At 32.2% G+C, this 144,179-nt stretch overlaps 3 protein-coding genes across 10 annotated transcripts; 2 read left to right on the top strand and 1 right to left on the bottom strand.

Moving 5' to 3' along the window:
* Window positions 1-15,594: 15,594 nt before the first annotated feature.
* On the top strand, window positions 15,595-28,640 carry LOC134714496 (uncharacterized). Its single transcript, XM_063575792.1, has 5 exons — window positions 15,595-15,856; window positions 19,885-20,619; window positions 21,233-21,323; window positions 23,930-23,953; window positions 25,501-28,640. The coding sequence occupies exons 2-5, from the start codon at window positions 19,933-19,935 to the stop codon at window positions 28,392-28,394; spliced, it is 3,696 nt and encodes a 1,231-aa protein (XP_063431862.1). The 5' UTR covers window positions 15,595-15,856; window positions 19,885-19,932; the 3' UTR covers window positions 28,395-28,640.
* Window positions 28,641-33,937: 5,297 nt separating this feature from the next.
* On the bottom strand, window positions 33,938-102,651 carry LOC134714495 (ADAMTS-like protein 1). Of its 8 annotated transcripts, none has more exons than XM_063575785.1 (19): window positions 92,272-92,403; window positions 83,207-83,484; window positions 67,845-68,024; window positions 62,510-62,743; window positions 58,841-58,988; window positions 55,911-56,040; window positions 54,669-54,879; window positions 53,488-53,526; window positions 52,242-52,353; window positions 51,476-51,505; window positions 46,212-46,323; window positions 44,798-44,928; window positions 44,344-44,448; window positions 43,353-43,482; window positions 38,552-38,762; window positions 37,259-38,062; window positions 36,311-36,499; window positions 35,606-35,753; window positions 33,938-34,290 (listed from the first exon to the last, which is right to left on the bottom strand). In XM_063575785.1, exons 2-19 carry the CDS (start codon window positions 83,246-83,248, stop codon window positions 34,181-34,183), a joined length of 3,066 nt encoding a protein of 1,021 aa, XP_063431855.1. In that variant the 5' UTR covers window positions 83,249-83,484; window positions 92,272-92,403; the 3' UTR covers window positions 33,938-34,180. The 8 variants fall into 8 exon arrangements, with proteins under 8 accessions (XP_063431855.1, XP_063431856.1, XP_063431857.1 ...); XM_063575786.1 differs by lacking the exon at window positions 53,488-53,526 and adding an exon at window positions 52,807-52,845; XM_063575787.1 differs by lacking the exon at window positions 53,488-53,526 and adding an exon at window positions 52,508-52,546.
* Window positions 102,652-126,625: 23,974 nt separating this feature from the next.
* LOC134713685 (uncharacterized) lies at window positions 126,626-130,948 on the top strand. The gene is made up of 3 exons (XM_063574973.1): window positions 126,626-126,747; window positions 130,127-130,283; window positions 130,740-130,948. Exons 1-3 carry the CDS (start codon window positions 126,700-126,702, stop codon window positions 130,862-130,864), a joined length of 330 nt encoding a protein of 109 aa, XP_063431043.1. The 5' UTR covers window positions 126,626-126,699; the 3' UTR covers window positions 130,865-130,948.
* The last annotated feature ends 13,231 nt before the right edge of the window (window positions 130,949-144,179 follow it).

Below are 144,179 nucleotides of genomic sequence, written 5' to 3'. Positions count from 1 at the left end.
ATTGTAATACTATGCATTGTCAGGTTACTCAGGGGACCACTATTCAACTATGAATTGTCAGGTTACTCAGGGAACCACTGTTCAACTATGCCTGGTTAGGTAACCTCAGGAATACATTGTACTACTGTTCATTGCCAGGTTACCTCAGGGAACCCTTGTACTACTGTGCATGGTAAGTTTATCTCAGGGAACCATTGTGCTACTGTGTATGGTCAGGTTACCTCAGGGAACCATTGTACTTCTGTGTATGGCCATGTTACCTTAGGAAATCATTGTACTACTGTGCATGGTCATGTTACTACAAGGAACCACTGTACTACTGTGCATGGTCATGTTACCCCAGGGAACCACTGTACAACTGGGCATGTTCAGATAACATCAGGAAAGCATTGTACTACTGTGCAGGGAACCTTTGTTCTATTGTGCATGGTCAAGTCTCCTCAGGTAATCATTGTTCTACTGTGCATGGTCATGGTCCCTCAGGGAATCATTGTACTGCTGTGTATTTTAAGGTTACCACAGGGAACCATTGAACTACTGTGCATGGTCAGGTTACCTCAGGGAACCATTGTACTACTGTGCATGATCAGGTTACTTCAGGGAACTATTGAACTACTGTACATGGTCATGTTACCTCAGGGAACCATTGTACTACTGTGCATGGTCAGTTTATCTCAGGGAACCATTGTACTACTGTGCATGGTCAGGTTACCGATAGAACCATTGTGCTTCCGTGCATGGTCAGGTAACCTCAGGGAACCATTGTGCTTCTGTGTATTGTCAGGTTTCCTCAGGGAACCATTGTACTACTGTACATGGTCATGTTACTCAGGAAACCACAGTACTACTAGTGCATGGTCAGGCTACCTCAGGGAACCATTTTACTACTGTGCAGGTGACCATTGTTCTACTGTGCATGGTCAGGTTTACCAAGGGAATCATTGTACTACTGTACATGTTCAGGTTACTGCAGGGAACCATTTTATTTCTGTGCATTCCCAGGTTACCTCAGGGAACCATTGTACTACTGTTCATGGTAAGTTTATCTCAGGGAACCATTGTACTACTGTGCATGGTCAGGTTACCTCAGGGAACCATGGTACTACTGTGCCTTGTCAGGTTTCCTCAGGGAACCATTGCACTACTGTACATGGTCATGTTACTGCAGGGAACCATTTTACTTCTGTGCATTGCCAGGTTACCTCAGGGAACCATTGTACTACTGTTCATGGTAAGTTTATCTCAGGGAACCATTGTACTACTGTGCATGGGCAGGTTACCTCAGGGAACCATGGTACTACTGTGCCTTGTCAGGTTTCCTCAGGGAACCATTGCACTACTGTACATGGTCATGTTACCTCAGGGAACCACTGTTCTACTGTGCATGGCCAGGTTACCTCAGGGAACCATTGTAATACTGTGCATTGTCATGTTACCTCAGGGAACCATTGTACTACTGTGCATCGTCAGGTTTCCCCAAAGAACCATTGTACTACTGTACATGGTCAGATTACTTCAGGGAACCATTGTACTTCTGTGCATGGTCAAGTTTCCCCAGGGAACCATTGTACATCTGTGCATGGTCAGGTTACCTCAGGGAACAATTGCACTACTGTGCCTGGTCAGATTACTTAGGAACCATTGTACTACTGTGTATGGTAGATTTCCTCAGGGAACCATTGTACTAATGTGCATGGTCAGGTTACCTCAGGGAACCATTGTATTCTTTTGCATGGTCAGGTTACCTCAGTGAACCACTGTAAAACTGTTATGGTCAGGTTATTCATTAAGATAGACAAGAATGAGATTTACAGATAATTTAGTAGACTGAATTTTTTTCTGAAGTCATTTTATTCTGTTTGTTTATAGGTTTATGGTGAATGGAAACATAAATATAGACTTTTTACAAAATCTTGCATCTTTTGGAGATATCATTCAAGGAAAAGGGAAGGATATCATGTTTACTTGAAGTGGTGAGGTCTAGTAAAAATAGCAAACAGAAAGTAGAAAAAAAATGAGTTGACTTCAGGATTGCGTAACGTTTTATTCTTCGTGGCAAGACCCCTTTTTTTCAATTAAATCACAATTTCACTTTTGTACATCCATGGTATGAACATGAATTTTTTTTCTAAGATCAGCTGTTTTGCATGTAAGCTTATGGAGCAGTCAATAACAAGACTGCAACCTTATGTTAATTTGATTTGAATCGATTATATTTGTTGTTATTTTTTGGGTTACCTGAGGTAATCCTGTTATGAAAGAATACTTCGTAGATACTTTGCTGGTATATGCATTTATGCTGTAATTACACAACTTCTTAATTAAAAATGTAAGACTTCATAGATTTGTATTGTTTATGCGATTATATGTAAATGTTACACTAGTTCACTTGAGTTAAATGGGTTGTATTTGGTGTTAAAATTGGGGTTACCTGAGGTAACCCTGTCATGAAGGAATACTTCGTAGATACTTTGCTAGTCTTTACATTAATTGTAATAAACCAACTTATTCGTTTTGAATGTAGGACTTCATTGAAGTTATGTTGTTTATGGGATATATATGTAAAGGTGATCTCAAAAAACTTCAGCTAAGTGGGTTATATTTGCAATTATATTTGGGGTTACCTCAGGTACCCCTGTTATGAAAGAATGCTTATTAGATAGTTTGCTAGTGTAAACATTTATGTTGTAATCAAACAATTTCTTTATTTTACATGTAGGACTTTACAGATGTAAATTGCTTACGCGATATTTAGAAAATGCAATCTGTCTCAACTCGATTTAAATGGATTATACTTGTAGCTATTTTATGGGTTACCCGAGGTAACACTGTCATGACAGAATACTTAGTAAATACTTTGTTAGTATATGTATTTATGGTATAATAAACCAACTTCTTCATTTTCAATGTAGATATTCATTGAAGTTATATTGTTTATGAGATGTAAATGTAAAGGTGATCTGAATTAACTTGAGTTAAATTGGTTGTAATTGCTGTTATTGCTTTGGTTACCTCAGGTAACCCTGTTATGAACAAAATATTAGTAGATACTATGCTAGTGTATACATTTTAATTTTAATCACACAATTTCTTAATTTGAAAATGTAGGACTTCATAGATTTGTATTTTTTATTTGATGTTATTGTTATGGTTACCCGAGGTTATCCTGTCATGTAAGAATACTTTGTAGATAGTTTTCCAGAATATACATTTAAGTTGTAATAAACGATTTACTTTTTTATAAATTTGAACTTCAATGATGTGTATTGTTTATATGATATTTAAGAAAGGCAACTTTAGTTAACTTTATTTGAATTGATTATATTTACTGTTATTTTTGGGGTTACCTGAGGTAACCCTGTTATGAAAGAATACTTCGTAGATACTTTGCTAGTATATGCATTGATGTTGTAATTACACAATTTCTTAATTCAAAATGTAGGACTTCATAGATTTGTTTTGTTTATGCGATGTATAGATATATGTTACCTGAGTAAACTTGAGTTAAAAGGGTTGTATTTGTTGTTATTATTAGGTTACCTGAGGTAATCCTGTCTCTCAGGTAACCCTGTAATGAATGAATTCTTCGAAAATACTTTGCTAGTGTTTACAGTAATTGTAATAGACAAACTTCTTTATTTCAAATGTAGGACTTCATGAAATTTGTATTGCTTATGTGATGTACATGTAAAGGTGAACTCAGTTAACTTCAGTTAAGTGGGTTATTTTTGTAATTATGTCTGTGGTCACCTCAGGTGCCCATGTTATGACGAATGCTTTTGAGATAGTTTGCTAGTGTTAACATTTATGTTGTAATCAAACAATTTCTTTATTTTAAAATGTAGGACTTCATAGATGTGTATTGTTTATGTGATATTTCTGAAAGGCGACTTAAGTTAACTTGATATGAATGAATAATACTTGTTTTTATTTCATGGGTTACCTGAGGTAACCTGTCATGACAGAATATTTAGTAGATACTTTGCTAGTATATTTATTTATGGTGTAATAAATCATCTTCTTTATTTTTAATTTAGGAATTCATTTAAATTATATTGTTTATGTGATGTATATGTAAAGGTGATCTAAAGTTAAATAGTTTGTTTTTGTTGTTTTTGTATTGGTTACCTCAGGTAACCCTGCTATGAAAGAATTCTAAGTATATACTTTGTAAGTGTATACATTTATATTCTTATTACACAATTTCTTAATTTAAAAATGTAGGACTTCATTGATTTGTATTGTTTATGTGATGCATATATATTTAAAGGTGATACCTGAGTTAACTTGAGTTATATGGGTTGTATTTGTTGTTATTATTGGGTTACCTGAGGTAACCCTGTAATGGATGAATTCTTTGTAGATACTTTGCTATTGTTTACATTAATTGTAATAAACAAACTTCTTTATTTCAAATGTAGGACTTCATGAAACTTGTATTGTTATGTAATGCACATGTTAAGGTCACCTCAGTTTACTTCAGTTAGGTGTGTTATATTTGTAATTATGTCTGGGGTTACCTCAGGTACCCATGTTATGAAGAATGCTTTTGAGATAGTTTGCTAGTGTAAACATTTATGTTGTAATCAAACAATTTCTTTATTTTAAAATGTAGGACTTCAATGATGTGTATTGTTTATGTGATATTTCTGAAAGGCGACTTAAGTTAACTTGATATGAATGGATACTACTTGTTTCTATTTCATGGGTTACCTGAGGTAACCTGTCATGACAGAATATTTAGTAGATACTTTGCTAGTATAACCATTTATGGTGTAATAAATCAACTTCTTCATTTTTAATGTAGGAATTCATTAAAGTTATATTGTTTATGTGATGTATATGTAAAGATGATCTGAAATAACTTGAGTTAAATAGGTTGTTTTTGTTGTTTTTGTATTGGTTACCTCAGGTAACCCTGCTATGAAAGAATTCTTAGTATATACTTTGTATGTGTATACATTTATATTTTAATTACACAATTTCTTAATTTAAAAATGTAGGACTTCATAGATTTGTATGGTTCATGTGATGCAAATATATTTAAAGGTGATACCTAAGTTTACTTGAGTTATTTGGGTTGTATTTGTTGTTATTGTTATGGTTACCTGAGGTAACCCTGTAAGGAATGAACTCTTTGTAGAATCTTTGCTATTGTTTACATCAATTGTAATAAACAAACTTCTTTATTTCAAATTAAGGACTTCATGAAAGTTGTATTGTTTATGTGATGTATATATATAAAGGTGACCTCAGTTAACTTGAGTTAGATGGGTTATCTTTGTTATTATTGTTATGGTTACCTGAGGTAACCCTGTAATGAATGAATCATTCGTAGACACTTTGCTAGTGTTTACATCAATTGTAATAAACACACTTCTTTATTTTAAATGTAGGACTTCATGAAAATTGTATTGCTTATGTGATGCACATGTAAAGGTGACCTCAGTTTACTTCAGTTAAGTGGGTTATATTTGTAATTATGTCTGGGGTTACCTCAGGTACCCATGTTATGACGAATGCTTTTGAGATAGTTTGCTACTAGTGTAAACATTTATGTTGTAATCGGACAATTTCTTTATTTTAAGTGTAGGACTTCATAGATGTGTATTGTTTATGTGATATTTCTGAAAGGCGACTTAAGTTAACTTGATATGAATGGATAATGCTTGTTTCTATTTCATGGGTTACCCGAGGTAACCTGTCATGACATAATATTTAGTAGATACTTTGCTAGTATAACCATTTATGGTGTAATAAATCAACTTCTTCATTTTTAATGTAGTAATTCATTAAAGTTATATTGTTTATGTGATGTATATGTGAGGGTGATCTGAATTAACTTGAGTTAAATAGGTTGTTTTTGTTGTTTTTGTATTGGTTACCTCAGGTAACCCTGCTATGAAAGAATTCTTAGTATATACTTTGTAAGTGTATATTTTATATCTTAATTACACTATTTCTTAATTTAAAAATGTAGGACTTCATAGATTTGTATGGTTCATGTGATGCATATATATTTAAAGGTGATACCTGAGTTTACTTGAGTTATATGGGTTGTATTTGTTGTTATTGTTATGGTTACCTGAGGTACCTGTAAGGAATGAATTCTTTGTAGAATCTTTGCTATTGTTTACATTAATTGTAATAAACAAACTTCTTTATTTCAAATGTAGGACTTCATGAAAGTTGTTTTGTTTATGTGATGTATATATATAAAGGTGACCTCAGTTAACTTGAGTTAGATGGGTTATCTTTGTTATTATTGTTATGGTTACCTGAGGTAACCCTGTAATGAATGAATCATTCGTAGACACTTTGCTAGTGTTTACATCAATTGTAATAAACAAACTTCTTTATTTTAAATGTAGGACTTCATGAAAGTTGTATTGTTTATGTGATGCACATGTAAAGATGACCTCAGTTAACTTCAGTTATATGGGTTATATTTGTAATTATGTCTGGGGTTACCTCAGGTACCCATGTTATGAAGAATGCTTTTTAGATAGTTTGCTAATGTAAGCATTTATGTTGTAATCAACAATTTCTTTATTTTAAATGTAGGACTTCATAGATGGGTATTGTTTATGTGATATATTGGAAAGGCGACTTAAGTTAACTTGATATGAATAGATAATACTTGTTTCTATTTTATGAATTACCTGAGGTAACCGTGCATGACAGAATATTTAGTAGATACTTTGCTAGTATATGCATTTATGGTGTAATAAAACAACCTTTTAATTTTTAATGAAGGAATTCTTTGAAGTTATATTTTTTATGTGATGTATATGTAAAGGTGATATGAATTAACTTGAGTTAAATAGGTTGTATTTGCTGTTATTGTTTTGGTTACCTCAGGTAACCCTGCTATGAAAGAATTTTTAGTACATACTTTGCTAGTGTATACATTTATATTTTAATTACAATTTTTTTTAATTTAGAATGTAGGACTTCATATATTTGTATTGTTTATGTGATGTATATATAAAGTTACCTCAGTTGACTTGAGTTTAATGGTTGTATTTGTTGTTATAATTGGGGTTACCTGAGGTAACCTTGTCATGAATGAATACTTCAGATCATTAATTGAACTTTTATAAAATAAAAAAAAAAGTTTATAATTTTACCAGCCATCCCCACCCTACACGTACATACGAAATGAATGATCGGTGAATACAAATAATAAAATCATTTGGGAAGTTTGTTAACATCTTTGGTACTTGGTCACATTAAAATTTGGTATTAAGATCTATCTTAATAAGAACTATATTTTCGTGCTTATTTAATCAATGACGCACTACCACGATTACCTCAGGGCACCGATTACCTCAGGGCACCGATTACCTCAGGGCATACAGCAGCGGACCTAACTGCCACCTGCATTTCATGCAGAGCTCCAGTTAAAAAATTGAGAATTAAGAGTTTTTACTCATAATTTTTAATTTAATTGAGTGAAATATTTCTTCCTTTTGCATTATCTGTTCAAGTTCACCCCGCTGGCATATTCCTGAATGTATTTTTTTTCTCATAGTTTTCAAATTGAGACATTAACTCTGTTAGGGTAAAGTTGAATCATTGTCATGTGTATGATGTGGCAGTATTATAGCTCTGTGAATGTGTTAAAACAATTTAACATCATTCATGGAAAGTTATTTTAATCACCCAATTTTAGTGACATAAACCAAATTATTGTCCATGTAAACATCATAACAGTCCCTATAAATATATGATCATAATAATGGATGGTTATTTGATGACCAGTGCCATTGCACACAGAGTTATTCCTTTCTCCATGAATGAACCAATAATATGGGTGAAATTTCTATATTCCTCAGAATAAGTAACAGTTTTGAGACAATTTATATAACTATCTCTTTGGCGAGAGGTGATTTTCTATTCTGCGTAAATAAAAAGAAAACTTTATGAACTGTTGCCGAATTCTATCTTCAAATTATAGGCTTTGGACATTACAAAATGTTTATCCCCAAAATGTACAAAACGAACAAGAATAGGCTTTGGGCCCTTCCCATGTGTTGACACTCTATGGGCATTAGCAAGCGGCATGGAATTAGCCTTTGGAGCATCTCTAAGCAACTTTTCGGAGAATAGCTTTCGTGTTGTTGCATAGACATTTTCCTCTGGATTGCTGTCATCCATACCATAAATAAGTATATTATATTTCCTATCATGCTTTTCGAGTAGAATGGCCTTTTCTTTAAGCTCATCAATTTGCTGTTGCAACTCAAATTTTTGTTTGAATAGCTTGTCATTTTCTAATTCTTGAAGCTGCAAGTCCATACCTTGGACACCTCTTTCTAGCTCTGTAAAATCATGTCTAAGAGTTTTTATTTTGTTTTGCGACGTTTCAAACTTAACATAATCATCTCTACATCTTTTGACGACTCTACATCCCCTTAAACTATCAAATATCTCAGTTTATGTTGCTACAAATTTTTATTCATGGGCGCAGCCATTACAGGGGAGATCATTCCATTACCGCCGATTTCTTATCTTACAAATTATTTAAAGATTCATATATATGAGGACTCAGTTCTGCCATTTGTAATTTCTTGACCCATATTGTTTTGGTTACATTTTAACGTTAATGTAAGTGACCAAGAATGTCTAAGTACATGTAGTTACTGTTGCTTTTGGATTGCTCACTTTTAATGACGAAAGTATCTTTCTTAAAATTAAAAATATAACAATAAATAAATAAATTTAAGCAAAAATAATTCATTATTTAGGGTAAATAACGCACTTGACAGCGGCTAATAGGGTTGGTGAGGCATGGTTTTTATAAATTATTGGGTTCTCTTTAGAATGAATTGGGTTTTCAAACACTGAGGAAAATTGAACCATAGAGCAGAAAACATTTAAAAGAAACAGCATTGATACTTACAAAGCCATAATTTGTACTGATTAAAGAGGGTATTTGAATTCAATTTTTCATTATGTCAGAAATTTCAAATTATTTTACAATGTACATGATGCATGTTGTTTCAAATATCTTCTGGCAATGTCATATCCAGAAATCAACGCCACTTTGCTCATTTGAATATTATACTAATGAAATCGGATACAGGTCACTGAAATTATATTAAAATGATCTGGATTTTTGAAAAAATGTCTATTTTAACTTTAATTTAAGTGATAGACAGGTTGCCGGGGCAGAAAATAAATATACACAACAATATACAACATAATGACTTTCGTTGCAAAAATCAAGGTTCCTGAGCTATTTTGAAAATTGAAGCGAGAGGCTTTTAACATCGCAGTATAAAATACAGGCTAAAATTTTACCCCATGTCAGATTTGCTCTAAATGCTTTCGTTTTTTAGATATAACCAAAAACTGCATTTGACCCCTATGTTCTATTTTAAGTAACGGCGGCCATGTTTTTTGACAGATCAAAAATCGAAGCACACACTTTGTGCAGGATATACTAAGGAACAATCATGCTAAGTTTCATTCAAATCCATTCAGTAGTTTCAGAGATGAAGATGTTTGAAAAATTGTTAACGACGACAGACGACGACGGACGCCAAGTGATGAGAAAAGCTCACATGGCCTTTTAGGCCAGGTGAGCTAAAAACCTGATGTTTCTATATCAGATTTTACTCAACTTGGCAAGTAATATCAATGTCCATTGCCCCTTAATTCAATATTAAGTTCTGAATATAATTATGTAAAGCAAAATTATATCCGGTTGAAATTTGATCTGGAGGGAAAAATGTCACAGTAGTTGTTATTTTTTTTATCCGGAGGAAAATATTTCCCTGGGATATTTTTTCCTTTGCCATGAAATTCTTTCTCGGTAGTTAACTTATTGAATACTATAATATAAGTAGTTATTAGAAAAAACTTATCCCTTAAAAATACTATGAAATAATAGTCGTGTATTTGAAATAAAGCGAAATTGTTAAAAAAAAAAATGCATTATAATGGGAAATAATTACACAAATTATCATTGAAATTTCCTGAAATATTCAAGTCAATATCATCCTTTTAAAAAAAAAAATCATCATGAAACAAAGGGAAGAAAACCAGTAGTAATTATAAAGATCCTAATTGTGAAAATAATATCATAAGGTTAGTGAAATACATGTAAAAGTGAGTTGTTTTCAGATCTCAGTTCAAATACAAATTTAAAAGAAAGGTATGAATCTATAAAAAATAAGATTCAAAGAAAAATTTCACTGTGAAATAGATTCAGAAATATATTATATTAATATCTTTAAAATATAAATTTCTCATAATTACCTCCCTTTGATAAATTATGCAAATTTGTTCTACCTTTGTGAAACATTTCATTATTATAGTCAGGTATATATTGATTGATAGTAACTGACATAGTACTTAATGGGACTCTATTTCACACGGTTCTGTGAAATATAATACGGCAAATATATACTGCTACTTACTATTCGCATAACACAGATAGATTTTCACTCCTCTGGAAAAAATCAACCTGTGAAATACCATGCCTGGATAAAAATTACCGGGACAAATGATCCTCAGGATAAAATATCACAGAGGAAGAAAAACATATACACAAAATATTTGCCACTGGGCTTCCAGTGGGTTAGACCTAGCAGTGGCTGATCCATGAATTTTTCGTTTGACTGTCCCTTTGGTATCTTTTGTCCCTCTTTCATAAAGGGGGGGAGGGACACTGACTACTTAAGAGGGTTGCTTTATTTTATATTCAACCAAATTTTCCCCAGCAAATGTTTGGCAGGGGCGGGATCCATGGCCTTTACCCATAATCCACCTCTGCATAGGGGGGTTGACTCTTGAAATATCAGCTGAGTTTTTCTCGCATACTAATAGTAAAGAGAAATAATTGTGTGGATCTGAATAATGATCAATAATGAATATTCTTGAATAATTCTTATATTTGTCAACAGGTCAAAATAAACATGTTTATCAAAACCTTATGGAAACTAAATGAGCCAAATCCATTTTAGTCAAGTTGGGTACCCTGCATAAAGAAAAAGACTCAAGCACACCCAAATCATCTTTCATGTCAGTTTATTTTTTTTGACTGATCTTCACATACATTGAAATTAGCTGTGAATCAAGGGCTTTATAGTAGTAAAATTTAAATGCCACCTTTGGTAACTTAAGCACGTTTAATTCGTATCAACAATTAAATATAAGATCCTTGTAATAGAGTCGGCCATTTTATATTTTCTGTCATCTGGATGTTTACGTTTATTGGATCATTTATCACTCAAATATGTATTAATGTCTAGAGGTGATTTCTTATAGCATATACAGAGATTGACATCGACAGCAGTATAAAAATCACAGGAAAAGTTGAAATACATAATTACTATTTAATCTCAGGGATTTGCATTGTACTCTAGATTATGATATTTTTACCCACTCATAACTTGTACTAAATTTAAATGATGGATCTTTTTATGAACTGTTTAACTATTTCATTGTCAATTCAATGTTTGTATTTGCCATAAATTCTATCTTTTTAACTTCAAACTTAAAACACGTCTCACTTACTCAGTATTTCTCGAATTAAGGGAAAGAGTTAAATTTGACATGCGTGACAAAATCATTTCGTTAACCAATCAAATTGCGGCTCTAAGCAACGTAAATATGCCCCGGGTATATTTCAATACGGTTGAGTATCCCCGAAACTTAAGGAGTTTTAAAAAACAAAGAACTAATAATTAAGTGATTTCTTTTATAAAATTCCAGATTTAAAAGATGCACAGTGAAAAATTGTACATTTAATGTGGTGAGGACACCACAGGAAACACGAGAACAAGCCGAAACAAGGAGCGGAAACAAGAATCAATTTATAAACACGAAACAAAAATAGCGAAAACACCAAAAACCTATACATGTACATTTGTTGTGAAATTGCCTGCACCCTCGATTTTGCTGCTACGTATATATATTCTCTCATCTGCATTGATTTCAGTAAACGTAATTTCGAATTCTGAAAAAAATATTTAATTATATCACGAAACCGTCACTGTTAGCGATGGCTTGGACGTAACATGACGTTACTTAAAATTACGTATTATCGAAATCTGCCATATATATAGATTTGGAGAAACTGACAAAAACAAAACTGCCATAGATTTATGATTTGTTTGACAATATCTCAGTAGCATGGGTTCGAATCCCGGCGAGGGAAGAACCAAAAATTTTCTTTTTACAGATCTAACATTGTTGGGTTGATGTTTAGACGAGTTGTATATTACATATTCCGAGCCACCTGTACTAGCTTTCCGTAGGTCAAAAATCCTTAAAGACTTGCTTGTGAGATCTGATTTATCCTCTCAAGTAGGCTCTTCATCTGTGGGCTCTTGCAAGGGTTGCGGAAACAATTAAACGATATCTGACTTGCAAACAAAAACTGTATACTCAGTCTTATAACAGTCACTCCACTGGTACAGAATACACCATATTTTGCAATGTTAATTGCAAGACTTCAAATGTTGTGTATCTCTTACAGTGTAAATGTGGTAAACAGTATGTTGGCGAGTCAGAACAGCCGTTTCACAAACGAATGAACGGTCATCTTAGCGACTACCAATGCAAGCCAGACCTCCCTCTCAGTCGACATTTGAGATCTCCTGGCCACACTAAGGCAGATTGCTATCGACTGAACAGTACAATCATTGACCACAACAGTGCTTGGTGTAGGGAGGAAAGACTCACTCGGAAAAGATTTTGAATAAGAACATTAAATATTTTGGTACCGAATGGGATAAATGAAAAGAGGTAGTTCGAATTCGTGCAGTGATTTACAATTGGGGTTTATTTTTTAAAGCGTTGGATACATTGTAAAAACCGCAATTTTTATACGTGTGCATATAAAACAAATTTCGTTGTAGAAGGGATAAATACAACAAATTTACAAAAGACCAAAACAGTAAAAAGTATATTTTTAACAAAACGCTTTTGACTAAGGGGACGACCATTTGATATTCTGGGTGGAGGAGGATTTTGAAAAATAACCCAGCCTTGATAATCACAAAAATAAATGGTTTGTTCTGTGTCAGTTGAAAATAAATTACCTAACTTGCAATGTATTGAAAATAAATAACTCAGCAGGTCTAATCGAAGTATGAGATGGCACCAGATTCTTCATAAATTCATCTTTTTTCACCAAAACTTAAATCGGGAAACACTTCCCAAATATTCTAATAATAAAAGTAAAAATAATATTCAAATATACTTGAAATGTCTGAAAATTGGTTTCATTTAACTTGAGGAATATTGTCTCAGGAACACTTACCTCACTTTTATTTCAATTGAACTTGATATCAAAGAATACAAAACTGGCTATGTTTTTGTAGATAAAACTACTGAGATAGCTGACATGGTTTGAATTAAAGTAAGACCACCAATTTCCCGGTATCTAATCATTTGAAAAAAACATCAATGTATCGCCCGATATGACCTTTTACATTGAAGGGTTAAATTGCATTAAGTCGTGTTCAGACACTTTTTAAAACAGAAACAGGTTTTTAACAATAAAAGAATCATTAATACCGTAAAACAAGGTCAACTCCTTAATGTCGCCTTAAGTAATACTAGTACTTAAAGTATAATACTGCACTGTCACTATTTTTAAATCTAGTCATAAATAAAATCACCAAAGTCTAAGCACAATACAAGACAAGAACAGACAGACAGATCCGGTTTTAATGATTATGAGAATTATGATTTTGCTTTATCCTACATATCGGTCTATTAATGTTGTCCCTAATATCTAAAAGTCTTAAATTACAACGAATCTATGTTTTTGCTTTGAGACCAGAATATTGTAAAAAAAAATAGCTAAATGAATTGCGTTTCAACATAAGAAAGAGTCCGGAAAACGCTCAGAATGCACGATTTTGCGTTATTTTTCTTAGAGCTTCTGGGGGCATTGAGCGGCCCCAGACCCCTCGCCAAAAATATTTCGCCTCACTATTAAAAGAGGCTAGTTACGGCCCTGTGTTGCCTTTATTTGTCATTTCTACCAGAGTATATGATTGTATGACCCTGTGAGATTATTTTTCCTGACACTATCCACCTTCATTCACTGATGCCTTATATTCTTAGTTGGTATCTTTCCATCTCTCGCGGTTTTTGAGACCTGAAACAGAGTTTTTACATTCTTTGCGCATATCTGAATGATCTCGGATCCATGAGATTCTGGTTCGTGTCTAATGTCTCTCGAGTTTGGCGTTCTCCATGTATAATCATATTACTGCCAGTGCAGCCCGTCATCCAAAGGGTACCTTCTGATTTTTTGTGTTGATATATTTATAAAATGAAGTTGTTGTTTTAGTACATCATCAAATGACAACTACTATAGACCAGATTGCTGACAAAGCATATGTATAATAATTGGAAACACTGTCAACCTTTTATGATTTTTTTTGCCCAAGTTCACATAGAAATTAAGGTTCATATGGACCCTTTGGCTTAAATGGCCGTATTTTAACCTCAAAAGTACAGAAAAACCTTCACAAGGGCTAAAAAAAGTCCATGGCAAAATCCAGTTAAGTTATGAATTTAAGTTAAGATTTGCCTTAAAACTTTTCCAGATGCACAGGTTTGTCTGTACTCATAGAAAATTTTGAGGTAACAATACGGTCATTTAAACCAAAGGGTCCACATAAACCTTAAATAAGCCACCTCATTGGGTTTTGGGTTTAACTTAGCCATATTACTAGTGATTATTTGACTGCCTCACCAAATATTGCATGATTATTTGATTATTTGATTATTTGATTATTTCATTATGAAGGTATGTGCTTTTGAATATCACATACTAATTTTTACAAGACATAATTTTACGTCATTCTTCGTGCCTTTGTAATTATGTAAAATAAAAGTTTATATCTGTCACCTTGTTTTTCTTTGTTGACATAGACTCCGGACGATTTATTTTTATAAATGGTGACATAAATGGTAAGTTGTCTAATTGGCACAATAAACAATGGGAATAAAAAAATATGGCTTTTAATACTTTCTTCTAAAGATTCGCGGCCATTTAGCGGACTGAAAAGAGAAAAAAAAAATAATCAATGTGTTTTATAATAAATGGAGAAGTTGCGACATAACAATGTAGACGTAATATATAAACTGAATAAGCTTTTATAATGAAAGCTGTAACGGTTCGTTATTTATTTGTTCACACGTCAAATATCGATCAGATCTACTTACAAAATATCAATGTTATCTAAAAATACTTCTAGTGTTACTTTAGGCAGCAACCATTTGATTTTCGGGGGGGGGGGGGGGGGGCTGGGGTTTTTTTTTGGAAAAAAAAGTTTGTTTCCAGGTTTTGGTGAAAAAAATAAACTGTTTTGGACCCTATGAAAAAAAAATTGTTTGTTTCATCCTCAGCTGCCACTATATGTAATGCTAAAATTGAAAGAAAAAAAATGTTTTCGGTTTATCGCTAAAAAAATAGATTGTTCTTCGCCGAAGGCGAAAAAAAAAGTTTGCACAGAAAAAAAACCACAGCCCCCCCCCCCCCCCCCCCCCCCCCCCCCCACAGAAAATCAAAAATCAAATGGTTGCTGCCTTAGATAATGATTTCCGGTACAATGGTGTCTATCCGGTATACTAGTCAACAGGTATGCTGATGCCTGTCCGTTAACTGATGCCTCTCAAATAATGTCTAAACTGCACATTCAAATTCAAATATGCGGCTTTGCATTCATATTATTATTTATAAGTGATACTGAAAAAGTATAAAATATTTTATCTACACATTACTGATAAGTTATGTACACAAAGGATAGTATGATTTGATCACGATTACATGGTGTGATATTTGTGCAATGTTTCCTGTTGATAAATACAGAAATAAAACGAGGTAAGGTGAACACAGAACGTAATTCAATACATATGAAACTTGTTAGAAGCACTTTTCTGGTCTTCAAGTTAAAACGGGGCTTGTAAACTGTTAAGATTACGGGAAACGGGTGTGATTTGTGAAGAGGTTTAAGTAAACATTCGGTATTAATTTCGAAATCTACAAAAGGTTCTTTTTTTTTTTTATGTACGATGGAGCATGGAATTCTCTAAGATGTGTACATACACGGGTCCGCAGGTAAACTCTCCGGATTAGAATATTACGTGGTAAATGAGGAACTCAAAATAAATGTTACTAAAACACAGAATAGCGTTACTTGCAGAATATCAAATTGCAAAATATCATCTATAATTTAGTATGTAACTGTTAAGGGCAATCATACATAGACTATAACAATAGAAGATGTGGTATGAGTGCCAATGATACAACTCTCCATTAACACACTAAACATCCAACATCAGAGAACGAACCATTGTAGTCCGTGTGGTCATTGTACTTCACTGTGACCATCGCAGTCCTTGTGGCGATCGTACGTCACTTTGACCATCGAACTTCAGCGACCCAATCGTAGATCCAAGACCTACATTGAGACAATGTTCTACAACATAATTATAGTCCTACAATTGTTATACATCAGTTTTTCTTCCCAAAATTTTGAATTCGGCGTTAACAAATATAATTTAGACTCAGCAAACTTTATCATGAGTGTGTATCTTGCTTAGAAACCCATAGATCATCTAGTTTCTGCAGTACTACGACAAAATATTTCCCAATAGAGCATGTTATACTTTAGTATGTGAGTATAAGTATGGTAAGAAATTAATACCACCTGGCACATTTTCTATCATATTTTTGATAAAAAAGCATAATGTTAATCAAAGCTGTGTTTGTAGTTGCACCATTTCCAGCTTAATAAAACAGAAGTTTCTCTTGATTTCCTTATGCTATCATACAACGCAGCATGATGTCTTAAAGTAAAAATGTGTTCCAAAACCAATCTAATTAAAATTAAATATCTCACTCGCTCATCTTTTAATGGTTGGTCACTACTCCCACGCAGCGACCAAGCATTGAAAAATGAGCGAGTGAGAGATTTAATTTTAAATAGATTGTTCCAAAACCAAATAATTATAAACGTCTTTTTAAAATATAGAAAACGCCGAGATCGTAGAAAATGTTATCCATTATATGTAACGCAGTCACTTTAATATATGAGACATAATCAAAGCTTAGAATAATAATATTGAAATCAATAATACCCCCCCCCCCCCCCGCCCAAAAAAACCGAAAACCAAATCAAAAAAACAAAAACAAAACCCCATTAAATGTCACTGTAATAAGTATATACAGGCTTAATGAACTAATATCTAGTTTACTTTTAAAGAATTTTTAAAAAGTCAGATTTCATCATTCTCAATTCATTTTGTTTTGGTTTTCTTGACTTATGCTGCTGTATAACTATTGTTATATATCTGTATTGTATGGTCGTATGTGTTTTGTAGTTTAGTCGTGAGAGTTGTGTCCCTTTGTATGATGATGATGCATATTTGTCATGTGATGTTATCTGTCTCTTTGAAATAAACGTGCTATGGAAATAGATGTGTTTTTATTGCTCTTAAGCAAATATAACTTTAGCGGCATGGGGAGGCAAGTATATGTCCCCCCATGTACGTAATATGGTGGAGGACTTAAAAACGACCCCTTTTTTATGTGTATTTTATGTGAGCTGTCCCCAAAGATGAAGAACCAACTTTCTAATAGTCTAGACCACGATGCTGGCGGCGCCATTATTAAATTATGACCACGTTGAAATCTTGAACTTTGCGTTTAGTGGAGTATAGCAGTACCATGCATTTGACTCGTAACCGATGTTTTGACTTTATGTAATATTTGGATGTTTTTAATTTGGATTTAGCCTATATTCAGATGTCACTATTGGAGTTTTTCGTCGACAAAAGAAAACGGAAACGGTAAAATTCAAGGAACTGTTGTAAACTACGTAACATTGGACATATGCATATTTATATCAAAAGTATTCGCAATTGTTTATTGTCATCTGAACTTTAATTTTCATTTTAACTGTTGGACGCGATTGGAATTTCTACACAATCACAAACTTTTGACCACGTTAGAGAGGGAGAATTAGTCGTATTTTCTTTTGACTGCATATGTAACTTATGAAGTGTTTCATTGATGTAATATTTACTATTTTTAAGAGTTAAAGGTCTCTGATGATTATCTATCAATTTGTTATATACAGCTACATTTATGACAGTATTCTAGTATTTTCCATTTAGATTGAGTAAATGTATTAAATGCATATTTTTTTTTATGATGAATGAACGTAATGCGTGCATAAGGTCCTAAGGGGGAGATCGAGATGCCAGACGTTCGGATTTTTCTGCATTGTTGATACTGGTGTGTATGGATGCTAGATTGAGAACTGTTCAGCCACGAATATTTCAGTTAATATAAATGTATTTACAAAGATTATTTGGAAAATTGTTACTGATTTGAGTCTTAATATACGGAAGTAATCATATAGTCTGAATTTGTTATTGTGCATTTTTTCTTCTTCTTGAAATTGTATATGGGTAAAACACATACACCATTTTGATAAAAATTTGGGAAATTTTCTTTTTGGGGGCGGGATGTTATATATCTGTATTGTATGGTCGTATGTGTTTTGTAGTTTAGTCGTGAGAGTTGTGTCCCTTTGTATGATGATGATGCATATTTGTCATGTGATGTTATCTGTCTCTTTGAAATAAACGTGCTATGGAAATAGATGTGTTTTTATTGCTCTTAAGCAAATATAACTTTAGCGGCATGGGGAGGCAAGTATATGTCCCCCCATGTACGTAATACTATAACCCCTTCAACATTTTCTAATCTTAGCAATTTTATGAAGTAAAACAAGATAAGTGAGTTATCGGCACCTATTATTCTTTAAAATAAGTGATATCCTTGACATGGCGTATGGGATATTGATTAGATAATTTTAGTCGAAGTGTACACCTTTGATGTATTTGATTATTTGATAACCGATAGTTAATAGTTATCCCTAGAGAACGCGGTATGTCAATGTCAGAGGCCAGAGGACAATCTGACTCTGACACACCAAGTTTGAATGGGATAACTATTTTACATCCTAGGTGTTTCAGATTAGACGAATTAAACATTTTCAAATCATAAAATCTAGTTTATAACGCCACTCAACCATCATTATATACTTTATATATAACTACATAATGTATACCCATTATACAATTGAGACAGGAAATGGGGAATTTGTCAAAGCGACAACAATGGTTGGATTGCCCGGTCACCGGACACATTTTTGTAAACTAGATACCCCAAAGATGATTGTGGCTAAGTTTGAATTAATTTGGCCCAGTAGTTTCAGACGAGAAGATTTTTGTAAAAATTAACAGACGATGACGGACGATGGACACAAAGTGATGGGAAAAGCTCACTTGGCCCTTTGGGGCAGGTGAGCTAAAACTGAAGCTTCACCCTTTTGAGATATATACGTTAAATCTGATTCCTTGTGTTTGGAAAATTTTTAGATCTTTGCACGTTCATTTAACGATTAAAGGAACATTAACAGTACTCACGGATTCAGCCATTTTAAGGGTGGGGGCACAACCCAGGACAAAGCGAGGGTTCCAACTATATGTCCCCATTCAAATGCATTGATCGTCCAAAAAAAGAGGGGTTCCAACCCCCGGAACCCTCCCCCTGGATCCGCCACAGGGTGGGTATGTAAACATTTCGAATACCTGTCCTTATTTACGACAATTGAAAAAATTCTATCTTCTATCTGGCTCTTTATCACTAGCCTCTTTTTGTCTAAATGTCAGTTTTGATTATCAATATTCAAGTGTAAAGGTGAAAATGTTGACCAGCCTAGTCAGTAACTAATAAAGTAACAATGGAATATGATATACCAGGGTGTAATTTAGGTTTTTTAGTTTATTTACGGCTTTGCTGATCATTACATTTATATCACATTCATTCTTTTCCAGGGATTTGGTTTATACAAATATGTAACATAGTTGAGTTTTACGTCAAACATGACGGACAAAGCGCGGGAAAATTTCTACAGAAGTGCTACAGTGATTGTTGATCACGGAAAAGAAGCCATGACTGCTGTCCTGGATGATGACTTGTCTAAAAGACATTTAACATTTGTAGATTTTATCAATCAAAATCAACATGAAATTTACCATTTATGTTATAACAGACGACCATGTTGTCAATGTATACATAATATAATACCACCAGGTACTCCAAGTTCTAGAATCCTTCGTGATAATCAACTGGATGTATTACTGGACAAAAGTGGACCAAGACTACCCAATCACAATCCTCGAACAAGATCAACGTTTTGTTGTTGTTTAGCCAAACCCAACCTGTCGTCTGCGTGTCTTGATATAACTCTTACCAGATGCTTACTAATCAACTTTGCTGTTAATTGCCGAACGACTCCCCATTTGAAACAGACAATAGAAAACCTCATAGAATATAGAAATAAAATTTATGGTCATGCCAAAGAAGCAAAAATAACTGACGCAGACTACCAAAAGTTTAAAACAGATCTTGAACACATACTTTTAACAATTGCACGATTCTGTAATTTTGAAGATAGAATGAAACAGAATCTTTTGAACGCTGAACAAAGACCTCTTGATTCCACAATACTGCTACAGTATCAAAATTTTCTTTTGCAAGAATTAAAACAACAAAGCGACACTGAAAATGTTAGTATATCAAACAAATCTGCATGACCAACAATGACTTTATATCATAATACTTAACATAAATATGTCGTGTTGTATGTTTGACGATACATTTTTACCAACATACACACTAGCAAAATGTAATTCTACCAATCACACCCGAAGTATATTAAAAAGATTATTCAAATATTTGTTCTTCAAATAAAAAAAAAAGTATAAAACATAATCAAATAAATTGTGACTTCAAACCAGTATTTCTGATTTTTAAAATTTATTTACAATCGCAAGAAGTATTGTTTCATGTTTACAGATGTAGTAAATATAAATTCGCCAGAATTTAAAAAAAAAAATTTACAGTATACTTGAATATATATATAAGAAGATGTGGTATAAGTGCCAATGAGACAACTCTCTGTTCAAGTCACAGTTTGTAAAAATTAACCAATATAGTTCAAAGTAGGTCTTCAGCACGTATTAATTTGAATCATTTTTTACAGAAGTCTATATTTGTGTTTTTCAATCAAATCTAAAAAAAAGCTTCTACAGTTAGCAATACGGGGTAAGATAACAATTGTATTAGTTGATATCCTTTATTTATAAAAACCTTAGCATTAGGTGTCTTTATCTATTCTAGAAATTGGAAGAGATACAACAACAAATATCAGCAAATAGCAGCATAGTACATAGTGAATTGACAAAAATTGATGACAGAATCACCAAAATAGGTAAATATCTTTTGTCGTACGTACTACGTTTTTGTTATTAGACCCCAACCGACAAATTACCAGTATACTATTTTTTAACCAGAATGCTTGTTTTTCTTGTGGTTAATTATTGTTTTCATGCTGTATTGTATCCATTGTTCATTGCGGCAAGTCTCGGTTAACAACGAATAATGCAATGGTCGCATATATAATAATACGCTAATTGATATCAATGAATAAATTATTAATTAATCAAAGAAACATATATAAATATCCATTTTTAGATGGTGACGTTCCCTTGTCACCATCTTACGGTGTTCATATTTCTTAACTTGTACGATTCGCTCGTGTATGTAACAATGTTTTAAATTTTAAAGAGAGATGTTTACTGAAAAATTATTACACCAGGGTTTTCGATATCACAAACTAGTCAAAACATTTAATAAATGTTATCATCGGTATCAGGACATCATTCGTAAATATAGCTCAACATGCAGACTTCATTCACGTTCAGGTATTTCACATCCAATATTTTATAGAAAAATTCCCTATAAAGCACAAGAATGTCAGTATTGTGCCTGATTTTTATATGATGAAGACATAATTTTTTAATCATTTTAATTGAAGTCTGCAAGAGCTGACATTTAACCTATAATGGTTTAATTTTTAAATTGTTATTTGGATGGAGAGTTGTCTCATTGGCACTCACACCATATCTTCCTATATCTATGTCAGTTAACTGCTAGTAGTCTGATGTTATCTATGTATTATTGTCATTGTGTTCATTTTCTTTGATTACATCTTTTGACATCGGACTCGGACTTCTCTTGACCTGTATTTAAATGTGCGTATCGTAATGTGTTTACTTTTCTGCATTGGCTAGAGGGATAGGGGGAGGGTTGAGAAATTTTAAATAAGCCACGTATATTTCCATGAATCCATACAAATATTTCTTTCACGTATTGCGATAGCAACAGCGTCCACCTATGAGACATGATAACTTTAACATTGAAAATTTATAAAGCGCCCAACTCATGAATAAGAATTACTGTTAAGGGGGCTTCTGGGTATAAATGCATTTTTTTTCTAATATAGGATTTCGCTATATTTTTTCATAAATGAACTTTATCATATACTTAAAAGAAAAATGAAATAAAAAAATGAGGTCACCGTTCATTTAAGCTAAAATCTGCCTCTGGAAGAAGCATACATTTTTGTTAATGTCCTTTTTTTTCTGTTGAACTAATAGGAGAAAAAGAGGAAATATCGAAATAAAAAAATAAAAAAATAACCTAATATAAGAAATCGCTTAAATTTTACAATTATTTAGTTTATGTACATCTTATTTGAAAACAATAATAAAAAATATAGGTCACCGATGAGTTAAAAAAGATATTTCAAATTTAAGGCCAAAAAATGGCATTTTTGCACCAAAGGGAGATAATTTGGAGCTTTTTCAATTTTTAAAGTCATCTGGGGCCAAACCAAATCCTTTTTTTTTGTTTGTTTTTTGTATCATATCATAAAGTTACAACTAATAGTGTAATAAATAAAATTTGTAATGAAAAAATAAAAATTTAATTTTTTGCTAAAATTTTTGTACCCACGAGCCACCTTAAGCGTTATACGTACACAATAAAAACAAAACAAAGAGAAAGACACAAAACATACACTATATGAGAGACAAATACTAGCAGAATATTCAACCAGAAGTACACACAAAACAAGAAAAAAGAAAAATCTAAATGAAAAACTCAATTCGATAAAAAGGTGTTTTGAGCTGAGATTTAAAGCACTATAGTGACTTGTATGCTTCAAACTGTTCCAGAGCTTGTTTCCAAGAAATGCAGCTGGCCTGTAAATTTTTTTCTCGCAGTTCGTTGTTGTTTGCATTTTTGAAGCACCTGAGATCACCCCCAGTTTTTGGTGGGGTTCGTGTTGTTTATTCATTAGTTTTCTATGTTGTGTCGTGTGTACTATTGTTTATCTGTTAGTCTTTTTCATTTTTAGCCATGGCGTTGTTAGTTTATTTTAGATTTATGAGTTTGACTGTCCTTTTGGTATCTTTCGTCCCTCTTTTTGAACTGTTAGTAGTTGCGTATAGCTTAAACTGATAGATCGATGTAGCACTTGTACGTTGACTTGTTCAAGAATATAGGCAGGGCTGATGTCATACAAAGCATAGTAAATATAAATTAGTATTTTTTATTAACTAGAGTCTCTATTGGTTAGATAACATTCTCGTGTTAGTGATGAAAATTGGAATTAAACTCACAGTTTCGAGGTACTTGGTAACGTATTTATACAGTCGCCCCGTTTTGAGGGGTTTGGCTGCTGGATAGTAGAAGTCGGGATACCCTATTTCTAAACTCTACTCAAACTTTAGGTTGACGAATGGTTGATACACATTGATATCAAATAATAACACTTAACACAAATGTTTGTTTTTGGTTTTTTATTTTTTGTGAAATGTTCGCTCACTCCTTATTAAATTACATTTTGATATTGCACGGAAGTATATAATAAAACAAAATCACAATTCATATGTTTACAACTAATTTAAGATAGTAACAAATGTTTACAAAAGATTTAATATATTTCAATTTCAATTCATTACATATTCCAAGATAACAGAAAACAGAATATAATAGGTAAGTATGAGTATGCATCGTTTCACATTCATAATTACATCAACCATAAGTGTAAGGGCATTAACATACCCAAAGGCTCAAAACTGGAAATTTTGAAGAATAATAAAAGATGAGCATTTAAATTTGCAGAATTTATGCTATTTGGAAGACACGCTTTTATCAAAATTGACATTTTCTAGTTTTTTCTCGCAATATAATAACAATTTGGCATCCTTAGTATTGAGAGAGGCACACTTTTTGAAAAGTGTATTCTTCTATGACATCTTAGTAGAAGATATATTTGAACACACACGTTTTTTTTTTGTTAATGCCTTAAGTTTACAGTGCCTTCATTTCACCGACTACTTCATTAAAAACATCGAATTTGTTGTCCTGAAAAATAAAGGCTACAGTAGTATACCGCTGTTCAAAACTCATAAATCTATGGGTAAAAAAACAAATCGGGGTAACAAACTAAAACTGAGGGAAACGCATTGAATATAAGAGGAGAACAACGACACAACATTAAAATGTAACACACACAGAAACGGAATAATCATTAGACAGAATCCGATGATAATAACAAATATAAAATCAAAACCAAATACATGAATTTGGAATAGAAAATTACCGTGACACGTCTTATAGTAATGTGAATTCACACTCAAATATAAGAGAAAATAAACGACATAAAGGAAACACAACGTTAAAATGTAACACATACAGAAACGAACTATAATATAACAATGGCCATATCCCTGACTTGGTACAGGTCATTTGTAAAGACAAAAATGGTGGGTTGAACCATGTTTTGTGGCATGCCAAACCCCCACTTTCATGGCAATGTTAAATAATTAGATATTATAATATTAAAGGACTACAATACAAATAAATGTATTTAAAAAAAAATGCCTTTTATTACACATATTGATTCGAGCGTCACTGATGACTCTTATGTAGATGATACGCTCGTCTCTCGCACATATAAAAATTCAATCCTGGTATCTTCAAGGAAGTTCGCTACTTATTTTCAAAATAACAAGCTTTTTATAACACTAGTATATATTATTAGGGGATTGATAAAGTAACCAAAAGAGCAAAAATAAAAATTAGGTCAAATTGCTCATAAACTATTAAAAGATAACATAGATTTTTTAAGACTTTTACAGATAGATTATAATCATACAAAAGATTAATAAATAGAAGAATGGGGGTCAAGGGGTATTTTTTTTTAAATGTGTTTGTATGATTTATAATTTTATTTTCTTGGGTATAATTCGGAGTTGAGTATGACGTCAATTGTCACCGAACTAGTATACATATTTTAAGGGACCAGCTGAAAGGCGCCTGCGGGTGCGGGTTTTTCTCTACATTGAAGACCCATTGGTTGTCTTCGGCTGTTGTCTGCTCTATGGTCGGGTTGTTGTCGCTTTGGCACATTCCAGAAGATTTCGAAAAAGCTGACAAAAATTCCAAAACATTACAAGCAAACTTCCTTAATGACTTTATTTGCAACCCTTTTTATGCTACAAATTTCATATAACATGTATAATTTAATCTACTTTTAGACCAAACAAAGGCTTACATTGCACAACATGAAGAAGATGAAACATATTTTCCAACATTGGGTGTGAAAACTGCATGTGAAGTGATGGAAAAAAATAACATCGTAATTATCATGTCAAATCAAGGAGGTGGTAAATCAAAAACAAGTCTCCAAATAGCTTCTATTTACAAGGAAAAACATTTTTATCAGCCTATGATATTTTTTTGCGATGATATTGTTAGATATAGAGACCTTTTAAACTTGAATGAACAGTCCTTATTTATATTAGAAGATTTATTTGGAAGAACAACGTTATCTTTTGATGAGAATACCCACAGAGGAATTTTTGATATTTTGTACAGCTGTATCAGTCAACCGTCTTGTAAATCAAAATTCATCATTACTATGAAAGGCAATCAGCAAACAAACAGAAAAATATTAGAAAGACACAAGCTGTTTAAAAAAGAGGTTATCGTAAAATTGGACTTTAATCCCCCAATAAACAAGTATTTTAAGAAAGAGATATTGTTAAAGCATATGTCAAAACACAATATCAAGCCATGCGGAACATTCCATGGAAGATTTACACAATGTATTTTGGAGATCGTAGAAAATAGTGATACATCCTTGCAGATATGCAGTGCATCAGTAGAAGCCATTTACACTAGCCGTTTTGAATCCGATACAGGGTTTCCATTAGCTTGTCACTTATTTTGCAGTAATAAGAATTTTACTAGACAAGGTATACGATATTTTTCACGTGCGTCTCAAGCATTAGTCGAGGAAATCAATCAGTTGATAATCAAGGGATTTGACAACAAGCTTTACATGTACAAGTATTCACTTCTAGTGTATACCGCCCTCAAAGATAAACTCAATGTAGATGACATAGATGAACAACTTTTGAAGTCGATCTTGGTTCATTTTGAAAAGCAAACGCATATTAAGACAGTCTTGATAAAAGAAGCATTTTCACATCTGAAGGAAACATATATGATTGAACAATATTCAATGGAACATCTAAATTGGAAACGTTTAAAGTTGTCGGATACTTATATGCTACAACACTCTACTGTTAAGGAAGCTATTTTGATATCGTATGCCGATTTTGTAGGTTTTTCGCACTGTGACGAAGAATTTATATACGATTATGTCCGGCCTAAGGGTTTTAGAGATCAGAAAAGTGAAGATATGACATTCATTTTTACGGATTGTAAACCACTTGTAAAGAAACTACTCTCTTTAGCTTCTGGTAATCGTGAATGCTTTTCCATCGGTAAATATCTGAACATAACTGGTTTAAAGAATAGAAACGATACAATGATTAAACATTTCTTTGAAGAGGCAAAAGAAAAAATAAGAATAAAGCAGTACGCATTTATTTTAGACGGACTGACAGACTTCGGATCTGAAAACGACTTTATTCTATTTCATCCTGATATAAGTAAACGTATAGTTTTGTATGGAAGCGCCGATGTTGTATGTTCTTTCTGTAAACCAATGGAATGTCCATTAAGTAATGATGGTTTTGTAAAGGTTAAAGGTCATGTTTTACACACACGATTGTATTCCATGCTCATTGGGGAAACATTTCACGAATACGAGACTGGGTCCGAAAATGAGGGGCTGAACTATATAAAAGAAGATGTAGAATTTAATCATTACATGGCGTTTTATAGCAATAAACGTGATGACTTTTTTGACGATGTTCAGAAAATTGGAAATTTTGTGTATCAGTTGCTTTTCATAGAAGGTGGGAAGAAGGTTTCTGAAATGCTTTTGTTTGATTTGGTTGTAAAACAATGTATCTTGCACCCTCGTATAGTAAAAACATTTTTTGATGGTCTTACTGATAGTGGGAGGCGAGTGGACTTTGTTAAGTATTACCAAGCCTTTTCGAAAATAATGGTATTTCGATTTGCTAGCCTCCCAGTTGTTTTGAATCTTTGCAGACCTTGTACTCACCCTGAAGAAAGTAAACATTTCATCAAAATTGACGATACATTGCTGGCTAGAAAGTTAGCTGCACAGCTTGTACCATCCGATTCTGACAAATACATGTACCCCAAAAGAGATCGTCCTCCGTTTGCAGAGTTGATGACTCCTGGTGAAAGTTTTAAGGACAATGATGATTATGTTGTTTACCTAGATAAAGGTTACTACACAAAGAAGTATATAAAAGATATTGCAGAATACGTATTCAAATATGGAGTACAGACAAAAAACCAAAGCTTTCTCAAGACAATATTCGATAGATTTGTAATTTATGAGACAAGGATTATCAACCTAAATTCCCCACTCGAAGATAATGAGGAAGGCAATAATATATCAGATGATGATAGTGATGATGATTGGGAACGTTACTGTGATGTTGAGGAAGTGTCACCAGACATTTTAGGACACGTGGGCACAAGTATGGAAGGAAATAAAAGTATTGATAGCAGCAATACGGCAATCAGTTTAGACAACACGAATACCATTGAAATAAAATCCAATTTAGACGAAGCAGATAAATTGACTGAAGAAGAACCTAGTACAAAAGAAAGAAATCACATTAACCACAGCACAATAAATGAGGCGGATATGGACATGTCTACTGAACAAGGATGCTCAACATGGACAACAGAATATCTCAGTAAAGATCAAATTGAGGAAAGAAAAAATAAAAAGTATGGTATATTTTACAAACCTTCCGATGTTTACTGCGAGTTTATTTTTCTCAAAAAGTATAAACGTCTTTATTCTTTTCTGAATAAATTAATGATCCTATGGATGTTTGAGGAGAACAGTTTCCGAGTGCATCGTTTTACATATCGAGGTATGCGGAGTAATTTTATGCGCCTGCAAGATTTGCTTTTTAAATGTTACAGGGTTGATGGTGAAGAGTACTATATGACGAGTTCTGACTCTGAATAGTTATTACGATTTCCAGAGGACATTATGTTATATTTATTTTGACTCTCTTGTAGTTAACAACGACGAAATGATACGTGTTTTGACTTTCTTGTAGTTGACCATAGGTCACAAGATCACTAGTTTGTGGATTATTTTACATTTAGCTTATGTTAATAATACATAAAATTTCAAGGCCAATACCTTACATTGTACCGTATATATTTATCAACATGAATGTATAGATGGGTGTTTAACGCCTAATGATGATTAATAAATTAATATTTGGTATTTTTACAATTATGTTGACTGAATACAGACATGGCCCCTGCCTCGTACTAAAAACAAAACAAGCTAGGTATGATTTTTACCGTGCAAGAAATGAAAAATAACCCCAAAAAACGAACTTCGAGGAAATTTCAATACAGAAAGTCAATAATAACATGGTAAAATGTGTGAATGACATAACAGACAAAGAAAATAAAAAAAACATCAGTTAAATAAAAATGAAAAGACGTGGTATGGTTGCGATTGAATGAAATCTCTCGCAAAAAAAAGATTTCGGTTGCCAGGTATTATTTCCCAAGTCAGTAAAATCTAGAGTTCTAGCACAGTACATGATATATAAGCGTGAATGTATAGATGGATGTTTAACGCCTAATGATGATTAATACATTAATATTTGGACCTTTTTCAATTATGTTGACTGAATACAGACATGGCCCCTGCCTCGTACTTTTAAAAACAAGCTAGATATGATTTTTACCGTGCAAGAAATGAAAAATAACAACAACAAAAAACGAACTCCGAGGAAATTTCAATACAGAAAATCCATAATAACATGGTAAAATGTGTGAATGACATAACAGACAAAGAAGATTAAAAAAAACATCATTTAAATAAAAATGAAAAGACGTGGTGTGGTTGCGGTTGAGTGATATCTCTCGCAAAAAATGATTTCGGTTGCCTAGTGTTATTTCCCTCGTCAGTAAAATCTAGAGTTCTAGCACAGTACATGATATATAAGCGTGAACATGGAACTGAGTACAGTCAGATGAGCTAAATATCTATCGTAAAGGTATGATACAGTCAAGTAAGTATATATAAACTGTAACTAGAACACACCCGCGAAATCGCGGGCATTCAAAGCGTAGTTTATGTAAAGTGTTGTTGGAAGAATTTGTAAAATATGGAATGACTGCAGAATTTCAGCAAAAGTATTATAAGTCATAGGTTATTGGGGACAGGAAAATGCTTTTTTTTTTAATTTTGTATCCCTGCTCCGTTATTTCCAATATTCCCATTTTTTTTTATTTTCTATCAATTTCAATATGAACACACATTAAGTATGTTATGAACATTCAAGTAAGGAGCCTGTAATTCAGTGGTTGTGGTTTGTTTGTGTGTTACATATTTGTTTTTTGTTCATTTTTTTGGTACATAAATAAGGCCGCTTTTTTCTGGTTTGAATTGTTTTACATTGTCAGTTCGGGGCCTTTTAAAGCTAAGTATGCGATATGGGCTTTGCTCGTTTTTGAAGGTCGTACGGTTACCTATAGTTGTTGATATCTGTGTCATAGTGGTCTCTAGTGGAGAGTTGTCTCAACATGGCAATCATACCACATCTTCTTTTTTTTGTAATCAATGAATTTTGTAAAAGATTTATTGACTGGAGAATTTCAGAAAAAGTATCAAAAGTTCACATTAATATTTTTAGCGCTTATCTGTATATTATGAACATTCATTACTATATACATATAGTGTATTTACTTTCAATTCTAAGTTTACTAATCGATCCATAGTGGTCATTGATAAAGTATACAGACCCTCTCTTTTTAATAAACTCTGTGACTGCCGTGGATAGTAAACTTGAAAATGATAGCAGATAGAATTCTGAAAATACACTTTATTCTTTGTATATGCATGCTCAAAGTATACAGAAAAAAGCAAACCGGAAGTCTAATCTGACTTAAAATTTCGTCCAATGACGGGACAAAATCTGGATGCCTTTTTTCTCGTTTTTCTCCAAAAATAACTCGATCTGAATAATCATATGAATGGATGACAAATGACACGATGCACTGTACCTATAGGACACAGAGGCGTGTTGATTAATTTATTGTGGAAAGAAGAGAAGCGACATCCAAAATGAGGTCTTCTCGTTTAATAGTATAGATATCACTGGGAAATGGATTGACGAATGAGTTTTGTACACACACACAATGAAAACGGAAAGAAAAAAAGGCAGAAAATGCTTTGAAACAAAGCAAGCCAATGAAAAACAGTTTACAAAATACAGAACAGTTAACTTAATATTAAATGAAACAAAACCCTCTCAAAACATACACATTTGTAGGTGGTAGGTCTGATGAAATAAAAGAGACACTTTCCTGTGATCAAGATGTTTGGTTTGCAAATAAATTATAGTATTTGCAGTGTGAAATTACCAGTATAATTTTCATCTAACTATTAAGATTTCGATCAATCACCATTTGTTTCATTATCATAAAAGTTTGTTAAATATATCGTCAAACAGATTGACCGCCAAGTTGAATTCAAGTCAGTATGTTTTGTCAAGGATTGTTGTATTTTCCTGTCATTTTAGAATATGGGCAACGGATTGACTGTCAAACAAATATCGAATCAAACATCTTGAAAAAGAGAGGCAAACGCTTACGACACTAAAGAGACGTTCAAGTGAGTGATTTATCTTGCTATTAAACCAGGTACATTCCAACATTTTCTACATAATAAAAGGGATGCACCAAGTCAGGAATATGACAGTTGTCATCCATTCGTTTGATATGTTTGAGCTTTTGATTTTGCCATTTGCTATGGTACTTTCCGTTAAGAATTTTCTTTGGAGTTTGGTGATTTAGTGATTTTACTTTTTTATAGTAAAAAATTATTCGACAATAACGTGGCAAAAAGAAAAAAAAGGAGGAAAAACATAAGTATTTAAAACAAAACAAAGAAAACTTAAGACTGATCAAGAACAACCCCCAAAACTTGGAGTAATTGCAGGCTCCGTAGTGGAAGGTAGATCCTGCTCAATATATATTTACCCTCGTGTTGCTTATGTTAGTACACATCCTTGTTATAAGTCGGTAGATCACCTTCAGAACAAGTGAAACTGTGAGCTAACGCTCATTGATGATACCCACACCGCAAGTGGATAATTTGAATAGTGTTAACATATGCAAGTGTTCGTTAAACAGGAAGTTGTCGAGTGATGAATCTGAAAACGTATCACACGATTTAACAGATTTATATAAACCCTGAAACCAAATTTCAGAAATCTTTGTATTGTATTCCCTGAAAAAAGATGAGACGCAACTTTCAACTTGGTTATCATGTTTAAAATAATACAAGTGTTCGGTTGACAGGAAGTTGTCGCGTGATGAATCCTCGTATTGTAGTTCTTGAGAAAAAATGCGACAAAAAATATTCATAGGACGGACGGACTGACTGACGGATGGATGAACAGACAGAGTTAAAACAGTATACCCCTTTTTTTTTTAAAGCGGGGTTATACACATGGATTAAAAATCAGACCAATACGCTCTGATATACAGAAATATACAGTGTTTTTATTTCTTCAGCTTACTTCATTAAATACAAAGGAATAAAGGTAAAAACAAAAGTAAGGAATACAATGACAGTCAAGTTACGCCTTTGAACAATTTTTTTTTTTATCTATAATTAACTATTACCTTGTTACACACAATATAATCATATTTTTATATCATATTTCAGAAATAATATTAAAATGGTAGGCAATATAGCAGTTTGGGATTTTCTGGCAAAACCTTATGATACCATAAAGATACCAAAAATTGTAGACGTTAGAGATGTATCTAGCTATAAAACCAGGTTAGACCCACCAATTTTCCATACGTAAAGTGCTGTACCAAGTTAGGAATATGACAGTTCTTTTCCACTCGTTTAACGTGTTAGAGCTTCTGATTTTTTCATTTGCTTAGGGACATTCAATTTAGAATTTTCCCCTGGTTCGGTATTTTTTTGTATTTAAAACATTTTTTGTAGGTTCAAAATCAACTGACAACACCTTGGCAAAAAAGAAAACAATCATATTAACAAACATAAGTATTCAGAACACAATATAGAAAACTAAATACTGAACAAGAAGACCCCCCCCACCAAAACCCTGAGTAATCGAATGCTCCAGAGGGGTAAGCAGATCCTGCTCCGTATGTATTTACCCTCGTGTTGCTAATGTAAGTATACACCTTTGTGATATTAAAATCTAATTCGGTAGATCACCTTCTGGAATAAGAGGACGGCATTGCGGTTACGACGTTTAAAACATCATCTGAGAAACAGATATTCTACAACAGTCAACGCATTCGAAATGGCGTCGGGTAAGTGTCAATTTCAGCTTCGCCACTTGGAATCCTTGGTTCGAAAGCTTCTTTGTAAGCAGCAACCCTCCATCAAGGAAATCCTGATAGAAATTGAAGCTCTGGAATATCGTTCCAAGCAGGAGATACGCTCTCCACAAGCAAGTGTGATTGAATTTTGCTAAATATAATTGCATTATTTGTTTTGTAAGTTTAGTAAAATAAAAATAAATATGTTTCGTATATAAGAAAAACAGCAAAAAAATAAGAAGCGAAAATAATAACTATTTAATATTTATGTTTTTAAAAAAAAAATGCGACTGCAAACAAAGTTCCATCAATTTTATTTTTTATACAACCACTAAATATCCGGATGTGTCTGCATGTCCTTACTTTTTAGGACTATAAACACATCAAGGAAACGTGTCATGAATTATTATTTTATCACAATACACCAACTATAAGCTGTCTTTTTCTACAGCTTTTGTGCTTAACACTTTGGACATTTCTTTTCTCAAACTACTTGTTTTTTCTATGGAAATAGATTTGCAAATATTTCAGTATAAGCAAACTGTGTTTATCAAATTATAAGTAAGACAGATAAGCAACAAAAGATACAATGTCCTGTGCTACATTACTCTAAGGATGACCGAAAACCAATTTCACCAGCCAATTCTTCTCGAGATAAAATCCTTTTAACAATTAACATAAAGGAGTATATAGAAAATTAAAATCCGATTAACAAATTGGTTTGTTTATTGATATTAAATAACTTTCAGATGACAAACAGTTTAAGTAAGTTAATAATTTTTATCTCGAAAACTCATACACCAGAAACATATTATGCACAATTGAACTGAGCATCAATTGAAATAAGCCGAACGAATAAATTCCTCCTAATCATGTATTTTCACTACTGAAAAGCGAATCGACTAACACATAAGCTATAAAACCAGAATTTATCCACCATTTTCTACATAAGAAAATGCCTGTATCAAGTAAGTATTGGACAGTTGTTATCGTTTCGTTTGATGTGTTTGGGTTTTTTATATTACTAGGGACTTTCCTTTTTGAATTTTCCGAGGAATTCAGTATTGTTGTGATTTTAATTTTTATTTGTTTTTTTTTGTGTGCATGTTTTAGAAAATGAGAAAGATATCAAGATGGGAAATTAACAACACAATGTACGAATGAACCACAATAAAACAACTAGTGATGATTTAATGTGATTCTATAAGACGTTTACTGCTTCTTTTTTGGAATCCCAACTAAATGACAAGTATAAAATCCTTACATTGTGTAAAAATAAATATACATAATCTCAATGAAAATATACAGTTCGTATGTCAACCTGTCAATATTTACATTCATGAACGTTTTATATAAGTATATATAACAAATACACAATAAAGTACAGAAACAATTCAAGTTTATAACATTTTATGTACATTATAATGGTTTTGCAACACAAGTTAGGCAACACTTTCTCTTAAAACTTTTGTATCTGCACAGATTCATTAATTTGGCCATACTACAATACGTCGAGTAATCGGTACATTCTGTAAAAGAAAAATGATGAACAGTTACTTATATCAGCCATGGCATTGTTAGTTTATTTTCGATCAATGAGTTTGACCGTCCCTTTCTTATCTTTCGCCCCTCCTAAATGTATATCATTTGAGTAATTTGAATTCAATTGCCATTTACATATGACAATTTCCGAAACAATGTCCAAGTTCCACTATTTGCATGCCCAACTATTCTCATCAGTTCTACAAATCTACACTTCGTGATACATTCTTGACTTATCAGAATAAAAGTAATGTGTTTGATTCGATCATAAAGTCATGGATCAAATAATAATACTAATTGTTCTGTGTCTGACTTATGTTCTACACATCGTACTGACGTATGCATAGGTGATGATAAATACTATAGTGTTTTTAATGTTGTTGGAAACACTGATGGTTTCTTTTTGCTTGCAAGACATGCACGTCTGATGTTCCAAATTACAAGCCTAGTATATAAGAAAATTGTTTTCTCCACATAAAGCTCCGGCTATGTTATAGAAGTAAGTATACAGAAGATAGGGGTAACGACAATTCGTCATCTACGAAACAAACAAAACCGGTTAACCAAATGCATACTCAAATTTGGCTTTTATCTTTTTTGTTTCGAGCGCCATTAATTAGTCATATGCAATTGAAACACGCTTTTGACGTACTAAATTAAAAGACTTGGTATCTTTGGTTAGTTTTTTAATTTTGGGTTTGATTTGTAAACTCGCAACAGTATCAACATTTTTATCCTTGAAAAATCATCTATGTAAATTTAAACACAATGAGAAAATTAGTTATTGATTTTCAGTGATAGATCATTATCAAAGGTACCAGGATTATAATTTAGTAAAAATCATCTAAGATCGATAAAATGTATCGTAATTTATAATTCATATACGTAAGGTCTATATTGAAAAATATATCCTTAAGTAAATTCGAGGGGAAAAAGATCGACACTGAAAATGAGCAGTTTTGTATTTGTAGTTCGTATGATTTGGAAAAACAATACATGGATGAATGGATGAATGAATCTTTATTTCCTTCATGTAAATGAAGATTTTGCATTCAAACATAAATAACCAATTATTTACACAATAAACAAAATATCATACCTTTTGAGATAAATACCCAATGAACAAAACCCAACAAGGCTGACTCTTCTAAAAACAAATGTGTGCATTGACATTTGTTTCACATTAAAAGTTCTTGGAGAAGGTGTTTACATTAACTTTGGGTGAGAAGTAAAGTTTATGATGTATTTCATCTTTTGACGTAGCCACGTTTGCATTGGTTCAAAGCTTACGAGTGTACTTACTTGGTTTACATTTTGACATTTGGCAGGGTTTTCGTGTGTTAGGTTGAGGTAGATGATTACAAAACTGCCCAGCTGGCAAACCAGAATTCGTCCATATGCAGGTTATCATACGGACAACAGAGCCTTTCTTTTCGCATTCTCCCATACACTGAAAATACACATAAATATGATTAACTGTAACACAATCTAAACACAATACAAATGGTTGTTTTATGTATTTATTTCAAACAATTAAGTATTTTTATATCTGAAGTTTTAAATATATTTGTACTTTGGTAATTCCGTCATAAACGGGAATCGGAAGAATTGTCACGACTTTTTATGAGGTAATTATCCTTCATTTTAAAATTTATAAGCGTTTTTATGTGGTTTTGTCTTTCAGAGAATGCTCACAAAGCATGTAAGTTTTATCCTCTCTACATCAGGATTAAATTTTAAAAACAGAAGGGGACGAACGTGGCAACTTGTATATTTGAAAACACTGGCAAGCACTATTTCAGGTTTGTGTTATACCTTTTATTCTTCACAGATTAGCCCGTAATTCTATATTCATTATATTCAATATAAAACAATACAAAGAACACAATTTATAAATAAACGAACATATAATAAGCAAAATTCAAAACAAATACAGACATAATTCCTTGCAGGATAATGGTTAAGAATCAAAAATAATGTTACCTAATATTTTAGTTACTATATTACCTCTGACCACGAAGAAACATTCCACCGTGTTGTACAATTCTCATTCACACATTCTTGCTTCACGACTGGATTCTTTGACAGTTCTTTGCATAAACTATCATTAACATGAGATCCGTCCATAGGATTAGTACAGTGTATTTTACGGGTCTGTACAGAGGTATGCTTACGTAAACAACGCCTGTCTGAACACTGAAAACAGATAATGTCTCGGTATATGAGTGTGAATTCATATTACTATAAGACGTGTCACTGTACTTTTCTATCCCAAATTCATGTATTTAGTTTTAATGTTATATTTATTATTTTCATCGGATTTTGTTTAATGCTTGTTTCGTTTATATGTGTGTGTTACATTTTAATGTTCTGTCGTTGTTCTCCTCTTATATTTAATGTGTTTCCCTCAGTTTTAGTTTGTAACCCCGATTTGTTTTTTCTATCGATTTATGAGTTTCGAACAGCGGTATACTACTGTTGCTTTTATTTATAAACTTCGCTACTGAAAATTTACACATTTGCTAAATACTATAATTTCATATTTGCAAATGAAAGGGTTTTTGTCTTCTTTTAAAGAATAAATAAAATAAATGTATTACAAGTGTGTTATACCGAGATATACGAATAAACAAAAAATAACTAAAACTTAAGCAACCTCTAAATATGTGTTTTAATACACTAATAAGCTTTAACGTTGTAAGATATTATTATGATCATTTATAAACACTTGATAATATGTTTATAAGATAAGTACACTTTGTCATTGGTGCAGCAACGACTCTCGGTATGCTATCTTCACAAAGAATGCACAAATCTTACATAAAGCTATCATCAATTGATAACTACGAATTATATATCATACTTATTTAATCATACTGCAAACAACACTTTATATCATTTAGATATGAATTGAAAATTGAAAAAAAACAACTTTACAGTTTGATCATTACGTACCTCACCCCATTCGGCAGTCTTCCATTCTACACATGGCTGTATGTTACAGCTTCTAATAACTGAAGGTTGTGTGTGTCCAGCTTTAATACAAGCCTTCATGGGAAACTCTTCATAATAGTCCTTAGTTATAATCTCACAACTGACATTTCTAGCCTGCAGGCCTCCACCGCAGGAAACCGAACAACTCTGCCATTTACTATACACAAGACGTAAAAGTTTATGAGTTCTATCAATTGGGTCCTTATATACAATTGCAGACGCATTTTCTCTTAGACGTGATTCAGATAAATGAGATAAAAATTTCTCTCTAAATACGGTTGCTTTGAATATATCGTACACAGTTATAAATTTAATAAATGAATTTGCTTGTAAAGAACCTGCTTTACAAGTGTAAAGACCACTATCTAAGTCTCCTTTTGATTTTTTGATTTTGAGAGAACGTTTCTTCGATAATCTGACACGTCGACCAATAGGAAGAGGCATTCCATCCTTATACCACGTGATAGATCGTTTATCCATACCCTTTGTAGGACAATGAATTATCAGGCTAGTCCCAGGTAAAAGCGATCCTTGCATTCCTATCTTTAATTTCACTTTCCGTAATTTATTTAATTGAAAAAAATGTGCCTCTGTTTTCTTGATGATTGGTTTCGGACATGCTGGTAATTTACATTCAAGATAATTGTCTGGCTTAGGTAATCCATTACAAAAATAATCAGTAGTGTTTATAAACTGGCCTGTAGCCAGAGTCTTTGAACAGTACACATTTCTTGTTCGAGATCCACTTCCACATGTAACGGAACACTATACAAAATATAAAACTTTGTTGTCAACGAATAGTTAACGATTCTTATAATAATACATGTATCAATAACTTTGCAAATCATTTACATTTATAATTCATATCTATAAAAAAAATTATAAAACAATCTTCCATTCCAAATTTCAGCCGAGATTATATGGTGCCATTGAAAAAATAAAAATAATAATTTTATAAACGCTGGTTTTCTTTTGTAATCCAATAATTGGATTACGACCTCACTGATAAAGACTATATAATGTGCTAAAATATATCTGTCCTTTAAATTTTAACTACGATTTCTTTCCTATAACTTTCATCCAGATCTTTCCACAAATCTCTAGACCTGTATATTTTACTATCTGTTAGGTATCATCAATTTGGATGATTAGATATGTATTCAGTTTGCCCGTTATTTGTTTTCTATAGACTGTTGTTTTTTTGTAGTTGCTAAGTAAATATATGCATGCATAACATAATACAACACTTCATACCTTTGACCAATTTCCTATTCCCCAAATTGGTGGACATTCTATTACATTACAACGTCTCTCAGTCTGTGGTTTGCCATCAGAACACATAAAATCAGGTAACCGTAAGATACTATCGGGACCAGTTGCAAATTCTTGAATACAGTCCACTGGTCTCGTCATCAGACCACCCCCACATGATTCTGAACATTTATTAAATTCACCTGTTCTCCACCTATAATTTAATTCATATCAAATAATTCTCTAATTTTACACAACACTGTATTCCTTCCCTAATCAGTAGATAATTTTGTTTTATATAATAACTGTGTGGTTTGCTTTAGTTAGTGATATAGATAGATGTGGTGTGGGTGCCAATGAGACAATTATTCATCCAAATAAGAATTTAAAAAAAAGTAAACCATTATAGGTCAATGTACGGCCTTCAACACGAAGCCTTGGCTCACTCAGAACAAGAAGCTACAAAGGGCCCAAAAATTACTAGAATAAAATCATTCAAACGGGAAAACAAACGGTCTCGTTTTGTTTATATAGATTAGACCGTTGGTTTTCCTGTTTGAATGGTTTTACACTAGTAATTTTGGGGCCCTTTATAGCTTGTTGTTCGATGTGAGCCAAGGCTCCGTGTTGAAGGCCGTACTTTAACCTATAATGGTTTACTTTTTAAATTGTTATTTGGATGGAGAGTTGTCTCATTGGCACTCACACCACATCTTCCTATATCTAATCTATATAAAAATACGAGAAACGAGAAACACGTATAAATTACATAAAAAAACGACAACTACTGTATATAAATTTGCTTGTTTGTTTAAGTTATTGTTTAAACCTCAAAATTGACATTAAATTTGTTCATACATTTATTTACTGTTTCATACACGTATAGTTTCATAACAGCAATTCATATTAAAGTAGGGTTGTTATTTCCTCGTGTAAACGTAACTCAGGGGACAGTTTCGTTCACAGGATTGAATTTTAGACGATTTATAAAAGCCACAAAAACAAGTTCAACCCACCATTGTTTTCTTTAGGAATATGGCAGTTGTTAACTAATAGATCATTTCTAAGGATGTTAGATTGTAGTGTTTTTGTTTTTGCACTTCAGTGTTCCTGTTGCTTCTGTTCTTTGCCTCGTATAGTTGAAGTATTTCCCTTGGTTTTGGTTTGTAACCCGATTTGTTTTCTCGCAATCGATTGATGATTTTTGAACAGCTGTTTTATGCCGTTGCCTTTATTTATATTCATTATTTTATGAGAAAAGGGAGATAAGTCAAAAGTAATTGTACGTCTTATGATTTTGAACTGCATGTGTTGAAAAAAAGTTGATACAAGAAATAATTTTGTTTTCATTTATTAAATACAACATCTCACGAATATGTTATTTTCCATTCACGGATATTATTGTTAGTGCTTAACAACACTTCTAGTAAATGACCAAACAAAACAACTGTTATATAAATACAACACTTCTAGTGAATGACCAAACAAAACAACTGTTATATAAATACAACACTTCTAGTAAATGACCAAACAAAACAACTGTTATATAAATACAACACTTCTAGTAAATGACCAAACAAAACAACTGTTATATAAATACAACACTTCTAGTAAATGACCAAACAAAACAACTGTTATATAAATACAACACTTCTAGTAAATGACCAAACAAAACAACTGTTATATAAATACAACACTTCTAGTAAATGACCAAACAAAACAACTGTTATATAAATACAACACTTCTAGTGAATGACCAAACAAAACAACTGTTATATAAATACAACACTTCTAGTAAATGACCAAACAAAACAACTGTTATATAAATACAACACTTCTAGTAAATGACCAAACAAAACAACTGTTATATAAATACAACACTTCTAGTGAATGACCAAACAAAACAACTGTTATATAAATACAACACTTCTAGTAAATGACCAAACAAAACAACTGTTATATAAATACAACACTTCTAGTAAATGACCAAACAAAACAACTGTTATATAAATACAACACTTCTAGTGAATGACCAAACAAAACAACTGTTATATAAATACAACACTTCTAGTAAATGACCAAACAAAACAACTGTTATATAAATACAACACTTCTAGTGAATGACCAAACAAAACAACTGTTATATAAATACAACACTTCTAGTGAATGACCAAACAAAACAACTGTTATATAAATACAACACTTCTAGTAAATGACCAAACAAAACAACTGTTATATAAATACAACACTTCTAGTAAATGACCAAACAAAACAACTGTTATATAAATACAACACTTCTAGTGAATGACCAAACAAAACAACTGTTATATAAATACAACACTTCTAGTGAATGACCAAACAAAACAACTGTTATATAAATACAACACTTCTAGTGAATGACCAAACAAAACAACTGTTATATAAATACAACACTTCTAGTAAATGACCAAACAAAACAACTGTTATATAAATACAACACTTCTAGTGAATGACCAAACAAAACAACTGTTATATAAATACAACACTTCTAGTAAATGACCAAACAAAACAACTGTTATATAAATACAACACTTCTAGTGAATGACCAAACAAAACAACTGTTATATAAATACAACACTTCTAGTGAATGACCAAACAAAACAACTGTTATATAAATACAACACTTCTAGTGAATGACCAAACAAAACAACTGTTATATAAATACAACACTTCTAGTGAATGACCAAACAAAACAACTGTTATATAAATACAACACTTCTAGTGAATGACCAAACAAAACAACTGTTATATAAATACAACACTTCTAGTGAATGACCAAACAAAACAACTGTTATATAAATACAACACTTCTAGTGAATGACCAAACAAAACAACTGTTATATAAATACAACACTTCTAGTAAATGACCAAACAAAACAACTGTTATATAAATACAACACTTCTAGTAAATGACCAAACAAAACAACTGTTATATAAATACAACACTTCTAGTAAATGACCAAACAAAACAACTGTTATATAAATACAACACTTCTAGTGAATGACCAAACAAAACAACTGTTATATAAATACAACACTTCTAGTGAATGACCAAACAAAACAACTGTTATATAAATACAACACTTCTAGTGAATGACCAAACAAAACAACTGTTATATAAATACAACACTTCTAGTGAATGACCAAACAAAACAACTGTTATATAAATACAACACTTCTAGTGAATGACCAAACAAAACAACTGTTATATAAATACAACACTTCTAGTGAATGACCAAACAAAACAACTGTTATATAAATACAACACTTCTAGTAAATGACCAAACAAAACAACTGTTATATAAATACAACACTTCTAGTAAATGACCAAACAAAACAACTGTTATATAAATACAACACTTCTAGTAAATGACCAAACAAAACAACTGTTATATAAATACAACACTTCTAGTAAATGACCAAACAAAACAACTGTTATATAAATACAACACTTCTAGTGAATGACCAAACAAAACAACTGTTATATAAATACAACACTTCTAGTGAATGACCAAACAAAACAACTGTTATATAAATACAACACTTCTAGTGAATGACCAAACAAAACAACTGTTATATAAATACAACACTTCTAGTAAATGACCAAACAAAACAACTGTTATATAAATACAACACTTCTAGTAAATGACCAAACAAAACAACTGTTATATAAATACAACACTTCTAGTAAATGACCAAACAAAACAACTGTTATATAAATACAACACTTCTAGTGAATGACCAAACAAAACAACTGTTATATAAATACAACACTTCTAGTGAATGACCAAACAAAACAACTGTTATATAAATACAACACTTCTAGTAAATGACCAAACAAAACAACTGTTATATAAATACAACACTTCTAGTGAATGACCAAACAAAACAACTGTTATATAAATACAACACTTCTAGTAAATGACCAAACAAAACAACTGTTATATAAATACAACACTTCTAGTAAATGACCAAACAAAACAACTGTTATATAAATACAACACTTCTAGTAAATGACCAACCAAAACAACTGTTATATAAATACAACACTTCTAGTGAATGACCAAACAAAACAACTGTTATATAAATACAACACTTCTAGTAAATGACCAAACAAAACAACTGTTATATAAATACAACACTTCTAGTGAATGACCAAACAAAACAACTGTTATATAAATACAACACTTCTAGTAAATGACCAAACAAAACAACTGTTATATAAATACAACACTTCTAGTAAATGACCAAACAAAACAACTGTTATATAAATACAACACTTCTAGTGAATGACCAAACAAAACAACTGTTATATAAATACAACACTTCTAGTAAATGACCAAACAAAACAACTGTTATATAAATACAACACTTCTAGTGAATGACCAAACAAAACAACTGTTATATAAATACAACACTTCTAGTAAATGACCAAACAAAACAACTGTTATATAAATACAACACTTCTAGTAAATGACCAAACAAAACAACTGTTATATAAATACAACACTTCTAGTAAATGACCAAACAAAACAACTGTTATATAAATACAACACTTCTAGTAAATGACCAACCAAAACAACTGTTATATAAATACAACACTTCTAGTGAATGACCAAACAAAACAACTGTTATATAAATACAACACTTCTAGTGAATGACCAACCAAAACAACTGTTATATAAATACAACACTTCTAGTAAATGACCAAACAAAACAACTGTTATATAAATACAACACTTCTAGTAAATGATTTATGTCTTACCTCTGAGGACAATTTTTATCATTGCAGACTTTTCTCTCACTTGGAATAGATGGGGCTTCTAAACATTTCTTGCTAGAAACCACTTTGCCTGTCTGTTTATGCACACATTTTACTATTGTCTCTTGGACACCTTGAATAATAATTGCACCCTACTAACGGCATTCTTACAAACACATTCCATTTAAGATGATTAAAAAATATATAAAGTAACACCATAACAAACTCAAACCCAGTTTTATTTTCTTGTACGTGTCTATCAATAAAGCAAATCTATTTCATTTTTTAGAAATTTAACTGCGAGTATATTAAGGTCACAACAAATACGTCACCTTTTGTGGCGTTGCTTCATTTCAGTAACGCACAGTTTATACTTGGTTTGTGCTGTCCTGGGGTGCTGTCGTACATACATGTAAGTTGTCCGTTGTTAATCTGCGGTTCTTTGTACTGAGAGTTCTTGCGTGTATTGTGTTTGTACTGTATTCCTTTCACGTATTGTTGAATGTTAGTGGTAGTTTCAACAATGTCAACTAAGCGAGAGAGTTTGGCTAGCCATAAAACCAAGTTCAACCCAGTTATTGATGCTTTCGTTAATGGTTGTTATTATATGGTCGGTTTATTTGTATGTTGGCGTTTGTTTTGGTTGCAGTCCAGTGTTTCTGTTGCTCCAATGTTTTCCTCTTAACATTGATGTGTTCCGTCAGTTTTAGTTTGTAACCCGGATTCGTTTTCGAATTATCAATGCATGATTATAAACAGCGGTATACTACTCTTGACTTTATAAAATCGCCAAAATATCCAACCTTACTGGATTTGATTGACAGGAATATAAAACTAATTATGTACTCATTTCATAGGCGTGACAGTTAAATATAAATGTCGTTGATATGTAAGTCATTATATATGTGTTTGGGAGTACATGGCGGAAATCAGAACAACACTGAAATAATTATTGCAAAATAAAAAAATAAGGCTTTCAGACACTATGGTTTACCTCCAAGACAACTTCTGCTGCAATCTGTCATACCAAGAGCCCTGTACTCGTAGTCCTCATAACAGGGCTTTGTGAAACAAATTTCGGTAGCAATTGGCTTTTCACCTTTAGACAAAAGGATATTTTTAATAGGAAGTCATAATCAATTAACCAGTATTAAATTGTTGCCATTAGGATATGCGAGCATTTATACAAAACAAAACCTACGATAAAAAAATGTTCAGTGTGTGTTCCTATTGATAACTTGACGTAACAATTAACTTATCTGACATCTTATAACATCTACTGGTTGATATAAACATTTGTGTTTGAAAAGTATATGATTGATAAAGAAACATTCATGCGTGTATTACTCATTGTTTTAAAATTTGCAAATTTCTTTTAAAATACTGGATAAATAATCGAGTCATGACTCATCTTAATCAATTAAAATCCCTTATTAATAACAACATACCTGAACAATCACTATCAGGGAGATCAACTGTACTTTTAAGAAATGGTAAATACACTTTACAGCGAACATGCCTCCATCGACTACCACTTTCACATGTAGCACTGCAGGGGCTCCATTCTGTTACTACAAATCTGAAAGTGGATATAAAATGTGGCTTACAACCTTAGTACGTATATCATGCTTCATGCATCATATTGATGTGAAATAGTTAAAGACAACAAAAATTCGATAATCAATTATTCACCATCTTTCGCAGAGACGTATTATAGTCCATTTTCAGAAAGCTATTTACGAACAGTGGTCTTAAATTTATGAAATTAATTTTAAACCCATTAAATAAAAAAAAAAAAAAAAAAAAAAAAAAAAAAACATATAAACGTTGGTGTTCATTTATTTATTTTTAATTTGCGGCTCGAAACATAAATAGCAAAGCAATCAATTCTAACCTATATGTTTTATTAGGTTTTATACTGATCTACTAAACCGCATGTTTAACTTAACACAAATATTTATTATACATACTGCCAGTTCGTAATAAGACGTAGCAAATCAATCTGAATCTTATAAAACACTTAGGAATGAAGCAAACAGTGTTTATATTTTTGCATATAACTGTTTTTTACGGAATGCATTCTTTCATTCACAAACCTATCATTGAATCACTGACACATAGGATATAGCTTCATTTTAGAACGGCGCCATGTTACAAACTTCAACAATAACTTCTAGAAATGATTTGTTAGTCTTGTATTGAGTTTTAATTCCAGATCATTTATATGTTTAGGAATTTAGTATGCCTTCAATTTTCACTGAAGTAGTATTCGTTTTAGTTTAGGCTGAAGTCCGGCTCCGGTTGTGGGATTTCTTGCTGTGTGATGACCTATTGTCGGTCTTCGGCTGTTTTTTTATTTATCATTTCCATTCTCTGTTTTGATTAAGTAAGTGTTTAGATAGCTGTTTTTACGTTTTCTATTTAAAAAAAAAATTAACATGCAATAATGAAATCAAGTTCGCAGTTAAATCGAATGCACACAAAAATATCTACAGCTTTTGAATTAACCTTTCATTTAATTGCGTAAAGCAAACAACAATGAATCAATCAATGAATTAACCTTTTTACCATATTAATAAACTTTTGTACTATTCTATATGTGCCAGCCAAACATAGCAACATAACTTGGGTCAGTAAAACTGTACCTCAATATGGAGGAGTTTTCATTTTTCAATAGCCAGAAAACGCGTTTTACCAACTCTTATGGTCACTGTCAAGTCCGGTTAAGCTTATTTATTCTGTTTTCTAAAATGGTTGATTGACGGACCTTAACCATAGTAGTTAGGCGTTTTTATGACACCCGTTTTAGTTGGCCCTAATGACCTATTTATTATGCATTATCATATCATATGTTCAACTCACTTTGGAGTCTTAAGTTGATCATTGCTATTATTTGTCTTTTCTAATGCCAGATTAACTCCTGATAGAACCTCATTCTGGTTAACAGTTATTAAAGACTTGTCCGACTTGATATCTACAACAAACACAAATAGTTAATTCACAATTATACCGTAGATATATTTATCGTTAATTCACAATTATACGGTACATATTTTATCGTTATGAGTTGCTATTGTGAAGTGTTACGAGAGCTTAAAAGAAATAGCATGCAATGTTTCAGTCGAATGTGTCAGTGAGTATTATCTTGAGGACGGATTAACCATTCCTTGATCTTTTATTTAAATAATGATGGAAATATTATAACAAACTACATACAAGACAATAACACATTTAAACGTAAATATTGCACACATTTTATGCCAAATATTTGACCGTTTTGTTTTATTATTCATAGGAGAAAGAAACAATAAGATCTGTGAATTAAGACTTCCGTTTCAGTGTCCGGAAAAAGAATGTAATTAAAGAGGAAATTTGGCAGCACGACAGCAAAACGTATTCAGTATACTACGAGATCTTGAAGCGTCTTTTATACAATAAACTCATCATATATACCAGGATTAAAATTATACAAGCCCCGGCGCCGATCCAGAAAGGGGGAGGGGGTGGGGGTTCTGGGGGTTGGAATTTCCTTTTTTTTTGGACGATCAATGTATTTGAATGGTAATATGTGATTGGAACCCCCCTTCCCCCTTTGTCCTGGGTAAGGAGCCTCCTTTTAAAAATGGCTGGATACGCCCCTGAAGCCTTAATCGCTTATATTCAACAATATTTAAAATCATATTCTAAACAGTATAGCTTGTTCATTGAATGACAATCTAAATTATCCCATTGACTGGTACAGAGTAGGTGAACGTTTGTCTGTAAAACAAACTGTTCACTATGTACTTGTTAAAGACACTTAAACTGTTGGGTCACCAAATGTTCTCAACACCTAAATAAAATAATTAGAAAAAACAATCAGGAATATCCGAAAAACATTATGTTTTTGATTTATATCAATATTCAATATAAATCAAAACATAAAGGTTATTCCTGAATTCTTGAATTATTTTATTATTAATGGCGTTGAGAACCTTTGGTGACGTCACAGTTTAAATGTCTATGATATGTACGTAGTGAGCGGTGGTCGTTACAGACAAATGTTCGCCTAATCTGTCCCAGTCAATGGGGTAATTAAGGTCGTCAGGCATTGGCTATAGCTACACTGTTTTGAATATGATTCTATATATTGATACATGTTTATGAATAGATAGCTATAGGTTACAATACACCATTAGATTTTATGGGCGCAGCCATTTTATGAGCATAACATGGTATTCAGAATTAAGAGTATGGCCAATCCTGATTGGTCGATATGTGCGCCCGTTATTTTTTATTATTAGAGACTTCGTGCACTCTGCTTTATACAAAAGGCAAAATAAAAATTATTCCGTAGCACTAAAGGCACTGAGATGACTTTTCAACGCTAGGACAAGACACGTATTTTTAAGGGCAAAATTGATAGGCATGGGAGATAAGTACAAAATACGCTAAGAAAAGCAACGCGACCCTATATTTTTTGGACTAAAAAATACTGTCCTAATAACTTTTCTTTGATTCTAGCAAGGTTTCGTTAAAAAAATCAACTTTCTAAAGTCTGTATCTCGAAAAAGGCTACCATTGTCGCCTATGGGGAAATTAATTGTTTATTTCAATCTATACAGCATAGATATTTTATTATCATAGTGCTCAAAAAGTGTCAAAAACAGTCATTTTACTTGACATTTGATGCGAAACCGTATTTTTTGGTGACAAATCATGTATTGATTATCAAGTTTTTAAGCTATAGTCTGTTTCATATTCGTATTGCGTTTTACCTTAGAAAAAAGGGTGGGCTCGACTTTTGACTTACTGTGGAACGAATATGTCATTTTCTGATGTTCTGCTGATTTGTTCGAATAGAGCAAGTACACATCTAGAGTTTGTGAATATAAATCGATTTTTTAAACATAACAATCCTGACCCAAGTGCTGTTATCAAAATTACCAAATTCAGCGAAAATGTACGGAAATGATCTCCTTCGAACATTGAAATGTTCACACGAATAACAAACTAAAAGAATAAAATAAGCATGCCATTTTGTAGTTAACAAACAGTTATCGATGTCAAACACAAATATTTACACATATTTCATATTTTGAGATGCTATAGTCTGTTTTCAAAATGTACTTTTATACGAAAATGGTTTCATTTAAAATTGTTGTTCAAAATTCACCGTAGTAGTTATATATTAGATTGGTTTTGGTATCAATATAATCAGTACATGATGATATATAAAGAATCATAGGAGAAAGTGGGCATAATCTTCAGTCCCTTTTTAACAGAACCGCATTTACTCAAAAAAACAAATTTTTTTTCTTCACATTTTTCGACTGGGGTCACCTCCGATAAAAAATTGTGAAAATTCAGAGAGTAAAGCCAGAACGGTTTGAAGATGATTTATTTGTGGCATATATATTTGTGCATCTAACGCACTATGAATTGCACAATACAAGAAAGTATTAAATATCGTATAGGTTACAATACACCATTAGATTTTATGGGCGCAGCCATTTTATGAGCATAACATGGTATTCAGAATTAAGAGTATGGCCAATCCTGATTGGTCGATATGTGCGCCCGTTATTTTTTATTATTAGAGACTTCGTGCACTCTGCTTTATACAAAAGGCAAAATAAAAATTATTCCGTAGCACTAAAGGCACTGAGATGACTTTTCAACGCTAGGACAAGACACGTATTTTTAAGGGCAAAATTGATAGGCATGGGAGATAAGTACAAAATACGCTAAGAAAAGCAACTGTCCTAATAACTTTTCTTTGATTCTAGCAAGGTTTCGTTAAAAAAATCAACTTTCTAAAGTCTGTATCTCGAAAAAGGCTACCATTGTCGCCTATGGGGAAATTAATTGTTTATTTCAATCTAAATCAACCACTAGCACGACAGCGACCATATATCTTTTTTCCCCAAAAATGTACAACAATATAAAAGAGGGACGAAAGATACCAAAGAGACAGTCAAACTCGTAAATCTAAAACAAACTGACAACGCCATGGCTAAAAATGAAAAAGACAAACAGAAAAACAATAGTACACATGACACAACATAGAAAACTAAAGAATAAACAACACGAACCCCACCAAAAACTAGGGGTGATCTCAGGTGCTCCGGAAGGGTAAGCAGATCCTGCTCCACATGATACAGTTACAAGGACTGTTACAACATATCAGGAATTTACTTAGCACACATAATAAAGGGATGGATTAGATGCGGGACCTCATTGGGGTGTCTCGTCACGATTCACGAGTTGATTTTTTTTTATCAATCACGGTTCACAGAAAATACATTTCCATGATCACAGATCACGAAATATAAAAAAGAAAAGTTTTTTGTAGGAAAACGGATCACGATAGCGACAATTCGCCGATGACGAAGAAGGAAAATAACCAAACAGGCCCCTCGTAGATTGTATGAGACTTAACTGTATATATACTGGTATCAACAACTTCCATGAAATACTAGCCTGTACTTCAAACAACTATTTTAAAAGTTCGTTATCATCAATTCATACATCATTTTAACTGAACATCAACAGTTGTACTTCAACATACATTTAATAAAAAAGCTGAAGTGTGGAACTAAAAGTGTAAGAAAGCACACACGTACGTATAAATTTTGGAATAAATAGTAGTCAAGTTCTTCAATAAAGAATGTACTAAAAACTTGTTGAAAGCGAACATACTAGTGGCAAAGGACCAACTAAAAGAGGGACGAAAGATACCAGAGGGACAATTAAACTCATAAATCGAAAATAAACTGCCAACGCCATGGCTAAAAATGAAAAGGACAAATAGACAAACAATAGTACACATGACACAACATAGAAAACTAAAGAATAATCAACACGAACCCCACCAAAAACTTAGGGTGATCTCATGTGCTCCGGAAGGGTAAGTAGATCCTACTCCACAGAAAATCGTCATCATAGAAAGGAAAATATTAAATAGAGTAACGAAAGCTGTCTTGTTTCTTAATTATTAGAGAATTACTTCATCATCCTAGACCAAAACCTGTGACCGAGTTCGGTTTTATTCACTGCATTCATATAGTACAATTATATCAAGAATATGCTATAAAAACACCTGATGATAGCTCATGTTTTGAAAACGTAATGAAAATATTGACGAAATGAACTGTCCATGGTCTACGGACGCACTGTTTTAATGTACTCTTTCATACCAAAGACAAAATGATATTTCAACATGAAAACGTATTTGATATATACAGTTTTTTCAAGTCTGATTTCAAAGGAAAGAAAATTAAAATGCTTATTTGAAACAAATATAAAGGAATTGAAATAAGACGAATACGGGTAACATAGAGCACTCTGTATACATGTACAAAATATTAAGTATTTCAATTGACGATACAAAATAAATGACTTTGTTTATTATCCGTATAGAAAGAAGACATCCTCATTTAATGTATCCGAACTTTATGAGAGTGCCATAAACATCTATGGTCTCTGTGATGTACCGGTTTCTAATCTATTATTTTAATGGGATTAAGAGAACGAGACTGCCTACACTAGTGTGATAGTATGGTAATTTGTACTGTCAGGGGCAACATAAAGGCATTCTTATTATAGAGGTCCATTGATGTACTGCTGATTAAATCTATTACAAGTGATGCATTATGTTGCAATAATTGAGGTAACTTTCTTTTTATCGCCGTCTATTATAATTTATCATTTATACACGTTTTAGTATTACTTTTTCCCTAACCAAAAGAAAATTAAGATAACATTACTATGCAATTTTAATTTGACGGGCCTTTATCAAGTTTATTTAATAATATACCACAAGCAATATGTACTAAAAAAACTTTTAAAAGCTTATATGTTGTATAAGGTTTGGCTTTTTAACTATTTTGATCTGAGCGTCACTGATGAGTCTTATGTAACAATTATGTAACAACGGTTTTAGTTTGTAACCCCGATTTTGTTTTTTGTCCATGGATTTATGAGTTTTGAACAGCGGTATACTACTGTTGCCTTTATTTATGTAAACAAAACGCACGTCTGGCGTATTAAAATTATAAGCATGGCACATCTGCTAACTTTCTAGGGGACATTGCAAACTGCTTTGTATGTTTGTTATATGTATCTCGAGTATGCTGTAGACGTACCTGATCCTTGAAGAGCTGCCATGTAGCCATCTTAAAATGGAAAAGCATAAAGCATATATTCAAACAGCATTCATAAAACATTCCGCATACAAACAATATATAGCAAATATCATGATCTAAAAGCAATTATGATGCTTATTAAGTACTAATTTGTATGTGAAGCTGTTTCTATACACACTTGCAATTTTCAATTTTATACTTAAAATGAAGAATGTAACATATCCAGTTATTGTGTAATACAGGAATTTAATCTTCAAGTTTTATCGTTTGAAAAATGTCAATAAGCGAATATTGTTTAGAATTATTTGTACGAATTTTGCAGTTGCTAGCATGAAGAAATGAGCCAATGAAGCATTGATATAAAACCGATAAATGTCAAATATACAACTAAAAGAAACTGTGTGTAAAGGGGGTCTAGGTCTAAGTAGCCGTACGATTGTATCATTAGCCTACGAACACCAGGATTTTGAGTTCGAAACTGACCACAAAAGTGTTGAAAGTGGCTTTAAGAATGTCTAAAAACATGATCAAATAGTTTGATGTATCTCTAAGACTTCTGGAGTTTATGTGACTATATTTGCAAACGTTCCACAATAAGTTTATTTTTATTTACATTTATTTAGCAAAGATTATACATTTAAAATATAACTTGCTATACAGAATAAAGTTGATACAAAGAAAACATGCAAAAATAAGCATAAAACTATTTTTTTCATATTCTTTATAGATATAAAAAGAACACTCTACATTCAGATAAATCTCTCACCATTTTGGTTACCGGCATTTGGTCTACATGGGATACTTGTTGAACAGTTTCTATAAGCCAAAGGGGCCAATGAAAAATCACAGAATTGTTCTCCTGTATGTCGACATTGTACCTCTCTTCTCTGGTACCCAACCCCACAACTTCCACTACACTGAAAGTCAAAGGTATTTGTTAACATAATTATTGTACCTCTCTTCTCTGGTACCCAACCCCACAGCTTCCACTACACTGAAAGTCAAAGGTATTTGTTAACATAATTATTGTACCTCTCTCCTCTGGTACCCAACCCCACAGCTTCCACTACACTGAAAGTCAAAGGTATTTGTTAACATAATTATTGTACCTCTCTTCTCTGGTACCTAACCCCACAGCTTTCACTACACTGAAAGTCAAACGTATTTAACATAATTATTGTACCTCTCTCCTCTGGTACCCAACCCCACAACTTCCACTACACTGAAAGTCAAAGGTATTTGTTAACATACTTTATCTCTTCTCTGGTACCCAACCCCACAGCTTCCACTACACTGAAAGTCAAAGGTATTTGTTAACATACTTATTGTACCTCTCTTCTCTGGTACCCAACCCCACAGCTTCCACTACACTGAAAGTCAAAGGTATTTGTTAACATAATTATTGTTCCTCTCTTCTCTGGTACCCAACCCCACAGCTTCCACTACACTGAAAGTCAAAGGTATTTGTTAACATACTTTATCTCTTCTCTTGCACCCAACCCCACAGCTTCCACTACACTGAAAGTCAAAGGTATTTGTTAACATACTTATTGTACCTCTCTTCTCTGGTACCCAACCCCACAGCTTCCACTACACTGAAAGTCAAAGGTATTTGTTAACATAATTATTGTACCTCTCTTCTCTGGTACACAACCCCACAGCTTCCACTACACTGAAAGTCAAAGGCATTTGTTAACATACTTTATCTCTTCTCTTGCACCCAACCCCACAGCTTCCACTACACTGAAAGTCAAACGTATTTGTTAACATAATTATTGTACCTCTCTTCTCTGGTACACAACCCCACAGCTCCCACTACACTGAAAGTCAAACGTATTTGTTAACATAATTATTGTACCTCTCTTCTCTGGTACCCAACCCCACAGCTTCCACTACACTGAAAGTCAAAGGTATTTGTTAACATAATTATTGTACCTCTCTTCTCTGGTACCCAACCCCACAGCTTCCACTACACTGAAAGTCAAAGGTATTTGTTAACATAATTATTGCACCTCTCTTCTCTGGTACCCAACCCCACAGCTTCCACTACACTGAAAGTCAAACGTATTTGTTATCATAATTATTTTTCCTCTCTTCTCTGGTACCCAACCCCACAGCTTCCACTACACTGAAAGTCAAACGTATTTGTTAACATAATTATTGTACCTCTCTTCTCTTCTCTGGTACCCAACCCCACTATACTGAAAGTCAAGGTATTTAGATATAGAAAGATGTGGTGTGAGTGCCAATGAGACAACTCTCCATCCAAATAACAATTTAAAAATTAAACCATTATAGGTTAAAGTACGGCCTTCAACACGGAGCCTTGGCTCACACCGAACAACAAGCTATAAAGGGCCCCAAAATTACTAGTGTAAAACCATTCAAACGGGAAAACCAACGGTCTAATCTATATAAACAAAACGAGAGACGAGAAACACGTATATATTACATAAACAAACGACAACTACTGTACATCAGATTCCTAACATAATTTAGAAATAGCTTTGCAATACAATTGTGTTGTAATAACATCGAAGATCAACCGACACAATAACTAATCATAAACTCTCGGTTAGTATCAAACCAAATGCAAACAATCGCTAAAAAAAAAAAAAAAAAAAAAGCTCGGACAGTTACGGTTACATTTGAGCGTCACTGATGACTCTTTTTTGATGAAACGCGCGTCTGGCATATATACAAAATTTAGTATTGGTATCAATGAAGAGATTATTTAGAACAAAACATATACTTTGTTTACGAACATTGCCACGAAATGATGGACGTGGCAAATACAGTATAGCACAGACTACATGAGTGGGGTAACATAACTATCATGAACATTGTGAATGATCAGACTAAATGCGGTTTCTCTAAGATAAGCATTTGTATAACAAAAGACATTAATTTGGTTAATATATTTTAGACAGAATGACAATTCTTAGCATACTGCTGTGACTTTTAAAAACTGTTAAAAGAATTATATGTTGAATGAATGTATTGACTTCTCTCATCTGCACGTGCCTATTCCAGGGCACATTCTATCGGAATACTTTAAAAAACAAGTTCTTATAAGAATGGCAAGTATGATGTGGCAAACACCTTGAACGTTAGGTAAATCACCTCAATATATACATGGTTTTGTAATTATTATGAATGCTTTACATTTAATACCATATGGCTATTGACTTACAGGTGACCATTCACCAGCGTACCAGGTAGGACAGACTTGGGTATTACATGACTTTCTGTTTGATGGCTTGGGATGTCCACACATTGTTCCCTCAACTTCTATCTCGGTAGCATTGGCAAACATTTCTATACATATGACAGCCCGCCATGAATATCCGCCATTGCACGAAGTAGAACAATCACTCCAAGGGCCAACACGCCAATTGAAAACGCTACAATCAAATCAAACCGAATTGAATATTGAAATATTTATTCTACGGATTTTCAATTTAATACAGCATTATCTAATAAAGTTCATGTTGGTGCTCTAAAGCACATATTTGCTTATATTGAAGACGGTATCTTCAATCTAAGTATTGGTACCCCCTACAAACTAGACTGTCAATTAAAATACGTTACCCATTTGTCTTAAGAATGCGGTTCCTCACAGGAATTGTTTGTAGGTAACTGTATCAAATGTTTACCAAAATAAATAGCATGTTATATATATTTTCATAAAGTATTCCATAAACAGTTTTACATGAAATTAAAAAAACTATAAAATGAAGTTCAAATGTATAATGTAGGTGTGTTTTTTTTTTTTTTTTATCATAAGTGTATTTCGAGCACAAACGCATGTGATGATTCAGACTGATATAAGACTACAGTTATTTTCTTAAAGTGCGTATAATATAACATAAGAAAAACCCAAAGGCATTATTATAATATGAGAATAGATTTTAGACGATAAAATTTGAAAAAATATCATGAAGAGCAATTTAAGTACAAAATATGACACTTACTAATGTGCATATGGTAGTGACACTCAATATACTAGAACCTGCATATTTCTGAATCTTTATAAACAAAATAAACTAATTTTAACTTCAAAAGTCATTCGGCCTCGGATGGATAGTTGTCTCATTGGCAATCATACCACATCTTCTTGGTTTTATAAAAAACTTTTGCATAGATGACGTTCAATGATGTTACATATAAAATGAAGGAGAACACATAACAAATTTTGATAATGATAAACTTTTGTGATCAAGAACACCGAATGTTTCTCATTCCCTCGTATTGAAAGGACGTGGAAGAAATATTCAAATCACAATAGAAAACTGTATTGCATCAACAATCCAATAAACTGATAATGGAAGTGTTGTTGAACTTTTATTCAGTTTAAATGAGCTTTGTTGCCTTTTAATAAATTTGATAACAACGCATGCTATTTTGCAAACCTAGAAATCAAATTATGAATTACCTTGGTGGGCAGGGCTGTAAGTAACATTCTTCACGTTGTGGTATAGGCCTTTTATTCTTTGTGCACCATTTGTTTGACACAACCCTCTTATTTCTCTTGTTACGGCAAACAAAATGGGTTTGTTTCACACCTGCGAATGCATATACAAAATCATGATGGTATGTAAATTATACTTACAAAATATTTTCATTTATGTCTTTATATGTGCAACTATACAATTCTTATAGCAAAAGTATTTTAATGTATTCATATTTTTATTGATATTAATTTTATTATGTATATGATCTGATAAGTGCAGATTTAAAAGATTAGAATAATTTGTGTTGCTTGAGGCTTAAACGTGGTAAAATGAAAATGTCAAATTCACATTACAGATGATATCATGGTAGCTCATTTTAGTACACTGTGTCTTTTGGCGTCACATCTTTCCTTTTTTCTATTTGTTTTAATTCAGATTATAATTATCTGATTTTCAGTTCATCAGATTAATAATCATTCTTTTTTTTTCTTTTTTTTTTTTCCATCTGATGTATTTATTATTTTCCTGTAACATTTCTCTCATATAACATTACATGGATCGATTTGTAAATGGAAAGAGTGCTACTGTCATAAATTAAAAAAAAACATAACTAATTCAAAATGTGTTACTTGTATAAACTTCTGCTAGAGATAGTTGTGTCTTAGTAAGTTATTATGTGACATTGCTTCTACATTTTCTGCTGAATGATAAGCCAAATAAGGTATCACCAATAATAGTGATTATAGTCTAATTAAAAAACTGAAATGAAAATTATTAAGACTTCACAAAAAAAAAGTCTTGCCAACTAACGTCTTCAATGACAGGCGACGAACCACAGCATATGATAAGCTTAATGTAAATCTACGTCCAATCAAGTAGTTAATGAATATAACTAAGATGACAAAAGATGAAGTACCACATGAAAACAAATTGAAGTACTCACAGTTACTTTTAAGTTTAATAACATTAAGTAGATTATAATTCAAGGGAAGATCTAGAGTGTTACTTTGATAAAGTTTTAATCAGCTTATCAATGATGTAAAATTGACTGTTGACTAGTAAGTATGTCGGTTACACTGTAACAAGGACATTAGTATATGATTTTGGTTGATGGTTCTTCTCTCAAAGGATTTAAACTTGTACTTTTTCAGATCCAAAACTCACTGACCTATAAAAAATTAACAGTGCAAATCTATATAACCACATGACCCCCTAGAATAAATGTTTTCAAGATGTACAGACTAATTGAACGAATAAAGACAAATAGAACGAAATAACAAATCCAAATTTCATAACTCAAAACTAACAACCGTCAGATAATAGTTTTTATATATTTAAATAGTTATTTAAATATTTTTATCATGAACGTAAACATTTTACTTAAACCAATTCTTCTATCCCAAAAGAGGAGTTGCCCCGACAAGGTTGACAGTGTGAGAGATAAGGGAGACAATTCTGTTAAAAAAATGTACGAAAGTAACTTTTTTCATATTCTTTTTTCCAGGACATCTACATAGACTAATATGTCATATATACGTCATAAGACTTCGGCTAGTTACAACAAGTTTTTGCCTCAGGCATAGATTACCTAAGCTGTATTTGGCAAAACATTTAGGAATTTTGGTCCTCAATTCTCTTCAACTTCCTACTTTATTTTGGTTTTTTAAACGTTTTTGGATTCGAGCGTCACTGATGAGTCTTTTGCTGACGAAACGCGCGTCTGACGTATATACAAAATTTAGTCCTGGTATCTATGATGAGTTTATTTTATACGGGGTTACTCCTTTAAATTCATAACGATAGAATCTTCCCTTTGGTGATATTGTTTAAGATATGAAAAGAAAAAGGTAGTTGAAGGCAGGAGGCGGGAAAGACGGATGGATAGACAGACAAATATATATATGAACATATAATAAAAAATCTTTAAGAAAAAAAGGGTTATAAATAGACGAATAAATTAACTGAAATTTATTATAAAACTCAAATACTGTTACATAACTTTATTGGATGTATACTTGCATAACTGTTATCATATAATTTAAAAATATGAATTAATTATAAACACGTAAGTACTACTGAACTTGTTTTCATGTATTGTAAAATATTTATTTTTTCTCGTTAGCAGTTTTGTGAATTTTTATTGGAAAGTCACCGATAATATTATAATATATGACATCTCAGATGCCAACGAGATACACGTGGCATTCCAATATATATTCGTATCATGTTAATTTATTTAAATCGAAAAAAAGAAGCTTTAATGAACCAAAATGTCTTTCCTTATCTTTTATATAGTTTTTTATATTTTATCTGAGGGATTTAGGATGGTTGATTTATAAACTTTTGTCCAATTTATCTCTATGATCAGAATAAAGTATTCTTATTTATGACTTATCAATTAATCTACTAATTTTACAGATTTCGAATATCAAAACAATTCAACAAATGTTCCTTTTCAAACACAAATTCCGTAGTGGTAAAATAGTTGGTATCTAAGTCTAATATTCTTACGCAACTGTTAAAAGGTTTGATAAAAACCTTTCATTTCATGAAAAAGTATCAAAAACGTTCATACGGAAGGCAGAATATATAGCAATGCTGGGTTTAAATGCGTATATTGGCCTTAATCTCGAAAGTTTGAGATACACATCCGCATTGTGTATTGTTCATGTTCATACTACATGTAAGTATAAATACATATACACGACTAATTAATACAAATATTTATAGCTTAAAAGAGCGAGAGAGTAAAACACACTTCGACCAAAACATAATTCGAGTAAAAGACAACAATTATAACAATGTAGTTGTACCTGGAACAATAAAGATTAGATTATATTGAAGAACACGCATCCCACAAATCCCCAGAAACCCAAATATTTCAAAGATAAAGAATGAAAATGAAAATTACCTACACCACAGGAAGATGAACATCTACCAAAGCCTGTGGACAACCAATCAAATCGTCTGCTTCGCCTCCTACATATCCCGTCTCCTTCACATACACCACACTTGTCTTTAACCTTGGTGGAATTGAGAACACGGTCACATCCAACGGTCTGAAAATATTACAATCATTCAAATTAAAACAATATCATATTTTCTAATCGGGTGATTAAAATGTATGTTTCTGTATATATTAATTTCATATCATCATTTTGTTTTTAAATTTGACCCTTTATGACGTTTTTAATTAAAATATCAACTTATTTGTATCAACTTTGAAAAACAATACATATACTAGTAGTCAATTCCAATTAGTTAATGTTAAAGTTAAAAATGTTCTTTTTATCGGAACTACGCTCAAAACTTGGCAACAGTTTTCAAATTATTTTAAGCTATCTTTGTTAATATTTACAAATACTCCATAATACTGAAAGAACTCGATTTATCAGGTCTAAATCCACGAATCTATGCTTCTGTGATTTTTCGTTATAAAGATTAACAGACTATTGATATTGGCCTTGATGTAAAAAGATTTCCCGAAAATATTTACCCTTGTATTTGTTTGTATCATGTAATGTATAAAGTCAAAAATATGAAATGTATTTAAGGTTGCTTAGCAAAATATTATACTTAGATGCGTTTCGTAATTATTTTGAAATCATAAATATGTTAACATAGTAAAGCACTTCACTGTTAAAACATACATTTTAAAAGATTAAATTTAAACATCTGACCAGTGATGACCGTATGATGACCTTTAGTTGTTTACATTATCGACCTTTGGTGCCTTGTTGAATTATTATCTATTGGAAATCAAACCACATCCCTGCTTTTTTTTTTTAGAATGAAATTCAAAACAGTGTGGCTATGGCCATTGGTTGACACATTAAATTCATCCATTGACTAGGACAATTTAGGTGAACGTTTGTTTGTAACCACCACTGCTCACTGTGCACTTTAAAATACTCTTAAGTTATGGGGTCACCAAAGGTTCTCAACACCTAAATAAAGTAATTCGAAAAATTAATCAGAAATAACACGATGTTTTGATTTATATCAATTATATTAATCAAAACATAAAGATTATTCCTGCTTAATTTTTCGAATTATTTTATAATGAAAGGCGTTTAGAAACCTTTGGTGACCCCACTGCTTAAATGGCTATCGTAGGTACGTCGTGAACAGTGGTCGTTACAGACAAACGTTCACGTAAATTGTCCCAGTCAATGGATGAATTTAATCTGTCAATCAATAGCCACAGCCACACTGTTTTGAATTTCATTCTATATCAAATACAATCTATAAAACTATTTCTGTTTTTAAAAAACCTGTTTAGATTTTACAAACTATCAGATTTATGCTATATTGTATCAGAAGTGTTAAATATATAATCAAAGAAATTTGGTAAACAAACAGGTTTTTTTCTTACGATGATACCGTTTATACATAGTACATTGATTACATTCGCAACACATTTGTTTACATGAATAGTGTTCTTTATAGTAGTTTGGCTCTGGTTTTGTGATGAGCTCCATATTATTAAACTGCCAAGTGGCCAAGTAGTATCTAAATAATTATTTACACTACATATAATTACCATAACTATAGCGATTTTACTACTGAAACGTTTATGAATTAATGAATTCTTGTCATCCATACTACTAAAAGTTTGTTTACTTGCTTTCGTATAATTTTATTACAGAAAAATGTGCAGAATCATTTCCCTCATTCTCAATTAACCTTGAACTTTTCAACGTTATAAATGATGCAATATTAGCAGTCGGTTGACGTACAGCAAAACAGTGAGCACCTGCATCATATATATGACTAATGTTATCGCATTCAGATCTACATTTTATTAGCATTGTATAAATACTTGGACATATATATGCCGTGTCATCATGACCACAAGGCATAGAATAAAAAAACATCCATTGAAATAAATTTAACCATTTAAGTTGAAATATGCAATGAATAAAAAAAAAAGGATGCAAGTATTTAACCTCGCCATATTCTGCATATATATATATACCTATCAAATATCAAGAGCTTGTAATTCATTGGTTTTATTTTCGTTTGAAATAAATCAAATCAGTCCTTTTATTTTCCCGTGTTAATTATTTCAAATTTTGCAAAGTCGACTTTAAGATTTAACTTGCTTGCTTGGGTGAGTCCTGGAGGTTATTTTTTATGAAATCTATCTCAATCAAGGATATTTTTTTATATATTTTTTTGTGTGTCTGTTTATCTTTAATCTGAATATAATTTATTTATGTTAATTTACATACTTTTATGACTATTTGATATCATTTATCTCAAACTTGTGTATGTCTAATACCTTACTGAAATTATTACCGTCTATCCTGAATTTTAATTTTCATCAGTTTGTTTCATTAGACTGGCATTAACAATAAAGGGTGAAAAGTTGAAGCTAATTTGTAACTTAATTGAACAATTTGTTCGTGAGATGCAACCAAAAACCAGATATCACATTTTGCTGTAATACACATAATAATGTTGAGTCTGTGGTTTCTAGCCGTGATTTGAATTTGTAGAAATTAAGATATCTAGGTCTAAAACATTAACATAATTTATGTTTATCTTGAACAATGAAAAAGACAATATGAAATAGTTTTATAAACTGATACATGATGCTCAAATTGAAAATTCTGATCGTACATACTTGTATTTATCAAATTAGATATTCGTTGTAGTTATGACAAAGGTACAAAAAATTCCCCAGTCCAGAAATGAAATGTGGAACATTTTTTGGACATGGAAACGCAATAATAAAGAAAATTTCTGAATTTTACACATCCTACATAAATACTCGTTTGGCAAACGCGAGAAACGTAGGAAGTTAAAAAAAAAATGAATTTATGGGATTCTAAAGGTTCAGAGAAACTGATGTCATATCAATACTAAATTATGGTTCATTGGTTATTGTTTGCTTAAGGTTAAGTTACAGTTAATTGGTTACTATAGTATAAACTTTTGTTTGGAGGCCAGCTGAAGCACGCCTCCGGATGCGGGATTTCATCGCTCATTGGTTGCCTTCGGCTTTTATTAGCTCTTTGGTCGGTTTGTTGTCTCTTTGACATATTCCTCATTTCCATTCTATTTTTTTTGCCACAGTTGGAATGAATTACAGAAAATGTGTACTGTCAATAAGGGCTCTTCGAATTTATACCTTGTGACAAGTCAACTATGAACCATCAAAAGAGTTTCAAGAGTTCAATAACCTACAGAGGGCACCGGATTCTCTGACACAATGTAGTCAATGCAGGCTTTTGTTTACTGTCGGATGTGTAAAATCAGGCTGTCTTTATTGCATTTACCCCAGAAAAGATAACTTAATTAATTATGTTTTCTTCCACCCCCGTGTTTATATCTCAAACTTGCTGATAAACATGCAGTATTATTCATAACTCTTCGACATTACAAGATATCTCGGTACAAAAAACACAACTTATAACGTTCATATGATATGTTTTCTCTGGCGAATAACGTTAAATTAATTACATAAAATGAAGTAGTGATAAATGTTTATTAATGAGATCATCTTAACACAGAGTACTTTGTAAGTACAAATTAGCAGCATAATATTATAGTAGTAACTACATTATAATATTACCCAGCATGCTCCGTTGATACACATATCGAGCCCGGTCGGGCGACATCGAGTACCGTCAAGGACTTTTGGAGAAAACAGGTGGACGATATCGGTGCCATTAGCCTTGCAATACAAGGAACATGGTCGAAGAGGGTCATGGTGAGGAATCCATGTCAGCTTTCTACCGTACAGAGCCTCGTCGTTATGGGAACTGCACTGTAAACTTCTTAAACTTATAGCACCTCTTTCACATGGCTGCAATAAACAAATTATTTTGTAGTGGTATTGTTACTTTTGTTATTATTATAGTTACTTTATTATTAAATTTTGTTTAAATATCTTCTGAGAGGGACAAAGAAGCTGTCGCTTACATTTTTTTCCAACTTTAAGTTAAATAGAAAAAAGCATTATCGCTTGAATGCCATGAATGACAACCTGACCGAATCATGACGATAAACGAAAACACAAAAACAAACAACAGTATACAAGACACAACTTACATATACAACTAAAGATAACTGGACAACGCGAATCGCAACATAACAAGAAGGGGTGATATAATGTGCTTCAGGAGAGCAAAGTAGATCCTGCTACACTTATTGCACCCGTTGTGTTGCTGACAACGATATACGTTGAATATCGTATTACCTTATTTGATACGTATACAGACATTGCAACTGGTTAGTAAGTCAGGTTTTGTGGTGCGAGAAACTTCCAATTTCAAATGCATTTACATTGTATTCATACATAATCGCTTACGTATCACAGATCACAGTGATAAGTTTACATGAATTCTTCAAGTATGATGATAAAAAGGATTCGCTTATTTATACGGGCGTTAAATTCCTGTTGTTAATCTGAAGACATATAGAAAGCTTATAGTACTTCAGTGAACTCAATATTTGTAAAAACATGTATAATCTCAAAATTCTTCATGAGTGATATTGTATCTATAGCAGAAAGTTCAAAATAAGAATGTAAGAAATGTATGGTTGATATTAAGCTTATTTAATAATGGAATGTGCACTCAAAATTCGAAAATTTATTATCATTGATGTTGAAAACGAAATCTGAATTGCAGATCATTAAATCAAGATTGTGTTTTTAAACAATTTATAGCAACAAAAATTATAAGAAACATCTTTGTTAATCGTAAGCAGCCAATATTTGCTTGTTTGATGTTGTGAAAATAATGCCAAAAGACCGAATGGTATACTTAAATAAATCCGATATTTCAAAAGAAATCATATGAAAAGATAATATTAAGTCTTTATACTCAAAGAAACTGATCTTTTGGCTGGCCAAGTTCCTTTGGAATTATAATTATGAAGATTTATATAGATATATGTTGTGCCTCTGTTTCTATTACATTGCTCCTACTAATAAATTACAACAGACAGTTATAAATACAAACCGTTTGATGTCCAAACGAACATTTACACAAGATAAACGACAACTTGCGTGTTTAGCGGAACATCGACTATTTTTCACGCAGACACTTTATTATGGTGTACAACATAACAATTAACATAATTTATCATACGAACAACATTAATTATATTAAAATAGAGATGGCGACCAACGCCATTACAATGTTATTCATACATTATTTTAAAGCTGAATTATCATATTGCACGAAACGTTAAATAGTTAGAAATGATACTTTTAAAAGTATGAATGAAAGCCAGTTTTACTGCGAATTTGACCCTCGTTAATATATCATGTTAAGAGACACGACCTTTCCCTCCTCAATTTATTCTTACACTAGTAGTTATTGTCGATTATAAGTCAACGAAACATAGTGGAATTAAAATATTTAAGACGCTGAAAATTTATATACTAATAAATTGATGATTTTATATAAAAAGTAATTAAAATTTTACGCGATTTTGTATAATTTTATATAGAATGAAATCCAAATCGAAATGAATCGAATTGTTCTTTTCGGAGAATGTATCTTTTGTTGTTAGTGACTTTGAACTAGCTATCAGATAAATGCGAGTACTCTTAGATCTGTTCATTGTGTCAGTGTGTTGTCGGGATGTAAAAGTACCCGGCCACGTTCACTTGTATTTTTGTCCATCTCATGAGTTAAGCCTTTTTCAGCTAATTTTTATAGTTCGTTCTTATGTTGTACTGTTATACCACTATTCCAGGTTTGGGGAGGGTTGGGATCCCGCTAACATAATTAACCCCGTCACATTATTTATGTATTTGCATGTCCCAAGTCAGGAGCCTGTAATTCAGTGGTTGCCGTTTGTTTATGCGTTACATATTTGTTTTTCGTCCATTTTTTTTTTTACATAAATAAGGCCGTTAGTTTTCTCGTTTGAATTGTTTTACATTGTCTTATCGGGGCCTTTTATAGCTGAATTTATGATTTGAACGAATGTTCTGAGATGTGATATGTTGGCAGAACCTCCAGATTTGCACAAGAATCTATAATACTTTGAAGTATAGTAATGATTCAAGATATACCGAATGAGAAATGGTGAAATAGGATTGTCCAAAAGGAACACAATGGAAAAATATTAAAATAATATTTTTTTAAATACAGCACGACAACGGATTCGAATATTTGAAATTAAGTCATCTGTCAACATTGAAATCAGCGAATTTACCGAGTTAGAAAAGGAGAAGCTATGATGAGATCACTTTTGGTCTCTTGAATTTGAATTTGAAACTGAATACTAAGTAAATGAGTATTATAAATCTACCAAAAGATTTAGATGATTATAAAACTCCAGTGTGACAAATACCAGTATTGTAATATATCTTACATAATTTCATTGATATATCCTTTTTACCTTGAACACGGAGATGTGTGTCTTGTATCCTTGTACCAGTACATGTGGTAGCTCGTGTTAATCAAAGAAATCAGTCGAGGGACAAAAAGTTTACATCATTTACCATTTTTCAAAATTGTCAAACGATTTTATATATTAGCTACTAACTGCTCTTTATGATGATTTTTGTGAATTTTCAAAGAGTTTGGGATATTATCTGACAATTTAATGGACAGAGAGAAAGTGTTAACGGCAAAATTGATAAGCAAGCCGTTCAGATGAAGATCTATAACTTTTAAAACGTATAAAACATTAATTTATCATACAATGTGATAACCGCAGCTAAAACTTAACATTCTGTTTCGAGTAAAAATTTTAGCAATCATTTCTAAAAAGAACACAGAAATCGCAAGGTTTAAAATATTAATCACAAAAAAGCATTTTTTCCGTTATCCAATAGAAAACTCCTTTGAAGCAATCAATTACTAATCAAATTTAAATAAATCATTGTAATGTAATAGCTGTACAAAAAATTCCTATCGAAATTGGTAGATGGCAAAACATTCAAAGAGAAAATCGTATTTGTACTTTGTGCAATTCCGGTGACATTGGCGACGAGTTCCATTATATTTTAAAATGCTCGACAATAAACGATAGTAGACAACAGCTACTAAAGCATCATTTTATAAACAGACCAAATATTTTAAAATTTCAAAGTCTAATGAATAGTAGCAACCCGTCTGAACTAAACAATCTGTGCAAGTTTATAAGAATTATTATTAAATGCCTAGAATCTCCTGGGTAATCACTTTATGTCTCTATTTTACATTTGTATTTAAAATTTATACTATGTTAATTTATTTGTATATGTCTCTGTACCATTGTACTTTGGTTTATGAGAATAAAGATATATATATGTTACCCTTCTGAATTGCAAGTTGTTTTAACGCTTAGTTACTTTGTTAAACTGGATTCAATATATCCAGCTATCATAATGCATTACTTATGGTTATTTTAAAAAAATTTTTTTTTTATAGTGAACCAAATATTTAGTTTTTATCAAATTAAGTGGAAAATAACAAGATTAAAGTATTACAAATAACTTATATTTGACTGCCCCATTAAGTGATTTTTTGTATGTAGTTACAAATGATGGACCTCCCAGGAGAGGACTAAACATATGAACAAAATATTGTTATGTCAACATCATTCTCTTTATTGTCTTCACAAGATTTCATATACGAAGACAAATGATGCAATTTTATACTTTTTTTCAGTTTCTTTGTCCTTATAACTGCCCAATTAGTTTAGATCATTGGTACTTAATTTTCTTAGTTATTTTACCTCAAATTGATTTGACACGACATGATTTAGATGACACAATGATTTATATATATATAATTTAAGTCATTCTAGTAAGCACTTAGAAGTTATATGACTTTTACTAAAGTAGTTCCTCCTATCGTAGTAGTCGTATTTTTTTCTTCGTTTTTAGCTTTCTGTAGAAAATGGTAGCCAGCAGGGTGATAGGGTAACATAAGTCCAATGAATAAGACAACATCATAGCCAAATGTTAAATCGACGAATGGATAAACATCAACGATGCCTAACATAGAAACTTAGAAAACTACAGGCTCGACAAACTGCAAAAGGGTAAACAGATGATCTGATTTGGGACATATGCAACAAAATGGAATTAATTTATCTATAGGGTGTTTAACTTCCTTGAATGCACATGATGGTGTCGCACGGTCGGTCATTTATAAATGAAAAAATGTTTAAAGAAACACACCGACATATCCATTATATAATTTGTTTCGAGCTCTTATAGTCAACGTATATTTGTTCAATCTAACAGAAGTTCCAATGGAAACTTTGTTATAAACATTGTAATAATATCTTTTCCTGTTGGAATGATATATTCTATACAATTGTTTCCGTTAGGACCATATACTGCAATATTTATTTTTGTGAAAATAATATTCCAGAATATTTTTTTTTTTTGGAACTTTTATTATAAAGGAACTTCCATTTCGTGACAATATGTGTGTCCAAGGACCTCTAATTGTGAGATTGTTAAGATACCGACACAAAACTTATTCATGTTCCCAAGTTAAATTTGGCAAATCGATAAAACTCGTGATCCAAACAACACGATGGTCTATGCGCTAACCAATCCTTTGTAAAATTCATTAAGTTTTATTAGATTGATTGATCAAAATACATGTCTTAAACTTGTTCACTTTGTAAAACACATTACTACTCTGTAAAAATGTTGTTTAAATAAAAATATCGATGGTAAATTGTGTTTCCTCAAAAAGTTCCTATGCTAAAGTAATTGGTGAGACGTTGCAGAAGTGTAAACTTAATGCAATATGAAATTGTATATACCTAACTCTAAGCGTTACTTGTGTACGTACATGTATTACTACATTTAACAAAATATTCTTAACAGGAGAAGCCCTTTTTTCTTGTCTTTATTTGTTTTATACAAATCAATTTGCCTTCCTGGTAATAACTTGTCGTCAAATTACTATAATTGACCATGCCGTCACTCGGGAAACGCCTACCTTGTTGTTGCAGGTTTTGTACTTTATAGTCTTTCCAGAACAGGTTTTTCTTGTTGAACTGAATTCGTTTCTATAGAGACACTGTCGTAGACGATACGTTACTCCGCCACCACAAGATCTTGAACAAACACTCCACTCGCTCCAATCTGACCAGTATCCAGCTGTTGTTGTGACCACCAACTAAAATATGAAAATACTTTATTAAAATTCATGTAAAAAATATTTCTTTATTAAACCTTTAAAATAGCTTAAAGTTTCAGCAGTTTCTATCAATCTTTTGACGTGCACGATTCGCATCTATCATATTTCGATAAAAGAAACCCATACTGCATGTAGTGCAGTCGAATTGCCTGTCTTAATTAACCTTCATCACTTCATTAAGGTACAGTATTCGACAATCGATTGAGTCGACAAGAGTTGATTTTTCCTTCAGGTTTTAATTCATTTCAATTAAAAAGAATGAATTGAATAGACACATTAACGATCGATTTATTCAACAAAACTTTAATGATAGATACGATCGATAACGATTGAACATTGTTTGTCGATTCAATCAACTCAATGTATTAATGATGGATACTCGATTGTAACGATTGATACGATCGATAACGATTGAACATAGTTTGTCGATTCAATCAACTCAATGCATACGTATTATGACGAAGACTCGATCGTAACGATCGATACAATCGATAACGATTGAACGTCACATGTCGAATCAATCAACTCAATGTATTTTGATGAAGACGTCACTCGATCGTAACGATCGATACGATCGATATCGATTGAACGTCAAATGACGAATCAATCAACTCAATGTATTTTGATGAAGACGTCACTCGATCGTAACGATCGATACGATCGATATCGATTGAACGTTATATGTCGAATCAATCAACTCAATGTGTTTCATGAAGACTTGATTGAACGCCATATATGGAATCAATCGACTTAATTTGTTAATGGTATAAACTACTTAATAAATTTTATTATTAAAGATTTAACAAAATAAGTTGTATTACTGTATTTCCCACTTCAGCACTGATGGAGATAAACTCTATGAAAATAATATATGTCAGATTGGGTACGGAGATATTAGTATAGTGAACATAAAATGTACACACAATTGAAACAGATACAAAAGTTGAAGCATAGGAATTTGCTGTTTCAAAGACTTTTTACACTGATAAAACATTTTTAACATTAATTCAAGTTTTGAAGAAGGTTCATAGCAACAGTTTCAGGAGAGAAAAATACGAATGTCACAAAAATGTGTATTGTAATAGCCAGTTTATGAGAGTAGTATATATAGATCATTAAAATGAAGAAACTGAAGTGAGTAAACAAACATGAAAATTATTATCAAATGAATATTAGAGGAAAGATCGTTCAATGTGCCTGCTTGTGCTGTAGTATGTAAATATATGCTGGCTTAATTGCGCATATACAATTTTTTTTTATAGCTGTATTAAATATATAAGCCATCTAGAGTCGTAGACTGTGTTTATGTGCCTTTTAGCGCAGTAGGCTAAAAATTTATCCTTTTATCAATTTAAAATTTATTTATCGCTTAGCACCGAAGTCTATGTTATTGTGTCAGATTCCGGTTAGGGTTGGAGCAAGAACATATATATTACTGTATACTGTTCCCAGGTTGAAGTTCGGGTGACAGTAAGACTGCATACGACAACTAGCGCCGTAGGCTGTGTCAATATGCCGCCTAGCGCCGTAGGCTGTGTCAATATGCCTATTAGCGCCGTAGGCTATGTTATTGTATCAGACGTAGGTTATGGTTAAAGTTAGAGTAATAGTAAGACTGTATTAAATATACTTCTACCGCCGTAGACTGTGTCTATATGTCACCGAGTGCAACAGTAGGCTATTTTATTGTGTTATACATAGGTTAGGGTTAGATTTAGGGTTATATTAAGACTGTAATGAATATGCCTTCTAGCGACGTAGGCTGTGTAAATAAAACACTTAGGAGCGTATACTATTTTATTGTATCATACTTAGGTTAGGGTTAGAGTTGGTGTAATAGTAAGAATGTATCAAATATAAGCCATCTAGCGTCGTAGACTGTGTTGATGTGCCTTAATTGTAGCACCGTAGGCTGTGTCAATGTATCGCCCAGCACCGAAGTCTATGTTATTGTGTCAGACTAAGTTAAGGGTTAGAGTTGGGGTGACAGTAAGACTATAACATATACGGATTCTAGAGCCGAAGGTTGTGTCAATATGATATACCGTAGGCTATGTTATTGTATCAGACTTAGGTTAGGGTTAAACTGTTAAAGTTAGAGTAATAGTAAGACTGGATTAAATATGCATTCTAACGCCGTAGGCTGTGTCAATACGCCGCCAGCGCCGTATGCGTATGTTTATGACAATCCGTCCTCGTCAAAACTATGTTTAAACTATTTTTCGAAAAAAATCATTTACTGAGAATTACAACAAAGCACACTAAGATTTAATTTTTTTTTTTAAAAACACACTGAGAATTAAAAATTACACACTGAGAATTCGAATTACACACTGAGAATTGAAAATTACACACTGAGAACAAAAAATTACTCACTGAGATTTCCTAAAGACGCACTGAGATTACAAAAATGAAAAACACACACTGAGAATTGAAAATTACACAATATCACACCTAGCTATATATATATATAGTGCCATAGACTTTTTTTTATTGTGTCATACTTATGTTAGGGTTATATGCCTTCTAGTGCCATACGCTGTGTATATATGTCGCCGAGTGGCACCATAGGCTATGTTATTGTATCAGACTTAGGTTAGGGTTTAGGTCAGAGTAATATTAAGACTGTATTAAATATGCCTTCTAGCGCAGAAAGCTGTGTTAATATGCCTTATAGCGCCGTATGCTGTGTCAATATACGCCGCCTAGCGCCTTATGCGTATGTTATTTTATTAGACTAAGGTTATAAGAATATCTATTAAAATACAGAGTTGACTTAGTTGACCATATCTATCAACATTCATAATGAGTTTGTAATTTTAATGAAGAGTTGACTGAGTTGATTAAATTTATCAACTGTGGAACAATCGTAACGATTCAATACGATCGATACGATCGTGCAACGTTTTAAGGGCATACGATACAGTTTTGATCCTGTATTTACAAGTTCATGAAAATTTGCATATAGGCTATTTTTTACCTGATTAAATTAAATATGTAATTAAAAATATACCTTCATGTGCTACTTTTTGAGTAAAATGAGGTCGAAATTTTGTATATTTGCTCAAAATTCAGATTTGTGGACGTAATTTCTTTTTCGAAAGAAAGACATAACTTTTTTGTTATAAAAGATAAACACAAATTGTTTTTTGTCAAATAATCGGTAATTTCTGTATTTTATAAATATTCGAAAAAATATGCAATTTTTTTATTCAGAAATAACTCATGTTTATCAAATGTTCATGAATTGAGGAAAAAACGTCATTTTTTACTGCATGTTTATCAAAATTAAAAAAAATCCTCTATTTACAGTTTTATAAAATTTGGGTCACATAATCTCCCTTCAAAATGAAACAAAATGCCGTTTTGAAAAATAGGGGTCTATGAACTCGTTTTCAAATCAAATCAGTTTGAATGATAAAAATCAGTCGGAAAATGCATCTTTTCCCGATATCTCACTGTTTGACGTCGCGAAAATAACAAATTACGTTAGCAACGCCATTACGTTCCCTGTAACTGTATCGTATGCCCTTAAATATATAAAAAAATAGAGTTGACTGGGTTGATTAGATTGATCAACTGTGGCACAATCGTAACGATTGAATACGATCGATACGATCGTGTAACGTTTAAAAAAAAATAGAGTTGACTGAGTTGATTCAATTGATCAACTGTGGCACAATCGTAATGATTGAATACGATCGATACGATCCTGCAACGTTTAAAATATAAAAAAAATAGAGTTGACTGAGTTGAATAAATTGTTCAACTGTGGCACAATCGTAACGATTGAATACGATCGATATGATTGTGCAACGTTTAAAATATAAAAAAAATAGAGCTGACTGAGTTGAATAAATTGTTCAACTGTGGCACAATCGTAACGATTGAATACGATCGATACGATCGTGCAACGTTTAAAATATAGAAAAAATAGAGTTGACTGATTTGATTAAATTGATCAACTGTGGCACAATCGTAACGATTGAATACGATCGATACGATCGTGCAACGTTTAAAAAAATAGAGTTGACTTAGTTGATTCAATTGATCAACTGTGACACAATCGTAACGATTGAATACGATCGTGCAACGTTTAAAATATAAAAAAAATAGAGTTGACTGAGTTGATTCAATTGATCAACTGTGACACAATCGTAACGATTGAATACGATCGTGCAACGTTTAAAATATAAAAAAAATAGAGTTGACTGAGTTGATTCAATTGATCAACTGTGGCACAATCGTAATGATTGAATACGATCGATACGATCCTGCAACGCTTAAAATATAAAAAAAATAGAGTTGACTGAGTTGAATAAATTGTTCAACTGTGGCACAATCGTAACGATTGAAAACGATCGTGCAACGTTTAAAATATAAAAAAATAGAGTTGACTGAGTTGAATTAAATTGATCAACTGTGACACAATCGTAACGATTCAATACGATCGATACGATCGTGCAACGTTTAAAATATAAAAAAAAACAGAGTTGACTGAGTTGATTAAATTGATCAACTGTGGCACAATCGTAACGATTGAATACGATCGATACGATCGTGCAACGTTTAAAATATAAAAAAAAATAGAGCTGACTGAGTTGAATAAATTGTTCAACTGTGGCACAATCGTAACGATTCAATGCGATCGATACGATCGTGCAACGTTTAAAATATAAAAAAAAAACAGAGTTGACTGAGTTAATTAAATTGATCAACTGTGACACAATCGTAACGATTCAATACGATCGATACGATCGTGCAACGTTTAAAATATAAAAAAATAGAGTTGACTGAGTTGATTAAATTGATCAACTGTGGCACAATCGTAACGATTGAATACGATCGATACGATCGTGCAACGTTTAAAATAGGAATATACAGTTGACTGAGTTGATTAATCCAGACACTAAGAAAGTTTGTAAATTTGGTACAACAATTGATTGAATCGACACATTGACACGATCGAATACAGTTGACAAGATAATTATACTATAAAAAAAAATATTGCCGAATCAATCGATTGTCGAATACTGTACCATACTCCATCACTTACGCCTAAAAAAGATAAATTCCTTTCTAATTTCAAATGACCGTCTGGTAACCCCATATCAGTCGGTAAATGTAATTATTAAGATAACTTAAAGGGGAACATTAATTTAATTCTATTTTAAGAAAACGGTACCATTAAGTTGACTGAAGAGTTCATTGGTACTGTAAAGTAGGATTTCAAAAGACCATTGAACAAACATAAATAGCTCAGTCGTCTGTATTGCTTTCGTCTTGAAGTTATTGTTTTTCATTTTCTTTCTTCTTTCTTCTCCTTGTAATATCAGTAATGTCAGCGTTCAATATTTGAAGAAATTAAACCGACTCTTGGTCAGGTTGTCTATAAAGATACATATGTTTTAGGATGTTCTTGTCTTATGTCATATGATAAATGGTGATTTTTTTTTTTACATAAGGCAGTAGAGTTTCTAGGTTGTTCTTGGTTTATGTCAAATGATAAATAGAAATTATTTTGGACATTAGGCAGCAGAGTTTCTAGGTTGTTCTTGGGTTATGTCAAATGATAAATAGAAATTATTTTGGACATTAGGCAGCAGAGTTTCTAGGTTGTTCTTGGGTTATGTCAAATGATAAATGGTGATTTTTTTTTTTACATAAGGCAGTAGAGTTTCTAGGTTGTTCTTGGTTTATGTCAAATGATAAATAGAAATTATTTTGGACATTAGGCAGCAGAGTTTCTAGGTTGTTCTTGGGTTATGTCAAATGATAAATGGTGATTTTTTTTTACATAAGGCAGTAGAGTTTCTAGGTTGTTCTTGGTTTATGTCAAATGATAAATAGAAATTATTTTGGACATTAGGCAGTAGAGTTTCTAGGTTGTTCTTGGTTTATGTCAAATGATAAATAGAAATTATTTTGGACATTAGGCAGCAGAGTTTCTAGGTTGTTCTTGGGTTATGTCAAATGATAAATAGAAATTATTTTCAACATAAGGCAGCAGAGTTTCTAGGTTTAATTAGTTTTCCTCTCTACTACTGTTTTAAAGACAGAATTCTAAATAAATTATTTCCATTATTCGTTTAATCTTAGACTTGTTGAAATCAGAGAGAACAAACATTGTGATTATCTGTTTTGCTTAAGTGTAGCCTTCAGTTTATACCTCCACTATTGATACGAACAACAACTGACAAATGTTAAAAGAATCATCTTTATATAGATGTAGACTTTTAAAAAGTAAAACAGACGTGTCAAGTTGAATAAGCTAGAAAATTCCAAATATAACAAGAGCATACACTACACACAAGATTGCCGAACATACATGTATGCAACCGAATTACAACTTATACATAATGGTAATATAAACCTCGAGTCGCAACCATAAAGACATTATGTACATCAAATAAAAACGATATGTGATACCTCTACAACAGAGATGCAGGACCAGTGAACACATGCGTAAACAACTTACTAACTATAAAATTGAGAAAAGAAATGGGGAATGTGTCAAAGCGACAACAACCCGACCATAGAGCAGACAACAGCCGAAGGCCACTAATGGGTCTTCAATGTAGCGAGAAACTCCCGCACCCAGAGGCGTCCTCCAGCTGGTCTCTTAAAAAATGTATACTAGTACAGTGATAATGGACGCCTGGTTATATCTAACTATGATTGTCTATATAAGTTAATCCTCCTGGTAGGGTAATTCATGTCATTTTGGAATTGGTTGGATATTTGCCTCATTGGCAATCATAGCACATCTTTATATGTATTATTCAAATATACACGACACTAGGATAAAGTATTATAACAAAAATCAAATTCTAAAACTAGAATATGAGTACAATATAGATAATTGTATTTTGGGGAAAGCGTTCTGGTTTATAAATATTTTACTTCAATTTACAGCATTGTTTTGCGATGTCATTCAATATGCAAATCGTAGTCAAACATTACCAGACTCAATCTATCATATTTTAATATTGAATGCACTTGCTGTTTTAAAAATCAGGACACTTTTAAATGGGATAAATTTATTGCTTTAAACTTCATAAGCATATAAAATATAATAATATCTTATTCATAATAAATTGTTTTCTTGCCTCATTAAATTTTGTATTTTCATTAATCTTTACCTATTTAGAGTGTATATCAATCGTATTTAATGTACCGATGTAAATCAGCTATACTTTAACCCATAGGACATCTGGTTGAAATATCTTGACACGACATCTTATCAAAATCGTTTTTCGTATCAATAAATAAACACAATATGACTTTAAAAAATTAGAAAGTAACTAAATCAACACACTTTAAGTTACTCGATATAATTTCTATATGTATTTTCCTTTTTATGACCATTAGACTCAGATAAGTATGAAAATGCGTTACAGTAATGCTAATGGTCTTCTACACTCGGAAAAATAAACAAAGAGATAAAAGATATTCAGTTCTTTTAAAATATATAGATGATAATTTTATATCACACTTATTCTCAAAATAAATAAAGCACTCAATGTCAGTGTCAGAACTGTATTACCAAAACAGACAAGTCAGGAACCTCTGGCCTTTGTTAGTATTGTGTGTTTTTTTTCAATTTAAATTCATTTATATGTTAAGGGTTTTTGTATTACGTCAATTTTCACTGAACTAGCACATTTTTTTAGCGCCAGCTATTGTACTCCTCCGGGTGCAGGGTTTTTGTTTCTGTGTTGAAGACCCGTTGGTGACACTTTTACTCTTCGGTCGAGTTGTTGTCTCTTTTACACATTCCGCATTGCCAATCTCAATTAATATTTTAGAAATGTAGCACAAATCAAAACCCAGTTCTGTCGAATATGTTGGTGCTTGCTGTTTGAGAAAGTCGACATAACAGATTGTCGAAGACCGTTTTTAGCTATATTAACTGATAGAAAAGAGGGTTTATTGGATGGCTTAAACAATCCACATCGGTGTGGGCTCCATTTACTCCTAGTAAAACAAATCGTTATCCAACATCTATATACACTACTCACAAGTTTATATAGTTATGTAGGATATAGTTTCATAACAATATGAGCAAATACAATACACTTGAAGGCTACTTATATTCCTAAAAAAAATCCTTAGCCAGTACGAGTCATTAGCTGACCAAAAACGCATCTGATTTATTGATGTTCCCCGTCTCCGATTAAGAAATAAAAACTACAAATGAAAACCTAAATTCTGAGGGTTTGTTTACATATGCTTAACAAAAGCTTTTGATAGAATAGTAAAATGAAGAGAACATTTATTTCTCTCCATAACATATTTTCTTCACCCTTCAGACTATCTTCCGAGTAGAATGTTCAGAGCGAGATCAAATCCGTAAATTAATTGTAAATGTAGTTCACACAGACGAACGACAGGAATATGACTAAACGTATACATAACCATTATTATGAATATTATTTAAAACAGTATATTGCACAGCTTGGTACAATACAATAGGATATGAATCCTATAGTATACAGTAACAGGTTTTATTGTCCAGTATAATCATACAGTAGCCAAACAGTCTAGATTCATCAAACCCTTAACTAAACATGTTTAAATCAAAGTAAATTATTATTACTGGCCGAAACATTAACTTTCCTTAATGTTCCTTAAGCAACAATTACGCTTTCTTTTGCTTCATTAATCTGTAAAAAGTTCTATGACTATCTTTATTCTGTTTTCTTTTGATATAAAAATTTAAAGCCTTTTACTTTCCAATTTAACCATGTTTCGTAAGCACGTAACTGTTGCATTGTAAGTTGGTTTAATAAATTTTCTTTCTATTGACAAGCCTAGTGGTTTGAGGGAGGAACGAACTGTAAGATTTTATCCTATTATCCACACTTAAACTATTATTTAATCAAACTGTATTTTCTTTGTAATAATTTTCCTCTCATGGTGTACTCTTATCGGATATTTTCCGGCAAGAAACCTATTGTGTGAAAAAATAGAAAGCATAGTGTGGTGGAGACTAACATCCCATGAAATAACAGGACACACAAAGAACATAAAGGATATGGTATGATATTACGACTTTAAAGTTATAATATCATATAAAACATTCTATAATACATTCCCATTTCAATTAATTTGGTAGCAAATACTTGATTGATTGATACTTATTCAATATCTTGAAGTAAAGCATGCATGATCTGGAGGAGAAGAAGTTAACAAATAAACCAATAGAAAGGAATCTTCAGTCGATCCCAGGAGAAAGAATTTTGGACAGTCACCGGTGTACGAAAAATATATGATTGTAGAGGTTTTTCATTGAAACAGGTCTCAAAGAGTTGAAATAAAAGTTCTTTCGTGAACTTGCACAAAGGGAAAGGGTCGTATTTCCTTTCTGACTATTTTGACCGAATACAAAGTTGTACACAGGCAAAAAAATTTCACGTGAATTTCACATGAATCTCACATCAAATTCACATGAAAAATTTCACGTGAGATTCACCTCAATCGAGCTTATACATGAAACTCACTTGAAAATTTTGATGTAAAATAATTTTAATTAGATTTGAATACGGAGATGTTATTTGAAATACTCAATTTTGACAATTCATGTGAATTTCACATGAACAAAAATTATGCGATTTTCATGTGAAATACACACGAGTTTCACATGAAACTCACAAAAAATGATTTCACGGGAGTTTCATGTATAAGCTCGTTTGGGATGAATTTCATGTGAGATTCACATGAATTTAAATTAACTTGAAATTGGTGAGAGTGAAATTTGCCTGTGTATATGTACGCTGTTTATTTATCCTGAATAATAACTTAATAAGCTTGGTACCCTTAGTGAGTTTTAGCATATTAATTTTACTGCCGGACAAGAGTAATTCAAGACACTAAATGTCTATACCTAACCTGCCCCTTCTATTTCGGGGACTTTTATAACTGACTATGCGGTATGGGATTTGCTCATTATTGAAGGTGACCTATATTTGTTAATTTCTGTGTTATTTGGTCTCTATTGGACAGTTGTCTCATGGGCAACCATACCACAACTTCTTTTTATATTTTGAATCATTAGATTTGATACAATAAAACGAGAACCTCAGCACAAAATGTTTTACTAAAACAATATACTTTAGACAAATTTTAAGATACGACAACAAGTTAACCAAACACCACATGAAAAAGAAGCTAAATATAGCATCTTTTACCAAAATTTGGTAAAGAGCTATTTTCGACTTAATCTGTTTGGTACTGCTTCAATCTCATTGAATATGGTGCCACAGTGACTAATAAGTGAATCGATACAAATACACACACTATACGTCTTGTCAACTACTGTAACAGTAACTTTATCAAAATTGTTGAAGGAAATAAATTTGTGAGACAATATGCTAAGAAATATAGACTCAACATATACTACATACGTGTATTGGATAAAAATGTTAATCACGAACAAAAAATGTCTTCCAGTTCGTTAACAATTATAAAAAGATATTGAATATACCTTAATAAGACAGAAAAACTCGAAAACTATAAAACCAAAAGCGATGTCTTTCTTGTTTTTCGAGACAAAATGCTACTGAGATAAATATTTAAAAAAGTTTCTATGCAAGTATAAACTTCCATGCACTGGTGTAACATGTGCATGTCTAACAGATGTTGGCTAATTTATTTATCTGTGTTCTTTATTTTTTATTTATTAAAACATACATAGAATTCTTTAAGAGATTCAGATTATCGGGCTTCCTAAACGTTGATATCGTAAAATATCGCTATTTAACGAAATTTTCCTTCCATCTTACTGACTGATAGATTTCTTTCCCAGTACAATAGAGTGATATGAAGCATTATCACTAAAAACTAAGGACGCACATGCTCGTTGTCAATGAAATAAACAACATCATCAATGACTCATGGGTGACATATATATAGCGATACACAGCTTATCATTGTCTGTCTCAACGCAGTTGCTTTTCTCACTTTCGCCGTATCGGCTCAAGCGAGAAAATACGTCTTATTGAGATGGTCAACGATAGTCTATAAAAAGCAGTCACGAGGAAGAATGTGAACCTTTTCAACAAAGGGGAGCAGTGAACGAACTCAAACGCTTCACAGTGTATCGAGAGACTGATACGGATAGCTACATGTATAGACACCAGGTACAAAAATGAATGTTGTCTTATTTAAGAGAAATTTCAAATTAGAACATGCAAACACATTTTCACTTTGATGTGCTCAATGAAAAATTCACATCTGTTCCTTCAATGTCATTGTCAATTGCCCAGGAAAAAATCTTCTGAAGGAACACATCTTTTGTATGAGGGACATTCCCTTAACTCGTCAGCACAACTTCTTGATCTGCGCGCAGATCTTGGTTTTCGTTATGTTTGGAGATTTATTATCAAGTCATTGGTCTATCCTATCTAACTTACAATCTACCAATTAAATCAACATTCCTGAATCTGTTTGATAATATTTGTGTTTAAAATAAAAGTATAGAGTGCAAAGAAGCTTTATTGTTTGAAACAAGTTCATTAAATACAAACACAAACTGTGCATTGTTTAGAAGTATAGTCAAGGGTTATCACATCCCGATTTCTGGTGTGAATAACATGAGAACAAATTAAGACAAATCGGTAAAGCAGCATGACCAAACTTGGTATTATTTGGGAATTTCTCATTTCTAGAGTTCATTAATCACCTATATATGCCACCTTAGACAAGGGACTAATCTCTGTATGAGGTGTCAGGTGAAAATCTACTCTCAACAAGCTTGACTAAGACGTATTCCGTGTTTTACAGATATGTTTTTAATTATATTCTTGTTTGACCCATGTTTTATTTGACATAAAGTTATTAGATATAATCTAACAACCAAACTATCCCACGTTAATTGATGCATAGGGTTAGATGTGTTCTATGTCCATTTTGATAAGTGTAATGGATTTCGTGACTTTTTTGTAGTTTTATTAACACACTAACAAAATGTTCAAGTTGTCACAAGCAAACACTAAAATACCATCTGCTCAATCAAAATAAGCATGCAAAACGTGCTGCTAGAAATTGCAAGAAAACCATAAAATGACCCGAAGTAAAATTTACAACTAGACGTAAAACATAAATTTATTACGGCAAAAATCACAAGAGTGATACTAATTTGGTACATTTATAGGATCTTTAATGGGTAAAGACACTGTTTGTGCTCATTTCTGCTTGTGAGGTTAGATTACATTCCCCATATTTGCAGGAATTTCGCCAATACATGCTACACCATTTGCACATGGCTGCAGGTGTCCGAAATTAACTATGTGCTTCGGTTTTAGTGAAAACGTAAACAAAGTTAATTGATCTATTTTCTAAAATGCATCGAGGAAAGGGGATGGTTTGCTTTCCTACTTAAATTGAAACAATCTAATTGTTGAAATATGTTATACAAGTTTTAATAGCATAAGATAAAACTCGAACATATTTTTCCTATCCATATAATATGTTTAATTATTCATAAATTCATAATACATATTGTTACGATAATATGGATGAATTTGAAATCAATCACACATGTTTATCAAAATTTATGATGCGTTTCTTCTAAACAAAAACTTCATTAGTTTCAAAACAGGCTAATATGACGATAATACTCATCAATGTTATCGCACGCCAAACTTATATTCCAAATTATTTTTGTTGGCTTTCTATCAATAAAAATCATATCATTTTGATTGGCATTCAACTTTATTCGTATAGGTGCCTTATTTCATTTTTGTGAGGTTGAGATACCGTCTCTTTGACCTCCGAAGACTGCTGACAGTCATATAACCCGATACAAAATACATATCGATATAAATAGATAGCGAACTCGTGCAATTGGATTTGTCTAGGTCTGCTTGATTTCATGTTAAGAAAAGGTTGTAAAAATAAATTATTTTTACCGTTAAAAGTATAAAAATGAGTTTTTGTGGAACGAAACAGTCAGTCAAATGGTTTACTCTCGTTTCACTTTCAATGCTGAAATTATTTTACTTTCAATAACTGAACACGCATACTTCACGTGTAAATTGTCACTAGCTAATGGGTTGAATCGAAGGTTACATGAAAGTGGATGTAATGAGGTCGAATTATTCACTTGCAAGCAAATAATACTTCAGCGAGGTTTCTTTTCTTATTTTGAAAAGAAAATTCAACGAATTCACTATTTTATTGATGATTGAATAATAAAAAAAATACATCTCGTAACTAAATAAATGCTCCTTTAACAGTCCCCTTTGACAATATTTTTAAGAATACAAATGTGAAGTTTAAAATATAATTCTATAAAGGTCGCTCTTGATTATTATAATGCTACTTTTCTAACTATCGCTCTTAGTAAAAGTTTTTTTGCTGGAACTAAGAACGAAGAACAGCAATACATGCGTTGTATTTTGGTTTGAGTATTTATAGCTCGCATATTTTTTTTTCTCAATTTATATACCATTCATACCATTCATGAACATTGCTCTTATAAAAAGACAAGTTATTTTGTTCGGACAATGGTTTTTACCGCGCCCTAAGAACAAAATATATAACATCGATCAAACTGCTTAGGGTAAGGCATCAGTTTACTATCGGAAAATGACAGCTTTTATTTTTGAAAGAAGGGACTAGTCCACAAACGTATTTATTTCGAACTCATAAGCTCATTTTTATTTCACAAAACTATGTTGATGGATAGAAAAATAAATATTTGCATTATGGCAAAACATAACAAGTACATAATAGCTCATAAATCATGGAGACTAAAGTATCATGAAAAATGGAGAACTAAATGTATATTCAGTGTCGAATTTGGGGGCTTATATCGTATAAATCGGGTCATTTTATGTGAATCTTCAATTAATTTGAATAATGTACAGATCATATCTTTACGTATGAAATTCTATACCAACATAAAAATAAAGTTAAAATACCAATTAAAAATAAATAAGAAACTCCCTGTGATACTGCAGTACCTTTACAAAACATTAAATAAGAAAAATATACAAATATACAATTTGACAGCCTTAGAATTTAAAAGTGAAAGTAATCTGTTTTTATTTATGGCAGTTTAATCTCATTGGTTGATCTGATATGCTCAGCATAAAGAAAAACAAGACTTAACATTCAAAAGAAATAAAACTTAAAACGCATTTTAAAGTAATTTTAAAATATATTTGAACAACAAATAAAGAAGCCGTATGTCAATAAAAAAAATAAAAAGTTTGTAATACCGATATCAAATTCAATTAAGTTAATGTACTTTTCAAATCTTTAACGTTCAATGTATCTTAGGGCTTAACTGTACACTTAATTTTGACTGTTTAGAAGGCTGGTGTCTATTTCACAGTTTTTCTTAAAAATAAACCAATAAATTTGATTAAATTGATAAAATGAATAAACATTGGAATTTGGAAAATTTATTTAATCTCAAATGTTTATTCTTACGTTACTAATCTACTCATATATACACGATAGAGTATGAAATGGGAAAACATTTGGTCCGATTAACAATTCAACTTTTTGACATTTTGAACTCAAAATCATATTCATCTAAAATGATTAAAATTCAACCCTTGATACGATTTGAAAATTTTCAATAACGCCGTTTAGGCAGTGCAAATAGAACTGGTTAATTTTAAATGGACGATTTAATCCTATTTAGAAGAAAAACGCAGGGGAGATGGAGGCATTTCTTATCTAACAAACTTTTAATCTCAATAGAATTATTTATTTTGGCTTAAGCAGTAGACTGCATACAATTCAATATTTGTGTATTCATGTCAGTTTTTCTTTATGTAGAATGACTTAATAGAATACCAAATACTTATTTAAAATCATTTCACACTAAATTTAAAATTAAATTCTATCGAGTACAGTAAACATTGCTGTTTTATTATCAATTGTGGAAATTTTATTTTTCAATTTGTAGTAGTTTTATTGTCGTCAAATTCCTATTACCAGACGTCATGACACTTTCATAGTCCAAATTTATTTTTTTTGGGTAATATATGTCCTTATTTTTTATAAACATTTTTGCATAGTTTAATATAAAATTTAAAACACGTCTTCAAATATTTACCTTATTATGCAGTTATTTATTAAAAAATGCACAGCATACCATATTATTAATTTTTAAAAAGGTGTCAAATTTAATGACTACTACTTACATTGAATAGCGTAGTTAAAGTCAACACATTAGTCCAATACATGACAAGCTCCCATGGATCACATTTCTCTGAACTGAAAAAAAATCACTAAATTCCTGGCGTTCACATTATCCAAGCACTTTTCACGACTGTCAGTCTCAGAGTTTATGAACAATCTGATTTAAGCGACTGCTTTTCCAGTTGAGTTGGTCCACCACAGGCTCATTGGAGCGGGTCCATTGTTATTTTTATGAGTATGCCGAGGAACCCAATGGTGAAGATAATGGGATATCATCCATCTAAAGATATAAAGAAAATAGTGTTAGTTTATCGTTGAAAAGGAATAAATGACTCTTCGCACCTTTGGTTAGTTATTTGTTACGTGATTTAACGAAGGTAGATATCGATATAAATATTTAGCCTTATTTTTCACTCATCAATTACTATCCTCATTACGTTTGACGGTTAGTGATTAGCGGAGAGATAAATCCACTAACTGCCTTTTTAAGATAAAAAAATTAACCTCGTTTTAGATGCACCTGAAACTTGGAATGTTGACTAACAGCAGGACTAGCCTTTGAGAGCGATAAGTGTTGTTGTTATCATTCCCTTAGTTGGGTTCGATGGCCAGAGGTTAAGTTTGAACAATTGACTTTATAATCCATCACAATTTTTCCAAACTTTCAGCCAGTAAGTGATATTTCAACAAGTTTTGAAATCAACACTCATGTTTATAGAGACAACCTTGTAACAGGATCTAGAGGCTATTAAAAAGCATTCAATAAAATTGTTTGTCATTCTATTAAGAAAAGTCAAATCATCAAAATATGAAACCTCAAAATCAAATTTAAAATCGCTTAAAATAATATCCGATATGTCAATATTTAATAGTCTCAAGAGGGGAAAAAATCACTCTGTAGTTTAAAAAACGATCTTAAATCGACGTATGCTCATTTTGATAAATCAACCTTATATATTTCTCGTATCACCACTCATAAACAAATAATATTGTCTTAATTGAAACCTGATACCTCTAGTTACACCCATTTCAAATATTTACTGTGAAAAAATAAAGGCCACTAAAGTCAAACGAATGGTTTTTGTTATGTGTTAAATGTTATACTGAAATGTAACATCTTGATTGTCTTCGGGAACGATAGGAATTCAAACGAAATATTTATACCTATCTGCATAGCCACCTTAAAAAATGATAGCATTATCAAGTAACGGTGTCAAATATTGCACATCCAGATAAAGTCCTTCAGAAACGTTACCTCACAGAGAGCTGACCCATGCATAGTTTTACTTTATAAAACTACTGTACTTAAAGCGGGAATACTATATTCTAATATTACTGGTGGGAACATTTAAAGCAAATTTTCTTTTTTGAACCCAGGCTCATCGCCGCTCTTTGGGTTTCATACGAATATATATATTTTTTTAGAGGATTATTTTTTGTCTGTATGTTACGGAATTTAATTTAAACATTAAACAGTTAATGAAACTAGAAGCTATTGAAAAGTCTTGACGAAATAAAAAAAACAACTTTATAGTGTATTTTGAAATTATAGTGATCAATCGAGTGCGTGAAAAACGGTGTTTAAATGGTAATTTCATGCCTTTGGTAATTTCTATTTGTCCGAAAGGGTGACAATGTGTGATTCTCATAAAAGGGGAAACAATCCATGTGTACCTATTAATATTTTGTTTGATTATTTTAAGAACTTAAATTTAGGAAATTCTGAAGATGAAGAGATTGTTTTAGAAAATCAGAACAATGTAAAAGATTTAAATGTTATATTTAATTCACCTATTACAGAAGAGGAAATTGAAAAATCTTTGAGAAAGTTAAAAAATAATAAATCCTCTGGTGATGATATGATTGTAAATGAATATTTAAAACACTCTTTTAGTGTCATGTCACAGGTGTTTGTAAAACTTTTTAATATTATATTTGACAGTGGAAGTATCCCTGAAAATTGGCTTTCTGGAAATATTATACCTTTATCAAACATGATCCTAGCAATTTTAGACCTATAACAGTTATAAGCTGCTTTGGGAAATTATTTACTTCTATTTTGAATTCACGTTTGAATAAATTTTCTGATGATTTTTGTTTACTATGTCAGAATCAAGCTGGTTTCAGAGAAGGTTATTCTACTACAGATAATTTATTTGTTATCTACATGCTTATTAGTATCATGAAAAATAAGAAAAGGAAACTATTCTGTGCATTCGTAGATTTTGCTAAAGCATTTGATACTGTTTGGAGAAAGGGTCTTTGGCATAAATTACTTGTGAATTATATTAACGGTAAAAGGTATAATGTAATTTTTAATATGTACACTGGTATTAAATCTCGTATTATGTATAATGGTGAAATGTCAGAATACTTTTCATGCAATTTCGGTGTAAGACAGGGTGAAAATATGTCTCCTTTTTTATTTTCATTGTATTTGAACGACCTTCAACAGTTTATTGAAGAAAAAAATGTATGTGGTTTAAATTATATTACTGATGAAATAGAGAATGAGTTTGATATCTACTTAAAACTGTTTGTGTTATTATACGCAGATGATACAGTGTTATTTTCGGATAATGCATCCGATCTACAGTTGCAATTAGATATATTCTTTGAATATTGCAGTACCTGGAAATTAAAAGTTAACACAAGTAAAACTAAGATTATAATTTTTTCTGGTGGTAGATTACCCCAAAATATTAACTTTATATATGACGGAAATGCATTGAAGATAGTCAATGAATTGACATATCTTGGGTTGAATTTTTCAAGAACAGGTAGCTTTATGAGTGCTAAGAAGATTTTAGTTAGAAAAGCAAATAAAGCAATGTATGAAGTATTGAAAAAGGGGAGGTTGCACAACTTGTCAGTGAAATCACAATATGATCTTTTTGATAAAATTGTGAAGCCAATTCTCCTGTATGGGTGTGAGATTTGGGGTTTCAGTAATACTGATATTATAGAAAAAGTGCACCTAAAATTTTGTAAATTATTATTAAACCTTAAGAAGTCGACACCCAATTTTATGATTTATGGTGAACTTGGTATTTATCCCATGTTTTTATATATACAGCTGCGTATGGTTAATTTTTGGTCAAAAATGGTTAATGGGGATGATAACAGGATTGCTAAAATACTATACAAAAACGTGTTCTTGAAAAATTCGGACAACCAATTTAGGTCAGATTGGTTGAAATGCATTAAAGATATATTAGATAAATGTGGATACAGCAATATATGGCTGTCACAAGGAAATTTTAATTCTAAGTGGTTGGGTATTAGTTTAAAACAAAAGTTATTTGATCAGTTTCAACAGAAATGGAGAGCTGATATTGACTGTTCGCCAAAAGGTTTGGCCTACAAATTGTATAAACAAAATTTTGAATTTGAGGAATATCTGAATATTTTAAATGATAAAGATAGAATAACATATTGTAGATTTCGTACGGGTAACCATAAGTTACCCATCGAAACTGGTAGATGGAATAAGATTGAGCGAAACCTTAGATATTGTAACTTATGTCATTGTAATGAGATTGGTGATGAATTTCATTACACTTTGCAGTGTAGTTCTTTGGCAAATTTTCGAGCACAATATTTGGATACTTTTTTCTTGCACAGATGTAACATACTAAAATTTGAAAAACTATTTCAGTTAAAAATTAAAAAGAAGTTGAAAAAGCTGTGCAAATTTATCAGGGTTATAACTTTTCAAGTGAGTCTTCCTGGTTAATCACCACTCTTCTTTACTATACTGTTTATCATGTATTATTTGATATTTTCATCTCATCTTGTCATGTGTGTTTGTGTTATGTTATATGACTTTTGATGAACTTCTTTGTACCATTGTATCTTTATGGTGTTTAAGAAATAAAGAATCTTGAAATCATATGATCATTGAAAACTGAAAACAAGAAAAAAAATATCTTGCAAAGCTAACAAAAACAAATAACACCAAACCTGGTACACGCCATCAGTTATAGTTACTTAGTTGGATATATCTTTGATGTTGTTTCAATTAAAATCAAAGGTATTTTACATCTGCACACATCCTTTGACATAACAATAGATTCCATGCCACGTGTGATTTAGCACTCACAAGTCTTACATAAGTCATAATACTCAGACGAGAGGAACTTAGGATGAGTCTTAAAAGTAAAGAAAAATGAATTGGGTGGAGTAAATAATTATTATCATGCTGCTTCACAGAGTTAATGAAAACGGCATGTATACAAGAGAGAAGATGATAGTTTCATAAGCGCGGGAGATCAGAGACAATAGTCAGATTAATGAAGAAAAGTAAAGCAACATTTCTATTATTGTGATACAAACATACAAAATGACGCACAAAGCTAAGACCAAAGCTTCTATTTGTTTTCTACTTATTTGTTTTACGTTTATTAACAGTCAGATTAAATGGATGCATATATACGGCACTAAATTGTGTGATATATACAGACCAACAGTCATTTTCAAGGGTTATACGGATGATAACTGTGTACAAATTGTATCAGCCTCGCACGTCCGTTTGATATTTTGAATTTATATAGATATTACAAGCATACTGAATACGAAATAAAAGATTTTAACATATGACAAAGTTACGTTTAAGGATGCAAGCTATTGAGTTTTGTTATACTTTAAATCAGTTTAACTAAACCACGCATGCTAAAACGATATTATTTTTATTTCAGTTAACAAAATGTCGTTTCCATCTTTGGAGGTAAACGAGCGTTTGAAGGTTTTGCACCTTGGTTGATAAAATAACTGTTATTCACAGAACATAAAACTACTTTGGTTATAAATATTCATACAATGACCACTGAATTTGGCGCTATGATTTACAGCTCCGTTGCCGATCAATTAAGCTGTTAAACGCGAACGAAAAAAAAGTATATTTGACGAGATATTTTATTGGATTTATTACAGCAGTGACAAAGTTTACTTTACACTAAAAAAAATCAGAATAGTGTTAAGATTCCGACGTAGAAATAATAAATAGAACTTTTAGTACAAAAACAGCTTACTGAACGTGAGAAATGTTTATCTTTTATATCCCTTTTAGGTTTTATTTAGTTTATTAACTTCATAGCGATTATAGTATTTGCAGGTGTCTTATTTTAAATCAATGACAATTTTTTGTCAGGGTTTTCGTACTAAGTCACTACGGACAGGCAGAAAGATTTATTCCTATTGATTTTAAGCTGGGTGCCAGTTTATACTAATGCTAGTCTACATTAGACAATTGAAATAGTAACCAATTTAACACGATGTTATGTTAAGTTTTGTTGCTGAGCTACTGTTTCATCATTTCCCATCCAACAATTCCTTTGATTCATACTGAATTGGCGCAATAGTAGTCTACTTTAAAATTACTTCTGTTTGGCGCAATAGTAGTCTACTTTAAAATTACTTCTGTTTGGCGCAATGGTAACTGTATTTTACTTCTGTTTGGCGCAATGGTAACTGTATTTTACTTCTGTTTGGCGCAATAGTAGTCTACTTTAAAACTACTTCTGTTTGGCGCAATAGTAGTCTACTTTAAAATTACTTCTGTTTGGCGCAATAGTAGTCTACTTTAAAACTACTTCTGTTTGGCGCAATAGTAGTCTACTTTAAAATTACTTCTGTTTGGCGCAATAGTAGTCTACTTTAAAACTACTTCTGTTTGGCGCAATAGTAGTCTACTTTAAAACTACTTCTGTTTGGCGCAATAGTAGTCTACTTTAAAATTACTTCTGTTTGGCGCAATAGTAGTCTACTTTAAAACTACTTCTGTTTGGCGCAATAGTAGTCTACTTTAAAATTACTTCTGTTTGGCGCAATAGTAACTGTATTTTACTTCTGTTTGGCGCAATGGTAACTGTATTTTACTTCTGTTTGGCGCAATAGTAGTCTACTTTAAAACTACTTCTGTTTGGCGCAATAGTAACTGTATTTTACTTCTGTTTGGCGCAATGGTAACTGTATTTTACTTCTGTTTGGCGCAATAGTAGTCTACTTTAAAATTACTTCTGTTTGGCGCAATAGTAGTCTACTTTAAAATTACTTCTGTTTGGCGCAATAGTAACTGTATTTTACTTCTGTTTGGCGCAATGGTAACTGTATTTTACTTCTGTTTGGCGCAATAGTAACTGTATTTTACTTCTGTTTGGCGCAATGGTAACTGTATTTTACTTCTGTTTGGCACAATAGTAACTGTATTTTACTTCTGTGTTTTCTCTCTGTTTGATTTGATACATTTAAATTTACAACGTAAGCTGTTTTACTTTTCCTGTACGAAAGAATGTTTTAAAATTGCGTCAATTTTACTCTTATGATTGTATGAATGGATACGAAACGTCAAGTTAGAAACTGATCCAAACCCACCTTAAGCTTATATTGTGCCTTACAAAAATATATTCCTAAAACCATAAGACCAAAAGATCGCTTTTCGCTCACTATGAACTCATAAGGATCATGCCTCCATTAATCTCAAATCCTCGACCTTTTCATCTGTAGATATTAGATCTATCATATTGTCGACCTTCATAAACATGAAATACTTGTCACTGGCTGAAACCCGCAATAACCAATGACGACTAATGTTCAATCATTTTAAGATCTTTTACATCTTTTCCTTCCATCTGAATTTTTTCAAGTGAAGCTCATTGTTAGTGCAGCTGTATGACGAATTAAGACAGCTTCCACTTAAATTTGCAACAAAATTATATCACAAACAATCCTCTTTAACAGTTAAACATCCTGTTCTAATTTCCGTCAGAACCAATAATTACCAGGAAATGCATCAATTTTAAATTACTGCAATGTTTTAATTACTAAATGATCAAACAAGTTCAAAACGTCAATGTTCTTCAAGTAGAAACGGTAGAAAAATCAAAATTGTGATATATCTTAAGACATGATTTGTTTGACAAAACGCATGTATGCATGTATTATAGATCATTTTCATTTATTTAGTAGGTGGAAGTTGATTTGAATAGAAATGTCTGTTTACTATCAGTGAAAGAAACGCCATTATTTCACTTTTATTAAAGATAACCTTTTTTTCTATTTCCATATACTGTTTCTAATACTGTATAAACATTGTACCGCCGTAACTTTTAACTATTAGAAAATTCACCCAAAGTTAATATTGTCATAAAATATGACACTATTTTTTTAATTCAAATGCTAAGACCCCCAGTAGAAGGATTAGCTAATCATTTCATCTGCATAGAGAATATAGCTCTCTCCGATCTTAGTACGTTTTATATCCCTGAAATAAATGTTTTTACAATTAGCCTTGCTGGTGAAGGCAACTCCAGAAAAGTGCTTCGGGCGAAATAAATATTAAGGTAGATTCGTGGTAAACCGCCATCTTGGATTGTACAATCACAGTACAAAATCGGTCTAGTTATTATCCTTAATCTGCAAATTTGGAGACAGAGTTGCAATTGGATGGTTAGACTATGTTTTCTATTTACAGAAAACTTGTTAATAAATCGTATTATACAAAACTTTTAACAAATATCATTTTTTTTTGGTTTTAAATTATTTTTTTCAAATCAGCCATTTAAGGGGAGATAACTCTTTTAGTACAAAATTTATACTGGGCTAATAGGGATTTTTTTATTTTTACTTGTAGCAAGAAAACAAGTTCGGTGACACCATGTTTTCTTTTTCTTTTCTTAAAACATCTTATGAAACCTTCTAACAATTTATTTCAAAATTCTGTCTCATAACATTTTTGTTATGCACACTAATGTGTTTTTTTCATGAACAAACTAACCAAATTTTGGCAATTTTCAACGACTCATAGCTTGAAAAATAGCACGGTGACCCATACTTTTTATTAAATTTTTTAAAAGAGCATAAATCTTCATTTTGGCAAATTATAAAAAAAAATCTGTCTCAAAAAATATATACATGTGATCTACTTAAGTGTTTTTTTTCCATGTATGTAAATTATCTGTTCGTCGTGATTGATTAGTGTGGGATATAGGATCAAATTTGATATATATTTGGGCATAAAAATTTACATATTCATGCATAATTTGTCCATAAATCAAGCGAAGGAATCTGAACTCTAACGGTGGGGATCTCTGGTTCGGAGTTATGGACTAGTTCATATACCATAGCCCGAGTTGATCAAGTGTTGTCCTCTATAAATGCTTTCAAACAGGTACACGACCAAATTTCACAAAACACAAATACCTTTATAGTATCAGTTAACAGTATTACAATTTAAGAGACAAATTCATACATTATTAATGTTATCTTATATGTATTGGAACGGTAAGAAATTATGAGATTGAACTCGAGAATGACACTAGAGCAGTATAATGCAACATATGCATAATACATTATACCGGAAGTGCACTGCAGGTAATATTGTAACGTATATCTAATAAAAAGTATTAGGTTAAAGGCGATATAAAATGTAGTATGAAAAATGGATAAATTAACAATTTAATTCAACTAAATTTAATGATGGTAGCATCATTGTCAAAGTGATGGATGGTGTGTTCTGACAAATGTAACTGTTATGTTTAATGGTTCAAATTTGTCTAAAGTAGCTATGGATAATAGATATCATTCTAACATTTAATGATGAACCCCTTTAACAAATATTTCGAGTACTAAAGTGTTTTCACATAAATCTACAGGCGGTCACCACAATAGGGTCATTATGACAATAGGAGAATACAAGAATGACCCTTCATTCTAAACCGAGTAAATGACAATTATTTTAGTCCAGTTTAACAAAGACCATTTTAATGATTTTTTTCTTTAAATATTTCTCCAACAATTTTATTTTCTATTTCCAATTTTCTAATTGTACTTCTTAAACGAAATATTTGAATTTTAATTTCTTTTTCTCATGATTAAAAGAATAAACAAGATACAGATTTAATATTTTATTATATTTTTACGATTTTACTTAAAATTTATAGTTTAACCAGAGAATTTTAATACATTTCGTTTTCGAAATATTATTTCAAAATATTTATTTTTATTTTTAATTATATTCGTCAAGTTGATTTAGCTATAAAATAACAATTAAATTAAAAAAAGTACTCACATAACATATTAAAGAATTTACGCTTTAATCCACAGTATATTATTACCTGAGCTACAGGTAAGAGATACCTCCAAGAAGGTATGTTATATCTTATAGTGAAGAAGTCGTTACTGATGGTATGATAGTATACGATAAGAGAGGGTGTACACCGGCTACCCTTAGATTAACGTCCGCAAAAATTAAGGTTTAATTATCTTCTGGTGCTTAACCATTTTGGCATAGCTACAAATTTTTCAGATGGTTATGATAATTTCTTAAATAATTAATCTTTAGATGTTAGTAGATAAAAATTGCTTTTGTTACGCATGCAATGTTTATTGTAATCAACAGATAATAAATAAACTCAGCATCGAAAACGATCATACCTGATAAAAGGCCAAATATAAAAGCCTTTGTCAAATATGTTGTAATTATATGGCATCTTAAAAATTCCGTAATAATTGGTGTCTTATACAATATGCCTTGTATTTATTTATTTTAGTTAGTAGTTAGTATTATAAAATGTAAGATTCCCAATTGGCATAGGAATAGGAATTCCCAATAGGAAAATTAATTGTCACTATGTTAGCTTCTGGTAGGCAATATGTTGTCTAGTATACTATAAAACAATGTAAAAAATTATTTTTCACATAAATAACGCCGTTAGTTTTCTCGTTTGAATTGTTTTACATTGTCTTATCCGGGCCTTTTATAGCCGACTACGCGGTATGGGCTTTGCTCATTGTTGAAGGCCGTACGGTGACCTATAGTTGTTAATGTCTGTGTCATTTTGGTCCTTTGTGGATAGTTGTCTCATTGGCAATCATACCACATCTTCTTTTTTATATATTTAACAAAAGAGTACTTGGTACTAAAGCAAACTGACTTAACAATCAGCACAACTTAATCGTTCAAGAAGATTCATTGACTGATCTCTTATTTACAGTGTTATAAATTCTTTGTAAAATCAGAGTTCTACGTTTAAGCGTAGATCATAAAATATAAGGTGAGTCGATTTTTTTTCAAGAAGCTGAGGACTTGATGGACAAGAACAAACTTATTAAACAGGACTTTCAGATTTCATTCATTCATTTTCACTACCATGTAAGCATATTTCCAACACAGCGCCTCACATTTAGCCTCCACAATCTGACCAGATGTACATACTTCAAATGTGTGGAGATTAAAAAAACTTGTTTAGTATTCAGATGATATTACAAGTAGTAGTAGGTTTTGGGGTAAAATTCACGTTTGCAAACTATTCTATTTTGAATATATGTTGCAACTTTTTATTTGTTTCTTTTTTCTCTGATATCAATTATAGTCGACATTTCAACACTAGACTTTTATATATAAAAAAAAAGTACACATATATATGTCCACCTTGACGTCTCTTGTACTTGTTAGAACGTCGATTTCGTCAATCTGCTGGACCAGACGTTCACAGTCGGAATAGGTATATTTGTTGATTGTACGTGTTAATATTTGCTCGTTGAAGAAACGTTGAATCACCTTTCCAAAAGCCCAAATTTCCTGCTTTAAGCAAGAATGACCGCCCAGCTTTGTAATGCCTAATTTGTTTTAGTTCTGAATTTTCATGAGTATTTGATAGTTAATTATCTTCTATAGTGTCAAAAAATATCTTCTGTACACCCTTTCGGGAAATTCCGTGTTGGTAAAGGAATCATGAATAAATTTCAAGTTTGTGAAGCATGTATAAATAGTATCAAGCTAGCATAGGCTCCACAGCAGCACATAATAAAAATAAATTGGAGCAAGAATTAGACTACACAAGGGGTTGGAAGGGTTTTCGTATGTAAAATTAAACATATTGATTATAAGAAGACATGTAAAAATGTATACTCTGGTAAACAAAGATTATATCATATTAGAATACAATAGGGGAACATAGAGAGAATGCATTTAAAAAAATGGATATTGAAGCCCTTTTTTCATTATTGTTCCCGGGTTCAGAAAGGTCGTGGATAAAATTGAAGGAATGGTAAAATAGTTGACCAGAAGAAGAATTTTCTTAATATCATCTGGTTGCAATAGTTTCCAGTATCTATTCAATGGATGTCACAGAAACGCATAAATGTATTGATGTAAAACAAAGAAAACTACACCATGGAGGTTCCTGTATAAGGAAGACAAAATAGAAACTCTAATGTCAAGATGACTTTGTTCAAAAGAGGTCAAGTGCAAGAAAATGGAATTTGTATGTCAAACTATTTCCGATATCCATTAATGTAATCAATTATCTTCAATATACAGCAATCCTTCTATTCGTACATGTAATATTCACTTTATTAAAGCGTCAAACAGCTATAGAATCGATGGAACTGTGGAGATACATTATGTTACAACAATAAGTATTATCAATGACAACCAAGTGATTATGAAGATGCAATATTTTACTGCTTGGGTGAAGGATGATAAAGATTCACGAAAAGGAAGTATAAATGTTCGATTCACGGGTTAAATTAACTATTTGTTTGACACTTTCACTGGTGAAAAGGTAATCAAATTGTGTTCATATTAAAAGGGATTCGTACAATGTATCACATAACAGAATTACGTTAGCTTTATGACAGATATTTATAGATAGATAGTTTATTCTCATAAAACCATGCAAGTACAAAGGTTACAGAGAAGTTGAAAAATAATATACATAAAAAAAACAAATTATGCATTTAAAATGCATAAAATTCAAAAATTTTCGGATGAGATAACATATTAAAGAATATATATATAGATTTTGATAGTCAAGTGTAATAGTTAAAATTGTATAAAGAAATACTTCCTATAAGTATAGGTATGGTATATAAGAAGATGTGGTATGAGTGCCAATGAGACTCCAAGTCACAATTTATAAAGGTGAACCATAAAAGGTCAAAGAACAGAAACTGAATATAGGGTCTTAAATTTAGACAATTATTGTTGTGCAATCATTGAAATGGCGCGTATCAATACAATCGTGAATTATTTAAAAATAAGCATAAATCGTCCCAAAGTTCTGTAAGTTATTTTTCAATTGCCACCGATATTTTTCAAACTACATGAGTTCAGCTGCGGTCAGTACAAGAGTAAAGACTACTGCACATATGCCTTAGATCCTAGGGAACTAACTACCAGGAGGTCTTAAAGCAACGGTATCAAATTCGTACATTTGCGCTCAAAACAAAAGATTTCTGTAATGCTTCAAGCAAATTTGACTAGCTGCAAGGTCTGATTGGTAGATATGTTACTTGATATTTAATGGAAATCCTGTGTCAAATTGCTCTCGTATTGAATATTATAAAAAGCCGTACGGTGGCCTGAAATAATTGTTTAAATCCTCTATATTTTAATTTTGGTGAATAGTTGTCTTATTAGCAAACATACAGCATCTCATTACTTTTATAGACTTTAAGAAAGCAACTTGCATTTCCTTCTCAAGACATTAAGAAAGCAACTTGCCTTTCCTTCTCAAGACTTTAAGAAAGCAACTTGCCTTTCCTTCTCAAGACTTTAAGAAAGCAACTTGCATTTCCTTCTCAAGACTTTAAGAAAGCAACTTGCATTTCCTTCTCAAGACTTTAAGAAAGCAACTTGCCTTTCCTTCTCAAGACTTTAAGAAAGCAACTTGCCTTTCCTTCTCAAGACTTTAAGAAAGCAACTTGCATTTCCTTCTCAAGACTTTAAGAAAGCAACTTGCCTTTCCTTCTCAAGACTTTAAGAAAGCAACTTGCATTTCCTTCTCAAGACTTTAAGAAAGCAACTTGCCTTTCCTTCTCAAGACTTTAAGAAAGCAACTTGCATTTCCTTCTCAAGACTTTAAGAAAGCAACTTGCCTTTCCTTCTCAATACTTTAAGAAAGCAACTTGCATTTCCTTCTCAAGACTTTAAGAAAGCAACTTGCCTTTCCTTCTCAAGACTTTAAGAAAGCAACTTGCATTTCCTTCTCAAGACTTTAAGAAAGCAACTTGCATTTCCTTCTCAAGACTTTAAGAAAGCAACTTGCATTTCCTTCTCAAGACTTTAAGAAAGCAACTTGCCTTTCCTTCTCAAGACTTTAAGAAAGCAACTTGCATTTCCTTCTCAAGACTTTAAGAAAGCAACTTGCCTTTCCTTCTCAAGACTTTAAGAAAGCAACTTGCATTTCCTTCTCAAGACTTTAAGAAAGCAACTTGCATTTCCTTCTCAAGACTTTAAGAAAGCAACTTGCATTTCCTTCTCAAGACTTTAAGAAAGCAACTTGCCTTTCCTTCTCAAGACTTTAAGAAAGCAACTTGCATTTCCTTCTCAAGACTTTAAGAAAGCAACTTGCCTTTCCTTCTCAAGACTTTAAGAAAGCAACTTGCATTTCCTTCTCAAGACTTTAAGAAAGCAACTTGCATTTTCTTCTCAAGACTTTAAGAAAGCAACTTGCATTTTCTTCTCAAGACTTTAAGAAAGCAACTTGCATTTCCTTCTCAAGACTTTAAGAAAGCAACTTGCATTTTCTTCTCAAGACTTTAAGAAAGCAACTTGCCTTTCCTTCTCAAGACTTTAAGAAAGCAACTTGCATTTTCTTCTCAAGAACAATCAATACCTTTGACTATACTACATCACACTGCAAGCTTTATGGAACAATCTTTTTACAATTTTACATTCAAAGTCGTTTTTTTCAAGATTTAGGTGACAGACGACGATTTTTGTAAAATACAACAATTAAGGATAAAATGTAGATAGATACAGTACATGTAGTTTATACTCATAAACCATGATAGTACAAAGGTTACAGAAAATTTAAAACAATAATATATATATATATATATACAATAGCAAAAATAAAAATGCATTAAAATGCATAAAATTTCAGATGAGAAAACATATAAATATATATATATATATACTTAAGGTGGTATGGGAGTCTAAAATAAAAATGATAGAATTTGTTCATACTTTGCCAAAACGTAGTATCTATTGATATATGTTGAAAAATATAATTTAAATGATAGCTCACCGTGCATTTTCTCAAGCTACAGGACGTGACAAAATGACACATTTTGTATGGATTATACAGGAAAATGAGTATGATAAATAAACTATGGTTGTTAAGAATGAGCGAGCTTAGTATACTATTAATACATCGTATACATTGCAAAGGTTTCTTAGTGTCTTTGGTTGTTTTAAATTATTATTATATTGTACATATCTTAATTATCCGTCACAACTCGGCCGATTCCGTACCTTCATCTAGATTGACGGAGAGCATTCGTCACAATTCGGCCGATTCCGTACCTTCATCTGGATAGATGGAGAGCATTCGTCACATATCGGCCGATTCCGTACCTTCATCTGGATAGATGGAGAGCATTCGTCACATATCGGCCGATTCCGTACCTTCATCTAGATTGACGGAGAGCATTCGTCACAATTCGGCCGATTCCGTACCTTCATCTGGATAGATGGAGAGCATTCGTCACATATCGGCCGATTCCGTACCTTCATCTGGATAGACGGAGAGCATTCGTCACAATTCGGCCGATTCCGTACCTTCATCTGGATAGATGGAGAGCATTCGTCACATATCGGCCGATTCCGTACCTTCATCTGGATAGATGGAGAGCATTCGTCACATATCGGCCGATTCCGTACCTTCATCTGGATAGATGGAGAGCATTCGTCACATATCGGCCGATTCCGTACCTTCATCTGGATAGACGGAGAATAGCGGACTCAACCGAGGTTTGCCGATTAATATTTTAATAAATAGTCTTGTTTTTACTTAATTATGTCGCATGGAAATGTAAACATTTTTCCCAAGTTTGTTAGACAGATTTACGACAAGAAAATATTCAACCTACATTGTTTATATATGACAAAATGACAAATTTTAAGTAACAAGTTGTTTTTTTAGCAGATAAATTAACTCAGCTAAATGATATTTTGACAAAGTTCGTTTAGTCCTTGCCTACATTTTCAATTTTAGAAAACAAATTATCAAATTTATTAAAAAAAAAAAAATGAATTCAAATTGATTGAAAAGCAATTGTTTAATAATGAACAGTTAGGACTTAATAGAAAGTATAACATTATAAGTTTTTAGTCTTGCCGATCAGTACTGATAAACTCATCATAGATACCGGGATTAAATTTTGTATTTACGCCAGACTCGCGATCGTCTACAAAAGACTCATCAGTGACGCTCGAATCAAAAGTCCAAATTAAGTACAAAGTTGAAGAGCATTGATGACCAAAATTTCTAAAATTTTTGTCAAATACAGCTGAGGTACTAGTAATCTGTTCCTGAGGTAGAAAAGGCTGAGTATTTTAAAATTTCAGCAGTTTTGTAAACAGTTAATTATAAATATGACCATATCAATGATAATTCATGTCAGTACAGAAGTGCTGTGTCACTCACCTTGGTATATGTGAATTAAACAAAGGAAGCAGACAGTTCATGACAAAATTGTGTTTAGGTTATTGTGATGTGTTTGTACATCTTACTTTACTGAACATTCTTGCTGCTTACAATTATCTCTATCTATAATGAACGTGTCCGTGTAGTTTCAGTGGAAAATGTTAGTAAAAATTTACAAATTTTATGAAAATTGTTGAAAATTGATTATAAAGGACAATAACTTCTTAGGGGGGTCAATTGACCATTTTGGTAATTTTGGCTTATTTTTGATAAATTGCTGTACATTATTGCTGTTTACAGTTTATCTCTATCTATAATAATATTCAAGATAATAACCCAAAACAGCGAAATTTCCTTAAAATTACCAATTTAGGGGCAGCAACCTAACAACTAGTTGTCCGATTCATCCAAAAATTTCAGGGAAGATAGATCTTGACCAGATAAACAATTTTACCCCTTGTCAGATTTGCGCTAAATGCTTTGGTTTTTGAGTTATAAGCCAAAAATTGCATTTTACCTCTATGTTCTATTTTTAGCCGTAGCTACCATCTTGGTTGGTTTGCCCGGTCACAAAACACAATTTTCAAACTAGATAGCCTAATAATGATTCTGGCTGTGTTTGGTAAAATTTGGCCCAGTAGTTTCAGAGGAGAAGATTTTTGTAAAAGTTAACTTAGATTTACGAAAAATTGTTAAAAATTGACTATAAAGGGCAATAACTCCTAAAGGGGTCAACTGACCATTTTGGTCATGTTGACTTATATGTGAATCTTACTTTGCTGAACATTATTGCTGTTAACAGTTTATCTCCATCTATAATAATATTCAAGATAATAACCAAAAACAGTAAAATTTCCTTAAAATTACCAATTTAGGGGCAGCAACCCAACAATGGGTTGTCTGATTCATCTGAAAATTTCAGGGCAGATAGATCTTGACCTGATAAACAATTTTACCCATTGTCAGATTTGCTCTAAATGCTTTGGTTTTTTGAGTTAGTATTATAAGCCATAAACTGCATTTTACCCCTATGTTCTATTTTTAGCCATGGTGGCCATCTTGGTTTGTTGGCCGGGTCAAAAACACAATTTTTAAACTAGATACATAAGTGATGATTGTGGCCAAGTTTGGTTTAATTTGGCCCAGTAGTTTTAGAGGAGAAGATTTTTGTAAAAGTTAACGACGACAGACGACGGACGACGGACGCCAAGTAATGAGAAAAGCTCACTTGGCCTTTTCGGCCAGGTGAGCTAAAAATTATACTGGCTTGTAATACAATGTCATTGTATGGAACATGAAAACAATAAACACTGTTATCAACATGCTACTGTTTGACCACTAATATTTTTGCCAATGTAATATGTAACTGGAATAGCAAGAAGAGAGTAGCAGACTCGTGACAATCTATAGCTATAATTATAAAAAAAACCCAGAAGATATGGTAAGATCGCCAATGACAACTCTCCACAACAGACTAAATGATACAGAAATTAACAAGTATAGATCACTGTAATGCATATAATTGTATAATATAATCAACAAAGAAAGAAATGACACAAACGAACAAAAATACTAGTAGAACCATACAAACAGTTCTAGTACACACGTGCTGCTACCCAAAGTTGTGGAACATTATCAGAAGTACAGTTTTCGTTTAATTTGTGGTAACGAAATCATTGACTTTATAACTTACTACCAGTAATACATAGATTACACTGAATTGAAATCCAAAACGTCACTACAGACACGGGCATAACGAACGATTTGGTATTAACACTGTAAGATGGTACCAGAGAAACATTCAAACATATTACTATTGACACTGCACTGTGTCCACACTTATTGCCAATTAAAACATCTGGAACTTCTTCTTTTCTGAGGTAAAACCCATGCTTAAAAGTTCCGTTTGGTAAAAGGGTGTATTCGTATTAAAAAAAATGTATAAATCATCTAGCTGGGTCTCGTGTTGGGAGTGCTAAGCTGTCTGCATTTCAAAAAGACCCGCAGCAGGTTGTAATTTGGTAGGGGTTCACACAAGCAATTTTGCACAGCACAATTACAGCTATTTCCAACATGACCTCTTTACCCATGCGTGAGGCAGTCCAAAATTACCGCCATTCGTCATCAATTCGTGTAACATTTCTTTTTTTTTAACAACATAATAATATTTATTCATCTGATCTTGCTTGTTACAAGTTTCACCAAGAGTCCAAGCTTCTCTTGATTTACCCTGTTACACTCCACTGATTATCCAGGGAAATAAACAGCTGATCTAACTTATTAAGTTTTAAAAAATAATATAAAGTTGTATAGTTGTCTTATGCAGAGATTTCTTTTAGGTTTGTTATAAAGTATAAAACATGTGTGATATACGTCACGGAATCCAACAACAACCCAACAACGACAAAAACCCTAAAGACACTTGTTATTTTCATGATCTTGAATATGCATAAAATATCAAACACTTGATGTGATGCAACCGCGAATCAATCACATATATACCACTCTACACAGTTTTCCACAATCTAATTATACCTATATTCATATAACCCCTCTGTCAACGGAGCTGCTTGCGTAAATATTATTGGTATAATGTTTGCAGTCGCCAGACTTTCATGTTTTCATTTCTTAGTTAATGACATTGTTCGATCACGAAGAACGGAATGTCTCATCAAAGATTTGAAGACATTCTCTTTTGTAACTTTGAACGCATGATTGTTCAACGGTGTGCGTACTGATTATTTAATTAAAGAAACGAATGCTTATGAAAATGCTTGTAACCTCAAAACAGGCGATCTAACGACTCCCAGTTATGATGGTCAACAATGTATTGAAAAATATTTTCCAAAGATAACATTAACAAACGATATATATAAAAAGAAGATGTGGTATGATTACCAATGAGACAACTATCCACAAGAGACCAAAATGACACAAAAATTAACAACTATAGGTCACCGTACGGCCTTCAACAATGAGAAAAGCCCATACCGCATAGTCAGCAATAAAAGGCTCCGATAAGACAATGTAAAACAATTCAAACGAGAAAACTTACGGCCTTATATATTTATGTAAAAAAATGAACGAAAAACAAATATGTAACACATAAACAAACGACAGCCACTGAATAAAAGGCTCCTGACTTGGGACAGGCACATGCATAAATAATGTGGCGGGGTTAAACAGATTTTTTTAAAAAAATTTTTAATGTTATTAATATAGATTTTTGTCAAAATTAAATTTTATAAACATATTGCACTTGAAAACAATCGACATATAATGACTTCTCAGCTCAAACCATTAGATATTATTTCAAATTTAACGGCCTGGCTCACGATAAAGCAGTCCCAAAATCGGACACGACACTGACGGGACACGAATCAAAACAAATTTCAACAAATACATTTCATGATATCCAACGTACAAATGTTATTACTACCTTAATTCGATGTTCATGTCAATTGTTGTTGATGTTACATGTACCTTTGTCGTTTACTCGAGATCGCAACAACAAATCACGGTTGAAGCTGTAACATTTTAGTTGCATTATAAAATGAAACTGAACCTCGATGGACTATAGTCGGTTTACCATATTCAAACGTTTTTGTACTCGATCACACCCTTCAATCTATTACTTAAATCTTATATTGTGTAAAAACTATAGCCATATTATTCGTTAAACTGAGAATTATCAAGTGGTTTATTGCGCTATTTACAGGTCTTTAATTAATATAATCTACGTATATATCAAGTTTGGCATATAAAAGATCTATTATAGTATATACATTCCACTATAATATAATACTCATACCGAACAATATTACAAGAGATAGCTGGCCTTCGTTCAAAATACCTTACAATTCCTCTCACAGGTGTATTATCTTGAAAGTTATTCCCGAGTGAAAAAATGGCTTAAATTGCTAATATATTATAAATACTTACTATTTTAGACTGTTTATAATTTGTATAATACTACATGTGAGGATTACTTTACATATATTTTTCAAGTCATCTCATCGTGACAGATTCCGAAAATAAACCTTACATAAGAGATCAGAGGTCACCATAATTCTTGTTTAAACTACATACAATTTAACATGATAAGTAAATGAAACTCTGCAACTGCTAGACATGTCGACGGTACAACGTTAATGGCGTGAACAATCAAAATATAAGATATCTTTACGTTTATACGCTGCTTAAAATACCGTAAACGGATTTTAAAGTTAATTGAATTAGATCACTCATGAGTTAATTTTTAATTAATTTTAAATACGGAAATCACTACATTGATCAATGATTTTGATACCTTATATGACATCAGAAGAAGTTTGTGATGGCGATAACGTAACAACAAGCTTTCTATATTACCAATGTTAGTGTGCTACATTTGTATCATTTACAAGGACCAAAGTTCATGATAAATCATCGTTAAGCATGTAAACGTACATGTTGACATCTTACGTTGCTTACATAATTTTACTTTAACAGTAATTTTACTAGCATCATAATTATAAATAAGCTAGTTAGCTTCTTCTTTCAGTACTTTAATAGCGAGTTATTATATCAAAAATACGCCAAAATCAGTTTAATTTGCACCTGCTTTTAATGCATCTAACAAATTAAGCTAGTAGCTGTCAATGTGTACAAGAGAAAGCACAGATTTAGGAAACAAACATATTCGCATTTTTTTTTATTGTAAAAGTATCTATTTTGGCATGTCATAAGAACTACACAACTCTTTTACATTTTCAACATTCTCTCCTCAATGTCGAAAGTCAATCCCATATTAAAGGGGCGATCGCATAGTTGTGAGGGATATATAATGCATATACACATGAACGTATAATTGAATACAAGGAATGGGGACGTTATAAGACCGGTGCCTCGTGATGGGAGAGTATTGCGCTTTCTAAAGTTCTGGAGTTATTATACGCTGATGCAAGGAAAAGTTTCTGTCCCTACATTAAGTTTATCCGAATATTCTAGCTTGCACATCTGTAGAAATGATACAGAAAACAACTGTCGGAACAACTTAAATTCAAACTGGAACCGTATTAAGTTTAAATAGATATAGGAAGATGTGGTGTGAGTGCCAATGAGACAACCCTCCATCCAAATAAATATATATATATATAAAAGTAAACCATTAAAGGTCAATGTACGACCTTTAACACGGAGCCTTGGCTCACACCGAAAAACAAGCTATACAGGGCCTCAAAATTACTAGTGTAAAACCATCCAAACGGGAAAACCAACGGTCTAATCTATAGAAAAAACGAGAAACGAGAAACACGTATAAATTACATAAACAAAAATGCAACCGACAACTACTGCACATCAGATTCATGACTTAGGACAGGTGCAAACAAATGCAGCGGGATTAAACGTGTTAATGGTACAAAACCTTCTCCCTTTTTCTGAAACAATATTTCAACATCACAACATAGAAAAAACACACGATAGAATATCAAGTGTAAGGCTTAACTCCATCAAAATATGTAAATTAACACACTATGAACGAATAAATTTGAGCTGTCATACATAAACAAAGCCATGGCAAGACACCACCGCGAAACATTTAATTACCCTATTTTTTAATAAAATTTATCTATATTTTAGCTGACGCTTGCAATGACTCCGTTTTAGTTAGGATAAGATGTTTCTGAAAGCAGCATACATTTTTTTGCAAAACATCTGAGAAGATATTACTTGAATGACGTCACATTGAAATTATGTCATCAAGGCTTAACTACTATAATATATACATTTTTTGAAAGACTTGAACCTTTTATAAACGTTTTTAGTTTGGTTGAATTCACATAACAAATAAGCCCCACGGAGATACCTCTCTTTTTGGGCAATCCGTCCAAATCAATCAACTGTAAGGAACTACCTATTATATTTTGTTGTGCGCATGCCTGACATACATTTTCCATGTATCTGTAGAAGTTAGTCTTACAATCATCTACATAATCAAAAACATAGTATGATGTAACTCTCGTAAATTACTTATGTCCTGTTCTTCCTTGTGTTTGATTTAATTGTTTGCTTGATGTTCAGTATAAAATGTTTGATGTCAATTTTTGACGGCAACAATTTTACAGTAAATACAATCGTTAATTTTTTTTAGAGCAAGTCGGGCAGGTAAAAGGGTTGGAATATCGACTTCCTGTGGAACACCGGACCCTCAAAGAGTGTGCACAAGGGATCTGTTACGTGCATACAGAGCATGACACTCTGATTTTAGGTAACAATGCGGACATCGCCCTAACTTATTATTAATTTTCATTTTATTTATTATTAATTTTTTTTGGGGGGGGGGGGGGGGGGGGGGTGGTGGCTTCCTCTGAGACACACAGGTAGACAATGGCCCTAAACCCTCCAACATATTATCTTCAAACTTTATATCCGAGTTTATTAATTTTTTTGTCAAATGTTTCGTAAGTTTTTGCATTTGTGTGCATTTCTTATGTTTCTCACCATAAATCTTATAGTTAACCTTACTAATGAAGATAAGTGCAGACTGAATCCCCTCAATCGTTGACGATAAACAAATGTTACCATAGACTATACTGGAATGATGAATGATTCAAAACCAAAGGAATTTTATAATCAAAATAGTTATAGGTTCTTGATGAAAACCTCCTATCATCAAGAAAATATAATGAAAACGAAATATATAAAGTTTAATCATCTTAGAAAAGTAAGCGTGGTTCTGTTTTTCAGCTACATGCAGCTGTGTAGGTAAGCAAACATCTGCAATAGTATTTTGCCGCTTACGCCCTAACGGATACAAAATCTTTCAAACATCTTGTATATTTTACAAGAGCTGTATGTATCTGTCACCTGGATCAAATGGTACTCAATTCCTCAGGTGGTTAAATAATCATTTTGGTCCGTACCAAATAAATATTATTCATTCATGGTTTAAAATTGATTTTTTATTTGAAAGGTAAGAGTCAATTTATCAGTGAACGTAACTGGTTACATAGATATTTGCCCCCAGCAGATTTCTGTGCATATTAAGATCTAATATATTTAATACTGAAATTTCCGCATGAAAAGAAGAAAAATACACCTTCGACAATCTACTTGAACTGATGACACGAGGGTCTCGTTTTTAAGAAGTTCTCCGTACTTGATATAAGCTGCCTGGAGTGTGCAAGCATAAAATGGAGTATATACATATATAATCATGAAAATATCATTTTTAACTTTTGTTGTTAGGTTGCTGTCAATTTGAATCACCATTTTTAAAACATGCAGCATTAATCTCCGACATATTTTCAATGTATTATCATGATTATGAAGCATTTTAAAACAATGGACATGGTTTTGAAACTCGTATTTTACATAAAAAGCAAAGCGAGTCACCCTTTCCGAGATGCAATTTAAAAAGAACGTTAATTATAAAAGAAAATAAAAAATAATAAGGATCATTAGATTTTATTTACTTAGAACAAATCTAAAGGTAAGCGGTGTAATCCCCTAGTGTATTTTACGTCATAAAACATGTATCTGTAAAGATTTAGTGCAAAAAAGAACATAAAATAATTATTTTTTCAAATTACAAACAAACATAAAAAGAAATAAGATCTCTTTCATCACCATTATGGCAAATGAAAAGAAAATACAAACAAGTTCAAACAACAACTATATATGATGCAATAAACAGACAAAAAGAACTATGAATTACAATAAACTCGTATTAAAGACATTTTCTTTATAACACCACAAGACCCCACAATGAGACCAAGTCCATTCATATGTGTAAAAGATAATCTATTTGTTTCAATAAGATAAATGTTTTAAATATACTCGACATTTTTCCGGCACGTGGACCGTAGTAGGATAAGTGTTTATTTACCAGCATTGTTAAGTAGCTACGGGAGATGTACTTATGATCATGTGGTTATCTAATAGAATAGTTTCCTCAGCAATAAGGAATTAGTTGCGAAGATACATAGACAAACTTATATTATTTTGAACAGTAAAAGGGAAATGGAAATTGTAATAAAAGATGAAATATAAGTGTTGCTTAGAAGCCTTGTTCATACTGTAAAATGAGATATTCTAATTGAAATTTAACAAAGCAACATAGCATAACACATTTGAAATACGGCAGTAAGATGTAACTATTTCTTAAATAATGATTAAAAGATTTTCACACTTGACTTGTTATTGGGAAATGTCATTAAACACAATAAACGAATACTCTATCAATATAAAAACTCCCTATATTTTTAATCAAACATGATAGTGTAGAACTGATGCATACATTGAACTATATTATTATCATAGCTCCTTAGGGGATGGGACAAATGGCATTTCTTTGTGACTTTGTAGTATCAAATAATAATTTCTATACAGTGCAATTTTATTAGGTGTTGAATGAAATAAAATAATGACACGCATTTTTGTTCATGGAAACTCAATAAAATTGGACTTCTGTCGAATATTTGTAAAACAAATTAATATTTTATTTAGTGGACCAGCCATAAACCTTTCAGATAATTGAAAACTCCGGACAAATTGCAAAATTAGCCGTCTGTGCCCAAGTCGAATAATTTAAAACATTGAAATTCAGGGTAAAGAATCAAACGGCTAGTAACATTATAAATATCTACAGATTTGACAAGTTTAAAGATTGTTTACAACAAATATAATGAGATAAATATCAGAAACACAAGATGCAGTCGAAATTTTATGAATGATCTGGTATCTGCTAGTTTGCTTATCAAAATATTTATAGCCGTCTTCGGTTACAGTTTGTTAACTGAAGTAAAGTCGTGCTTAAGCGTAATAACGCGTATCATTTAAAACATTTCGTAGGGTTTCATATTGATAGGGGATTGGCTGAGATTAATTTATTTACTTAACGCCTAAATGGGATAGGGGATTGGCTGAGATTAATTTATTTACCTAACGCCTAAATGGAAATGTAGGGTGATATGGGCTGCAAGGGTCGAAGTTTTGACAATGAGGGCTTCATGAGATTAGGGTTAGGTAAAATAACTTAAAACAGATAACCTTTGCATCCCATCAAATGTTTTGTTCGAGTTCCTTCATATATCGAATTCTTAGTAAAATGGAAAATTAGGGGCTATGTGTATTACATTACGACACATAATACATAATGCTTACATGTAATTACTTTTTTTTATTAATCCTAGTCACATCGAGAACGGGGTTGAGTTCAATAACGTAGCGGCAACGTAGCTGCAATCGATATCTATGTAGCAGCTAGTCTATAGCTACACGTTCAATAGTCAAAATCTAAGTAGCACTACATAGCAGCTCTACGATATTGAACGCGTCCCTGATTATTTATTTAACGTTGATACTGCTGCATTTGTGTTCCGACACACACTGACCGGGCTTGCGTTCAATATCGTAGCGGCTACATATATACAATGTAGTGCTACGTAGATTTATGACTATTGAACGATTAGCTATCCTAGCTGGTATCAATATCCATGTAGCCCTAGGGTAGCCACACGTTCAATAGTCATGAATCTACGAAGCCCTATGTAGCCGCTACGATATTGAACGTATCCCGGGTTTTATCTAATTTTGCCTGATATCCTATAAGGCATTTTTTCAACTAACTTACGAAAAAGTATGCCTCCAGCAGCTTTTTATAAAGTCATTTATATATTGAAATCGGCAGTACTTGTTTGGTGGCCAGCTGAAGTATGCAAAAATAGACAGACCTTTGAAGAAAGAACAATGTTACTTAATATAATCGAATTAACATGAACATTTACATGATTATACATGTACATGTATCATCATTTGTATGTATAACAGTGTGTGGATTTTTAATTTGGAGATACCAAGGGTGCCATAACCCTTCATTCTTAGATTAATACAAGAAAATATATCATTTAGTTATTTATTGTGACAGCGAAAGGCGATAATTGCAACATAATTATATTAATTAGAAAGTATGCGAGAGATTATATGCTGAAATGTGCATGTTCTATTTTGTCCATAAATTTGGCAGTCACCAAAGTTTAATGTGCATAATTTTGCAATGAGTAACAGTATACAGATATAGTACTGACAATATAAGTTTATAACTGGCAAATGTGTTATGTTTGGTTAATCACACCTGTACAACCCACTATGAAGAGTAAGTGCCAAAAACCAAACTACCAAAAATACAGTTTTCTGACGTTTATAGAGAACTAAAGTCGATCAATGTTACATTACAGGTGCACATATTTAAGGAGCTAAAATTGTATTTTTAAAAGGAGGGCTAATATGAAAAAAGTTTTGCCATTCTATTCGGTCTTTACATAAATTGTCATCCTGTCTTTTTGTTCTCTCCTCCCTTTTTTCCAATTTCCTCCTAGCTCCCCTTTCCACCCTTTAACTCAAATGGTAGCTCCTTAATAAGAATTTTTATAAAATCCTGTAATATAAAAGGTACCCTGAAGTACCGTAACGTATTACTTACTTCCAAATATATAGATTTTTCTTTTACTTTTGATGGAAAACTATACCTAGTTCACTTTTCAATTGAATTATATTATCTTACTAGTAGTATATCATGTTTTAAAAGTTATTGATACGATCTTAAATGAATTTGCTGTTTTCCAGTTGGCTGGTTTTGATAATTAAATTTTAAATGTAGTTTTTTTCATTTTTTACAAATTGTGGATATTAATTTACACTTAGATACTTGACAGTGAGTAAGGCTGTACAACTAATGTACTTGGTGACAGTTTTCTTTTCTTGTTTATATATGCTCAGTTGGATCATTTACTTCTCGTTCTGCCTTGATATAAACTTTAATTATATCAAAATGCAGACAAAATTGTAAACATCTTTTATATCAATTAGGAAGAATGGAAATGTAAAGAAAACTGAGAGTAGATGGGAAGATTTCATTGAAATAATAGTCTTCCGTCTAATTAACTACATCTATGCTTGGTTTTTAACACCATTCGCTGTCGAGAAACATCCTTCTTGTTTTTTCACATCATTCGCAGTGGAGAAACTCAAATGAAAATATTTTCTTTTCTTTAATATTATGTAATATTATTTTTTTTCGTGTTAAATTTTGAAAAGTGAGAGAGAACGAACACGTGTGACCATCGATCGCTCAAACATTGTAATGCGTTTTTATAATTTAGTGCACGTGCCCACAAACAAATCCTACTTTATCTTGACAGTAAATATAACGAACAAGACCATTTTCGCTGCCAATTTTCTTCTTCATTTAATTATAGCATTAAGATTCGTTAAATAGTCGTCAGTTGGAATAAGATAACCTTTATCATTACAATTACTGTTTATCCAATATAAATTAAAATATACGAGAGTTGCACGTGGGTCGGAGATAAAATAGAATTAACATTACTTGTCCTGTGTGACCTCTTGGATATAAATTTTAAAGCCGAACAAATATTAATATTTTGAATGTTACATAATGCGTTAAACGTAATGCAAATATTAAACATAACATCAGGAAGTTAACATGTCATAGGCGGATCCAGAGGGGGGGGATTTGGTTGATTATAAAGGAAATCACTGAGGCATGACTGGAGGCCCCCCTTAGGAAAAGTTCTGGATCCGCCACTGCATATTGATGTGATTTTAAGATGAGTCCTGCTTTGTATTTGACCAACACGCTGAGATTGATTACTTACGTGACAGTTTACAAGATAAAGATAACGGTCCACAGAAAAGCAAGTCGCCTCATCCGGGCACATTATTGTGTCAGACCAACAATTACTCCCTCCAATTTAAAACAAGTAAACGTACAACCATACTCTGACACAAAATAGTGCTTTTGATGTCCTTGTTACTAAAACTAACCAACAAATTTGCAAAAATGAAACTTTTGGTGAAAGTGAAATATAATTGGAACATTTTGAGCAAAAATTTACATGTCTATGAGTTTGAATTACAAATTGAAAATGAATGCGCTCCATAGTATACTTATTTAAGATTTCAACAAAAACCATTTAATTTTTGGAGTACCTCTGTTCGAAAATCATTTTTTTTTTGCGTCCGAGGCGCTATTCTGGATTACTTTACTCGGGAATGCCTATATAACAGCATTTAAAAGCATCTAATGTATATATTGAAAATACGGATACATAAAGAGCAGTACGATTGAGTGGGAACCTTAGTTTCTTTCTAAATTTATCAACAAAGGATATACATTTTTTTTAAATTCATGTAAATACCGATACCATTGGGACTAACAACTCAGCTGGTGATACCCTTGGGACTAACTACTGAGCTGGTGATACCATTGGGACTAACGACTGAGCTGGTGATACCCTTGGGACTAACTACTGAGCTGGTGATACCCTTGGGACTAATTACTGAGCTGGTGATACCCTTGGGACAAACTACTGAGCTAGTGATACCATTTGGACTAACTACTGAGCCGGTGATACCCTTGGGACTAACTACTAAGCTGGTGATAACATTGGGACAAACTACTGAGCTGGTGATACCCTTGGGACTAACTACTGAGCTGGTGATACCATTGGGACTAACTACTGGGCTGATTATTCTCCTGGGACTAACTTCTATGCTGGTGATAACATTGGGACTAACTAATGAGCTGGTGATACCCTTGGGACTAACTACTGATCTGGTGATACCATTGGGACTAACTACTGAGCTGGTGATTCCACTGGAACTAACTACTAAGCTGGTGGTAACATTGGGACTAACTGCTGAGCTGGTGATACCCTTGGGACTAACTACTGAGCTGGTTTTTCCCCTGGGACTAACTACTAAGCTGGTGATAACATTGGGACTAACTACTGAGCTGGTGATATCCTTGGGACTAATTACTGAGTTGGTGATACAATTGGGACTTACTACTGAGCTGGTGATTCCACTGGGACTAACTACTAAGCTGGTGATAACATTGGGACTAACTACTGAGCTGGTGATACCCTTGGGACTAACTACTGAGCTGGTGATACCATTGGCACTAACTACTGAGTTGGTGATACAATTGGGACTAACTACTGAGCTGGTGTTACCATTGGGACTAACTACTGAGCTGGTGATTCCACTGGGACTAACTACTAAGCTGATGATAACATTGGGACTAACTGCTGAGCTGGTGATACCCTTGGTTCTAACTACTGAGCTGGTGGTACCATTGGGACTAACTACTGAGCTGGTGATACCATTGGGACTAACAACTGAGCTGGTAATACCATTGGGACTAACCACTGAGCTGGTGATACCATTGGGACTTACTACTGAGCTGGTGATACCATTGGGACTAACTACTGAGCTGGTGATACTATTGGCACTAATTACTGAGCTGGTGATACCATTGGGACTAACTACTGAGCTTGTGATACCATTGGGACTAACTACTGAGCTGGTGATATTATTGGGACTAACTACTGAGCTGGTAATACCATTGGGACTAACTACTGAGCTGGTAATACCATTGGGACTAATTACTGAGCTGGTGATACCATTGGGACTAACTACTGAGCTGGTGATACCATTGAGACTAACTACTGAGCTGTCGATACCATTGGGACTAATTATTGAGCTGGTGATACCATTGGGACTAACTACTGAGCTGGTGATACCATTGGGAATAACTACTGAGCTTGTGATACCATTGGGACTAACAGTCCAGTAGCAGTGATATCGACACAGTAAATGAAAATAGTATAATAATGTTCTTCTTTTGGTCCTCCATAATAATACTTATTAAAAGACAACGTTAACAAGTAAATATCTGTCAACGTATATTTGTTCCACCTAACAGAAGTTCCAGTGGAAACTTTATTATAAATAATGTCATAATACCTGTACCTGTTTGAAAAAATATTCTATACTATTTATTCCGTTAGGAACATCTACTGTAATATTTATTCCTGTGGAAATAATATTCCAGAATAGTTTATTCCATTTGGAACTTATATTATGAAGGAACTTCTATTCCGTGACAGATCCAGTATAAGAACGCGCAATTTGCCAAATTATCCCATAATTTATAATATTCCCATAAAATGTCATTTGTCATTAATATATAGCTATCCATATTTAATTTCGGGTATAGTTTTACCATCTCTACACACATGAAATAGCCGGTTCATAATCAATGGGAGATAACTCATAATTATTGCAAAAGTAATAATCTTACATTGAGTTTTGTCCTGTCTCTCATTCGAGAAAATAACACCGGCGATAAAAAGTTTTAATGAAATGCACATGTACATTGCGATTTCATACTCTTTACATGCTGTAACATATATTTTTTTCCTTACAAATAACATACCTTTTACACATTGAATTTTCTCATTTGTTATATAAGAGAACAGAAATGTAATGAATAGCGAAGTTGGGGACAACACTATTCTAATTTTCAGATGTGTTCGAGTATATTTTGCTGTCATAAAGCAACGTTTGTACGATTGCCTAAAACAAGAACGTGATGCTCAGTTGCATATTTCTCCAAAATGTTCTTATTATAAATATAATTTATGTTAGACAATTTTTGTCTGCAATTTTATTTATGCAAACCAATTCCAAATGTTTACAAAAAATGTATAACAAAAACAACATTAAGTAGCCACAACTTAGCTTTAGAAAATGGAAGATTTTATGGTATAACAAGAGTTAATAGAACATGTACTTTTTGTAAAAATGATAAAGAGGATGAGTTTCATTTAATCCTCAAATGTCCACGTTTTCAAGGTTTTAGAACAATTTATATTGAGCCATTTTATTGGAAAGAAACCGTCGGTATACAAATTTATTAAACTGATGAGTACTAACAATGTAAAAAAGTTGTGTAATTTAGGTAAATTTATATTTGAATCTTTTAAGCTTAGATCTGAAATGTTGAAATAATGTTAGTTTATTACTACAACACCTTCTGCTGTCACATAGTCTGTGTTAATGTATGTATTATATGTATTATTGATGTTGATATAATTGTATACCTATAGTAATAAAGATATATAGAGTAATTATCGGGGCCTTTAATAGCTGACAATGCGGCTTTGCTCATTGTTGAAGGCCGTACAATGACTATAGTTGTTAATGTCTGTATCATTTTTGTCTCTTGTGGACAGTTGTCTCGTTGGCAATCACACCGCACCTTCTTTTTTTTTATAAGAAGTCTAGATTGTGAGTTCGAATCAAGCGTGCTTCGTCTCTAATCTAAATTGAACGTCGATGATCCTGCCGAAGTTCGATGATTACCTTTGTGGACATTCCAGCCTCCTTCAACCATTTAAAACTGACCGCCACAATATCGCCATTATAGTGACAAACGTTGCGTTAAATACCAATAATCAATCAATCCTAATTCTCATTTTTGGAGGAAATATTGTATTGCCAGATAAAATAGAAAAATAATTGTTCTGAATAAGTATGTTTTAAATCGTTTAAAAACATTATCTGCATCCGCGGAGGTGAAATAAGAAAACATATAACATACCCACCATTATTAAAGTTAATGTATTAGTTACTTACCAACTGATTTGTATTTTTCATGCACCGAACAATTATTTTCTTGTTTCGTGTAATAACAGTAGAATTTATATTTAACTGGGTAGTGATTACAAGTAGATGGGTGAGTTTATTTCACTTAGTATTTGAGCTGCTATTGGGCGTACTTATTCCAACACACATATCACTAGAATGTGAATTGTAAAACGCGATACAATAATTATTTCCTGCAAATAATATTTATTTAATAAACTGTAAAGAAGTCTGGTCCGATAATATAATTTTTTTTTAACAGACCTTGGTGTTAGTGTCTCCCCAAAAAAAAGTAGATGGGTGCATGAGTTTATTTCACTTAGTATTTGAGCTGCTATTGGGCGTACTTATTCCAACACACATATCACTAGAATGTGAATTGTAAAACGCGATACAATAATTATTTCCTGCAAATAATATTTATTTAATAAACTGTAAAGAAGTCTGGTCCGATAATATAATTTTTTTTTAACAGACCTTGGTGTTAGTGTATCCCCAAATAAAAGACCGCAATCCGGTCCATCTTTCATTTGACCAATCATGACACCGTAGGTGTTAGTCTCGATAACCCAGACGCATATTTAAATATAGCTACTTTGAAAAATAAAGCGGCTGGATGATCGAGACTACGTAGGTGTGTGTTATACGACAAGAGAAATCTCAAGATATGAATTACCTTTCATACAATTCGGAAATAACTACGGAAATAATTATGTTTTGAAGCAGATGAGTCCGACGACTTTTTGAAACAAACGCACTTCTATAAAACAGTAGTAGATATTTTTGTGCAAAACAAGGAAAATAATCCTGATGAAATAATAAACCAAATGACATTAGTTTTACCCTTACAAAATGAAGCTGAACAAAATGAAAACATTCAAAACACAGATAAGAAATCAAGAGAATCAGATGAAAATGATCATACCCCAACATCAGAAACTGATAAGGAAGGTGAAAAAAAACCAATGAAAAACAAGGAACCTTGTGTGATGATGACATATTACATGCCATACACAGTATAGAATCTGATCATATTGATCAATCCATTACACTACAGAGTGATGTTAAATCTATCCAAATAGTGGCAAATGAGATGCTTAAAACACTACAATGTTTATGTACAAAAGTGGAAGCTCTGGAAAAAAAGGTTTATCAAGATTACAATATGAATAATGTTGTTGATCAAAGATTGAAAAAAATAGAAAAGAAAATAAGTACCGAAAATCCAAATCAAACAAAGTCGAATGATGATAATACACATTTTATTGATACATTGGTTGAACTGACATCACAAGTATCTGGTTTGGAAAATAAAATTGATGAGATGGCAAATATTTCAAAAATAAAGCCAATAAACCAAGAAATTCAAATCGAAGATAGTATGAAAGAACCTATTACACACAGTACAGAAAATGAGGAAAAAGAACTACAAATCAATGTAGAAACATATAATAAATTTGAAATTTTACAAAATTTTAGTGAGGATAATGTAAACACAGAAAGTTCACATACTCTAGATGGACAACAATATGATCAAAACAAATCTAATCCTGCCATAATACAGGGACAGGACCATCACAAACACATAAACACAGATAAAAATGTGCATGAAGAAAGCAGTCAATTAGATGAGAAAGACACACGATTTGGACAAGACACAGAAAAAAATACTGATATGACAGTTAGTAATCAAAAAGATAAATTTCTGAAACATGAGGTACCTGTAATTGATTTATGGATCGTAGGCACTTCAATTACAAAAAACATTAATCTTAGGCTAATGTACAACAATAAAGTGGTCCAGGTGTCAACGTTGGGCGACAAAACCATCAGTGGTGCTAAGTCATTTATCGAATCATGTAATGTTAAAGCCAAAGTTATTCTATTACAAATAGGTTCAAATGATATCAATAGAAAAAACACAAATGAAGCATTAAATGAGTTCGAAGATCTATTACATACATGTAAGGAATATATCCCTACAGCAGAGATAGTGATTGGTGAAATTCTACCAAGATTCCAGTCAAATTTGCATTGGAGAAAAACATATGAGGAAAAGAGAAGAGAATTTAACTTGGGTCTTAAACGTATGGTAGAGAAGTATAAGTGTACTCTATCAAGAAGCCCATACATCACCGAACATGATGTTATAGATGGAATACACATAACTCAAGAATCAGGACTTCCAAAATTAGTTAAGTCTTATAAAATTGCTATCAATAAATTACTTGGCTTGAAGGAACCAACACAACAACTCAGGGTTGGCTTTCAAAGAAACAAAAATATTGGATCAACAACTCACAACTATGCCAGTAGGATGCCACTAAGAGAAAGTAGACAACATAACCATCACTACCCGTACAGTAGAGAAGATAACCGTAACTACCAGTACAGTAGAAAGGTCAACCGTAACAACCCGTACAGTAGAGATGAAAACAATTATCAATATCGTAAAAGTGAAAACTACACTCATGATAATAATACCTATAATGATGAAGATCGGCTCTTACACAGTGAACATGAAAAGATATATCCAACGCCTTACTTAAATACGGATGAAAACAATATTGATTACAATCATGGCTATACCAGAGAAATAGGGAGGACTGTATACCAAACAAATGAAAAAAATAACATGAATAAAGTTGAAGACCAGACACAAGAAAAGCTCAAATTATTTCTTAAAAACTTTATTCAAGAACTGTGTTAAATTGTTAACAATTTTAAACATCTGTATTGATTTTTTTTCTCAAGATTTTTATCTCTTGCTATTGGAAGCAAAATATTTTTTGTGTGTACTAATATACAAGTTTGATTTTGACACTTCTGTTTAGTACTTTATACTGATAATGGTATTTATGTCAATTACTAGTGATAATAGTATCGCCATTGATAAACATTTGGTATGTGAGGACCTAACTTAAACAGGAATTTATTATAGAAAATTATTGGCCATGTAAGCTGCATACTCACATAATTAAATTAAGTCATTGTATGCTAATATTGTTTTTAATAATGTAAACAAAATAATTTCATGCCATGATAAAGAAAAGACATAAGATTATATTCATTAATTTAATCTTACTGGAACAGGAAATATTAAGTAGATAGATGAATGTTTTGGTTTTGCTTTATTGTTAGTTTGCTGTCTTTTAAATGATAAATACATAAATATAAATTGGAAAACAAATACCACTTAAAAACTACTACAATGTATATATATACAAACTGAACTTACATTTTACATGACTTAATTGGTTTCTATAAGAATTCAGACATTGTTAATACTGGATATGTTGGTGTGTTTTTTATTATTTTTTCTTGTTATAACTATTAATCGATACTGTAGAAATATGCAGATATTCATTAATTTAGATGTATACAGAAGAGTTGACATTTCTCATTATTATTTTTCTAGTAAATACATCTTTTATGGGAAAATAGATTTAAAGCTAAAAATTAACAAAAACTTGCTATATATATAATTAAAACCTATTTTGCAAGTAACTTTTAATATCACATGATACAGTATATATGGTAAAATATATAATGAAAAGTAATGATAATAAATTAGGTCTTATTTTTATACAGACCAGTTATAAATTTTCTTTCTTTGAATTAGCAACTTTATATATATGATTACTAATTAGCACCATAGGACTAAGCTTAAATTTTAGTGTCAACTTCTTGCAGGGAAACAGAGAAATATATAATTAATGAAACATATTCAAATCGATAATATAACTGTATCAAGTTGGAATGTAAATGGACTTGGGCACAAGCACAGAGATGAAACATTTTTAGAAAATATAAAATATGATATAAATTTTTTACTCGAAACATGGAAAGGGGACCTATCTGATATAGATATTCCTACTTTTGACTGTTTTTCAAAGTCAAGAGGCAGAAAAAAGAAAGCAAGGAGATATAGTGGAGGTATTATAGTTTATATTAAAAAGGAAATAAAAAATGGTGTTATACACATGAAAAATATATCACAGTCTGCAAATAGAATGTGGCTGAAGCTGGATAAAACATTGTTTGGCTTAGATGAAGATTTATATCTTTGTGGCATATACATACCACCACTTAATTCTCCACATTATAATAATGAGTATCAGAACCTTGAGTCAGAAATAAGTAAATTAGCAGGGAAGGGAAAGATTTTAATTAGAGGGGATTTTAACTCTAGAGTATCTACTCATGCTGACTTTGTTCTCCATGATGACAATAATGATTATTTATCACATTTATTACCAGATAATTATAAGTCAGATTATGACATGACAAGAAGGTCACAAGATAAGATATTGAACTCTCAAGGGAGAGAACTTTTAGATCTCTGTGCTACTGCCCAACTCAGACTATTAAATGGTCGATTTATAGGAGACATTTTGGGTAATATAACATGTTTTAATACAAAAGGTTGTAGTATTGTAGATTATGCAGTTACAAGTATGAGTCTGCTCTCTTCAGTGAAATATTTTAAAGTGCAAGATCCATCACCATTATCAGATCACTGCCAGTTGGTAACTTATATAACATGTAATTTTCAGATCAGTAAACTTCAAAGCCAATATATAAAACAAAAGTTTAATTATAAATGGACTAAACTTTCTGAAAAATTATTGGAAATGGAACTGACTAAATCAAATATATATGAAGAAAAAGGCAGGTTTCAGACAAACAAATTTGAGAAAACATCAGAAGGAATAAATCTTGCAAGTAATGCAATATGTAATATTTATAGATTATCGTGGATCATCTCAACGAGATTGATTTTTCTCGCTTGAGCTGGTACAGCGAAAGTGAGAAAAGCAAGCGAGTTGAGATGAACAATGATAATCTATTTATCGCTATTTTACCTATGACGACGTTGTCAATTTCATCATGTTCATGTCAATTTCGTTAGCAACGCCACGTGGCCTCCTTAGTTTCTAGTGATAATTATTTTATCTATCAGAAAAGTGTATGATAAAAAATTGTTTTAAAAAGGTAAAGAAAAAAATAAAGCACCATGGACAGATAATGAATATCTGGAATTAAGAAAAACTGTACAAAAGATGGGTAAAAAACTAAAATTATCTCCCTTTGACCAAAACTTGAAATTAAAATTTTTTCATTATAGTAAACTTTTGAAAAAAGCATATAAATTTAAAAGAAAGCAGTATAAACAAAACATATTAAATAAACTTAAAAATCTGTCTCCTACAGAGTGTAAGGAATTTTGGAATATCTTAAAAGGAATTAATATAAGAGAAACAAACTCAAATGATTCAGCACTTTTTGATCTTAATGTGCTAGCTAAACACTTTAAAACACAAGGAGAACCAGATAAAATAGATGAAAATTTCAAAAATTTAATATCTAAAGAGGTAGGAAACAGAGAACAAAAATTAAATGAAAAACAAACAGATGACCCTATTAAAATATCTGAAATAAAAAATGTTATAAAATCACTAAAGAATGGTAAAAAGTAATAGTACCTGACTTTGGACCCAGGTGGGTCCAAAGCTCAGGTACTATTACTTAAAGATTTTTTCGTGGGAAAAAAAATCTTTAAGTAAAAAATAAAATATGGAATAAATATTCCCGCCATTTTTTATTTTTTTTTTCTAAAAGAAACACAACTTATTAAAAAATAAAATTTTATTAATAACGCGGACGTGATAGTAAGCACCTTTAATTGACCAATCAAAATCAAGGATTTTATTAACCAATCAAATTGAATAAATTATGGGTTTTTCCAAAAATTTATTATATATACGGGAAGATTTCCCATATATTTTATTATAAAAAAATTATTGAAAGAAGATATACAGATTTATAGAGTAAATATGTGTGAAGAACGTATAAAATATTGGACCAATATTGTACAGAAGAGAGCTTATGTGAAAGAAGATAAATTAGATGATTATTATTCTAGTGCAATGAATAATGCACCAAAAAAGATAAAAATTGATGATAATCAATTAACATTGGATCGTTATATTTTACCAAAGGAAAATAAAGAAGATATTGTAGAAGAAGTTATTTTACCAGAGGAAAATAAAAATGTTCATGGAGTAATAAATATTCCCCCAGAAAAGGAACTTACAGAAGAAGAATGGGATGAGAAAATTAGATTATATAAAGAATCAACAAAAGGTTTATATAATTTTATTGATAATGTGAAAATTATTTCACCAAAAGGAAAAAACAATATTTTACCAAATGATAAACTATATGTTAATGGAAGAATTAATGATAATTATGATCAAGAATTGATGGAAATCAGAGAAGCTAAAGCGCTTCATCGTAAACATCATACTTATGATAAAACTGTTAAAAGATTAAAAAATAATTATATTGAATGGAGTGATAATATAATGACCGCATATAAATGTATTGTATTTGGATATGCTAATTTTGTAAGAGTACCATCTGCTGAATATAAAGAATCAGTAAATGATATATTAGCAAAAGAAGAAAATTTATTTGAAAATAAAATTTGTACTATATCTTATAGAGATAAAATGAGATATACTAATACTACTAATAATATGATGAATTCTATTAGATATTTATGTAATAAATTAGATCTTGATCCATTACAAAAATTTGAATGGTGTAATATTCCAAAGATTGAAAAATATTTGAATGTAGGAATTACAATTTATTCAGCTGAACGTGAAGGTGTTATTTATAAAAGTTATAAATATCAATATATTATATATTTAAGATATAATATTGATAAAACTTATAGTTTGTATTATAATATGTATAAAACTAAAAAATATCCAATTGATTATAGAAGTGTAATTTGTAATAAATAATTTGTATAATTATTATTATTGTATATATGTTATTAATTTAATAAAATTTATCATGCGAAAGCACAACTAAAACCTTGTTTTGTTATTATTTAAAAAAAAAAATATGGCGCCAATATTTATTCCATATTTTATTTTTTACTTAAAGATTTTTTTTCCCACGAAAAAATCTTTAAGTAATAGTACCTGAGCTTTGGACCCACCTTTTTTTTTTTTTTTTTTGCTGTGCAAAAAAAAAAAAAAAATGGGTCCAAAGTCAGGTACTATTACTTAGTATACACATGTATGTAACAAATCGTTGTGTTTTAATAAAAGAAAGTGATCATGATCAATATAAGTTTAATTGAAAAATAAGTTATAAAATATAACAAAAATGTATATGTACAATAAATTTGTCAAATTTGATAGTACTTGTGAAATTAAGGCATACATATAATCATTTATATTATATGCCAAAAAGAATCAAATCAAAAAGAAGATTGAATATTTTTATAATAAAATTGTGTGTGTGTGTGTGTGTGTGTGTGTGTGTTAATGACTGCTTGTGGAATGACTAGCACCAACACACTAGTCAGAACTTCTGTGTTGGTACCAAAAAAAGGGGCATAAACTGCGGAGTTACTCTAGTCCGTTCGTCCCGAACGTCCAAAAAACTTTAGTTGCCTCAACCAAATACTAAAAAACTTGTACACAAAATAAAAAAGAAGATGTGGCATGAGTGCCAATAAGAACACTCCGCAAAAGACTAGATGACACAGAAAATAACAGTTACAAGTCACCCTACGGCCTTCAGCAATGAGCAAAGTCCGTACCGCATAGTCAGCTATAAAAGGCACCGAAATGACAAAGTAAATCAATTCAAACGAGAAAAGAAACAGACAAATTATGTACAAAAAAATGAACAAAACCAAATATGTAACACATAAACAAACGACAATTCATGAATTAGAGTCTCCTGACTTGGGACAGGTACATACAAACAGAATGCAGCGGATTAAACATGCTAACAGGATCCCAACCCTCCACCTTATGTGGCATGAACGCCAAGGAAGAACTCTCCAAAAGAGACGAGGTTACACAGAAATTAACAACTATATGTCACCATACGGCCTTCAACAATGAGCAAATAGGTAAAGAAGACAAATCTCTATCCAAATAACAATTCAAAAGTAAACCATTATAGGTCAATGTACGGCCTTCAACACGGAGCCTTGGCTCTCACCGAACCACAAGCTATAAAGGGCCCCAAAATTACTAGCGTAAAAAAATTCAAACGAGAAAACCAACGGTCTAATCTAAATAAAAAAACGAGAAACGAGAAAAAAAAGTATAAATTACACAAACAAACGATATCTACTGTACATCAGATTCCTGACTTAGGACAAGTGCAAACATTTGCAGCCGGATGAAACAATATTATAACATCACAACATAGAAAAAAACACGATAAAACGAAATTCAAAAGAGGAAAGAAATGGACAAATGTATAGGCCACTGACATGCGACAGGCACATGCATAATGAAATAAGGCGGGGTTGAACATGTTAGCGGGGTCTCCACCACCTCCCTAACCTGGGACAATGCTTATCTCCACATACAAAAAATTGAATTTGAAATTTGGTAGCGTCACTTTTACCGTTCAAGAGTTATCATGTTCCTTTAAAAACATAGAAAATGCTGAATTTGCGTTTTCGTTCTTTTAAATAAGTTTGACTCAATCAAATTTTATAAACCTTATGCATATTACCCCATAACAGAGCTCTATCAAGTTTGATATTGGGTGGTGTTACTGTTTTTTAACCTTAGTTTGCCTCAACCAAATGTTTTGAAACTTATACACAATGGTAATGGTCACTAAACAGTAAAAATTACGTGAATCCTGTATCTATGTGTGGAAGTTTACTTGTTTTTTTTTTCACAAGCAGGGGCATCCGTGGCCCATAGACATATTGTACATTTATTTCAGTAAACAGTTTATTTACCTTCTTTGGATTCTACTTCTATTAGAATTAACTTGCATATTTTTTTTGGATTGCGGTGCAGTTTGATAACAGACAGTGACCAGCATAAAAAAAGTGTTTCACTAGATTGAGCTCTTTGTCTAAGTGTACTTTAAAGGTTCTTCGCACTGAGTTCAGTTTATTGATATGCGTATACCTTCATGTTATTTTTAAGATGCTTAAACAGACTATCCATATCAACATGTCCATGAAATGAAATCCAAGGTAAAATGATTGAACCATTTTGAATTATCCATCACAACTGGCAGCACATGGTGCTACTAGAACAGTAAATATTATTTCTTATTTTTCACGGCAATTAAAAGATTTAGTTTTCATTTGATCAAAACATTCTTCATATCAAAAATTGAGAATGGAAATGTGAAATGTGTTTGAGAGACAGTAACATGACAAAAAAGCAAAAAGCAGTCAAAGGTCACCAATGGGTTTTTAACAAATTGAGAAAATCCCTCGCATGGCGGCGGACTTCAGATGGCCCCTTAACAAAATGTGTACTAGTTCAAACTCCAATATATAAAACCGATCTTACAATTAAAAACATACAAATATATCTATATATTTAATATAGATATAAGAATATGGGATATGAGTGCAATCAGACGATTCTCCATATACTTCAAACAAAATATACAAGTTGTACCATGAGGGCAAAGGTCAAGATCATATAAAGTTTCTCGTGCCACAAGACTCACCATGTTATGACAATACATCTTCATGCTACATATTCAGAAGCAAGGTCAATTTTGAATTATACTTCTAGGTCAGGGTAATATACAAAGGAATACACTGTATAATGATGAAACACCCAAAGTGCATAGGTCAAGAGTCAAAAAGTCATAGTCTGGTCAGGAGTTCCATGCCAAAAAAAAAATACACAAAGCAGTCCTGCACGAAAGTTCATAAGGTACACGTTATGTCTCATGTCATGATGCACTAAACATGCCGAATACAGACAACATGGGTCAGGTACAGAAACAGAAGACATGTATCTAAACTCAATGGAACAGTACTTGTATTTCAGGTCACTATATACAAGTGCCTTCAACATAGAACATAAACTCTCGCAACAATTCAATGTTAAAACCGTCTTTCACAAAAGTTTGAGCAGGATTTTTTGCAACGATTATCTTACCACTGTTAATTGAAAATCGGATCGTGCAGTTATGTGAATAAATTAAAACGGTAAATTAGACATCAAAACACTTAAAACTAGGGTTTACCATTAATTTCTAACCTAACCATGTGATAGCACTATGGTAAACTGATGGAAACACATGATATCATAGTCATGAAATTGACAATTTGAATATTTGCAATAGTACGACGAGAACAATACAAGACAGAGTAAGAAACAAATGAAAGTAATTATACATACGAATTTTTAATCACAATGCACAAATAAGGAACCGTAGTTTTCATTCATTTTATTCATTTAAAATGTACGCTCGCGTTAAACAAGGGAAATTAACGCTGTATATTTATATAAACGATCAATCTTGTAAATATATAAATAATAAACACCAAAAATTATTTGGATGTTTTGTAGATTTGAAGAAGACATTTGACTCAGTTTGGAGACTAGGCCTTCTATATAAATTGATCAAGACTGATGATATTAGACCTAAATTATATAAAGTGTTAAAAAATATGTATGAATGCACTGAAGCTTCAGTAAAATATAAAGAAAACATATCTGATTCAGTATTTATAGATAGAGGCTTGAAACAGGGTGACAGCCTCAGTCCTAATCTTTTTAATATTTATATAAATGACCTTCCTGAAATTTTTGATAGTGACTGTAAACCAGTTAATCTTAATAACATGTCATTAAGCTGTCTTATGTTTGCCGATGATTTACTTTTATTGTCTGAAAGTGCAGAGGGTTTACAGAAGTCTTTAGAGAAATTAAGCAACTATTGTAAAAAATGGCAGTTGTCAATTAACATAAATAAAACTAAAGTGATAGTATTTCAACAAAAAAACATACCATACACTAAAGCAGAGTTTACTTTGGATGGTTATAAAATAGAAAAAGTATTAAAATATAAATATCTAGGTAATATTATAGAGGCTTCTGGTAAATTCCATACATCACATATGGAACTATCAAAAAAAGGCACAAAAGTTCTATTCAGTTTGTTTAAATATATGAATAATAATTATAGAAAATATACCTATAAATATACATAAAAAACTATTTGAATCTTTAATAAAACCAATTTTAATGTATAACTCAGAAATTTGGTATATGGACTACTATGAAAAAGTACTAAGGTCTCAGAGTAGAGCAGTAAATAATGATAAAGATTTTGATTTACTTACGTCAGTTGATAATAGCTTTATTGAAAAGGTGAATTTAAAATTTAGCAAAATAATTCTAGGTTTAAGTAAAAAAGCAGTTAACATTGCATCAAGGGCAGAGTTAGGACAATATCCAATAGATGTATATGTAAAGGTTCAAGCACTAAAATATATGGCAAGAGTATCTAACACAGAAATTAATCCGTTGTTATATGATGCATACTGCACAACTAAACTGTTGGATGAATCATGAACCTATTCTTGGTATACTTTTGTAAAAAATATAATTCATGAAAATAATTTAAATATATCTGATATACAAAATATTGACTTCATAAAAGAAAAATATAAAATGAATAAACACATGAAAGATTTTATGCAAGAAAACTATAAAAAGCTGTTCTTTAAAAAATTGAATTCTTTAACAGAAAATAATAAATTATTTATCTATAGTAAAATCAAAAAGAAATATGAAACTGAGCCTTATTTACTTAAAGAGAATAACTTTGAAATAAGGAAAAAATTACTAAATTAAGGGTAAGTGACCATATTTTGGAAATTGAAAGGGGTAGATACAAAAATATAAAAAGGGAAGAACGTTTATGTCAACATTGTTGTCTAAATAAAATAGATGATGAAGAACATTTTTTATTTACATGTATTAAAAATAAAGATTTGAGACTTGAATTTTTACAGAAAGTTAGAAATACCTATTCTGATATAGATAATATGGATAATGTGGATAAATTGGTTTTATGTCTTTCGTGTCCGTCAATTATGCAGTATACGGCTCCATTTGTTAAAAAGTCATGGTCACTGAGGAGAGTGGACTCAACAACTGCATGATAGATACTTAATGTATATAATGTTTGTTCTGTTGTTGTTATTTTTGTATGATGTATTGTGTTCATTTATATATGCCTTCAACCCCATTGGGGTATAACTGTGCATTTATTCAATAAACTATAAAACACAAGACGTGTAAATCATCAGAAGTTATATTATCTACGGAATTCTTTACAATTATTAATATCAAAAACCATATAATTTTTGACGATAGTTGAATTGTTTTACACTATGAAGTTTTGGCCTGTAAAGGAAGTTGTTGATTTTCCATCTATTTGTTCAGCACGTCGCATACGAAAAAGTAGACCACAAATGCGTTAGGAAACAAATTAAACTTAGGCCCAGGACAAACAATCCAATGTTATTGAACTGTCTGTGTCAGTCAACTGTAACTGAACCGTATCAAATTGAATGTTCTGCTTTCAAAAGTAAATGTGTTCTGACCGAAATACTATTTCACAATTATGACGTAAATGTTGTTCTATATTGTGAAGTTTTCCAAATGGTGTTTTCTCACAATAGATAAAAGGCGATAGGGCAGAGTACAAGAACTTTTAGTAGTCACATACTTTAAAACAGCAACAAGATGAAGATCTGTATTGTATTTATCGCTGTTTGTATTGTTCTTTGTAAGGTAAGACGATTCCACAAGCCAAATAATGAAAATACTTTAACATGTATATATTTTGATATAAAACTTATTTTATTTGTAACATTAGGTTTGAAGGAACCGTTCAGAAATCAAATATGTAGATTATCGTTAAGAGACTATGTTTCTTTCAAAACATTACTATAAAGATAGTCAGACTAAACCTGAATGTATGTTATGATGCAAATAAAGGCAACATCAGTATACCGCTGAAACAAATCCGGATTACAAGCTAAAACCGAGCTGAAACACATCACCTATAAGAGGAAAACAACGAAATAACAGAGCACAGAAGTGAAACAAAAAACAAACAACAATTGAAAAATGCAACATTCACAGAAACGAACTATAAGTTAACATATTCCTGACTTTGTTAACTAGTTTACTTGTACCCATAGTAATCTTTAGAATATAGGAGATCGTGGGATGAATGAACTTATCATGTGTCAGATAAGGTCATGTCCAGCACGTTGACACGATTTTTATTTATTGCTTTCTAAAAAAACAAAACACTAAAAAAACGAACATTTGTGAAATATATAAATAGATAAAGATAAAGATATTTTTTAATACAATTAAAATCCTTTCGCATTTGAAAGTCCAGTATAAAGGTACTTTTTCAACTTTTTTTCCATTTAACTCCCTCATCCAACAAAGATGGCACTTTATTACTTAGATCTGTCCACAGCGCTTTTCTCCACAAAGAAACGCTCACAGAACTTGAAAATAAGGGTTTAATATGACTAAAATGGATTTAAATGACTAAAATGGGTTTAAATGATCTAGCCAAATCAGTCTTAGTTCAACTTTGCCTGAGTGATCTGGAATTTATTTATAGGTTAGATAATACTTGGTCATGTTATGAATATTTAAGTCCAAGGCGAAGCTAAGAGCTTAAATCTTCGTAAAACATGAACAAGAATTATCAGACCAATTTAGAATATATTCACACTTTTGAGTGACCTTACAAAATTATTCTCTCCCATTGTTATATGTAATCCTTTTTGTTATCTATTAATCATGTGTTTCTTTGTCTAATATGTTCTCCTATTTATTTGTATTGTAGTCCTGTAATATTATGTTGTCATTTCAATGTTATATTTAACTTTGCCATTAAAGTGCGAGGTTTGGCATGCCACAAAACCAAGTTCAACTCACCATTTTTATTCCCCTTTAAAAATGTCCTGTACCAAGTCAGGAAGATGGTCATTGTTATATTATTGTTCGTTTCTGTGTGTGTTGCATTTTAATGTTGTGTCGTTTGTTTTCTCTTATTTTTGAGATATTAAGATAAGACGTGACACAGTACTTGTTTATCCCAAATTCATGTATTTGGTTTAGATGTTATATTTGTTATTCTCGTGGGATTTTGTCTGATGCTTGGTCCGTTTCTGTGTGTGTTGCGTTTCGGTGTTGTGTCGTTGTTCTCCTCTTATATTTAATGCGTTTCCCTCGGTTTTAGTTTGTTATCCGGATTTTGTTTTTTGTCCATGGATTTATGAGTTTTGAACAGCGGTATACTACTGTTGCCTTTATTAAATATTCAAACCGAAATAAAAGTTCACTTTTTCATAATGAAGTGAATGTAAAACATAGGTAATGATCATTTCAATGGATGGAATAAAATAACACTGACATTCGTCTACTAGGACCAAAAGGATAAATTGTTTTTCTTCTGCTTCAGGTCAAATTTAATACTAATATATCTTGAATTTTTTTTTTTTTTAGAAAGCACACAATGTTATATAAATGGTTGAGGTTTTGATGACAACGTTTTTGGAACTTATGTTGCTTGTATTAAGAAGATTTTAAACTAATTATAAGACAATTGAACCTATATATTGTTTACAAAGTCAAAATATTTTTTTTAAAAACAAACCATCAGCTGTGTACTTCTTTATTTTGAGGTTTGATATAATACCAGAAGACTATTTTTATAAATTATACTTTGGCATTGCACAAGGGAAAGGTTTTTTTAGACTTTTTATGACGTCCTTCACTAAATATGCCGGATGTGTACTGGTTGATGTTATATTCGGGGAAAATATTTATCTATACGTTGAATTGATTTTAAACTAACTTGCAGTAACTTTTTACGGCGGGTACTCGTACATTTGTGTTTCTTTCTTCCTGTCGATTTATCCGTCAATCCATTCCCAAATGATTTTTACAGTATATGTGATAAATGTGTTTATTCTGGTTGGTCTGGATACCTTTTACCACTTTAATGTTATATCTTATATGTATATACAGTTTCTAAAAAGTTGTTTTTTTTCGAATAAGGGAATGCAAAGTAATAAAAATAAAGCAATCTAGTAGTTATTCTATAAATCTATGCTGCGCACGACAGGAAACATTTCCAATATGCTGAATTTCGGGTCTAGAAGACGAAAATTGTTAACACAAACAAACTGTCTACAAGTAATTCAAGTCTTTTTTTTTATAGAATGAATCCTTGTGATAGTGGTGTAAATACTTATATAGTCCGAGTCGTTTATAACAAAATGAGTATTTACTCATATGGTTCGATCATAGGCATATGTTCCAAATAATACTGATAAGTGTATGCATGTAATTTAGTGTTTTTTCAAGTTGTGGTCTACCAAAATAAAACGTCAGAAGTTGAAGATCATTGAGGACCAACAATTTCTAAACATTTTGCCAAATACAGCTAAGGTTATCTATTCTATGGCAATGCTGTTATTCTATCTAATCTAGTAATTGATATGTTATAAACCAATTATGGTAGGTAGAGTGTTTAGTCTTAGAGGCATGATTGTTTTATTAGTTGTTAGTGGCTTTGAACTAACTGTCAAATAACTGCGAGTACTCTCAGATCTGTGCATTGTGTCTTTTTGTGTCGGGATGTATAAGTACCCGGCTACGTCCACTTCTATTTTTTTATCTATCTGATAAGTTAAGCCTTTTTCAACTGATTTTTATAGTTAATTCTTATGTTGTACTGTTATTCCACTGTCCCAGGTTAGGGGAGGGTTGGGATCCCGCTAACATGTTTAACCCCGCCACACATTATTCTTGTATGTGCCTGTCCCAAGCCAGGAGCCTGTAATTCAGTGGTTGTCGTTTGTTTATGTGTTACATATTTGTTTTTCGTTCATTTTTTTTTACATAAATAAGGCCGTTAGTTTTCTCGATTGAATTGTTTTACATTGTCTTATCAGGGCCTTTTATAGCTGACTATGCGGTATGGGTTTTGCTCATTGTTGAAGGCCGTACGGTGACCTATAGTTGTTAATGTTTGTGTCATTTGGTCTTTTGTGGATAGTTGTCTCATTGGCAATGCTAACACATCTTCTTTTTTTTTTTTTATAGAATTGACATTTTATTTTGTTTTGTTTTTTAGGGTTTCATTTTTGATTCCTGCACAAAAGATTCTGACTGTACAAATGGGTGTTGTGTATCAGCTACTTTTGGCCACCATTGTAATCATAATTTTTTAGCTCTCCATGCGCAATGTCATCTTAGTAATAAAGAATACACAACATGTGGTTGTGGACCAGGTATACAAAGTTTATCAATTGTTTCATAATTTACATGCATATATATTTAGTTACATGGTGTGTTATTTACATAATTCGTATTATACGGGGTCAGTTAATAACATATGAGCCGAGCGCAGCTAATAATAATAATTATATGAGCCGATCGCAGCTAATAAAAATATATGATATATATATAAGATATATATTGTGTATTTATGAAAACCGCACAGACACCGATATCCAGATATCTTAGAAGATGTAATCAGTGGAAATAGGCCATTCCCAGTCAATGCCATACTATTAAAACATGAGCATTTTCAGGACTCTAATCTTATGTAATGTTATTTAAAGAGTATAACTTTTGCAATTGTTAAGTGAAAAAATACCTACAAGACGTAGGTTGGTAAGTTAAAAAAGGACTATAAACAAACACGTAATAGTGTATATGTTTTAAATTTGTGTATTCTCTTGTAGGTTTAGTTTGCAAAGATCATGTCGAGGGGTCTCAAATTGCTATTGAAACACGGCCTGGTGTTGGATATTGCGAGACTGGAAACAAAACAGTATCATCTGGAGGGGCTATAGCAACAGAAGGTTAAGCCAAACGTGCATTAAACATATATATACATTTTAAATTGATGTTGTTTTTATATTGAATATTACTCATTAAAAATTTCAATTTATCCGTTAAAGCATCTTAAATTATAGTCTCTATATAATCATATCACCAATATTGAATATATATATAGAAAGATAAATAGGAAATCATCTTGTTTGAAAAATAAGAAGGGGCGGATCCAGCAATTTTCATAGAGGGGTATCGAACCATGTCCTAATTCTAAAGTATGCATCGTCAAAAAGGGGTGTTCTAACCCCCGGGACAGTCCCTGGATCCGCCACTGATTAGGGGTCACATGTGTCGTTCTCGTCTGCTTTGTACACTCTGTTTATTGCAAGAACAACTTGAAAACGTCTTGATAGAGTCCCACTATGCTTGCTTAAATCTCCTAACATTAAGGAAGTTGTTTACCTGCTGTTTTATTTTTTAACCGAGTGATTTTTGTATACTGTAACACCAAGGGGTTTCTCTGCATACAAGGATGTAATTTGGAAACGACTGTTTCCAACACATTGGGACCGTTTCTGCTACAGTTGATCTACTATACATTAAGTTTTGAACCTACTTTGTTTTTTGTATTTAGGTAAAATAAAAATTGTTCCCTTCCCAAACATTAGAAATCACAATTGTTTTAGACCTTTTTCTCGAAATAACTACTGATGGTTGGTAAAATACCAAAATGTATATGACAAACGGGATGATTTTAATTTCCTTATAGTCAACTTTCCATTTTTGTGTTGCAACACCCCAGTGACACCAGCATATGGAGTATATGTGTCTCAATTGATACGTTACTCTAGAGCTAGCTCAAAGTACGTTGATTTTGTTGAACGAGGAATTCTGCTTTTTCAAAAGTTGCTAAGACAAGGCTATGAATCAATCAAATTAAGGTCATCACTCAAGAAATTTTACGGTCACCATCATGAGCTGATTGGTCATTATGACAAAAGTTTATCATTAATCATATCTGATATTCTTTCTCAGTCATAATAACCTTCCCTCATTACCGAACTGTACAAGAAAATAAAATGACGGGTGCCGTATACGGTGCAGGAAATGCTTACTCATCCGGAGCACCTGATTTTACTCCCGGTTTTTAGTGGAGTTCCTGTTGTTTCTTCTTTATTTTTTATAACTGTTGATGTGAATTTCCTTTGGTTTTGTGAGTCGTCAAAAGTTGGTTTACTCCTTAGTTTTGATTGTTCTTGTCTTGTATTCATTGGATAATGACGATGATATCACATTATACAATTTACGAAAACACAAATCTAATAACACACTTTATATTCATTTTTACAGTAATGATAATACTTTCAAATGCATAGACTCATTCATTCATGAGATTCACCTTACAATCTGTCGATACTGCATATTAGCTTGCACATTGTTTTTTCTCTGACTGTTAATGACTTCTTCACACTAAATTCATTATATGTTGCATGTGTAATGATTGATAATGTAGTCGAAGAAAAAGGATTTTTTTATTAGTTGTCATTTGCTTTGAACCAGCTGTCAGTAACTGTGAGTTTTCTCAGAACCAGCTGTCAGTAACTGTGAGTTTTCTCAGAACCAGCTATCAGTAGCTGTGAGTTTTCTCAGAACCAGCTATCAGTAACTGTGAGTTTTCTCAGAACCAGCTGTCAGTAACTGTGAGTTTTCTCAGAACTTTACTATTGTGTTTATTGCTAGGATGTAACCGTCTACGTGCACTCTGTTATTTTGTTAGATTAATTCTTGTTAGATTAATTTCAATTTTCACTATCTAATGTGTAAAGCCTTTTCCAATTCTATTTATTTTAATAGTTTGTTCATATGTTGTACTGTTACAACACTGTCCAAGGTAAGGGAAGGTTTGGGGCTTCCACTAACAAGTTTAACCCCGTTACATTATGTATGTAAGTGCCTGTCCCAAAGTCAGGAGCCTGTAAGTCAGGAGTTGTCGTTTGTTGTGGTGTTACATGTTTGTTTTGTTTTGCATTTGCCATTTCCGGGCCTCTTTATAGTATACCATATGGTATGGGATTTGCCCATTGTTGAAAGCCGTAAACGGACCTATAGATGTAAATTTCCGTGTCATTTGGTCTTTTTTGTAGAGTTGTCTCCTTTGCAATCATACGGTACATCTTTTTCTTATATTCACTTCAAATAAATCCAATTGTTACAATGATTGTCCTTTCCTAGATTTAGATATTCTGTTTTGACCTGAAACACCCTACTAAAACAATTACAACAAAAGTGACAATTTATCTTTTACCATTGTTTGTTTTCCTTTTTAACAATTGTTCCTTAGGTACCGTCTAACAATCACGTGATAACTGGTTTAAAGGGTTATTGGCTGTTAAATTCATTATCACTGATTTGACATATATTTAATTTACTGTAATAACATACTAAAACGTTTATTTAAATTACAAGAAGTCTGAAATAAACATTTAACAATGTATGGATCGATAATATACACATGTATCAGCATTATGTGTCTTTTTTAGTCTAAACGCCATATAATTAACCAACGAGATGACGGTTACATAAATACAGTTTAATGAGATAAAATTATTAATCACCTGCAAACAAACAGAAAATTTTCTGACAGACAATATCAAGATGCTTAATTTTTTATTGACAACATATTTGTATCGTATGGAGATCATGTTTTCAACAATCAATATGTATAACAAACGGCACTAACTATGCTCCTCATCTGTCCGACTTGTTGTTCCTCTATTCACACAAAGCTGGCTTCATACAAGCACTTATTATGAAAAAGGAAAAGACTTTAGTAGTACCATTTAACATTACTTTTCGCTATGTAGATGATTTTCTCTTACTAAATAATCCAAAATATGGTAAATGCATCTATCCCATCGAGCTTGAAGTAAAGGATACAACATATACTGTAAAATGTCTGACTCATATCTGGACTTACATATAAATTCACAACGAGGGTCGGTTTAAAAAAACATTAACGACAAACGGGATTATTTCAGCTCCCCGATTGTAAATTTTTCAGTTATATGAAGCAACATTCGGTGACCAATAGTTGTTAATGTCTGTGTCATTTTGGTCTCTTGTGGACAGTTGTCTCATTGGCAATCAAACCACATCTTCTTTTTTATATTCAAGCAGCGTCTGTATACGCAGTTCTAGTAAACACCTCCAAGTTGATAAACAGGGTTTTTATTTCATATCATGATTTACATTAAGCTGGGGTCACACATTCACGATTTTTACTACCGTTCTTGATAGGACCATTCCCGATTAAAATTTATTAAAAGTCTGATCAAGATCCTGTGAATCGTGGATGGAAATTCAAACTTAAATAAAAATTTGTAAAAAAAATAATTTGATCACGACAACAATCAGATAGTATTCAGGAAGCACCGATATTCAACCGTTTCTAAGCGAATTAGTCCCGATAATACCGTTCTGAATCCGCTTCTAATCCGATTTGTATTTTTCGCCAGGTAAAATTCGACCGAGTCTGTCACGACTGCGTCCCGACTCTACCGAATGTTATCCGACTGAGATCAGACAGTGACCGGACAGTGAACCGACGCTGACGGAAGTTATCCGTTCGAAAACTGTCGGCATATTCGGGATGATCAAGTACTGTCGGAACGTAATCCTATCATAGTCCGCTCTATCGCATTGCAAACGGCTTTGTCTGATCTCAGTCGTATTGTATTCTGTAATTGTCGGGACTCTGACGTGGGTATCATTGACGAATTTCGTATTAATAACGGGACTGTTTCGGAACGGTTTCGGCAAAAAACGGTTCGCAATCGACAAGATCTGGATGCAATCTGGACTCAATCGGCAGAAAAACAACTATGAAAAATTACTCCGGATCATTCCCGTTACACAGGACACCGTCCAGAATACACAAGACATTGTTCGGAATTCGATCCGATACAGCAGAATCTGTCACGACATAGCCACGATTGTAATCCGACTAGACAAAATCGGCTGAGTTGCCCCGAATGTTACGGGACGCACCTAACTGTCGGGATGCTTTGCCGAACTATTCGGACCCTTCCCGATCCGTAGGAATCTGTTACGAACTAAAACGAATGCGTTCAGACAATGATAGGACATTCCAGATAATTGAGGATACTAATCCGACTTTTTCACTTTTCGTGTCGTATTGCTGTCTGATCTCAATCGGGAGCAATAATCGGCAATGTGTGAACCCCGCATTAAAGAGGTTATATTGTCACAAGAAAGCCATTATACCAAGAGTTCAAAAGAAAGATACAAAAGGGAGAGTCAAACTCATAAGTCTTAAACAAACTGACAACGCCATGGCTAAAAATGAAAAAGAAAAACAGACAAACCATAGTGCACATAACACAACATTATAAACTAAAGAATAGACAACACGAACCCCACCAAAAACTAGGGGTGATCTTAGGTGCTCCGGAAGGGTAAGCATATCCTGCTCAACATGGGGAACCCGTCGTGTTGCTTATGTTATAACACATCCGTTAAATAGTCTAATTCGATAGGTCACATTCATGGAAGGGAAGGGTATCGTAGTTACGACGTAAGAAACATATCCGATATCATTTGTGAAACGGTTATTCCATAACGGTCAACCAACTCGTGATGGCGTCCGTAAAATTTACGAAAGGATGATTTCAACTTCACCATTTGAAACTCTTGGTTTAATAGCCTCCTTGTGAGCAGCAACCCTCTATCAAGAAAAACATGATAAGAAATGCAAGCACGGAAATATCGTATCAATTGGGAAATATATATCCCGTATGCAGGTGCTGCTGGAATGTTGCTACTTAGAAATGGAAAGTTCACAATTGAAAAGCTGAAATTATTTTGTCGTAATGTTTTGTTTTCAACCGACTCTCATTGTAGATGCAAGTCAAGATATGAGGCCGACTTAACTATATCTGTAGTTTCCTTTATCTCTAGTTCGACGGGATAGATGCGTTCCACATAGTCACCAAAGTTTGAATTATTTAGTGAAAGAACATTATCTATATAGCGGAAAGTGGAGTTAAATGATATTGCTTACTTCATATCTTTCTTTTTAAGAAGTTCCTGCGTGAAGTCAGCCTCATAATAATACAGAAACAAGTCGGCAAGTAAAGGGGCAAAGTTTGTTCCCATTGTAATGCCGACAGTCTGTTGAAAAAATCTGGGATACTTGTGTAAAGAGTAGAAAATTCAAATGTTTTAATACTGTTACAAGATGAAAGAGAGTTAGATTGTATGTACTCTAAAAGATCTTTGGTATTTTTAAGTATCCACATCTGATTCACGCCACCTCTAGAATAGTCAGTTGTAGAATAGTTTACGTCAGACGACCGTTTCGTCCACAAAAGACTCATCTGTGACGCTCGAATAAAAAAAAAATGTTCAAAAAGCCAAATATAATACGAGGTAAAAAAGAGCATTGAGAACCAAAAATTCCTTAAACTTTTGCCAAATACAGCTAAGGTAATTTATCCCTGAGTTATAGAAGCCTGCATTTTATTCAAAATTCAAAGTATATAATTATAATTATAAACATATCGATGATAACTCAAGTCAACGCTGGTGCGGGTGAAAACACCCCTTCTTAAGTTGTATGAAATCCATCACGATTTGGTTCACCGTTATGGAATATCCCTTTCACAAAAGACAACTAATGATTTTTCGAAAGTGAACTACCACATAACCCTCACAACTTGGTTAATACAAACAAGTCTGAGAGCAACAAGATGGGTGCCAGACGCGGAGCAGGATCTGCTTACCCCTGTCATCACCCCTAGTTTTTTGGTTTGGTTTGTGTTGCTCAGTCTTAAGTTTTCCGTGTTGTATTTTGTATTATTTTGTTTGTCTGTTCTTTTTTTAGCAATGGTATTTCCAGTTTATTTCGACCTATGAGTTATAATGTGTATTATGTATCTTTCGTCTCTCGTTTGCAAGTTAATAATCCATCAGTGGGAGGCACAGACACAAATGAATAAATATTTTATTCTAAGCAAACATAATGCTATTGCAAAATAACATAATATATAATGACAATAACGGCAATAATCATACAGAGGACAATATGATAAGGTCATAACAAGCACAAAACTACAACTGTTATACAATGGTAATTTGTAATTTTAACTATATATACTAAATAAAAAACATTGATACAAACATGATGTGTTACAAACGAAACTTTAAAGCACCAATTAAAATACATATTTTCAATAAAATCACAATGTTGTCATTTGTATTTAATGATTTTAAAATCATACGAACAAACGATATTAAATCAATGGTAAATGATTCTCATAAAGTTCCTCCACAATTAGTCAGTTTCATATTAGGAAGCAATTAATACAACGTTGGCAAAGTTTGTGTAGTCGTCACATTGAACATTTACCAATCTTTCAAAACAGACATCAAATTTTGTTGAATTTCTAGCACTTTGAATGCTTTCGTCAATAAAAATAGCGACTAACGGATTATTCTCACAGCAAAATAATTGAATTAACAGGAAAGGTTCCTAGGGTCATCGTCAATATTGGCAAGCGTCCATACATTTTTATAAGAAATAATCTTATCTACTTAGAACCAAACTTAGTCACACGCATCAAAGAGGCATTTAGTTAATGAATAGAACATAAGGGTATAATTCAAAAACAGCGATATGATTAGTTTGTTATGATCTACCTACTTTTATTTCTGCAAAAGAAAAAAAGTATTTTGCAGACATCAGAATCCAAAATAATTGCTTTTTTTATACAAAAATAAAGTAGTTTTGTTTTGAAACTAGACAAAGATAAACTGTAAACATGAAAAAGTAGTAAGCAATGATAGGAACGATAACACAAATTGATATATAATGTAAGTTTTAAACATAAGCGAAAATCCCTCTATCTCTCTCTCTCTCTCTCTCTCTTTTTCTTTCCAAATATTTATCTTCACAAGGACCGCCCAAAATATACAAATTTGACAGCCAAAAATGTATAAGACAAAAACACATGACGACCACAAGACCGATCAAAAGGTACCAATACAAAAACACAAGACGAGCAAAACACCGAGCAAAAGGTACCAATACAAAAACACATGACGAACAACAGACCAAACAAAAGGTATCAATACAAAAACACATGACGAGCAAAAGACCGAACAAAAGATACCAATACAAAAACACATTACGACCACAAAACCGACCAAAAGGTACCAATACAAAAACACATAACGAGCAAAACACCGAACAAAAGGTATCAATTCAAAAACACATGACGAGCAACAGACCAAACAAAAGGTACAAATACAAAAACACATGACGAGCAAAAGACCGAACAAAAGATACCAATACAAAAACACATGACGACCACAAGACCGACCAAAAGGTACCAATACAAAAACACATGACGACCACAAGACCGACCAAATGGTACCAATACAAAAACACATGACGAGCAAAACACCGAACAAAAGTTATCAATACAATTGGCAAATTCAACTAACTTTGCACTAGGGAGTGGAAACTTTAGTTTTTAAAAACAGACCATATACAAAAGTTACTTATAAATAGCTTAATCCTCTTAAACCAAAATACAATGGTACAGATACATATACTATACTCTATCATATCAATACTGACGCACTAAGGAATCAGCTATTCATACCCTCGGGAACTGACAGTTCTAAAGCAGTAGTGTAAGTGTCTAACAGGTGTTAGTAAATGATTGTTTGATCAATTTTGTGAGTTTTTTTAAGCAGACAAGAATCACAGAAAGAAATTGACGCACCATCATAAATATATTTATGTTACCAACATTTGCAACATCTTACAATTTTTGTAACGGTAGTCCACAATTTATTTCGAAGCTGTCTACTCATTACAATATAAATTATAAAGTTTAAAGAAAATCCGGTGATGAGACTGAGGTCTGTATATGGCATGATTTTGTTAAATAAGTGCCACTCACGGACAATGTTAAAATGTCCCAGTGTAAAAAGTAAAACTGAAACATTAAACACTGACTCTGATAAAACAAATAATATACAAATGAAAACTACTGTCAATGCTGAAATACGGTTTCTTTTCTGAACAGCCAAGCTATCAGTCCATGGAAGATTTCTTCTTAAAATTGTTAACTTGCATATAATGTAAACTGTAAAGACGACTACAATTAAACTTGCTAGAATGGAACACCCGTTAACTATTAAATAAAAGTAAAAGTATATTTCAGACAATTTACCACAGCAACTTCCTGAAATCTCTTCCAATAGCATAGTAAAATACAGAATAGGGGAATAAATACAAAAACAAAAGATAACTATACAAACTGAACAAATTACGCTCACAGAATTATTCAAATGCCGTTTGCTCCACATTGGAAAGAGAAGAACCGCAGTTTTTTGTAGACATAAAAGTGTTGTTAAAAGAACTGATACAAAGTGGAAGGTATACTTCAATTCAATTAGTAAGCCATAAATGAAACATTGTGGAAAGTCAAAAATGTACCACTGAGGCATTATTTCTCTGTAATCAATCTCGTTTCCATGTATCTGATAGGCGATACATTTTGGAATTGTCACCAGGATTGCAGTAATTGTATCTGATATAGCCAGAGCTGAAAGTAGTAAAGTGGATGGTGTTCGGTTCTCCTTTTTCAGAAATATATATAACATGAAGCCGTTTGCAATTGTCACTTCTACTGCTATTGCAGTTTCTACATAAACTATTTCTGAATATGATAGTTGTAAAAGAACATCGTAGTATGTAGCTGGACATGAAAAACGGACGCGAATACAATTGTTTGCCTTATTAAACGTGATGATATTATCAACACTCAGGAGGTACGTGTCGTTATCTTTCACATGTAAACCATTCAAATAGATGTAACGGAAAAATTGTTCTTTACATGCTTGGTGTTGTAGTATGATATATACCGCTGCATTTGATGCGTGCATTAATAAACGACCCCGTTTAACGTTCTTCTTATCATCACGCATTTCTTTCAACGAAAAATTAACATTTAATAAATTAGTGAAATAAACATATTTCCAGCATATTGTCTCATTCGTAAGGAAATGGTAGATGTCTGCATTTGTCAATAAATACTTTTCTTTTTTCAAAAGTATATTGAATTGTGCTGTGCAATGGTTAAACTTGTCAATAAAATATACCCTTACATTGGAAAAATGTGGAAAAACGCCTTTGATGTAACTAATATTGTAGGCCAGAGATGAGTCACAAAATATTTTTTGAATGAATGTTTCATTAGGGCAATTTGTTAGAAAGTCTTGAAAATATGCTGCATTTATATGATAATATTGCAACATATCTAGTGCGAGACGAACACAGTTCTTGTTGATGGTAACTGAAATCAAGTTGAAGTCATCAAACCATATTAGAAGTGACTGACCTGATTTGTGGACAAAATATGCCCTTCCCGAAGCAGACGGCAATACAATTTCTATCAAATCCGTAATTTCGCATTTGATCTGGTTCCCATATTCTGAAATTTAACAAAGAATCGTTCTTTATAACAGATAAAATTATAATACACATACAATGAGCCATAGCACTTGATAGTAGAGTAAATCAAATCAAAAGGTATTTATAAAATAGTAAAATAACAAAAATACTGAACTTTTCAAAAAGGAAAGGCCACTAAACAAATGGTAAAATCAAAAGCACAAACACATTAAACGAAATGATAACCACTGCTTTATACATGACTTGGTTAAGGCCCAATGTGTGAACAAAGACACAGTCGGTAAAAAGGTAAAAAATGCGGGTATAGGTATTTAGCGAATTTTCCAAATTATGGTTCTCTCTCGCGGAATTTAAGAATTAAAGATGATGTGATATGATTGCCAATGAAACAACTCTTCACAAAAGACCAAAATGACACAGAAATAAACAGCAAAAGGTCAACGTACGGACTTGTAGTAAACAACGTTTTAACGGATTTCTGTAAAGTGTTTATGATACTAGCCAGAAGCAATAATGAATAAAACTAACACATATATCAGCTCGTGCGTCAGATAGGCATTTATAACAAACACAAAATCTAGCTACGGTATCGTAGCTCTTAGGTCCTTATGTTATATTTTTACTATTTGCGGACCATAGAGCTTCGGATTTTCCCTATTCCAAAACGTTCGGAATTTCGACCAAGGTTCAGGTTGCTCTAATTTCTCAAAAATGTATTCTTCATAACCCATACAAAGCTTGTCAATATATCTAGTTCGTTCGTTAGATATTTTTCTTGGATATGATGTATCTATTTATGTTTGAATATTCATTTCCGCAACACTATTAACTTATTATTTCCATTTGTATACATTCTCCGCCCATTTTGTTCGGCCATATTGAATCTCGTGGTGACGTATCGAAAAACAAGAAAATATAACTCTTACACAGCTACTTTTGCATACGCACTATTTCTGTACTAACAAAATGCAGTACTTGAAATTTGTTTTTAATATATAGTACTATTTCTTTACTTTAAAAATATTGTGATATTTAGGTACTTGTATTTTACTGTACTTGATTTGTACTAAATATTTTGGTACAGAAATAATGCAATATTCCATGTTTGAAAATCATAATTTTAAGAGATTTGATATAGAAAAACTTTCATAATGCTGAAAATGTAACGATAGTAACCAAAATTTTGTAGTACCAAAATTTAACGTACAAATTAAGTACTGTAAAATACAGGTACCTAAATATTACAATAATTCTAGAGTAGCAAAATAGTACTGAATATTAAAAGTAGATTTCCTGTAATACAATCTTTTAGTACAGACATAGTACCTATGAAAAAGTAGCTGTGTATAGGAAAACACTTGTTGGTTTGTTTACGTTGTTTTTTTTATTTCAGTTTCATGACCTTTTGAATGAAAGTACGTTTTATTAAAGTTAAATACTAATGGAAACAATATTTCTTTCAGTCTATTCACACATTTCGTATAAATTAATGTTGTAAAGATTTAAAAACATGCATTCTTGCTTATGAATAAGTAAACAAACCAACACGTTTTTCTATAAGAGTTATCTGTTCTTGTTTTTCGTAGGCGTTCCTCCCCTCCAACATAGGAGATCGAGGAAATTTGAGATATCTTTTCTTAATTTTCTTTGGGAAGTATTCATTTGATCACATTTCAATGATTTTAGTCGAAGAACGTCATTTTTGACTGCCTATCTAATTAAAAACGTTCATACTTGATTAGTTCATAAAATTTGCACAGTTGCTTTAATGCATAATCAAATCAAATGTCACTTTTTTTAAAAGGGGTCCACGAACTCGTTTTCAAGTGATCACTTTTGTATATCCATATTTTTATTTCACCTTTTTTTTTTATTACAAGAGTGTTAAATTCCCATTAACAGGAGTGTAAAAAAACCGTTCAAAACAATGCGTGGTACCGTATGCATATAAACTCATCATATATATACCAGGCCTAATATTTTGTACACCAGACGCGTATTTTTTATGATAATTCATGTCAACACCAAAGTGATGAAATGTCTGAATATCACAAATGTGTATACGGTCAATGCAATCTAAATGTACAATATATATATATATCAGTCTAAAGATTTGCACAACGGTACTGATAATATATATATAGGCCACCGAAAGCTCTTTTATATGAGAGCCAAGGTGGTCGTGTGGTCTAGCGGGACGGCTGCAGTGCAGGCGATTTGGTGTCACGATATCACAGAAGCATGGGTTCGAATCCCGGCGAGGGAAGAACCAAAAATTTGCGAAAGCAAATTTACAGATCTAACATTGTTGGGTTGATGTTTAGACGAGTTGTATATATATATATATATATATATATAGACTAGCGAAACTGTTTTCGAAATGTAAATTTCAATTTTATATAATGCTTAGAAACAAGTAAAATAGAAAAATGTGTAATTAAAATACCAAACTCCAAGGTAAAATTCAAAAAGGTTCATAAGCACTGACTTATATTTCGATGTCATAAGGTCATAAACGATTAAACACTGTATATAACATATGATTATATGGTCAGTGCAGTTTGACCATTAAAACAGTTTCAGAAAGAACCCAAAAAATCTTTACCGAAATTAAAAGTTACAACAATGTGGGTTAACATGTTTACCCCCCCCCCCCCCCCCCGGCCACATTATATATGTATGTGACTGTCCCAAGTCAGGAGCCTGTATTTCAGTGGTTGTCGTTTGTTTTTGTGTTACATATTTGTTTTTTATTTAAAATAAAGCCATTTGTTTTCTCGTTTGAATTGTTTTACATTGTTCTATCGGAGTCTTTTATAGATAAGTATGCGGTATAGACTGTGCTCATTGTTTAAGGCCGTACGGTGGCCTATAGCTGTTAATGTATGTGTAATTTTGGTCTCTTTTGGACAGTTGTCTCATTGGCAATCATACCACATCTTCTTTTTTTTTATATAACATGATACATTAAGTGTGTTTTTAAATTGATTTTTATCAAAGAACACACGAGCAGTTGACGCTAATGGAGAATTTAATGTCGTCCTAATGTTATCTTTAATTGTATTTGTCTCTTGGTGAAAGACGAGCAGAAATAAACCAGCTGCGTTGAAAAAAACAGAAACATTGAACAAGCTTTGAATTGACAGTTAACGATACAAATAATTATGATTAAACCAAATGCACAATGACACAATGCATTGTATAACTGCATTATAGTAGTCCAAAGCATAAAATAGTGTGAAACGAACCAAGGGAACCTATAACACAAAAGTATGTTTAATTATTTGGCATCAATACTTACTTATTTTTTCCACAGAATTCATGTCTACAGTTCTGCCAATTGATACATCATAGTAATATTTGTAGTCTGTGGTTCGGTCAGAAGATACACCATCGTCATATATGTATGTTTTGGTCTGTTCTGAAGATACGCCATCATCATCTTTGTATGTCGTGGTCAGCTCTGAAAATACTCCATAGTCATTCCTGTATGTTGGTGTCCTGTCTGATGATACACCATAATCATTTCTGTATGTTGGTGTCCTGTCTGAAGATACTCCGTAGTCATTTCTGTATGTTGGTGTCCGGTCTGATGATACACCATGGGAATTCCTGTATGTTGGTGTCCTGTCTGAAGATGCTCCGTAGTCATTCCTGTATGTTGGTATCTGGTCTGAAGATAAACTATAGTCATTCCTGTATGTTGGTGTCTGGTCTAAAGATATCGCATAGTCATTTCCGTATGTTGGTGTCCTGTCTGAAGATACTCCGTAGTCATATTCCATGTATGTCGTGGTCTGCTTTGGAGAAATATCATAGTCATCCCTGTTTTGTATGGTCC

Source organism: Mytilus trossulus, chromosome 4 (genome assembly GCF_036588685.1).
Source record: "Mytilus trossulus isolate FHL-02 chromosome 4, PNRI_Mtr1.1.1.hap1, whole genome shotgun sequence".
In the NCBI taxonomy this organism is placed as follows: domain Eukaryota; kingdom Metazoa; phylum Mollusca; class Bivalvia; order Mytilida; family Mytilidae; genus Mytilus; species Mytilus trossulus.
The sequence above is the reverse complement of the archived record's forward strand: the minus strand, read 5'-3'. Positions and strand labels throughout refer to the sequence as shown.

Coding starts and splice junctions, on each gene's coding strand:
- LOC134714496 (XM_063575792.1), top strand. CDS start 19,933: ATGACGGACAAAGCGCGGGAAAATTTCTACAGAAGTGCTACAGTGATT. Junction 20,620..21,232: donor AACAAAGCGACACTGAAAAT/GTTAGTATATCA, acceptor TATCTATTCTAG/AAATTGGAAGAGATACAACA. Junction 23,954..25,500: donor CAGAAAACAGAATATAATAG/GTAAGTATGAGT, acceptor ATCTACTTTTAG/ACCAAACAAAGGCTTACATT.
- LOC134714495 (XM_063575789.1), bottom strand. CDS start 83,248: ATGTATTGGACTAATGTGTTGACTTTAACTACGCTATTCAAT. Junction 46,324..51,475: donor GGCAGCTCTTCAAGGATCAG/GTACGTCTACAG, acceptor TGTTTGTTGTAG/ATATCAAGTCGGACAAGTCT. Junction 44,449..44,797: donor CCCTGATAGTGATTGTTCAG/GTATGTTGTTAT, acceptor TTTTGTCTAAAG/GTGAAAAGCCAATTGCTACC.
- LOC134713685 (XM_063574973.1), top strand. CDS start 126,700: ATGAAGATCTGTATTGTATTTATCGCTGTTTGTATTGTTCTTTGTAAG. Junction 126,748..130,126: donor TTTGTATTGTTCTTTGTAAG/GTAAGACGATTC, acceptor TTTGTTTTTTAG/GGTTTCATTTTTGATTCCTG. Junction 130,284..130,739: donor AACATGTGGTTGTGGACCAG/GTATACAAAGTT, acceptor ATTCTCTTGTAG/GTTTAGTTTGCAAAGATCAT.